At 49.1% G+C, this 142,488-nt stretch overlaps 2 protein-coding genes across 3 annotated transcripts; one reads left to right on the top strand and one right to left on the bottom strand.

Moving 5' to 3' along the window:
• Positions 1–69,906: 69,906 nt before the first annotated feature.
• Positions 69,907–137,075, top strand: LOC125755040 (uncharacterized). Its single transcript, XM_049109717.1, has 6 exons — positions 69,907–69,948; positions 70,168–70,539; positions 80,411–80,881; positions 122,513–122,574; positions 127,354–127,441; positions 134,626–137,075. Exons 1-6 carry the CDS (start codon positions 69,907–69,909, stop codon positions 134,881–134,883), a joined length of 1,293 nt encoding a protein of 430 aa, XP_048965674.1. The 3' UTR covers positions 134,884–137,075.
• LOC112671295 (uncharacterized) lies at positions 113,725–119,235 on the bottom strand. Of its 2 annotated transcripts, XR_003143527.3 has the most exons (4): positions 118,753–119,235; positions 117,859–117,947; positions 115,892–116,208; positions 113,730–115,552 (listed from the first exon to the last, which is right to left on the bottom strand). XR_003143527.3 is itself a non-coding variant. In XM_049109933.1 (2 exons), the coding sequence occupies exons 1-2, from the start codon at positions 116,479–116,481 to the stop codon at positions 115,291–115,293; spliced, it is 852 nt and encodes a 283-aa protein (XP_048965890.1). In that variant the 5' UTR covers positions 116,482–117,849; the 3' UTR covers positions 113,725–115,290. The 2 variants fall into 2 exon arrangements, 1 of the variants encoding a protein (XP_048965890.1); XM_049109933.1 differs by lacking the exons at positions 117,859–117,947; positions 118,753–119,235 and having other exon boundaries at positions 113,725–115,552; positions 115,892–117,849.
• Positions 137,076–142,488: the final 5,413 nt, after the last annotated feature.

Raw genomic sequence — 142,488 nt, 5'->3', positions numbered from 1 at the left:
CTCCATCCTACCTTCATGATGCGAGGACAGTGGCCCTGGGGGTAGGTGGCAGAGCCACTCCGAATCTCTGCTCCCTGTCCCAGCCACCAGGGGTTGGCGTGAGCAGAGTATGTTCCTGCTCCGCGCGGTCACACATAGGACACAGGTGCAGGGTTTTCCAGCTTCTGCTATGTCCCAGTCTCACTCCTGTGCTGGCATTTTCCTGGGCAGTGCTGAAGGCATCATTAATCTGTCTTCTTGCTATTTTTCTGCCCAGCCCAGGGGACGACTCTGGCCTATAAATCAGCTCAGTACCGAGTGGGAAAATCCAGGAAGGGATACAATAAGGAGGAAAATAGTGACTCGGAAAGGACACAGACCTGGTGCGAGATGCAGAGTCAGGGCAGCAAGGAGGACTGATCTTTGGAGGAAATAAGAGAAAGAGGGGGAAAAAAATGTGCACCAACCCAGCAGGGCCAGATCTGGGACAAAGGAGATCTAGAATCTGGTCTTCAAGATGTTATTCTAAGCTTCTTGCTTCAGCTAATCTCTCTGGGCTACAACTAGGCCATCTGTTAAGGTGGGATCTATCCATGCCCTCACTCGGCATTGTGTGTTCCCGGGAACTAGAGCACGTGCCGAGAAACAAAACAAATCTGTACATGGAAACTATTCACACTCTACATAGTTGCTCATACAAGTTAATTAATAAAAAGTACCCATGGTGGAGATTTCTAAACAATGCTGGAAGTGCAGGGAGGTAGTGTGGCCAGTGGGAAGAGCATGTTGGGAAGCCAGCTTGTTACTGATGCTCTTGAGTCTCTAAGACTCCAATCTACTAATCTTGGCCAACACGTTCTCCCTTAAAGATCAGTTTGAACTCCAAACCTCCGTGGCGATAGTGGCGGTTGTCACCACTGTGTTGCGAAGCTTCCACATTTTCTTGTGACTCTTCTACCTCTTGGTGATCGTTGACAGGCACCATGGCTTGAAGGGACAAGGGGCTGTCTCAGCTGGGGTCCATCCCTGTGGGTCCCAGCTCTAGCCCATTGCTCTCCAGGCACGCCCTTGACCATTCATTCCCTCTGAGGGTAAAGTTGGTTCTAGGGGCTTTTATATTTGGAGAGGCAGTTTGGTGGCTTAAAGAACTCAGGCTCTGGAAAGAGAGACTTGCTTTTAAAGGATACACGTGAATTGTGTGGCTCCTGGGGAGATCTTTAGCCTCTCTGAGGCCCTGTAAGCACATCTGTAAAATGGGATCACTATACCCACCTTTTTGGTTTTTTTGTGAGCTGTAATGTTGCACATAGAGAGCTCCCAGCATAGTTCCTGGAGCACAGAGGGGCTCCGTGAGTGGTGATCGCTATTACTGGACCATTCAAGTGGAAGCCTGTGAAGCAGAGAATTTTGGGCATGAATCTATCTCTCAGGCAGATGTCTCACAGATCAGGTAAAGTGTGTGTGCATGTGTGTGCGTGGGCACGCGTCTGGCTGTGTGTACATGTATGTGTGAGAGCAAGTGTATACTTGCGTGTGAGAATGTGGAGAATATGTGCACATGAGTGTGCATGCACATGTGAGTGAGTACAAATATGTGGCTGTGTGTGAGCATGTGTATGGTTATGTGTCTGTTGGGGTTCCCCACTTAGCAGTTCTCCCAATGAACTTTGCCTTTGACCATGCTTCTGTCTCTGCCTGGAATGTCCTTGTCTCCTCCCACATCCCCTGGATGCCTCCTAATTGATCCAGATTCAACGCAGACCATCACCTCTGTGTAGCTCCCTGAACTGTTTGGGAAGACTCGGTTATTCTCTGCCTGTTTTCCTCTGCCTTTAACTAGGGAAGCAACAGCAGTTGGAGTGCTGACTGAATGTGCTCTAGGCTCACATATCATGGATTTGAATTTCAGCTCCTCAGCTTGTAGCTAAAGGATCTCAGATCGGTCACCTGGTCTTGACCTTTGGAAGCCTCAACTTCCTTATCTATAACACAGAAGTAAATAATAATAGCGCCTTCCTCACAGGCTTGACAGGAGGATTAAATGATATAATGCATTTAGAGCATTTTGCACACATATAATGGTGCATAATAAGTGCTCAGGCCACATGAGGTATCCCCAATACTCCTACTATTATAATTGCCACGTGGTATTATAATATTAGAATGTTTCGTTTCCATATTCGTTTCCTCAAATCTGTGAACTTGAGAGTGGGGAGTCTTCCTCTTGCCCCTACCAGTAGTCTCACACCCAGTAAACAGCCCAGTAAATGGAAAGGAAAGAAAAGTGTTACTCATCCCTTCTCTCCCCTATTTCTCATTTGTTCCCTCTGGGGCCCTTCGGGTCTTCCCTCCTTGACACCATGGGAAGGCAGGCTTGGGGGCTAGATGCAGCCTCATCCCCATACAAAAGACATTCTCAATCAACACACAAAGATCCATGGTGTATCTATACTTAGCAGGCCTCCTGGTGGCACTTTTTTTTTTTTATATCCCCAAGGCTATTTTTTTCCAACAGTCTTCTTCAATAGACTCCATTGAAACCCTAGAAAGTCCCTTCTGGTCCGTCAATGAGTCAACAAGTTTGAAGCCAAAATCGGGGTGGGACAACACCCTACTGTTGCCACTCCAGAGGAAGCACCCTCAGCCACCCTGGTCTACTCATTCCTCAAACACGCAACACCAAACCAAAGTGCACCCAGCTCATCACAGACAACTGCCCCCCCACTCCATGCTACAGTGCAGAATGCATACAAATGACCCATTGTATAGAATACAGGCCGACAGCCTCCAGAACTTGTTATGACCACTTTGCTTTTCCCCATCTCTCCAGCTTTCAAAGGGATCTATAGGGGAACCTGAACCTTCCTAGTTTCTAAGGCGGTCTTCATGGAAGCAGTGCCTTCCATCCGAGAGATTAGAACTGAATCATGCTCTCTTAGATCTACAAGATTGTGCTTGCTTGACCCGGGGTGCCTAGAAGCTGGCTAGTCAGAGCATTTCCTGCGCTTGTACTGTTATTCAGGGCATAGGCCAAGACTTCTCTTCTGATGCCCTGCTCTAGAATTTTCCCCACTCTATCATTTTCTGGACTGCCTATCTGGTATCACTTTTAAAACCTTTGCAGTTGGGATGACTGCCCTGAAACTCATCAAAGATAGAATCTCTAAGATGGAATCTTATTTGCCTTGCTTCCTGGGGCTGGTTGCATCTCTCTACATTCCTCTGCTTATTGCAAGAGTCTTGCTACATGGAGATGTCAGTGCTATATCCCTTCCCTTGGGCCTCACTTGATCTCTGATCTCTCGAATCCCTCAGACTTTCCTTTGCCATTGCCCAGTTTTGTGTGAATGGACCTATAGACACTAGACTCTTTGGGTCCACTCCAAAGCCCTAGCCAGCCAGGTTCAGCCAGCCACTCTCAGAGCCCCAGACACAAAGTGGTGTAAAAGCTGAGTGGCTACTAGCTCCACCATTCCCTTTTAGGGCAAGTTAAGGTGCCATTCCCGAGCAAGAGGTTTGGCTGAGTATGTGTGTGTATGTACACATGTGAGTGTGAAAGACAGAAGAATTCAGTATTTGACATGTTCGACGTGAGGTGCTTTGAGGATATTCACAGAGAGGTTTCAGGCAGACCATTGGATTATGAAGGTAGAATTCAAGGGAGAAGTCTGGACTGCAGACTCAGACTTGGGAGTGGTCAAGACATGTGAGATCACTGGATCCACGTGTCTGACCAGGAAGATCATGAAAAATGAGAACATGTGGGAGCCAAGGCCCAGGCTGTGAAGATGCCCTGCGTCCGTGGGCTAGGCAGTGGGAAAAGAACTGCCGTGGAGTCTGAGAGGAAGTAGTTGGAGAAACAGAAATAGAATTTGAGAAGGTGGGCCTTCCCAAAGCCAAGAGGGAAAAGAATCCCCAAAAAGAGGAATGGTCAGTAAGATATGGCCAAAAAGTGACTATGGGGTTCCATCATGGAATGACCCTGGTGACTCTGGAAAGATCTCTTTCAGTGGTCTTGGGGCAAGAACCAACTGAAGTAGGTTGTGGAATCAGTGAGGGGTAAGAAGAGAGGCTGCGCGGGAAAAGCTGACTGAGAAGTCAGAAGGTGGGACTATCAAAGACAAAGAAGAATGGAGGCTGCAGGGCTGGCCAGCTTGATTTTCTTTTTAATGGAGGACACTTGAGTATTTTTGAGTCTTGAGTGGAGTAGACAGAGGGAGTCTAATATAATGAGTTAAAGTTAATGGTTAGAGAGAGGGAACCAATGGAAAGAAATTTCTGATGGGGCAGCAAGACATGGGATGCCAAGCACAGGTGGCCAGATAATCCTTCGGCAGGAGGAGGACCCTCTGTGCCTTTGGACTATGAGCAACCAACTATTAGACAAGGAGCATGGCCAGGAGGGTGTCAGGTGGTGGATCGGTGGCCTACAATCTAACGCTTGGCAGAGATAATCCACACAGACAAATTAGACTTGCCTGAACTTGAAGTACCTAAAATAATGAAACTCTCCAAGTGACATTTCAGGGGCTCTGACCCACATTCACGGTGACCCATGATGGGACAGGAAGGGGCACAGGTGACCCTGAAATGCTACCGTGTGGTACCTGCCTTGTACTAATGGAAGATGTAAATCTTTCCAGGAGGAGAGGTCTACCCTGGGAGGCGCCTCTTTCCCAGGGGGAGTGCCGGGCAGGGGCTCCCCTCTGGGGACGGACGGCAAGGCTCCTTCGACTGGGCCTCTCCTTGCCGGCTGCCATTTTTCTTCATTATTTCTGCTATGTCACCCGTCATGTTGTCAGTTGCCTTTCAGAATGGCGATAAATGGCGCCTCTCATGTGGTGTCCTTAGGGGACACCTGTTATTTATTTCGATGATGGGCAAGATGCCATAGCTAATTAAGAAAAATTGTGGGCTACCCACAGCCAACCCGTAGTTCCTTGTCAGCTCGGCCCCACAGTCCTTCACCCCACACTGGGGCCATCCTCCCGCCAAGAGCCTGTAGGGGCAGGCGACAAGGAATAATGACATCACTCCCTCCCACTACCCCTAAAAAGAGTTCCATACCCATCTTCCTGAAGAATAGAGGGAGTCACAGGCCTGGGCTGGCACCTTCGCAAAGCCTCAGGCCTCTGGGGAGGGGGGCGTCGGTGGCGTCCTTCCCTTCTGTCCACCATGAGAAACCTGGAGACCCAGCCAGCAGCATTTCCTACCTCATGACTTGGCAGGGAAGGAAAGGCCACTCCTGTGGCCAGAGCCTCTTGGACATGATGACCCAGATAACTGAAATGACACCCCGCTTGTGCCTGGACTACCTGAGTCAGCCGGGTCTGTTCCTCAGAGCAACAGGCATGGCTGACCCAACCCAGGTACAGCGAGTTTCTTCAGAATTCTCAAGATTTTTGGGCCTCATTGAGAGAGGTAGAAAGTTTTCAGGGTGGGTGGAGAAGACCTAACTCCAGAGAGGCAGCTCCTGCCGTCTGGGGCCAGAAAAGCAAGAAAGGGGCTCCAGTGGGGGAACATGGGGGTAGGTATTAGAACGGGGTACCAAGGGCTGCGAACTGAACTTCCGGTGGAGAACTTAAGGGGGTGTCGCTTGTCCTGGAGCATTTGAGAGGAGGCCGACTGGTGAATTGCCTGGGTGCTCACTGTGCTCTCTGGCCTTTGGGTGTCTGGGAATTCTTAGCAGAACTGTGCATTTGCCCTTGGGTGCCCGAGTCCCCTCTGTGCCTGCTGCTCTCTGGAGTCCTGACAAAAGAAAGAGGCTGAGGAGCCTGGAAGGGGAGGAAGGTAGGTCAGTGCTGGGAAGAGGTAGGGGTGCTGCAGGTTAGGTCCACGCCCTGCAGGAAGGCGTGGGGGGTGGGGTCTGGGCCCCAAGTGGGAGCTGCGAGAACCCCGGGCCGTCAGGCTGGGTGCCTGGTCTCCCTGTGGGGTTTGCTGGGAGTCCAGCTATGAGAGCCGCCCCCCCCCCCCCCCCCCACCTGTGCTGAGCTCCCAGCAGGCTGCTTCCTGCACCCACCCACCATCCCCCGCCCCCTGCCCGGCTGGGCCCGCCTCCTTGTCCAGCTCCTGCCTCCCTGTCCAGCTCCTCCTTGCTTTCCTCTGGAGCTTGTTGGGGTGCACAGCTCGACAGGGGCCCTCTCCCCTAACGTGTGGGCCCCCCCGACCCCCAGGGTGCCCCTGCCCCCAACTGGCCCCCTCACTCCCCGCAGGGCCTGGATGGTGGCCCCTGGAGTTAGGACCTGGGCTCGGCTGCAGGCCCCCGCTGCTCTAGGACTTGCACGTCTGTGATGAGACCCCGCGGGGCTGATCAGAGCCTCAGTTGCTACGGTGCTGAAGGAAATAATGAGTTGCTGGCTTTCTCTGGCTCCCCAAGTCCAGGAAAGAAAACATCCCCCTGGGGGAGAAGAGGGAAAAAGAAGAAAAGGGGAAGGAAGACACGCACGGAGACGCGAGTTCACTCTTTATTGCAGCCAGGCTCACCTCCAGCAGCTGCAACTTGCTGAAAGCACTGGGAACCCCCTGGAGATCCACACGTTCTGGATCTAGGTCCTCAGGGGAGATTAGGGTTGCCCTCTCCCGAGTCCAGCTGGACAGTGGGTCAAGGGGCCCTGGGCAGCAAGGAATGTTCCTGCAGCTGTGGAATGAGCAAAGAGGCCCTGGTCCTTTCCAAGCCTTTTGAAATCTTCACATGCTAGGTTTTGTTATTTTTCTTAGGCAGCTGTGCCTCTGAGCACTGACCAGTTCTTGTAAGGTCTACGGTGAGGCCGCATATGCTGATACAAAACAAAGGAAGGGGAGACCCAATAGCAGAAACACGACATCTCTTGGAAACTCCAGGAACCTGACACTCATCCAGCCAGTTTGGGATTGGGACAATTATCAGGAGGAATGTATTGCAGAACTAATGCGGAACGCTGGGGCCGGGCCAGAGGCCAGCGCAGGGTCACTGGTCAGCACCACCAAACACCTGCCCCCTGCCTCCAACATGTAGTTGCAGCTTTGCTGGGCTCTGCTGTTGTCCGAGGTCTTGGGACCCTGGTGACAGTTACGGCCCTGCTCCAGGAAGGACATGTAGACTCTGATTTGACAGCTTTGCTGAATCTCCACGATTCTAGAAAACAGACCTTTGATTGGGGTTCTCCATCCAGGTTCTTCATTACTTGTCTCCAAACGAAGACTGTTTTTTCTCAATTCAGCTTATTTAGCGAGAACTGGGCCTTAGCGTGTGTCTAAGAGTTCGCCGGGCAGATGGTAATTTTTCTTGCATTCATTCAGCAAGCATGTCTGCATGGTTCCAAATGCCGACTGCTGTGCAGGTGTCTGGTTCCCAAAGGTGAAGTCCCTGACTTCAAGGAAGATACACTTTAATGCAGGAGGTAGAAATAAAAATAATAAACTATGACCCAAGGTTGAATGAAATAAGGGTTGAACAGCAGCATTTGAAATGACTTGTGCCTGGAGATTGGGTCTGCGGCTGAGTCTCAGCTGAGCTTCTGGCTCCCTGAGAGGTGTAGCCCTCGTCCACTTCTTCTGGACAGAGTCGGTATCACTTAACATTTAATTCCTTCCTCTGAATGTCTGCTTTATTCCTCCTGCCACGAATACCTTGATGCGATCTTCTTCCAACCAAATGACAGTAGTGATCATTTCTGAATGCCCAGTGTTTGACAAGTATGTTTGGGTCTTGGAAGAGTCACTGTATTACTAAGCAAGAGAACCTCGATTTACGCCCCAGGATGTCTCACTCTTAAAGTCCTCCTACTTACACCATATCGCCTTGCTTTTGTATCCATTTTAGGCTTGACTTGAACTACCCAAAACCATTTTGGAATGAGATAGGTAGAAATAACTTTAAAACAAAATCTTCCGCAATTCTTTCAGTGATCTTATGACTTAGTTTTGGAAGTAGACACATTTAACCTCATTTAAAATTACGATAGCAATACCAGACCATTCCATAGTGCTTTAAATTTTCCAAAGAAGCTCACAACTATATTATATCATTTCTTCCAATTAGCCACTTACATATACAATGGGATGGCACCAACATTAGTTAACCCCAAATATACCATCTCTTCAAGTAACATTGAGTAATGGCTAACTCTAATTCATGACACTTTCCTGAGTGCTTACATATATTAATTAATGAGAACATATAAGGAATCATAACCATGATGACGAATTCAAAGATGAGGATACCAGCTGCAGAGGGTTAAGTAACTTGCCCTGAATCACAAAACCAGGAAACGCAGAGCTGGGATTTGAACTTGGGCCATTTGTTTGTTAGGCATTACGCTGTACTAAGGACAACTCCTTTAGCAATTTTTTGAGTCAGGTTTCCAGCTATGAGGGGTCAGCTTTTCATCCAGCTAGCTGAAGGTCCAAAGCTTGTATGTTGGACTTATTTCTTAGGGATTTCCAGGAACAAGATGTGTTTTAAGTCTTGAGTGGTGGTCAGGTGGCTTTAGGTAAAGAAACTCAGACATAAAGTTGTCTAACAGCATGGCATTTGGGAACAACAGGCTCTGTAGGAGCAGCTACAGGTGTGAAGGCTAGAATGATGTAGATGAATGGGGCAGTAACTTAGAATGACAAGTACGTGCAGGGCCTCACAGTCAATGCTAAGGTATGATCACATGACACTGAAAGCAGTGTGGGACTACTGCAGGGTTGTAAGGAGGTGATGCTCTCTCCTGTTCGGCACCCGAATTAGAAATTATTTTTGTATCCATATGAAAGATGGAGTAGAAGAGATATCTGGCTGCCTTTAGGAAGCTTTTGCAATGGTTCAAGCAAAAGACCATGAGATCAAGATGTGAGGGTGTGAGTACTGCCAAGCTAAGACAGTGGTAGGGAGACTAGAGAAGATGGGACAGAGTCGGCAGCAGAATAAATGGACAAGACTTTGTAACTGGATTTGAAGAGAAAGAGAAGAGAGGTGTTCATTTCTGTGGTTTCTGTCTTGGCTAACTTGGGAAACCATGACACTATTAACCAAGAAAAAGAATACAGGGGTAACTGATTTTTATGGGGGAGATAATCGATTTGGTTTTAGAAATTTTGATCTTGAAGTGCTCTGGGGAAATCTAGTTGTAGCCATTCTATAGGTACCTAGAAATAGTGTTTCTTATAAATCAATAACTAAAAGTACATCTTTATAGAATAAAATGTACAAAGAAAACAATAATGCAATTTTCAAAAAAAGATAGGCAAGCAGACAATAACCAGACAGAAAAATAAAGAAACACTATTGAAATGATGAGAAAAATATATCAGCAAGATTAAAAACAAGGCTGTTTATCTATTCTTAGCAAGGGCTTGGAGAAACTGGTACTTTCACCCACTGCTGGTGGGAATAATCATTGGTACAATCTTGTATGAGGGTAACTTGACAATATCTTTGAACGGCCTTAAAAATGTTTGTGTGTTTGTTCCCAGAAGTTTAGCCACAAGGATGCTCATTGCTGTATTGTTTATGGTAGTAGGAAAATGTTGAAACAGGTTAATGGAAAAGATTGGAAGAAAAGCTTTGAAAAATGTAATATAGTTGTACTGTGGAATGCTGTGTCACCATTCAATAATGTAGAATTATAACACTTTCATTTTTAAAAGATATTTATTTATTTGTTTAGAGAGCAAGCACAAGCTGGGGAAGGGGCAGAGGGAAAGAGAGAGAGAGACTCCCAGGCATGGAGCTTGATATGGGGTGTGGAGCCTGACATGGGGCTTGATCTCACAACCTCAAGAGTCAGACACTTACCTGACTAAGCCCCCAGGTGCCCCAAATTATAACACTTTTAAAGACAAAAATTTTAAAAAAGAATTACCAAGTCATGTGTAAAATATAATTTTGGGCAAAAGTACATTTTTTACCAAAAGTTAGATATTTTGCACAGAAAATGTCAATACAAATAGGTATATATCAGATTTTCAGTAGTGATTATCCCTGGAAGTTTGAATTTTGGGTTTTTGCATTTTGTACATTTTTTGTTGTTTGTCCATTTCTGAATCTTTTGCAGGAATTGAGTATTGTTTGTATAATTTCAAAAAATAACTTAAGATCTGAAGCCTTGGATGGTGGAGATTGTAATTGTAAAACAAATGGATCTGAAGCTTAGGCAGTGGTGAGTAGCCAAGAGAAGGAATTGGGAATCATTGACTTATTGGTGAGGGCAGAGAAAATCAACCAGGAAGAACAGGTAGAGATCGGAATAAGAACTGAGGGGCACCTGGGCGGCTCAGTGGTTGAGCGCCTGCCTTCAGCTCAGGGTGTGATCCCGGGGTCCTGGGATCGAGTCCCACATGGGGCTCCCTGCATGGAGCTGCTTCTTCCTCTGCCTGTGTCTCTGCCTCTCTCTCTCTGTGTCTCTCATGAATAAATAAATAAAATCTTAAAAAAAAAAAAAAAAAAAAAAGCAGAACTGAGTTCTGGAAAATGGCAGCCTTGGTGGAGTAAGTGAAGGAGCCTGAGAAAGGATGATGGAGAAACCACGACGGAACAAGAGCTAGGAGGGTTCCTCAGCAAAGACCAAAGTAGGAGAGGTGTCTTAAAGGAAGAAGTAGCAATCTTGTGTGCAACATAGAATCCAGGCAGCTGAAGTGCTGAGGGGCCATCACTGGGCATAAAAATGAGTGTGTCTGCGAGATCTCAGTGGGTGTAGGTTCAGGAGAGGTTAGGAGGCAGAAGCTGGTGGCTCCGGGCTGGGTGGTGAATACACGGCAAGGACTGGAGACCGCACGTGGGGACAGACCTCTGAGGGACCTCGGTGCATAGGGAGGTGAGGAGACACTAGGTTTGAGGGAAGCCAAGCCAAATAACAAAATGCAAAAACCCAAACACTCAGGTGAGTTTTGAGGTTCAACTAAAGAAGCTGTTACTGGAGAAGAAATGGGAGAGATGAGGAAAAGTAGGGAGAACTAATTTGAGGGAAACGCAAGAGGCAGGAGTAAAGAGCACATGTGGTCAGATTGTCCTTGAGCTGATGGAGGGGTCTGTCCTGGAAGAGAGGAAAATCATCTCTTGCCTTGGGGTAGGAGGGAAAGCATCTGATGCTGGACCGAGCTGCCCACATAGGCCCTTCAGGCCTTCAGGCTCTATCATCCCCATGGCTGACCAACCCCTACTTCTTCCAGCGTTGCCTCAGTTGGAAAAGTTGCCTCAAAGGTCACACCCTTTTCTGGGGCATTTGATATCCCCTGAAGGTCCAGCTCCATCCTTGTAACCCAGACAGTTCGGAGGGTCATCTCAGCCCAGAGCTGTCTTCAGGGTTGGCTGAGACCTGGTTGTGACCACACTGCAGCTCAGTTTCTCCCTGTGCCCAATCTTGATCATACCCCTCCCCACGTAGGTGTTGTTCCTGAGAGCACCCCCTAAATGAACTATCTGAATGCTAAGCTCCTTTCCGGAGTCTGCTTCCTAGGGAACCCACCCAGTGCCAGAAAAAGCGGTAACATAGATGAGGAGGCCTAGCAATTTGGGAAGGAGAAATTTCAGACATGTCATGTTCTATTTTCTTCTTTAAAATTGGAACCAAGGTCATTTCTTAAGAGTAAGGGATGAATGCTGTTCATTGCAATGCTGTAGCATTAAAGGAAAAATTAAAAATAACTTAAGTGTGCAGCAATTAAGTGAATGGCTGAGTAAATTCTGATATATTTGGACAAAGTACATGATTATTAAGAAAGCAATGTATCGACGTAGAAAAATTGTGGCTTAGTGGGAATAAGGAGATTCGAATCTAGGGAAGAGGTTTGGAACATGGTTCAGAATAGCCACCATGGAAACAGCAAAGGGAGCTTCTTGGAGCATGATAAATGGAATGAAAGGAGCCCGATGGTTCCAAACGGCTAGTTCTGTGATTATTCCCAATAATTTTGACATCACAAGCAGTGATGAAGAAGAAAAAGCTAAATTAATATGGTATGAAAAGCAGTCCTGTTCAAGAGAACCACCATCTTGTGGTGGTTCAGGGCCTAGGCTCTGGAATCCAGGTCTTGGGTTCAAATCCCAATACCACCACTTATGAATTAAGGGCAGGGCTGGCGTCTTGGGTGCACAACAAGTTCTGTTGATAGGGTCCTGTGCTCGAGACATCTTACACTTAGTGAAAAGCTCTGCTGACACCATTTTGAGATTCTTAATAATTTTGCTGCAAACTTGTGTTTTGTTAAGTCTGGTAGGACAATGGAGCTTGCATGTGAGCAGAGGAAATATGCACCTGTGCATGGCCCACAGTCCTTCATGCATCCTTGCATATCGCATTCAGGAATCTGTGCGGCTTCTAGAACGTGCTTCATTTGTACTCACTTTGAGTCTTGTTGAGCTCTGGAGCATCAGAGATCCACCGACCTCTGTGCTCGTGTTTCATAGCAACATGTGTATAACTGAGGGAGTAGGGCACTGACGGCACAAACCAGGCCACCTTTCTCTTCAACCAGAACTTGCTTCGGACACAGGGGCAATGGCATTCTGAGAAACACAACCAACCACCAGAACACTATCATATCCTTTCTCACATCCTTCCTTTCCTGCATTGGCCAACCACTTATGCTGAAAATCCTGCCATCCAAGGCAAAGGAAAGACAGGGCAACACAGAAATCCCTTTCTTCTGTCTTTCCTTACTCATCAGTAAGCTGAAGGTGAGGAGCGTTGATAGAATGTGTGCCTATTGCCAAGTGCAGCCCACTGTTCTGGTAAGAGTCGAGTACAAATGCGTGTAGAAGGTATAAAATCCTGTAGCTTTGCATACAAGTTAAATGCTCTTGTATTTGCAGTTAAGACTGGCATGGCACCCACCCTATAAAAATGAACTGGAAAACTTTTGGTAATGATTTAAAATTTTTACTTTACTTAGAAGGATGATTTCTCCTATCGTGTTTTATAAGTAATAAAAGATTTTTTTTTAAAGGAAAAGCTTTACCTATTAGTACTTTTAAGGGTAATTCACCCCACACCCAAAGCTCTGCGTTTTCATTTTGAACTGGGCCTTGCACATTATGTAGTTGGCTTTGTCTGGGAAGCCTTGAGCACGTCACTCAACCACATTGTCTTCATCTCTACACTTGATCTTAGCCAAAAGGCCGAGAAGCAGTCATTTTCTTCATCTATAAACTGACTTTTTAAAAATGAAGAGACTTCGTATGCATAAAGGGCTTTCAGTGGCATCTAGCACAAATAATGCCACGTGTTTGCCAGTGTTTGTAGAGAAAGGGCTCCAGGGCTAAATCTGGGGGTAAAGGAAGAAAACTCTGGTCAAGAGAAGAGAGTGGAGGTCTTCAGAAGACACAGGTGGAGGAAAAGTTGGGTTTGGAAAGTAGGCTTTTTGAACTTGAGAGTTTGGCCAGGGAGCAGTTTTACATGATGACAAGTTGTAGGGTGTTGCTGTGGAGGTGGGTCACTTAAATGGAATGGAGGTTAAATCTGTCGAAGGAAAGGAAATCACACAACATTGAGGTTAAGTTATTAGATGAGTCATCCACTTGAAGACTGAAGCCATTTGGGATGACGACAGAGATGCAGGTGGGAGAAGATTTATGAGCCAGGGGTCAAAGATCTAGAAGAATCCGTGAAAGTGACTGAGCTCCATAAACAGCTCTGGTGGGACTGGGAAGGGAGCAGTGAGGTTGGACGTGCTCAAGAGCCTCCAGAGAGGAGGACAGTTGAACACAGCTGTTCCTTCCAAAGTGAGGCGAGGCTCCAAAAGGTGAGAAGCAAAAGGGTCTAGAATTTAATATAGGAAGGGACCAAAAGCATATATTCCATCCTAAAGGCAAGTAGGTTGAAGCCAGAGAATAACGGAACATACCAAGATTTAATTGGGCAGTAATAGGATCCTAGACGCCGACGTGGGCCAAAGATCAGAGAACAGCAAAGCAACAGAACAGAGTCAGGAAGTCCGTATGGAGAGGTCCAGAAATTAGATGAGGCCCATCAGACTAACAAGGGATCCAGTGAAATGCCTGCTGGCTCCTGTTGCAGACATCCTTAAGCAGGTCCTGGGAGCCTGTGTGAGCTGTTGAAAGCCCATCTTACCCCTGTGCACAGAGGGTGATCACTGCTGCTGAGTTCTCGGGAGGCAGAGAGCCTGCCGTCCCCCAAGCACGTAATAAACACGCTCAGAATAGACCCTCGAGGTCACTAGTGTCTGCATGTTTTCAGGGCATCCTCATATTATTAAAAAAACAACAAACTACAAATACAAAAACAAAACCACTCGGACTTTTCTGTCTCAGAAGGTGGAGGTGAGGTACCGTCAGCCTGGTCCTCAGAAGTCATGGGTGCTCCTTGCCCAGGCCCACCCAGGCCAGCTGGTGCTGTCTATGCCAGCTTGGTCCTGGAGGCTCCCAAGGCCACGACCAGGATGCTCCGTCCTCAGAGATGCCCAGAATGCTCTCCCCATGTGAGACCTCCCTCCTCAGAGGCGCCGTGTTCCCTGGGGCTTCCTTCTCCTTCTCCTTCCCAGGGATCCAGGCATCCTCTGCAGGGTCTGAGGCAGGCCCTCCAGCTTGGCCAGCACCTTCCTTTTCAAACCCTGCACTGGAGAGCCACCAAGCTCCTCCACGCTATGACACATCCTATTTAATCGCTTGATTGTCCTCAATTTTTTTTTTAAAGATTTTGTTTATTTATTCATGAGAGAGAGAGAGAGAGAGAGAGGTAGAGACACAGACAGAGGGAGAAGCAGGCTCCATGCAGGGAGCCCGCTGTGGGACTCGATCCTGTGACTCCAGAATCACACCCCGAGTGGAAGGCAGACACTCAACCGCTGAGCCACCCAGGCGTCCCTGTCCTAAGTTTTAACAGAAAAAAATGGCACCTGGCAACTTCTCTGTGCTCTGAAACAGAGGCAAATGAAGTAAAGGCATTTAGGCCTCAAGGACACAAAAGCCTGGGGAAGGGATGGAAGGAGGGGTGGAGAGGAGGGAACAAAATACCTTTCATGCCTTTGTGTTGAGCCTACTACAGAGAAAAACAAGACGTAGGTAATTTCTGAGTCAGTTATTCTGCTCCATTAAAGCCTCAATAAATTGCCCTGCTATATGCAAATTCCCTGGGATCTGAACACAGTCTTTGGTGGATTCAGGAATCACCGTGGGAGGGGAACTCATGAGGTGTCCCAGAGGCCTGTCCCTGCGGCCAGGGGAGGGTTGCTGTGCCCCACACAGGGACCCACCAGGCCTCGGGCATCTCCTCCCCGGGGAGCCAAGTTCTTAAGGTGCCCAGTGACCTTCCACGTCCTGCAACCACCCAGAAAATGACGTGAAACCCAACTGCTCCATGTGTTCAGACGTACAATGGGGTATCAGAAAGCATGTGCCTGAGGTTGGGGGTGAGAAAGAAAATGTATTTCTGAGCCAAATATAATAAGCAAAGTGCACAAGCCTTAGCAGGGTTACTTATTAGCCAAGGGAAAAGGGAGTTGAGGGAGGGAGGCGCGGGGAGGGGGCCTGGGAGGCCTGCGGCCACACAACCCCAGCAGATCCTGGTCTTTCGCTCCCATTTCTGGTAACAAGATGGAAAAGTTAGAACAGCTTTGTTGTTTTTTTTAATGGGAAAACAGCCCTCTCGGGTCTCTCCTTCCCAGTTAACACTCACCGCACCACCTGAGCTCTTAACTCAGTGCCAGGGTCAGGGAGTGTCTCTGAAAGTAATAGTGGCTGCCGTGTTTTGCCCAGAAGCTAAGTTTTTTTTTGTTTTTTCCTTTCTTTCTTTGTGTTTTCTGTTTTGTCTCATTCATTTCCAGAAGAGGTAGCAGGACCATGCTTGTTGTTTTGTATGTGTGTGTGTGTGTGTGTGTGTGTGTGTGTCTCACAGCCCTGGCCAGGGGCCTTTGTATGGAAATAAATATTTGTTGCCAATGTGAAATTTACAGGAAGGGCCAGGGAGGAGGGAGGTCGAGGCAGATAGCTGGAAGGCTCAGGATGAGGGCCTTCTTGGAGAATGGCCAGCCAGCACCCGAGGGAGGAGGCCACCCCAGAGGGAGGAGCCACTCCTCAGGCAGCCGCTCTGGCAGCGGGACCTAACTGGGAGTGGCTCCGTGGAGGGCCCAGTGCAGGGCCTGATGGGCCGGAAGGAAAGCTCAGATGAACCTGGCAGGTGCACCGGGTGGGCCTAATGGATTTCCTTTTGGGAAATGGTGGAGGCAGTAATCCTGCGCTCACCTCCCAAGGAGTGAACCCAGACTGGCACCAGGCCAGCCCTGACATCCAAACAGGACTTTGCAGACAGTGAAGATTCTAGAGACCTGTCAGGCGGCAGAGCTCTGAGGCAGGAAGCTTTCTGTGGTTGGCCATAGAACGCTCTGTGGTGGCTCATATATAGGGACAGGTACAGTTCTTGATGGGGGGCCAGAGAAAGCCTGCTAGGGATGGGTTCAGATGATGCAAACCTGACCAAGTGGGCAAGGCTGCAGGCTCATTCTCCAGCCCCAGACCCCAACAGGAAACTGGAGCAGGAGCCCGTTGTGCTGCCTGGGCCATCACCAGGAGACTCAGCTGAAGCTTGGTCAGCATGTGGCGGACCCAGGCCCACCAGATACCGAGCTTAGGACAGCAGAATGTCCATTGTGCCCCCTGGTGTTAATGGCACTCTCACGTGCCACGTGCCCCTGCAGCAGTCAGCTTGCGCTCAGAGCCTATAGATTATAGGCCCTTGGGGCCTACAGGTGAACTCAGTCGTTTCCTGGATGAAGACATGGCAGGGACTCAACTCGCCTCTGCAGCTGGAGAAGGAGAGTACGAAGTAAAGTAACCGCAACCCAGGGCTTGGCCGGCAGGGACTGAAACCCCCAGGAAAGAACAGAACCTTGGTGAGCCTCCATTTCCTGACCTTAGAGAAGTCACATTTCTAAGTATGAATCTCATCTATATCTTAGGTTTATAAGAAATGCTCTAAAAATGTCTTTAAAGCAACTTTATGAGTTCCCATTTTTCGAGGCAAGTTGGAAATTTAGTTTGAGTCATTAATGGGACTCTCCACCCTAGGGCTGTGCAAGGGATCTTGCAGTGGCAAATCATCTAGAAGTCTCCTCTCTTCACTTGATAATTCCTTTCTGAATTTTACTTGAACCAAGTACTGTTCTAGGCACAGAATGGATGAGCAAAAATGAAGGAGAGGATTCCTGCTTTCGGGGAGCTTCCATTCTGCAGGGGATGACAGAGAGGGAGCTGTGTGTGTGTGTGTGTGTGTGTGTGTGTAGGGGGGCAGACTACAGACGTATAAACAAATGAATCAACCGATAAGTATGATGATTTCAGGAAGAGGTAGATGTTGTGGTCTAGCAGAGCCCATTAATGACAGAGCTCTAGAGTTCTAGAGTTCTGTGCCACTAGAGAGCAGATTTAGGAGTCAAAGAGTGGGGGCCCGAACACCAGCGTTATGGCTCATCAAAGCTAGGTTGGAGGATGTGCCCCAGGAGCACGGCAACAATGGACTTCATGGCACTAGACCCTGGGATGAGATAGACTTGCACACCCAGTCCCAGGCCTCGGCTGTGAATCACAGTCCTCCTCGCAGCAGGGCAAAGCTTTACTACTAAACCCACTTCTCAGTTCAGAGCAGACCAACGCTCAGGCCCTTTGCATGAAGCAGATCCCCCCAAAAGAGGGAGTAGCTGAGCCCCGTCATCTCAGCAACTTCTCCACTGCTTGCCAGTCAGATAAGACACACTGGCCCTGCAGAGGAGTGGCGGGGGGGAGGGGCTGGTGGTGTGGTTGGCCCTGTCTAATGGAAGGATCCTCCATGTGAAAAGACACACCAGCCGTGTTCCCTCCTAAATCTATGAAGAAAAAATATAAAATCAGAGGCTGGAAAGTCAGGGAGGGGGAGGTGGGGACAGTGGGATTCCTTTGGCCAGTGTGGTTAGGAAAAGTTCTCTGAGAAGGTGACATTCAACCCAGGGACCCAATGACGGGAAAGAGCTACCATGTGACTATCTGGGGGAAGAGCTCTCAAGATGGGAAGTATGCTTGGTGTGTTCAAGGAACAGAAAGCAAGCCAGTGTCTCCGGAGCAAGGGACAAAGTGATAGAGTCAGAATGATAGGTGGGGTCTGGGTCATGTGGACCCTCTGGGACCAGGTGGAGAGACCCGAAGTGGTTCTAATCGCCAACAGTAGCCCCTGGAATGCTCTATGTGGGGAAGAACCCAGAGCGAGGGAATGGGCCCACTCGGAGGAGAGCACGCATCTCTCGATTCCTGACCCCACGCTCTTTCTGGGATCATGTACCCTCCCTGCCCCACGATCCTCAGTCTCAGTGAGGATTAAGAGGGAATGCCTGTGACAGGGTTCTGGAAGGTTGCAGTGCTGTTTGCAAGTATCAGCTGGAACAGAAGCCACACACCTCCAGGCCCTGCCCAGCTGCTACGGGCTGTGGCCATGTGAAGACATTCAAGAATTGGAAGGAGCCCCAGCGATGATAAGCCCCAGCCTCCCCCTGTCCGGAGGAGCCTGGTCCAACACGATGAGGCAGCCTGGTCACGTAGGGTGGAAGTGGGGTACACCCCAGGACTCTGGGCTCCTCGAGTTCTTTCCGTTGCACTATGTGAAAGCAGTCCTCTCATATTCCCAACACACTTGTCATCTTGTTACAGGCAAATACTGAGCATCTATTGTGTTTAAAGACTTTCTAGTTGCCCGGACTCCGCATTCTGCGCCTCGTTTTTTCTTTTTTCTCTTATGTCTCTGTCACCCTCTGTTTTTCTCTTTCTCCTTCTTTTAAATATTTCTCAAGAACCTACCAAAGGTTGAGCTCCCTCTGAGGTCTGGAGTGTCCCGGATACTCGCTTTCTCCTTCTACACACACACACCATGGTGATGGCCCCCTGCACCCCGTCCATGGGAGGTTGTGAGAATTAATGAGGTAACAAGTGCACAACACTTTGCAAACTGTAAGGGTTTGCTTAAGCTGTAAGGAGGAGACATGTTTCATCATTAGCTGATGGAAGGTAAGGAATCTTCTGCCTGCCATAGCAATGCAACCCACACTTCCTTGCCGGACTTCTCCACCCCACAACTCCCTACCCTGTGGTTTGTCTCCCCTGCCTGTGTTTTCTTCCCTTCCCTGCTTCCCCGGCCCACACTCCCTGGGGGAGACTCCGTCTGGACACAGCAGCTGATACTTTGCCAAGTGCCTGCTTTTCTGACCTAATTATCTCCATGGGCTTGCCTGGGGCACAAGAGGTCAAGGCGCAGACGGGAGGTCACACCGCAAACCTCCAGGTCCCCCTGGGAGTGGGCGTTCCCTTGGCGGGTGCCCAGCCCTCTCCCCAGTCCCCACAACACAGGATTTCAAGTCTCTGCAGGCCAGAGGACAAGATAACAACAGCAGAGTAGCTGGACATCGGTGTTTCTCAAACTACTCTCGTTTGGGCCCGATAATTCCTTGTTCTGGAGATGAGATTGTCCTGAGTGAGGCAGGATGTTTGGCAACATCCCTGACCACTAGATGCCCAGAGCACTCTCCACAGTTTTGACAACCCAAAAACATCTCTAGATATTGCCGGGTGTCCCATGGGGATGAATGCCATTGCCCCCAGCAAAGACCCACTGGTCTAGAGTACCGCAGACTCACCTGTAATAATCAGTGAAGTAAACACCAGCTCAACTTTTTCATTATTTTAGTGTTAACCTGCGGGTTTATTTTTAAACTTTGCTCTCAAGCACCCTGTGTGTGTGTGTGTGTGTGTGTGTGTGTGTGGAATCATACATGACTGGAAGAGGTTTTCCTTATAAGAAGTGGATCTGTTCCAGTGTGGTTGGTGTATTAGTGAACAATTTAAATGTGATACAAAAATTACAGAGCTTATGTGTGATCTTGTCCTCAGGAGCACTGGGTGAGCACAGAGAGCTGTACCCAGCTCAACTGAGCCGCATAGGAATATGCAAAACATGCACATGAACACATCATTGATCAGGGGTTGGGGGAAGAGGCAGTACTTTCCTTTGAGGCATTACAGAGACCAATGGTCCTTTCCTTTTTCTTTTTTTTTTTTCCAATGGTCCTTTCCTAATCAGCCCCCTGCTCTCTTCCTCTCTTTGCTCAGTACATGGAGGCTGAGAGGACTAAAGGTGATGGAGGTGGGAGAGGAGTTCCGGGTGGAATTGAGTTGGGGAGCAGAGAAAGTCTCTGGACTGTTGGGGAACTAGAGAGAAGTGATAGAAGAGAGTGGGGAGTGAAGGTAGATGGCTTGAACCAATGGGTGGAAGCAGGAGAAGGTCAAATCAACCTGATAGGGATTTTCTAGCAATCAGGGCAACAGTGGAACAGATTGCTTGGGCTGGAGTGAGCACCTCATTCTTGGATGAATTCAAGAGAGGGAGGAAGACCATGGTAGGAGTGTTGACTCCAAGGCCCACGTGGTTTTTTCTGACCTTAAGATTCCATAATTTTGTGGAAGCTGCTGTAGGTGATGTCCATTTTGAACAGGTAGTGAGCTCCTAGAACTGGTGTTTGAGGAGGATTAATTTGGATGTTTGAGAGGTCCTCTGGAGGAGAAAGAGGTTGCGGGAAGGCTTGCAGAGGGGAGATCTCAGCGCAGATACCTCAACACAAGGTAACAAGGGCCTAACTATTCATGCCTAGGTGGAGGATAGGGAAGAGTGGGCGTGAGGGGCGCTAAGTAAGAGGAACCAGCTGGCCTGGGGATTGATCAGGCTTGGAGCAAGCATGCAGATGAAGAAGCCACAGGCAGAAATCCCAAAGTTATAAACATGAATGACTAAAATGATCGTCAGCCATGGGGGAAGATAATGAGTCTTGTTTTATGCTATGCTATTTTTAAGATGGTACATGCTGTAATCTGCTTGATGATAGGTTTTACGTAGCAATCATCGTATCTCAGGAAGTATCCAGCACAGTGCCAGGCACAGAGGAGGCACTGAACGATGTTTTCTTGACTGTTAGTTGAAAAGTTCCCAGTACAAAATCCAGTCTGGATCTAGATCTAGGTGTAGATATAGATCGCTCCTTGAAAAAGTGAACATTCCATCTCTGCTGACTCTTTCTCGGTGGAGTAAACAAACCCATGTGACATTCTGATAGAGATCAGGTTAGTGTTGCAGGTGTGGACACAGGGGAGAGGTATTTTATAGTCTCTCAAGATTCTCACGGATCATATTAAACAGAAGTAGTACTCACAGGGTCTAGACAGATTGAATGCTAAATGACACTGAGGTATCCAAGTAGAAATGTCCAGAAGGCAGTAGTTGAAGCCACTCAAATGGAGCTAAGGAAAAAAGTTAGGGATGGAGCTTGACACATGGGAGATACCGTGCTCCCAGGAGAGTCTAGGGCTACACCTGAGCTGCAGACAGGCCCAGGGAGTGAGAGGGGGAGGCAGTGGGGGGAGGAGGGCCAGGGACGGACTAGTATACTGTTGAGGAGGCCTTGGAGGAACGAAGGAGTGTCTAGGAGGCAGAGTTAGTCCTGTAGAACAGGGACCGGAGCTCTGAGAAATGATTTGACTTGGTACTTGGGTAGGGCTGTAGGCAACATGAGCAAATATAGTTCTGAAGGAATGGCAGGCCTGGAATCTGTACCACAGGATGTCACCAGCTCTGTGGGCAGAAAAGAGGAAAGTCGGGGTATAACATGACAATTTTATCTGTGAATGGAAGGTGAAATTTAGAGGTGTGTGGTTAAAATAAGTGGTTCAGAATGTAAGGCCTCAAAGATACAGAGAAAAGTTGTGTAAGAAGCTGTCTTAAAGGATGCTGGTCTGAGTAGGGCCCTAAAATGAGTGAGGCCCGGTGGATATGGGAATGGAAGGTAACACGTGTACACTCGCTTCATAGTAAAATCGAGATTTCATAAACCGATGTGGAAAGGCAGAGGGGATGTTGAACAGAACACAGTTCAAGCCAGGAGGATATGCCTCGAGTGGCACTTAGCACTCTTTACATCCAGGGTCGTCTGGAAGTCGGAAGAAAGTTAAATAATAGGTACAACCACCAGTTTACACACACAGATTTCTGAGGTGGTTGAAAGCTCAGGCTCTGGGGTCAGAGGGACAGGTGTCCCAGTGCCTTGAGCTCCCTTACCTGTGAAATGTGCTCAGCACTTCCTCTTTCAAAGGCCTGTTGCAGGGATTAATGAGCTAATTAGTGTATGTAACACGAGTGACCAAGAAAGGGTCACACTCAGCTCCTGTTATTTAACATGACGTTCGGACCACCCAGCCACGTGATGTCTCCTGTGAGGGACAGAACTGAAGCTAAGTCGGTAAGAGTGCTCGGTCACAGGTCACAGTGGATGGCGGACAGGATTCAAACTTCGTTCATCCTGCACCAGAATCTGTCTTCTCTGCTTGTGTTCCCTCTTCTTCTCCCTTTAACATCTGGGGACATGGAATATATTTGTCAACTACTTCTATGGGTGGCCGAGCATCATGCAAGTCCTTGTGCACGTATGTGTGTGTGAGTGTGTGCATGTGAGCCTGTGTGCGCATTTGTTTACTGACGTGGTGGGAGAAGGGTGGAGAGGGGGGTACGAAGATAAATAAGACAATTCTGTCCTTGAGGAGCCAAGGTCCAGGCTGGGGGGAAGGCACTATGTAGACGGGTAATTAAAATAAAATGTGATAAGCACCAGAAGAGACTATAAAGAGAAAAGCCGGGCTGGCCCAGGAGGGAGAGAAGCTATCCCCGGAAAAGCCGGGAAGGGCTTCGCGGGAGAGGGGATGCTCATCTCGGAGCCTGAAGAACACACCAGCATGTGTCAGGTGGACAGCAGGGAGGAGGCACCGCAGGTGGTACGAACTCCATGCACAGGCCTGGATTCCCGTGGCGGCAGCAGCGTGGTGGGTTCCAGAAGAGGAGGAGCCCGCTAGCTTGGGGTCTAGGTACCTGTCAAAGGGAGTGGAAGGTGAGGCTGAGAGTGCAGAACCAAATTGTCAAGGGACTTCTGTGACAGGCCAAGGGACTTGAATTTTATTTTTGGGGGGCTGGGAAGTCAGGGAAGTCTTTGGTAGGGAAATGTGCAGATTTAATGTGTTTTTCCTCTATTATTTTTTTTTTGTAGTTCTATGGACATATAATTTATGTACCATGCAATTTATCTACTTCTAGTGTATGACCGTCACCACGATCCATTTTAGAGCATTTTCATCACCCCCCATGGAAACCTCGTACCATTTAGCACTAGCATCCCGCCCCCGCCTGAACCCCACATTCCCTCAATCCCCTCCTGGCCCCAGGCTACCACTAATCTGCTTCCTGTCTTTATAGCTTTGCCTGTGGGTGTAATATGTAGCCTTTTGTGACTGGCTTCTTTGATGACTGTAATGTTTTCAAGATCCCTCTCCACGTTGCTCTGAACGATGCTCTGTTGTATGGCTAGACCGCGTTTTAGTTACTCATTCGTTACCTGGTAGACATGTGAGCTGCTTCCGCCTTTTGGCTATCCTGAAGCATGCTGCTGTGCACACTCACATACAAGCTGGAGTGTGGATGTATATTTTCGTTCTTCTTGGGCCTATACCTAGGAGTGGAATTGCTGGGTCATGTGATGACTCTATGTAACAGCAGTTTGGCAAAGGGCACAGGGAGAGATCAGTTAGGAGGAGGGTTTTGCTGTGGGCCCCATGGGAGCTGATGGCAGGACTGGCTGTTTATCTGGCTGTACTGTACAAACTTCCTGACTCAGTCTCTTCTGAATTACAGATGAGGAAGTGAGCATTCGAGTGTGATGAAGATCCCTTTGCTTCCCTTACATGGGGGCGCTGCACATGCCTTAGGGTCCCTTGGTTTTTTTTTAAATAATTTTTAAAAAAGATATTATTTATTTATTCATGAGAGACACACACGGGGCGGGGGGGGGGGGGGGCGGCAGGGTGCAGAGATACAGGCATAGGGAGAAGCAGGCTCCATGCAGGGAGCCTGACATGGGACTCGATCTCTGGTCTCCAGGATCACACCCCAGGCTGAAGGCAGCGCTAAACCACTGAGCCACCAGGACTGCCCCTTAGGTTCCCTTGTAAGCCAGAAGGAAAGACTTTCACTCTGAGAAGAATCACATTTCTAGTGTTTGCTGTTGAGTCTCACAGGTTAGAAGGCGGTCATGAGATCCTCCCTAGTTCTGCCATGGGGCCAGGGATCCAGACACTGTGCCTTGTCTTTCTGGGGAGTGTGTCAAGATAGACAACAAACTTTTTTGGACAGACTGTGAGTTGGGATAACAATGATGGACAGTCTGGAGAACAGGATGCTGGGATGGAATCCAATGGGCCGGTCTAGATGAGGTGAGGCTCTAGAACAAAACCACCTTCATATATATACATGATGCTAAGCTAACAAAGGCACTTCCTGAGCTCAACAAATATCGCTTCCCATTTACATCCCTGCTGCCTGTGTTCTCCCAGGTTTTGGGTGAGTCTCAACTCACCCTCTATGCAGTGGCCGTGTGACAACTTTCTCTTTTCCTGTGATGGGTCAAGGACCTACAGATTCCTGTCTCCTAGTGTCACAGAGGCCCAGGAGAGCCTTAGCAGCATCATGAAATCTCAGCTGAGCATTCATTCCTCCCACTGACACTAATCTATCCCAGGCCATGCACTGAGCTCTGTTCTGAAAATTCAAGTGGTCAGAATGGTACTCTTGGTAAGCAGTAACTCCTATCAGCATCGAATTATGGGTATGGGTAGAGAGTCCACATCCCTCTCCTAAAACAAAGTGGAAGGGCATGTTTTTTTGTGTGTGCATGAGTGTGCATGTGTGTGTGCATGTGCGTGTGTATGTGTCTCCTCTAGACATGAAAATCCAGAGAATCCAAAGCCCCCAGCCTTCAATCTCCACCCACTACCCCGCCACCAAAATGTCTAGTTGGCTATTGGACAAAGGGAGAGAAAATTGTGGGTCAGCAGAACCAGAAGTTTATACAAATAAAGCACACGCCAATGCAATAGAGTGTGTAAGACAAAGGCTTCCCTTTCAAAGCAGGAGCTAGAAAGTGCAGGGGATCACACACACACACACAAAACCCAAAAAACAAGGAAGCGATGCTTCTCTCCCAATTATTGTACACTCTCTGCTGTATTTTGTTGACCTCGCTGATTTCAATCAGCTTTCAGCACATCCAGCCTTCACCTGCTATGAATCAAAACCTGGAGGGCTCTCTGTTCTCCGTGCTCAGAAAAAAACCCTTTGATAAGGTTGTTATGGATGCAAGGCAGAGCGGGTTGGGCTGGGTGCTTTTCTTAGACTGGCATTACACATTTATGATGCAAACCAGTGAAGAAGCAAGGGCTCAGAGTGCAGGGTCTCGAGAGGGGACTAGTCAGAGGTGATGATGGGATGGGGTTTGACTTAGGGAGACTTGGGCACTCGGCCCTGTTTATCTTACTCTGTTGGCACAAAAGGCTGGTAAAGGAAGAGCAGGCGCTGGGAGATGTCACAACAGGTCCCAGTTTGAAGAGCTTAGCACTGTGAAGCTCTGTCATTATCTCTGGGCTCCTGTGGACTGACTTTTCTTTGAGGAAGATGAGTGAATCGATGGTTTAAACATTCTAAGCCTCTTTTGCAGAATATAAACTCCATGAAGGCAGGGTTTTGTTTGTTTTTGTTTTGCTTTTTTGTGGGTTTTTTGTCCGCTTTGTTCACTGGTCTGCTCCAATTCCTAGAAATGTGCTCAATAAATATTTGTAGGAAGAAAGAATGCTAGGCACCCTCTTCTTCCGAGGTACTGGGTCGTGGGCGCATAAAGTGCAAAGCCATCTCTCCTTGGCTGTGCTGAAATTAGGGACTATTCTGGGCTCCAGGCTGCTATAGTGACTGGCTGCTGGGGAGTGGGTGGGGAGGATGATAGTGAGTCTCAGAGACAGATGGTGGAGGAGAATCAGGTGGTTCAATTAGCTTGTACTAAAAAAATACAGATGCTCATACACATAGCACCCACCCCATAACCCTCTACTGTTTCCAAGGGAAAGAACAGAACTCTCCCTCCTCACTTTCTCCCACAATTAAGCCCCCTAGCATGATTTTTCAAAAGGCCTTTTCTTCTTCAAGGCTATCCATAACAATTATTTATTCCTATTTGGATGCTGTTTTGTGTAACTTTGGTTTTAACTTTTAATATATAAGTTTCCTCTTTTGCAAATTGGGATTCATAAAATTGATCTCATGAAGGGGATGAGAAGAATAAGTGAGCAAATGTATGTAAAGTCACTAGCATATATACAATGTGCTCACACCAATGCTAACTATCACCACTACCATGGCCTTAGCTCCTGCAGCTACAACGAATGATTGCTTCTAGATATAAATGTGAGGTGTAGGATCAGCCTCTGATATTGAGGCCTGAGGTCTAAAGATGAATATGGAAGGAGGAGATGCTCATTGCTCACACCCTGGACCATGATACTTCCTGAGCTGGGCTGGGAGGCCCCCCGCCGATAACAGGGAGATCCCCTATAAAAGCCTTCTCTGGGCCCAAACTAGACAGGAGCCATCCTTGGTCCCCCTAGCTGGTGAGGTTCATGGCCTGGGCCTTTCTTAATGTTTTCCAGCAAAACAATTTGTTTCTCCTTAGAAACTAGGCTCATCACTTTCCCATTTCACAGACTATAGGGTCTCCAAGCAGCTGGGGTCACACAGCGTCCCTTTGCCACTTTTGGCACCTAGGGTGGTCATTTATTTCAAATCAGAAATTGGATCACATAATCTGGTAAAGAATTCGGGGTTGCTTTCAAGTGGAACAGTCAGTGTAAATGCCTCATGGAGAGGCAGCAGAATGAGGTGCTTCAAAATGCAGACTGTGCTGGGCAGTGGTTGATTGGGCAGGTGGCAGAGTTATGTTGTTCGGGTTCACATTCCCACTCAACCCGTCACCAGTTGGGTGATGTTGTGAAATATCTCTGTGGGTTAGTTTCCTAGCATTGAAAACAGGGGTGATGATTCAGTGAACAAATATTTATTGGTCACCTCTGTGTGCCAGGTACTGTTAATAATAGCATCTATATCAGGGAGGATTGCAAGGCTGAGATGAGATAGTGAATGAATAGCACTTAGAACAGAATCTGCTCAGAGAGAGCATTGAATAAGTATCTACTATTGTGGGTATAAGACTTTGATGCCAAAATTGTGGAACTTCTGGTACCTGTTCTTGGTTCTCTTTGGTTAAAACAAACACACAAACAACTAACCTATATATTTAGTGGATCTGTCCATAATATGCTTTTATTTTTCCTTTTAACCTAGCACCTTGAAGATACCCAGTAATTACTTGTGGCTTGAGTCTTCCATTGTTCCATCTCTAAACATCTTCATAACTCCTCCCCACTGAGTCATCCTCTCTCCATCTTTAGGTAAAATCCCATTATTGTCACTGAAGCCATGACGACACCACCTTGTTAAGTATACTGTCCTGAAATCTCACCGTCTTCAAAAAGTCTTTGAGATATGATACCTCATTTACTCCAATGGCTGGAGGCTTACGCCTGCTTGGAGTGTGTCTAAAGATGATGCTCAGCCCTTGCGACCTTATATGACTGTGTTCTGTTTCAATTTTGGGAGGCTAGTAAGTGACCTTGCATCATTGCAATGGTGTGTGGGCTTTTTGCTGAGAAGGGAAAGGAAGAGAAGAGAAGAGAAGAGGAGAGGAGAGGAGAGGAGAGGAGAGGAGAGGAGAGGAGAGGAGAGGAGAGGAGAGGAGAGGAAAGGAGAAGACAGGAGAGGGGAACCCCAGGTGCTCATCCACTGTGGACAGAAACATTGTAGTAGACTGAATTCCTTTGGGGTTCAGACAAGGATTCAGTTCCAGGCCTACCACTCAATAGGGAAAAAGCCAAGTGGGATTACTGACCTCTATTTTCTCTGAGAGGAAATGGGGCAACCATATATATTCCAAAGAGTTGTATGGGGATTATATATCTAGGAAAACACTTTCAGTGACTCTTGCTTCACTTTTCCCTTCTCTGTGTGCCCTCTAATGTGCTCAGAGCTCAATCATCACCCTGTCGTCTGCACTATGCCCTGAACTGCTGTTGTGGAGTGTGTGTGTGTGTGTGTGTGTGTGTGTGTTAGTGGAAGTGGAGGGGAGAGACAATGTGGAGCCTGGCTCCTTCTCTGATCTGTCCTGCGGGAGGAACCTAGCACAGCAGCCCCACGTGGCTCACATAATACCATAAGTAAAACACAAACAAAGCAGAGGTTGTTCTGCTTGTCAGCCTCCGAGACCATATGGAGCTGAGACATGATTGTATTACCTCTGCTATACTGCAGTCGAGCTAAACAGAAAAGCCATAATAAACTATTCTGGGGAGGTCCCCGAGCTCCGCGCACAGAGCACAAACAGATAAACAAGAGGGTGGCTGGTGTGCTTCATTTTTTCTTCCTTTCTTCTTTCTTTCTTTCTTTCTTTCTTTCTTTCTTTCTTTCTTTCTTTCTTTCTTTCTTTCTTTCTTTTTTCTTTTCTTCTTTCTTCTTTCTCTTTCTTTTTTAAAGGAAGGAGCACTAGAGAAAACCAAGGAGGAGAGAGTGTGGAAAAAATGGAGGGAGAGAAAAAGGAGAACAGAGGAAGGGAGAAAGTAGGAGAGAGAGCTATACTGCAGGACCACTTCAGTGACATTGCATCATTGGGGCTTTGCTTCTAAAAGGATTTATTCCCTTCGTGGACTCTGTGCTTTCACATATGTAGATGGTAGAATCTGATGGCAATTTTGGCTTCTTTGTGGTACATATCTCTGCTTAAGCAGGAATTGGGAGCATGAAGAAGAGAAAGTGCAAAATGGCATTGAGGCATATTTGCAGAAGCTTCTAATCCCCTCATAACTGTCCAGTCTCCTTCCTCTTCCTTGTGCTCCTCACCCTCATGATTCTAGTCTAGACAGGTTGGTAGGACTCACATCTTTTGATACTGACCAGACCTTTCTCTTGTCTTCAGCAGGGTTGGGTCTGAGTGCTCAGTGAGTGTGTGCGATGTGTGCGTGTGTGTACAGAGAGTGAGGGTGGGTGGGCACAGGGGTAGGTGGTTCAAATAAAAACTACATTGCCCCTGTGGTTGGACAGTCTATATGCCCACTGAAAGTCTTCCCAGACCTTGAGGGAAAGGTAGAGAAAATATATAAATCAGGGAGGAAAAAAAACCCCACAGACACCAGATGTTGTTTCTGAGCAAAGCCTTACAGTAGGAAAGAAGGATTCCCAAAGTGGTAACAAACTCACATGGAAATGTCTACAAGGTTAAGAAAAAAAAAAAGATCTCTGTTTGCATGCTGTTTATTCCAGGTGTGAAGAGCAAATTCCAACACTTTGAGAATAGTTGTCTATTTTGAAAGTGTGTACAAGTGTACAGTTAAAAAGTGATGCAACTGCCAATGGTAACTACTTTTAGGTGACATATATCTCCTGCTCGTATAGTCATACAACATGGTAGCTAAACATGTGAGTTTTTGATGTAGACAAACATAGGTTCAAATCCAAGGCCTGAAACTTTTCTGAAGAAGGGCTTTTGGGTATCTAGCACAGAAAAAAATGGCACAAGAAAAGTCCAGGAGAAAAAGCCAGCCTTCAGATCCAGACAGAAATGGGAGAATGGAAGACTGGAGAGAGACATAATCCCCTGACTGATTGAGTCATCAACTATGAATTTCCTAAAACTATGTACACAGATGGATATAAATGTTTTGAAAATTATTGCTAGGCGATCAATCAGTTGGAGGATTTGGGTGGAGAAAGGAGAAACTGGTTCACACAAAACACCAAATAAAAAAAAATCAGGCAATTACAAACTCCAGGAAAAACAATGTATGAGAAATGACATGTAATTATGGCAAACTGCCTATCTCAGCAGTGAACAATACCTAAGTTGTTGTAAAAGTATAAACACAGAGTATTAATTTAACCCCAAATTGGGTGATATAATTACACCAGAAGGATAAGGAAGAAACAGTAGGAGGAAGGTGGCAGGATATCAGAGAACAAACACCTCACATGCAATAAAAGGAATTTAGTAGGAACTGTCAAAAGCTGGCAACTCAAGAAATAGCAATATAAATATGTTGTTTAAAAGCTGGAGGTAAATGTCAGTAGAAACTAAGAGTTGAGAGAGGTTACCTCTATGGGACAGAGGGGGTGAGGAGGAGTAGATTAGAGGACTGCTATTGTGTGATTGAGTCTTCTAGCGCTATTTCAATAAAATTATGTATACAGATTACTTGGATTAATGACTTTAAAGGATAATACATATAAAGTGCTTAACACCATACTTGGCACATAATAAATGCATAAGCAGTATCAGCTACCGTTATTGGACTGGAATGGATATGAAAGAGTTATTTTGTCCTTTACCTTGCCTTTAGCCAGTACGAAACTTACACTCCCAGACAGGGCTGGCCATATCACAAGGTAAATCCAGTGAATCTGCCAGCATCAACTAGATGTGACATTGGCCAAAATGCTCTCCCACAGCCCATACTGACCTCAGCAATGTACGATGGCAGGGATAATCCTGGATACAGCCACCAAATAGGGAAAGTTGCTATATTAGTCTTTCTGTCCTTGTAGAAGGCTTACAAATAGCCCCCCAAACATGATGATGTTCTAATCCCTGAGACCTGTGAATGTTACCTTATATGGCAAAAGGGACCCTGCAGATGTGATTAAATTAAGGATTTTGAGATGGAGAGATTATCTTGGATTAGATTGATGGGCTCTATGTAATCACAAACGTCTTTATAAGAGGGAAGCAGGCATCATCCAAATCAGAGGCATGACAGGAGAATTGAAATGATGAGCTTTGAAGACAGAGGAAGAAGCCACAGGCCACCTGGGAAGCTACTGGAATCTGAAAATGTCAGGGAAAAGGATCATCCCCTTGGAACCAGAGAAGAAATCAGTCCTGCTCACATCTTGACTTTAGCCCAATGGAACTGATTTCAGACTTCTGACCTCCCGGACTGTAAGAGAATAAATATGTGCTGTTTTAAGCCACTAATTTCGTGGTAATTTGTGATCGCAGCAAGAGGAAATCAATGAAATCCCAAACCATAAAAAAATGTCCCTCCCTTTCTCTTCAGCCTCTACATCCCCTGGAATATACGCCAAGTCTGGTAGCTTGAGAAATGTAAAAATGTATTTGCATTAAGGCGTTATGAGCTGTTGTATACCTTTCAGAGAGATTTTACATCTTGCAAAAAGATTCTAGGGAGAGAGTCTCAAGGACAGAAAATTATTTGTGCTCATACTGGTGTTTCTTGTACCAAGTGCAGTGCTTGGCCAATAAATGATTTGCCAAAAGAATGCATGAGGTAAGGAGCTAAATATAGAGACAAGTAAACAACTGAATAGGGACCCTACACTCGAAGAAAGATTCCATCACCCCTCATTAGTCAAAGATATTTAATACTCCTTACTGTTAAGAAAGTCCTCGTGGTGCCTAATTGAAATTCCCCCAAGCTGAATTGTAAGTGCTGTCTTTTTTATCCTCAGTGGATTTAGTGAACATCTGGTCATCAACCAACATCTATTAAGTCACTTTTAGTTTTCTTTTTTTTCAGGCTAAAAAATCCCAATTCAATGAACTATTCAGCCCAGTGTTCTCTTTGTCACCGTCAGAGCAGGCCAATCTCTATGATGGCTTTTGCTTTGGGCTCCCGACCAAATGGATCTTGATGGGGTGGAGCTTCTGGCATGTTCTAGTTCTCTTATCTTTGCACATATGTGATTACGGGACTGTGGACAGAGGGACTCCCCTGTCTTTGTTGTCAGCAGTGTGCTTAGAGAAAGTGGAGCAATTTGAGACACAGTAGAGATACAGTTAAATAAACTTCAAGGACGGCTTTGAATGGGAACATCAAACATGAAGCCTATCGATGTGTGTAAAGTTGGAGTTCCCACCTAGCTCTTTGCTTCTGGGGAGGGAAGGCATTGTCAAGGGATTGCCTATGAATATGTGTGCCTTTGTTTCCCCTGGCACCAACCGCCTCCCTGAGTCACTGCTTAGCACCAGCAGTCCGGGTTCCTAGAGCTGAGGCCCAAGGCAATTCTTTATAATAATGAAGACTCTCCCCTTTGCAGTTTTCTGCCCAGGGTGACGTGCTTCCACATATTTTATTTCTTGGACGCACTGCAACCACCCAGTGTGGTCAGTGTTATGATCAGTCCCATTTTACAAATGAGGAAACAGGAGGTCAGAAGGGTTCCTTGATTTGTGCAAGATCACACAATTAGTAAATTTTAGAAACAGATTTCAATTTGGGCTCTGCTGATGCCAACCTATGAATTCTTTCTGCTCAACTGCTTCCTTTCCCTTCCTCCCCCTTTTTTTACTATGAGGATGGTTTGGCCTGCTTTGCTAACTACACTCAGAAATACAGAGTTTTCAATCCATAATAGTGATAGCTTCAGGGACGGAGTATAAAAACAATATCAACCCAGAACAAGTTTTCCCCAGCTGCTGACTCATCTTTCATCAGCAGGAATGTGAACAGTGTTATTATGACCATCAAAATACCTTTATTAATATGCTGATGTCTCTTGCTCCCTACCTACACAGACCTGATTTTAGCTTTGAGGAGCTTCGTCCTTTCCACTCCAGAGCTTCTGCTCTTCCTGAAATGCCCTGGACTGGAGCATCCTTTCTCCGCATCTCATTGGTCCAGCTCACATGCCTCCTTTTCCACAGAGCCTTCCCTGATTACTCAGAATCTCCGTGTTCCAGACGCACATACTCCTGGTTTGGTTCTTATCTGACAATGCTTTCTATTATAGTTAGTTGTGAACATGTTAGGCTTCCTCACTGTAATGCCAGCTCTTGGATAATAGAGACAATGACTTACTCATTTTTGAGGGGGACAGGATAGCAGAGGTAAAGGCTCTACATTCTAGCCTGAGCTCTGTCATTAACTAAACTCTGCAGCCCTTCACAAATCACATCTCTGGGCCTCAACTTTCTGTTTTGTAGAAGATGCGTGTTGAGATAAAGGCTTCAGGGGTCTACGAATCCCCTAAAATTATGCACAAATATTTATATCTATGTGTAATTTCTTTAGAGAAACATTTTTTCTCCCAAGATTTTATTTATTTATTTGAGAGAGAGAGAGAGAGAGAGAGCAAGTGTGAGAGAGAGAAAGCATGTACAGAGAGGAGGGAGAAGCAGACTCCCTGCTGAGCCTGATATGGGATTCTATCCAGGACCCCCAGATCATGACCTGAGCTGAAGGCGGAAGCTTAAACGACGGAGTCAAACAGGAATTTGAGAAATCCTTTACTTAAGATATAGTCCAAAATATTCATCAGATTCTTAGTGGGGGTCTGAGATCTAAGAAAGTTTACAACCAATAGATTAAAGAATTATGGAGCTTCCCCAAAATTCTAACATTCTAAGAATTTGTTCTTAAAATGCCATCAACTCATGGAGCAGAACAGAGAACTCAGAAACAGACCTACACTTATGTAGTCATTTGATTTTTGACAAAAGTGCAGAAGTCATCTAACAGAAAGGACAGTCTTTTGAAAATATTTACTGAAAAACTGGTTATATATATATATATATATATAAAGTTTACCTTCTTGACTGCTGCTTCATACCATATACAGAAATTAATTCAAGCTAGATCATAGATCTGAATGTAAAAGTTAACACTGTAAAGCTTCTAGGAAAAACCTAGGAAATCTTCATAATTTGGGAGTAAAGTTATCTCAGTATATAGACAGCAATAGCCATAAATTTAAAAAATTATAAATTAGATCTTATAGAAATAAAAAACTTTTGCTCACCAAAGATACTATGCAGAAAACAAATATGCAAGCCACAGAGAGGAAATATTTGCACAATATATCTGACAGAGAACTAGTATTCATGATATATAGAGAACTGCTATAATTCAATAATGAAAAGACAAATGACATCATCAAAAATGGGCAAAGATTTGAACAGATACTCCACTAAGGAAAGGTTACAAATGGCCAATAAGTGTGTGAAAAAATAGTGTTCAATGATGCATACCACTACACGTTCACTTGAATGTGTCAAATGAAAAAGACCAACATCGAATGATGGCAAAGATGGGGAGCAACTAATTCTCATATGTTGTCGGTGCCGGTGTATAACCAGGTGGTAGTTCTTTTCTAAAATGAAACATGCACTTACCTTATGATCAGCAATACAACTCCTAGTTATTTTTCCATGAGAAATAAAAATGTATAATTACAAAGAGACTTCTAGAAGAATGTTCATAGCAGCTTTACCGATTATAGTTCCCAACCTGAACACAGCCTAGGTGTTCATCAACAGGAGAGTGGGTTCATAGGGAGGAATACAACCCAGCAATAGAAAGGAACCAACTATTGATACATGCATCAACATGGATGAATCTCAAAAATATGTTGCCTTACATTGTGAAAGAAGCCTTTCACAAGGGTCCATCATGTGTTATTCCATTTATAAGGACTTTTTAATAGGCAAAACTAATATACAATGAAAAATCACAACAGTGGTAGGATGGGAGTGGGGCTTCATCGAGAGGGGCATGAGGAAACTTTCTCAGGTGATGGTTATGCTCTGTACAGGTATGGTTTGGGGTTAGACAGGTGTATGCATTTATCAAAACTCATCGAATGATGCACTTTAGATTTGTGCTTTCATGGTATGTAAATTTTACTTCCATAAAAAAGAACCATAAACAAATATAGACCTCTAATGATATACATGCTGAGGTGTTTAAGGGTGAAGTGCATTGATATCTGCAATTTACTTTGAAATGTATCCAGAAACATCAGCTAGATTGATGGAGGATATAAGAGGTGGCTAGATAGACAAGTACATGATGAACAAATAGCAAAATATTAATTGTAGTGTCTAAGTGGTGAGTATATGGGTGTTCAGTAAACAAGTTTTTCAACTTTTCTGCTTTGTTTGAAAATTTTCATAAAAAAATCTTAGAGGGAAACAAGTCTATCAATCAAAAATCTAACAACCAACCAACTAACCAATCAACTAGTAAATCAGCCAACACAGTGTTTCCCCAAACTTTACTCGTTTGGATATTCCCTACACCATTATTTATTTAATAATTTACCTGAACTTGGAACACCTGGGTGGCTCAGTCAGTTAGGTGCCTGCCTTCAGCTCAGGTCATTATCCTGGGGTCCTGGGATCGAGTCCTGTGTTGGGTTCCCTGCTCAGCAGGGAGTCTGCTTCTCTCTCTCCCTCTATCCCTCCCCCCAAATTGTGCTTTCTCTCTCTTGCTCTCTCTCTCAAATAAATAAATACAATCCTTAAAAAAATAATTTACCTGAACTTGACTTTTCCACGTGCCTCATTTGGAGTAATAATATCTGTGAAATGATGTGTGATGTATTAGTTATAGCTTTTGTTTTATTTTTTAGTTTATTTGTTTTAGAGATACATACATACACACGTGTGTGTATGTGTGTGTGTGTGTGTGTGTGTGTGTGTACGTGTGTGAGTGAGAAGAGGGGCAGAGGGAGAGAATCTGAGCAGACTCCCCACTGAGTGCAGAGCCCAATGCAGGGCTCAGTCTCACAACCCTGAGATCAGCACCTGAGCTGAACAAAGCCAAGAGTTGGACACTCTACCAGCTGAGCCTCCCAGGTGCCCCTAGTTATATCTTTTATAATACACACAATATACATTTATGTTAATATGTAAATGTTAACCTGGAAATGTTTGCTCATATGCTGAGTGTAAAATGATTGCACTTCCCCCCAAAGTGTGCATATCCCACTTTAGAAATTCTGATCTGTGCTGCATGCTGTGGGGGAATTAGAAGGGGAGCACATGGTCTCTGACCTCAAAGAGCTTTAGCGACAAGCCCCATAAATCTGCAGAAGGAGAGGACAAAGTCTGTGCAAATGGGAGCAGCAGCCCGGGATGGACACGAATAGCTGGGAAATGTCTGCAGCAGGCCTCGCCCCATGGAAGGCAAGGACAAAAATCACTGGTGACACACGGGTCAATGGCCTGTCTCCTTGCTCAAGACAAGTGGGGAAGAGACTCTTTGAAGCCTCAGCAGCAGACGCTCAATTGGATGGACCCTCAGATTTGAAGCTTTGCCACAGGCTTTGAAGAGAAAGAGAAAAACCCACACACAATCCAGCCACCTGGTCACAGGCCCCCCCTGTGGCTCCCACCCACCCGCCACCTATTCCACTCCTCTCAATTGTCAATTAAAATAAACAGCCTTGTATTCCGAGGCCTGGCTTCAATCTATCTTGGCCGGGAGGCTGCACATAGATTTGTGGCAGTGCCCGAAAGTCCTTGCTCAACCTTTTTAATATCTGAACAAAGCAATCAAACCCGATAAGATCTAGCGAAGGCAAGATCACTCTTCTGTCCCTGGGATGGAAGCTTATTAGTCTGTGGCCCACATCATCAGAGTTATTGTGCCATGTTAAATTTATTGGTACTATCTCACCTCATTAAATACTTAAATAGACCTGACAGGACAGAAAAACGGGCTTTTTAATTTTTTCCCCCTATCCAAAGGGAGCTGGTGTTTCCCATGTCCCAGTTCACCTCTGCTACAGCTGTTGGCAAAGAAAAAAAGAAAGCAGGCAGTGAATGGAAGGTTTGGGTTGGCTGGTTAGGGATTCCTGGGATCCTTCCACCCCACCAGCCTGACTTGGCTGAAGGAGATAAAGCACCCCTGAAGTGTGTGCACATTTCAGTGGGGATGGGGTGAAGAAGAGGCATGGGGTGGTGGGGCACGGTATCCATTATCTTTGCTGCCTTGTTCAAACCTGTCTGGCTTTACATTTTCTAGGAGGAGCCTTCTGGTCATTTTGCCAGGACAATGCCCAGAAATAAAGGTCAGGGTGATGGAAGAGAGGAAATCGGGCTGAGTGCGGGAGAGGGGAGGCTGGTAGGTGAGCTCTCGGTGGATCCTCCAGCGCTGGGGCCTGGGGTCTTTATTTAGCAAATAGCCCTAGTATCCAGGGCTGGATGGTGGCCAAGGCTAGGATTTCCCCAGATTCAGAGCGAGAGAACTTGGCAGGCTGGTAAAGCCTTGCAGGGACCCACTAGCCTGAAGGCGGCAAGCCGGTTGCAAAGGATGAGAAGGGGTGTCGGAGAATGCTGATATGTCCGATGCCCTACCCGAGGCCCCAGGAGCACCTGTGTGCCCGGGTTGGGGGACGGGGTGGTTCAAGGGGAAATTCAAGATCTGGAGAAACCGCCCTGCAACCTAGAAACTACTCCTTAACCGGTTCCATCGGGAGGTGGAGGATTTTTCCCCATCTATCAAGCCAATTGCCTTCCCAGCCAAGGCGAGCTGGGACCCCGCGGCCCTGCCTCCCCTTCCTCTCCTCTCTCTCTGCCTGCAGGGAAGGGCTTCCACTTTCCAGCTGTTCCCCTCTCCCAGCCCTGGTCCTTGTTTGCACCTTGTTAATAAGGTGGGCAAGGGGCCAGGAAGCAGCTCCCGGGCGCCTTCCGTTCCTAATGTCCTCAATGGCCATGACACGGCACTTAATTTCCGTCGGAGGCCACTGCTGGCCGGACACCAGCGGCCGAGCCCCAGGTCCTGTGACAGCATCTCCACCGTGGCCAGCGGCCTCCTGGTAATCGGATGCCACTCGGAGCCCACCGTCCCCTGGCGCCCGAGCGGGCGGCCTTACGTAACTGTCCCCTGTTCAGAGCGCGGGGCCTCCCGGCGTGAAAACAGCTCTAATCCCCTGGCCACCCTGGGAGGGAAGGCAGCCTGTGACCAGATGGGTTATCTGTGTTATCAGCTTAGGAGAGCGCGGGGCACGTAAAACCCAAGGCTTGTGCCGAAAACCTCGATGGTTGACATTTACCAACTGGGGAGCGTTGCCCTTTATCTTTTCTGGAATGTTCCATAGTAGGCTCGGTCGGGGAAGTGAGGTGGTCAGAAGCCCTGGGTGCCTTCTGTCGCCTTCCGTGCACATCTGAAAAAAAAAATATTGTTGAGTGGGGAGCAGGGTGGATGAGCCGTGGTGGTAATTAAAGCATGGCAGCCTTGAGGAGGTTTGCGGGCGACTGGAAGTCTGCCCGTGCGTGCGGATGGAAGGCCCAGTTTGGTCTGGACCAAAACGCTGGTTGGGGCGGAGGGAATGATGGGAAGGGGGGGAGGAGGTGATTAATTACCGCCTGGGTGGCAGTATGTCTTCATTTAGAAACTGCAGCCTCAATTATCTTTAATTACTTCCCCTGTGGCCTTAAATCAAGAGCTGGTCCAGAATGGGGGGCACCTGTCCGGGTCGGGCCTGCCGAAGGTGGACTGTGGGGTGAGGAGTCATTCTGGGGCATGCACCGTGCTCTCTCAGATCAGCCTTCTCTCAGGGACGGAAGGACAGAACTGGTAATAATTAAAATCCACGAATCAATCATACCTCAGATAGAGGAGCCCAGTGTCTCTCCCGATCCGTTGGTTTGGTCTTCACTGACTCATGGGGAGGTCGGAAGCAGCGAGCGGGGCCTCCTGCCTGCTGCATGGATGGATAAAAGAAACCAGGACCACCCTCCCGCCCCCACACACATCCAGACAGCAGGTGAGAGGCTAGGCTCCCCTGGTTTTATCTGGGTGCTCCCCTCTCAGACGGGGCACCCAAACACAGTGAGTAGGGACCAGCTAGGGGGTCAGTAAAAGTTTGGGTTTGCACATTGGATGTTGGAGTTGGAGCTTTTAGGAGTGGGACCAAGTTATGCGTATTTTTATCAGGCTCTCCAGGCACTCCTTTGGTGGGCTCTTCATCCCTGTGCCCCCTCCCCATCCTTCCAGTGTTCAAACTTGTCAGGGCTGGAGACTGTATTTTCAGAAGCCAGGACTTGTTTGAAAGGCAATAGGAAAAAAAGAAAGATGACTTGAACGCAGATTCGGTGTGTGTTTCTGGAAACTCAGTCTGCTCCCCTGGGTGAGGACGGGTGCGGGGGGTGGGGAGTTACAAGAGTCTGGGGAAGAGGAGGCAATGTCGGGAGGGCAATTCCTCTCCCCTCTCCAAGCTGAGTCTCTGCATCTGTAAGATGGAGGAGGGTGGCCTGGGTGAGATGCACACTCAGACCCCTTCCTTCTCTGATTCTCGGTTTTCTCTAGTCTTCAGACCCAACTTCACCCCCATGTGGCGCATAGTCAGAGATGGAGGCTGTCTCTGCTTCTAGGTAGGGAAAAGAAGTTGGGGCATTCTAAGTGTCACTCACACATCACCTGCCTCCTTGTCCTCCCGCATGTCCTCTCCCCCATTGGACCGATGTGGAGTCTTGAAGGAGGGTACCCTATCCTCTCCCCAATAATGCTTGCAAAAATGATCCACTCTGGGCCATTTGGGACCTCTGGCTCATTCTCTGCTTTCATAGGGTCCTTTCTTCCCAGACCACAGAGTTTCTTTTGACTTCCTAATCATTTGTGATGCCAGGGGGCCCTCCTCAATTTGTTGAGTATAGGTTATGCTCTCAGAGACAAATATTTCTTCCTTTTTTGTTCCTTATGCTCTTACTGCCCTCATTCAAAATGCAGGACGTCCTCTCTTAACGGGATCTGTGTATTGAGTCCTCGCTCCCCCAAGTTATTAGGAACAGTTAATTGGCAAGTTGTTGTGTCTTTTAGGCTGGTTTACCAGTGTCAGTGGAATTTATGAATCATATCCCAGGGAGAAGTCAAGGATGACTCCAGGGTATTTGGCCTTAAACAACAAAGTTGCTATTTACAAATGACCATCGATTGACATTTGCTGTAGCTTAATGAAGCATGGTCTTTGGGAGAAAAGCCGGAGCTCTGGACATGAGTAAGTTGAATTCAATTTGAGAGGCAGACACCGATGGCCACCATGTTGCCACCAACGTCCTGGGCCCTGGAGATGCTGAGAGATCCCACGAGGGAGAAGAGACTGACAAGTCCCCAGAGGAGCTCATCTCAAGAAGAGCACGCCCCATGACATCAATCAGAAGTGGTGTGCTGGAAGGTAGTTTCATCTGAAACACACCGAGGAGGAAAGCACAGTTGAAAGGCTCTTCAAAAGTTGCAACGCTCTAAAATTTAACCCTGCCCTGTGGCTAGGTCATGCAGTGTCTGCTTTGAGCTCAGGGTATTGGAAAATATTTCCTTCCCTTGTTTAAAATTTTTGTTTTTACTACCTAGTACTTATGCACGAAGTAGAAGGGTCTTTTTAGTATTTTTACAAGGACATAGCTGAATGCAGGCGTTGCATGAGACAGGCCTTTGATTGTAAAAAATAATTTTTGTTTTTTTTTTTAAGGATACCTTGTCAATAGACAAAGATAAAGAGGTTCGTGTTCAGGAACAGGAGGTTGAGAAATCCGAGAGTTTATGCTAACTTCACTGATTCCCTAATTCATTTCCTGATTCAAGTATTGGTTCTTTGATATAGTGGCTGATAGGCTAATGATTCATTCATTTATTTATTCAATAAACACCCATGGATTTCCTTATCTAAGTTCTTATCCAAGAAAATCAAACTGAATGTTTTTCTTCTTTCTAGTTTCTCTTTTCTTGGTTTCCTTCCAAAGCAATTAAGAGGAGGTAGAGAGCAACGAGGGGGAAAGATGTCGAATCTGACTCCTCCGGGATGCACACCCTTTGCGATGCCGGTCCCTAGGGGAGGAGAGGGCTTGAACATGGAAAAAAGAGAGAGAGAGAGAGAGAGAGAGAGAGAGAGAGATGACAGCGTCTTCTCGGGAGGGGAGCTGGCTTCCCCTCCATCCCTTTGTTCTTTTCTTCTCTCGTCCTCATCCTTTCACTCTTTCCTTGCTCCCTTGTCCCCTGGGGTTTTCGGCCTTGGGGTGGGTGACCTGGTGGGACAAGCGCGCCCTGTGGGCTGCCCAGACCTGCTTCAGCCGCCTTCGCCAACAATCCAGGGAGCTGGGAGCATCTGGTGCTCCCGTCTCCTGAGAGCCTTTTTAATATTATTTCATTTCTTTTAACCTTTATTAAGACAAACATTGGGCAGAGAACACTCTATACTCCCACAAGAGACACTCTCCATTTCGATATTAAAAAAACACAAAACAAAACAAAACCTAAACCCATCCAACCTGAGGCCTGGAGGAGAGGAAAAAAAAAAAAAAAAGAAAGAAAAAGAAAAGAAAGAGAATATCCTAGAGATATTTTTACCTTCAAAGATCCATCACTCATTACTGCATATCACAGACACGTCTACAATCTCATTTTCTTACAATTCTCCGTGAAATAAGTGTAAATGGAAAATAATACCCCATTTTGAAAGTTCAACAAAATGTCTTTATCCACCAAATGTAGCCCCAGCTGTCTCATTTTCAGAAACAAAGCCTGATTTTAAATAGCAGCTCACCACCCAAATAAATACCACAGCTCCCTCCAGCTCCCCAAGGCTGCTGTGGTGCTCCCCTGTACTTGGCCGCTTGCAGTCACGTGGGGAGGTGCTGCTGTAGGACCCAGACCCCCGCACCCCCTGACTGCAGCAGATCTCAGGGGTTCCTCCCTCTGAGGACAGAGAACGGGTAGGAGTCTGTAAACTTCCAGAGTCATCTCTCCCTCACCTCTTGGGGAGAGAATTACCTGGGTTACCTGTCCCCTCTGTGCCCCTTCCCACTGCAGTCCCCACTGTCACCTCAGCATGGAGGAGAAGGTAGAGACAAGGCTCCTCCAGCCCCTCATTTCCACTTTGATAAACAAATGATGCATCACAGGAGGCTTGCTCTCCTCTTGCAAATGGAAAGGTGTTCAGAAGCAAGAGTGGAGGAAGCTCAGACTTGAGGGGTTGAAGCGCTGTCATGAACCAGCTCAGTGTCCCTGAGCACATACTTGAGACCCTCAGATTTTTCCAGGCCGGTATCTCCCACTACTTAGCTGTCCCAGCTCCTGCTCCTACCCTTCCTCCCTTTTTTCCACCTCAATTAGAAGCAATTCCATCTGTCCGGTTGCTCAGGTTGAAAAAAAAACTACAAATGTGACTCCTCTCTTTGGCCTCCACCCCATGTCTGACCTGAGGGAGAGGCAGAGGGAGAGGGAATCCCAAGCAGACTCCCTGCTGAGGGTGGCATCTGACTTGGGGCTTAATCTTCTGACCCTGAGCTCATGACCTGAGCCAAAACCAACGGTCAGATGCTTAACCAACCAACTGACTCACCCAGGCACTCCTCTGTTTTGTTTTTTTGTTTTTTAAATACAGAACCAGAAGGATCACTCAACATGCATCAGACAGCATCACTCCTCCAGTCAAACTCTTTCAGTATCTCCTTCAGGATAAAATCCAACGTCCCTTCCTACAAGGACCTGTGTGAGCTGACCTGCTCCTCTTCTCTCTGTGTTCTTCACCAGCCACACGGAACCCATGATTCCTGGCACACGGTAGGCCCTTCCTACCTTAGGCTCTTTGTACTTGGCGTGTCCTCCACCTGAAACACACTTTGCCCAGAGAACCATGTGTCTCGCTCCCTCACTTCATGCAAATGCCACTTCCTCAGTGGGGTCAGCCCTGACTACCCCACTTAAAACCAAATCCAAATCCTGGGGCGCTTGGGTGGCTCAGTCGGTGAAGTTCAACAAAGTCTGATTCTTGGTTTCAGCTCATGCTATGATCTTACACTTGTGGGATCAAGCTCCACATTGGGCTCTGTGCTCAGTGCAGAGTCAGGTTCAGATTCTCCCTCCCTCTCTCTCTCCCTCACTCTCTCATACAAATATGTAAAATCTTTAAAGAAAAAAAAGAGTAATAATTGAACCCAAATACTGTCCACTGCTTTTTTCTGCTCTATTTTTCTCCCTCGCTCTTATCATTACTGAATATATTCTCTTGCATATATTTATTTCGCTTACTATCCACCTCTTTCCATTTAACTGTAAGCCCCATGAGTGCAGTGTTTTGTCTGTTTGTTCACTGATAGATCCCCATACTAGAAGCACTTGATGCATAATGAACACTTAATAAATATTTGTTCAATGGATGAATATAAATATAGTTAAATCTGACACTCTAGAAGAACTCCCCCTTTAGGTTAATGTCCTGTAAGTATTTAATTTATTGTCTTACTGGTGGAGCAGAGAGGTTTGCAGTCATACCATCTACAAGAAATTAGGTGACTTTCTAAGAGCAGTAGGAAAACTGGTGGACAGCCAGTTCTGGAATCCACATCTTCTAACACTGACTTTAGACCACTTCCCTCCTCTCTGAGCCTCCTGCTGACACTGGATTTGACCTACATGCATTGGATGGATGGATGGATGGATGGATGGATGGATGGATGGATGGAAAAACAAACAGATCCTTCTTCTTCTTGGGAAGTGAGCAAGAGACCATAAAGCCTGAAAGGTCTGAAAAGAAGCCCAGAGTCAGGCTTTGACAGTGTGAGGCTGACACAGAGCCCGGCCAGGTAGGAAGGGCCCATCAGAACTTCCTCTTGGCCATGAATCACCCCCTAGTGATTCCATCAGGGGAATCTTGGATGGAATTGATGTATCAAGGTGTCACTCTTTCCAAGTTGTTTATCGGAAGTGACACTGAGGGAGATTGACAGGTAGTCACTGGACAAATAGGCAGATCACAGGCTCACAGGGATGCCTGGCAGCCCCTGTTGCATAAAAAAACTTGACGTGAGCCTCTGGAGAGGCCTCTGCTAGGCTTGGCCAGCAGTGACAGGTGGGCACAATCCGTGTTTCACAACATGGCAACCTTGCCTCGGGACCTCATGCATTAGTTACAGTGAGGATGTTCTCGTTTTTTCCTTCAACTTTATTTCTTTTTGCTCTTTAGTCTTAGAGACCAGCTGGATGACCCCACATCAATCCTTGTGAGGTTCCCATAAAGGGAGCCCATAGGCTGTATAGGGAATATGGGTTGGCCTGGACCCAGCCTCTGCCTGGGCCATGGATGTGGGACCATTATAACTTCTCAATCCTGTACCTAGGAGCTCCCCACCTCCTTTTGGCCCAAGAGTGCCAGCTGACGGTTCCTGAGCACTTACCTCATGCTAGCCCTTACCAGGCCTTAGCTTTTTTGGCCTTCACAACAGCCAAATGAGGTAGCAATGGCAGTCTCCATATTATAGTTGAAGAAATGAGACCCTAAAGGTAAAATTGCTTGTTTGGGTCTTAGGGCCAGACAGAGCTGAACCGCCAACACAATCATGGTGTCTGTGACTCCAGGCTTCATTCTTAACCCTTCGATATCACTCCATGGACCTTGGGAACCAGGTGTTCACCCTCCCACCCAGCCATATTTACAAAGCCCCTAGCACCAGGGTGCTCCCCCATGACTTTCCATTTCCCCAGCTCACAGATTCTGCATAACCAAACCCGTATTCTGTCTGGTTCCCACTCTCATGACTTTCTCAAAGGTCCTTTGGTCTTTGTTTCTCGGCTGCACATAGTGCCTGGCTCAGTCAGGGTTAAATAAATGCTTGTTGTATAAAGGGACTGCCTTGTTTCCACCCCATCTCTCTGCCTTTCCCTTGTCTCCCCCGCACCAAATTTGTCTTCATGCTCATCGTTCGATCCACATCTCTCCCTTCCTTCAGAGCCAAATTTAAGATTTGACATTCTCCCACTGGTTATGAGTATACCTTGGTGCAAAACCTAAGGGGGGATTCGACAGCATATAGTAAATGCCATGAAGTGTGTCAATTTTTTGACCTTAGGTCATTTTGATTTTAGGAATTTGTCCTAAAGAAACAATCGCACGTGCATGTGAAGAGGTAAGTGCCAAGATGTTCACTGCAGCATTGTTTAAGGCAGCCCAACACTGGAAAAGCCTGGAATGTCCAATAGTGGAGGACTGGTGGTGGGGGGGAAAATTATGCATTCTTTTTTCTATTCATACAAAAAAATACTTAGTAGTCATTAAGAATAATGAAGATATATATATCTATTGACATAGGAAATTAAGTGAAAAAAGTAGGTTATGAAATAGTACACCCAGAACAATTTGATTTTTATTAAAATTGTATGAGTATAAATATATGCATCAAAAAATGTCTAGAAGGACATATATCAACCTGTAGACAGTGGTTATCTTCACGTAAAGGTTATGGGTGATTATTTCGTCTTTTAACTTATCCGTCTTAAAAAAAATAATAACTTATCCGTCTTCCAATTTTCTGTAGAGCACGTGTTTAAAAAAGAAAGAAAAACAGACATTCTCTAAGAAATAGTTCCGATGACTCTTGCCTCTCCAGTCTCCCCCAGATCTGATGCTCCCCCCCACCCCCCACCCCACCCCTGGCTGGTCTGGCAATGCTTCAGCATGTGTGCGGGACTGGACTGAACTGATGATAAGGATCTAGCATTGTTCTCCTAGGTGATGATTTTCATTCCCCTTTGGAGCTCCCTGAAGGCTGGAGTCCCCTCTCTAATATGGGGTTGTTATTTAACTGTAGATCTTAGTATTGGACACAGCACATTGGGTGCTTCCTTTTGTTCTCCTTATCAGTTACTCGTATGAGATAGAAAACTCTCTCCTATGAGAGTGGAATTTGCCTGGCCCTGGGGAAAGAAGGGGGTTGAAGCCATTTCCCCAGGGCTGGGCAAAGGCCCAAATTAGCCCACTAAGCCAAAGGCAATAAATAATCCAGGGACCTATGAGGTCAGGGCCCTGGCCTCCTCTGGCAGCCACCCTGACCTGCATAATGGGACATAGGCAGTTATGATTCATGCAGATGCCGGTTGGGCTCCTGCCAGCCTGGCCTGAGGAGGCTCCACAGTTGGAACTGGATAGATCTGAAAATATGGCCCCCCGGGGACAGTGGAGGCCACGCTCTGGGGAGCTGGGCGGGCTTGGAGGCCTGGAGGTTGGTTTCTAGAATCGGGAACTAGAGACACATGGCTGCCTCGGCCTTCTCCTGTCTGTACAGCTGGAGCCCCAGGGAGAAATCTACAGCCATTACCCAACCAGACAGAGCAAAAAGAAATGAGTTTAAAGTATCAGAAGGAGGACTCAGATAATAATAATGTAGTGAGCGGCTCCGGCAGCAACTGTTGCAATAATATTACCTCCCATTTGTGCGGGACTTCCGCTGTGCACAAAATGCTTTCACATATATTATCATATTTGACCCTCACAACAACCCTGCGAAATAGACCGTTTCCACCTGAATTTTCAAGGGAGGAGGCTGGCACTCAGCGTAATTCATTTGCCAAGAGTTGCACAGCCAGTGAGAGGCCAGTCTTCCAAGTTCACTGTGCGCAAGGAGGCCCATGCACGTGAGTGAAAATACTATGCAGCTCGGTGCTAAAGGAATGCCGGAGGCAAGAACAGAGGGCTCCTTATGAGTCTGAATGAAATTTAGGGAGAAATTTCAGGGGGAATGAAAGGACCCCCAGAAGCCCCAAGTCCACACCAGGCAGGAAGTCCAGAACCATGGACATGGAGCGTGGTGCTCATAATCAAACACTTACCCTGGTAGCACAACAGTGATGGCAACTTTGCTCCGATTTTTAGACACCAGTGGACGAGGATGATGGGGGATCAATAGTAGAATTCTCTGCCCAGGTCTCAGACCAGTCCCCAGGGTATATGCTTCTGTTGAACCGGACTCCTGAGTAAAACCATTTCTGTTGAAATGCCTAGAATGGTTTCTGTCTTTCTAACTGGGCCCCAACACCTCAAGGTCCCCGAAGCAAAGTTGTCCCGAGCAGAGTGCGCCATTCTCTCTTGTCCATGAGGCAAAGATGATGCAGACCAGGGCTGCTGATACACGCGGAGCTTGATGGAGGGGCTCCAAGGCTCAGAGCCATGTGATCCACCGCTGCTTGTATCTGGAGTTCGGAGAAGGGGCTCTGCAGAGCTGAAACTCCAATTTCCAAGAAGGGGCACTGCCTAGCAGGGCTGGGGTCTCAGAGGGGGTGTGGTGAGGCTGGTACTGAGAGAGCCAAAAAAGCCTGGAGACTAGAAACAATCACGTTCCCAGGGCCACACTGGCAGGAACAGCAAGTGAATAGGAAGGAGCAAACCCCTCCTCCCTTTCCCTCCAGCTTTCCAGTCTCCGTCTAGCGCCTCTTACTGGCAGGACCAGACAAGACCCTGCCCACCAAGGAGAAATGCAACTTGCAGAGTCCCCAACCCAGCATCACAAAGCAAAACATAAAAAAGTCGGTTTGGAGCTTAATAACTGGCATGGGGTCTTATTCCTAGAGGATATAGTAATGGAGGGATGTTTTCCAGATAGACACAAGGAGCTGCAGATGGTAGTTTGGACTCTTCTTATAGCCCATGTGCATGGCCAGCTCCTTGAGTCACCATCTCTGATTGCCCGGTTCTTTGATTTCTATGATGGGTCCTAGGGCCTTCATACCTGGAGTTCAAAAAAAAAAAAAAAATCTAGGGTGGGCAGATTATCCCTTCACCTTATCCCTTTTGGGATCATCTTGATCCTTTGCCCCTTACCCTAGACTGAACAAAGCTCACTTCCAAGGCATAGGAAAAAGGGAGATTCAAGTGTCAAACAATAATAGCAAGATATTATCAATGTAGGCCTGTGATTGTGTCATATAAAAAATAAAATACACACCAGTTAATCAAAGCACTACAGACACTTTTAAGTAATCCCACTTTGGCTTTGCATAACTCCGTATACCGCCGGCAGCGCTCTTGTCTACCACCAGAGACCATAATATACATCAAAAATTCTCCTTTAAATTTATTTTCAGTAAAGATTGGTCTTTTGAACTGCGGCCGTGGAGGCTTAAGGGTACAAAATCTTTCTCGCCTTTTTCTCTTTCTTTTTCTGTCTCCCCTGTCTTTCTCTTTGGTGGGGCGGTGACTCTGGGGCGGGGGATGAGAGCAGCAGTGGGTTCCACACATCTTGTCGAACCTTCTGTCCTTTGCATGGATCAGTTCCTCTCATCTGCCACTTGATTAAGACATTAAAGCAGGAAGGTGAAGGAAGGTTGAGCTGCAGCAAGGGGGAGTGAGAAATAATTCCCTCCGATCTCCATTCGCCTTGGAGAAAGGCTCCGATTGCTGGACCCGAGAAGGTGTGGGGCCAATCCAGCAGCAAAAGCAAGCGCAAACCTCAGCGCTTTCCTAGAACCCCAAATTTTGTGGAATGCACATCACCAAGTCCCTAGTGGGTACTGACCCCCCCACACACACACCAGTGCTAAATTCCACCTTGCTGCCCTCACCCCTGGGACAGCAAATGGAAGAGGCTTCCTAACTAACGCAGGGACTGGGGCTGGTCATCATCGTTCCAGTGGCTAAAGCTTAGTCCTAACTTTGCATTGAAATTTATTACTTAATAGCTATGTGACCCCATGCCAGTTTTTGTTTTTGTTTTTATTGCGGTGAAATGTACATAAAATTGACCATTTTAAGCGTACAGTGCAGTGGCATCTAGTACTTTCACACTGTTGCGCAATCATCCCTACAATCCATCTTGACCCATCTTCAGAACTCATCCCTGTTCCCATCGAATACTAACTACCCCCAGCCCCTGGCAACTACCATTCTGTTGTCTGTCTTAATGAATTTGGCTTTTCTAGGTATCCATACCAGCAGAATCCTACTGTATGTCTCCTTCATAACCGGCTTAATTCACTTAGTCTTCAAGGTCCATCCATGCTGTAGTTACATGGCCCTATTGTCAATTTTTCTTGTAAGAATACTGAGCATTGCCAGCTCATGCACGGCTTCCTTCCGGCCTCAGATGAAGAGTGGTTAAGTGAAACCGATGGGGAAAGATGAGAATATCTTTATAGACTCTAGGAGCAGGAAGGGGTCTGAAATATCATCTGGCTCTACCTTCCAGCATTGGAGACACTCTCTCTTCCATCTCTGTGTGGAAAGGTAGGCTGATAAGAAGATAATTCTCCATATTTTTAAATGTAACTTACCTTTTCTCCCAAGATGTTTGTCTCTATTATCTTACTTGACCATAACAACAGCTGTAATGCAGGTCCAGGCAGGTCTTATTTTTCCCCATTTTTTTAAGGGGGATGCCAAAAGGTGAGACGGTAGAGATTAATTTGCTCCTGACCCATCGTGTAGAGTCTCTTTTTCCACTCTCCTTACCTGTGTCCACGGTAACCCAGGTTTGCAGTCCTATTTCTATCAAATTCCTTATCCAAGGTTCCCTTATCTCCTTCCTTTCTTCTTGGGATTATCACCTCAGAGCCCCAAGTCAGCTTTTTGAACCTCTGAGATGACATCCCAGAAAAGGAAAGGGGCTGGGTTAGGTACTATTAGATATGAGCTAAGGTGAAGAGAAGAGCTCAGAGCAAAAGGACCAATCACACTTGAAAAGATTCTGCAGCCTCATCAGGCTGCCATCTTGGGAATTGGGAAATGCTCTCTAGCATCTGGTCTAAATCCCCTCTATAATCATCATCCTTCCCTCTTGTCCAGAGATCCGTGGGAACAGAGAGGAAGTTGTCATTTATGCTGTAAGACACAAACTTCTCACTGAGCCTCCTTTGCCCTTGGCCAAATCTCCCAATCCTGAGAGCTTCCATGGGGAGCAAAGAAATCCACAGATGGATTTTTCTCATCACCTCCACTGGTGGCCACTGCTGGAGTGTGAGTGTCAAGGTCCCACGAGGGTCATCCCAAGGGTTTTCTCCCCAGGGGTCTCCCAAGTGTTGGGTGAAATTTCAGAAGCACAAGCTGCCTTCCATCTGCCAGTGCAGGTGTCCCCAGATGGTGCAGGATGGGTCAGGTCAAAGGGCAAGGGGAAGTGTGTCCAATGGAACATCAGAAGAGTGTAAATAAGAGCTGTTCTGTTCTGTTGGCCATCCATGCCTTTCTTTTGATCTCCTGAAAGGAAAGGGACCCTGCAATAAATACTCCAGCCTTATGTAAATAATGGCCAGCCTTCTATGGCCTCTTCTGCTGGGCCCCTGGATTCCTGAGAAGGAAAACACAGGTACAGTCCCTAGAATGGTGTCACAGTTGGGAACAACACAGGACACCCCGCAGTGAAGCAATGGGGTGGGCAGATAGATGGTGTTGAGGTGGGGTGGGCAATGGGGGTAAATACTCCCGCATAGGCTTCTCTGGACACAGGGAAGCCTAGAGAAAGTGCTGGCTTCCAGGCATTCTAGGTGGCAGCAGATGAGGCAGTCTTTGTCGGGCTTGAGCAGCCGAAAGACTCTTCTGGAAGCGTGGGTCCCAGCCTCTGAAGCTTTCTTTTCAGCTGCTCCAGCTGCACATTCCTGAGACGCCGGCACTTGTGAGAAGCATCTCCCAACTCAGACATGAGTCACGGCAGCTTATTTTAAGTCCTGACCCCTTCCCGGGAAGGGAATCCGGCGTGGAAAGCCACGTGCTGGGAGGTGACCGTGGACCTGGGCCAAGGGAAACAGGGCCCCCCTACTGCTCCCCGACAAGCTCCTTCCCAGAAGCCCAGTGTGAGCAGAGGTGGGGACAGCTGTTGGCATGACACCCACTCCACCTGGGGGGCAGGAAAGCAGGGGTCCCACCGCTCGTGTGGCCACTGAGAGCCTGCAGAGGGCCGGGGGCAGGGGCAGCGGGGCAGGCACAGGAGGCCCTGTTTCCCCTCTTGCTAGGGCTCATTTTTAAGTTCACCCCAAGTTATCCTGAGAGGCTCTTGTCATCCTTTGGGAATAAAAGGATGGAGGGAGCACAGAAGCTCGGGCTCCCTCGGCCAAATGTAGTTAAGCCTTTTAATAATTCATATCCCCATTTCCATACACAGCGCCTCTTAAAGAGAGATCCCAGGGAAACCTAAAAGCTTTTCTGATTGCACAGCCTCATCCAGCATCTTCGTCAGAGGTCCTCAGCTGGCCCTCTCGGAATTGACGGCATCAACGCTTAGGAAGAAAACCTAATACTTCCAGCTGCTAGTCATTGAAAAGTCACTTAATATTTCTCAGTGCAAGGAGCTATACTTAATGGGACACAATGTTTTTTTCCCTAAGCAGTTGGAAAAAAACCCTTGACATCATATTAATAATGTCAAGTCTTATTGGCTCTCTCATTTGACACGATATTAAACTTTTCAGACTCCATCTCGAGTGAGGTACAAAGTTGTTAAAATGCTGACAGACTGGAGCCCTACAGAATGTGGCGCACAGCAGGGCCTCCTGGCCAGGTGAGCGGAGAGAGGCGGGGAGGGCCGAGACATGGGGCTCAAGGGACAAGTTGTCCTTGGTGGAAAACCTCTGAGCCTCTCCCCCCTTTCCCCACACCGTCTTCTTTCTTTTTTCTTAAAAAAAAAAAAAATTTATTTATTTATTCATGAGAGACACACAGAGAGAGGCAGAGACACAGGCAGAGGGAGAAGCAGGCTCCATGCAGGGAGCCCGACGTGGGACTCGATCCCAAGTCTCCAGGATCACGCCCTGGGCTGAAGACAGACGCTCAACTGCTGAGCCACCCGGGCGTCCACCTTCTTTCTAACACTGAATGATCCAGCATCTCAGGGCAAGGTGGGGGTTCCAGAACTATATGGCATCAGGCCAGCTGTCATCCTCTGCAAGTCTCGTTCTCTGGGTACTAGAATGAAGTGAAAACATCCACGTTGAGGCACTGACCTGTCTGTGGAGAAGCACAAGGCCAGCCTTGCTGGGACAGGAGACTGCTGGCCTCCTGCTCAGAACCCGAACAGCAGTGACGGCTGACGCTCACAGCGCCACCACTGGGCGGACACCTGTCTAAGCGCCTTGCCGCCTTAACCCTGCTCTGCTTTTCCCAACAGCCACGTGAGATCAACGGCAATCCATCTCCCTGTCACCCCCATTTTTAAGATACAAACCTGGGAGGAAAGATTTGCCCAAACCTCATGGGCTAATAAGAAGTAACACATCCAGGAATCCCATCCAAGCAAGGCTGTGGCTTGGCACCTCTGTGCTGACCATTCTTAGAGGCAGTGGCATGACCTCCGAAGTGGGTCACATCTGCAAAAAGCTAGGGTCCCCATCCTGGCTCTCAGCCCTGTCTCTAGCCCCGGCACCCCTCCTCTTCCCACCATTTCACTGTGGGTGCCTGACATGACAGCACGCGGGTTTCCAGCAGGCAGGCAGCGTTGACTTCGCTTGTCAGGCGCCAACACCATAAATAACATATTTTAAGCACAGAACACCCCAGCAACCCAATAATGCATGTCTAAAGCCATTTTGATGTTGGAGAGATACAGTAATACTTTTATGCTTTGTTTAAAGAAATTGTTTCCAGCATATTTGTAGTGAAATCACTCCGAAGAGTTTATTTTGGATGATTGATTTATAGGAATCCAGCTCACACGCCCAGAGGATGACACTTAAATCATATCTTCTTTTCATTTATAATAAGGAACAAAATGATCATATTTTGACAAGTCTGATCATTTTGGGGGTTGAGCAGGTTTCCTCGGTGGGCTCCGTCTAGAGCTCGCGGAACTGAGAGACTATTATTACGTCTCATTAAAATCAGCTGCAGCTGCTTCGGCTGGCTGCCCCAAAGAAAACAAAGCTATTGGCAGTTCATCCTGGAGTCATCTACCTGCTGGTTTTCAAGAAGGGCACAACTGGAAGTATCTGGAGTTGTGATTGTCAAAGCCTGTCCGTCTTGGGTTTGAAATGAGAGCACCCCTAAAAGCAGAGCCCCTCCCTCCCCGACAAAGGGGAGATTCACCCACTCCTAAGCCATTCTGCACCCTTGCCTCCACTGCCCCAAACTTGACGCTGCTGCATTCCCTGCTGCTGACCTTCCCACCCTCTGGCCCCACACAGGCCTCATTGCTTTCCCAGGCCTCGTGGGAATTTTAACTGCCTGGGTGGTGATGAAGATGCCCTGTGCCCTCTTGGCACAAGTGCCCTCCTCTCACAAGTCAGCGATACAGCCTTCATGTGTTTCCAGATTCATAGCCAGGACAGAGGCTGCCTACGTAACAGCCCCAAATCTGGGCTGCTGCTTCTGCGTTCTTGCTTGGCTCCCTGGCGAGGCTCGGGGTCCCACTGAGCCCCTCCTGCCCAGTGTGCAAGGGTGCACGTCCTTCCTCTCATCCTCCTGCCACCGATGACAGGCCCCCTTTCTCCCGGTCCCACCCCCCCACCTCTGCTAGGGATCTGGCCCTCCACCACTCCCGCTTCTTGGGGAGAAGAGAGTTCAGTCTGTGACAACCACACAGTGAGAAGACCGGGAAAGTTCTCCCGGAACAAAACCTCACCAAGTTCTCAGGGTCCGTGGCAGTCTGTGTAAGAGCAGTCCAGCGAAAGATCTTCCTTCTCTCATCTCCCTCTTTCATCTTTCCTAATCCCCTCCCCTCCACTTATCTTTCTTTTTCCCTCTGCCCCCAGCCCCCCTCCTCTTTCTATTCACCATCAAGAACAGCCAATTTAGCGGGCGGCCATACGGCTCCAGTGCAGTCCCCGGGATCAGTGGCTGTAGGGAATGGCACTGCCAGAAGGGAAAATCAAAGATGAAATGAGCATTTGGATCTTGCTGAAACGGAAGCTTAGCACCCTCTATGCATTATTCATGTGCGACATTGTCACCCTGTTCTCTACACTCTCCACTGAGCTACAACAGAGCCCGGAATCCTAGTAGCTTTGAAATACTTTGCACCGTGACACAGATCTATCCCCAAGCCTGCAAATGGCCCAGGCAGGGCCGTATCCTGGTCTGGCTCAGGTGCAACTGCAGGCCAGGTGGGCATGAAGCGTCGTCTGTCAGGCTCCTTTGGCAAGACGCTTCAAGCAGTGGGTAATGATCCTTGCTTGGTGTTGAGTGCTCCATGCTTGAACCAAACGTTCAAAAATCTTACTCGAGCTCCTGGCCTCTATTGGATTGTTTTAAAATGTGAATCATTGACCTTGGGCAAGTCATTAGATTTCCCGGAGTTTCAACTTTCCTTGAGGGGATGCACTAAGAACTGAAGCAGCTAATGTATGTAAAAGTGCTTTGTAAACTGTAAAATGCTGAATTAATATCAAAGCAGTTAAGGAAGGCTTTTAATTGTATTGGGCATTCGTGATGTGCTGGCCATTATGTGATGTGAGCTTGCTCGTTTAATCCTCACAGAAATCCCGGGGAGGCGGATAACACTGTGATTCCCTTGCGTACAGAGGAGGAGTCTCAGGGAGGTCGAGGGAAGGTCCAGTGCACGAGATGAGTGGCAGAGCCAGGATTCCAACCCAGCTCTGTCTCCAGAGCCCCCACTCTCACGATCCCAATAAGGCATGATCGGTACTGTTATTATTACCCTCATCACTATCTTGCTCTTCCTGACCGCCCTGCAGGTACCCATTCCAGACCAAGAAGCAGGTTATTCTCCTGGCTTTGAACACAAATGCAAAAGTTGATTTTACACCTCTCAAATATTTTCCTCTTCCCAGAAAAACCCCTGGACCAGAGACAGATGCCCTGGGCTTCTTGGCTTCTTTATTTGTACCGGTTTTCCACACACCTGAAGGAGTGGGCCAGGGGCTGTTTGCAACGCGGACTGGGAAGGGTTGACTCTAGCCTGGGATTCCTGGAACAGAGAAACTTTTGATGCCTTCCCTGCCCTCACCCCCTGTGGAACCTGGCACCAGAATTTTACCCATTTCCTCTGGAACTCATCTATGGGAACTATTCTCTTGGCAGGAGTAAGCCACTGTCTCCAAGAGCCAGCACAGAACTTCAGGAAAAGCTAAATGTAGAGAAGAGGCCGTATGTGCAACCCCTTTGATGGAGCCAATGAGAGATCTTTCCAGAGGATTATAGTGACACGACACTTAGCCCTCTTCACGGGCACGAGGTAGGAATAATTACCCAGGGCAGACTCGCTCAAAGAGTCAGTAAGCTGGCTAAGGCTCTTAGAAGGCAGCTTGATGACATTGTTATGTATCCGTCCCAAGGCTCAGGACGCTGCAGGGTCGGGTATTAGCTGATTATCTGATTTTGTCAGCAGAGAGCTTTCAGCGAGTCCAAAAAGCCAGCCCCCAGATTTCCTCAGGGAGACGCGAAGCTTAGACACCTGCAGTGGGGTCCTTATATGGCGTTCGGCCCCGGGAAAGCCTTCCTGGTACTTCCTGCATCTGTGTGGACCGGGAGGTGGAAGTGTCGAAATGTCCTCTAAGCTCTCCGTGTTCCTGGAGATTAGGGGACGGGAATCTGTGGCTTGAGCCACAGACTCTTTCTCCTCTGAGCACCTTTTCCCAGGCTGATACCGGCTTCAGCTGTCAAAAGCTTCCCCCTCCAGCTTCACTGGGGGCTGTTGCTGAACGGTGATGCTGAACGGTTGGGTAGGACGGGGATGAGCTCAGGTCCAAGGCAGGAAGATGTGTTGAAGGATGGAAATCCCTATTCCTTCTGCTCAGGAAAGGCTCCAATGGCCGAAGGAGGGACTACCCTTAGCTATAAAGAAGAACTTGCTTGGTTTTGAAGGTAAGCCAGGACGCCTCCTGTAATTGCATTGTAAGAACTACATTTTATTATTTACTCTATTTATTGTTCTAACAACTTTCTGATATTATCTCATTTAAGCCCCACTCCCCCCGAACCCCCAGCTGAGAGACTTAGGATCATTAGTTTCCCATTTTACAGCTGAGAAAGCTGATTTAACTCAAATGAGTTAAATCAAGTATCCAAGGTCTGTGGCTAGAGAGGGATGGAGTCAGAATTTAGACCCAGACCCAGAATTTAGGATCCGATGTCAGAGGCTGCATTCCTAACTGGGGCTTTCCAAGCTGCCTCCCTGCTTCGTGTTCAGAAATGCTGGAGATAGCTCTCACTGGCCCTGCTGGACACACCCCGGGGGGCCCTGGGGTGGGTACAGGAGGACCCTGGGCGTTTACCAGTCTCTGATGAGAGTGGACATTCAGGCTGCCGTGGCTCCCTCCCCGCCTCCCCACACAGTTTCTCCTGCTCTGGCCTCTCCCTTGAGCTGGGGGAGGGAGGTGAGGATGAGAGAGCCCTGGGGAGGGGGTGGACTGAGTCTAACCCCGGGTACCTCTGCCCTCCCCTCATCTCCCTGCACAGCCAGCCGCCTGACTCGCACCTGTTGCACCTGTTGCGTTAGGTCACTGACTCCCCAGGCCGGCCAAGGGGTCGGTCACCTTTCCCATGCACCCTCTGCCCCGATCTGAGTTATGTTGCTCAAGTGGTGGCCCTCGCGGGTCCCCGGGGCCGCTTGACCGGGTTTTATCTGGCTCGAGTGGCCTTGTCGGTTTCAAGAGCCCTCTGACCTTTTCATAGACATTTCCTATGTTATCGCAATATTCCCTAATTCATTCCCTTCTGTCCCCGAAAATCTAAATCCTATTTAAGTTAATGCCCTTCATTTTCATTTATAAAGACAGATACAAAATAATTATTTCCTATCTCCGTGTTTCCTTATCTCCAGTCTTAATAATGCCTTCGGCAGGCGCGCACTTCCCGTCAGTTGCAATGGTTTGTTTTTTTTTTTTTCTTTTTTTTTGTTCTTTGGAGAAGAAAAAAAAAATGCTTGCTGTCTCTCGTCAGCCTTCCTCGGTGCCCTTCCCGTCCACGTGTCCCTGCCCCCCTGTCCTGTCTCCCGCTGCCAGGCCCTGGGCCCCCTGGATCCTCTCACTTTCCTGGGGTGCGGCCTCCCATCTGAACGTCCTCAGTCCCAGAGCCGGCCTTGGGGCTCACGTCCCCCCACCGTCTCCGCGAGGAAAATTGGTCGGGATGAGCAGACACAGTCTCAAAAAGAAACATTCTTTGGTTTCCTCTCATGGAAACAGTGAGCGGGGAATTCACAGTTCTCTTCTCGGGGCGTCTCTTTGAAGTGTTTGATTGAAGGCAGAAGGGATGAAAAGGGATGGGAGAGTGTGGTGGGCAGGAGGATTTCAGGTTTGAGCGGCAGCTCTGAAACCGGGGACCCGGACTTCAGGGACCCCCTCTGTCCTTTGCCGTGTGGGCGGGAGCAAGGGTGACCGTTATCTTCGGCTGTTCTGTACCCAAGTCAGTCCTCTAGTCTCCTCGCTTTGATGCTGGGATCAAAACTCAACACAGATGACATCTGGGGTTTGGGAGAAAGTCATTAATGGAAGCAGATTGATTTTAAGGGGATCCTTTCTGTTCTGGGAAGAGGGTCCCTCAACCCTAACCTCTGAGCATCTTCCGTAGGCCAACCACATAAATGATCTAATTTATTGCTCAGAACGACCCTGGAACCTAGCTGCCATCGTTTCTCGATTTTTACCTGTGAGGCACTGAGGCTCAGAGATTGGGGACCTCCCGTCACTCGGCCAGCCTGGGGGCCGCTGGGCTTTGCACCCTGGTCTGCCTGACTCTACAGCCTGTGCTTCCTCCTTCGTGCCCCTCAATCCCTAGCACCCAGGCCTTTACCAGGAAGAATGTCTGTCACTCTACTGCCTTTGAAGTCTCTGTCAAGGCCAAGAAAGCACCCTCAGGATCTCTTTTGTGGAGGTATCTCACGAACAAGCCCTGAGCTCTGTTACGATTTGTAAGAAACGCAGGTTAGGAGGCCCAGGGAGAAAGGTGTGAGAGAAAAACATCCGAAGAGATTGAGGGCCATTGGATGGGCACCTTAGTCTTTCTCTAAATCAAGTCTCTCCATTGTACAGTCAAGGAAAACTGAGGCCTAGGAGGGGCTGGTCTGCCCTTTGCCTTCACTTGGCTCAGCAGCTAAAACATACTGATCTCGCCACAGCTCCAGGGAGCTCTATTTCATCTTCTGGAGGGACACACAGGAACCACATTGGGATCAGTGGAGCAAGGCCAAGGAACTGGGTACCGCCCTCTGTAAGACTCAGACTTGGGGTAAAGGAGGGGTCTTAGGGAAGCCAGCAATGGCCTGAGGCTTCTGGATAAAGAAGGAGCAGTCACGAGATTAATACTACAAGAATCCCAAACTCTGAATGGGGCAAGTGTCTCTGAGGCCTCAACTCCTAAGAGGAGTGTCCACTTTTGGTGAGGGGCTGACCAGCCAGTGCCGTTTGTCTTCTGGTTCTTTGGAAGATCCTGGCCTTCCTGGTGACCTGGCCACCCGTGTTAATGGGGCTCAGTGACACGTGTAGAAACCATACAAAATATCAATACAGTCTTTGTGTACATCAGGCCAGAGGGCAGGAAGGATAGATAATCTCAACAAGGAGGGTCTCCTGGCTGGAGACAGTTACAAAGCAGTGTTAATCAGACAACTGTTTCTTAGGATGGGGCAACTGAACCTAAGACCTAGCCAGCTGAGATAGCATCTCCCAGTTGATATATGGTAGGCGAGGAGGCCCTCCTATCTCCTCCTCTTGGGCTACTGCCATTAGAACCATCCTCTCCCTCCTAGGAAGTACTTGTAAAAATATACATGTGCAACTAGCAAGGAGAAGCATATTAAACCACTGGTACAACTGGTTTGGAATGGGACCAGGAGAGGATGGAGCTCTGGGACAGCATGGTGTGGTGAGTGGATGCATTGCCAGTGAGGGGCAAGATGGCGCATTGGGAAATCTTCTGAGCATAAGTCGTCTCTCTGGGTGATTAGGACCTGGGAGGTGAAGAATGGGAGAGAGCTCGGGGAAGAGAGGGGGCAATCCTGAAACATGGCCTCCTGGATGCAAAAGGAAGTTGGACAACCTCCCCTTGTTCCTGACAGCCGTTCTGGGTGACAGGAGAGGCCACATGGTCTGGAGGACCGGAAGCATGGTCTGGGGATTGCCAGTGCTGGGTTCTTTCTGGTCTCAAGAGCTGCCCCTCGGGGCTTCAGGTTCTGGTCCCCAAAAATGAGTGTGTGTGGCCCTCGGTATCTCCCAAAGCTGACTTCATTCCAACACTTTTTTACACAAGTTTTGTCAGATCTTCAAGTATTTTTCTTTCAATCGGCTTGCTTGCAGAATCTGTCCTTACTCTAAACGTGCCATCCGCAATACGCGGGTTCAGCGTGCAAGTCATATTGTTTTCGAATGTATATTAGAATCGACTTAACTGTGAATTTTCTTCAAGGCTCGTCTGCGTATCGCCTGGAATTACCTTTTGTACTACCCTCGGAGGAGCTCTGGGCCAAGCGATGGCAGGCTCCTTCCATCTCTGCGAGGCCATGATGCGCTCCTCAAGGGAATACCTTCCTCTTCCCTCTCTAAATGGAGAACAAGATTTGCAGAAGCTCTGAGCCCCCATTGGGAGGGAGAAAAGATCTGCATGTTTCACGGATGCTGAAGCCAGATTCTGAGAGGGATGACAAAGTCATCGCTAATTGCAGCCAATTACTCTATCGGGTGGTACTGGTAAAGAAAATGACTGCAAGCCTAGAGTTGTCTAGGAAAGAATTACCATACTGGTAAATAATTTTGACTCAAGTAATTTTTAATGCTAAAATTTGCTACAAGTACTTAGAGAATTAAAAAAAGAAAAGAAAAAAAAAAAACACCCAATGTCTCCATTAGAGCTTCGTAAGACAGTTTTGTAATAAATAACCCACCAGTCACACCTGTAATTTGGGGTATGAAGAAGAAACATTAACTGTGTTTTTTTTTTTTTTTCTGAAGGGCAAACTTACTTTCCCTCAGCTTTCTGGGGCCCCGAGAGAACCCACTGGAAGGCATCTTAGGTTATTCCAATTTATCCCTTATCTATAGGAACGAAAATTCATCAAGAGGACTCCACGCTGGGTATCTCCACCTGGGCTCCTGATTCCTTCTGGGTTGTTTCCTGGCCTCTCTTTTCTCCATGCCTCAGTTTTATCATCTGTAAAATGAATTTGAAGTTCAATGGCTCGAGGGCTGTAATGCTCAATCACTGTGTATCTATCAATATATATATATATATATATATATATATATATATATATATATATATGCTATAAACTACTGCTGCGTCTTTAAGCAAATACTGAACCAAATTGCTTGGAATAATTTTATTAATTTATCACTTTATTTATTCCCATTCATTAAGTACCAATTAAACACTATCATTCATCACTCAGTCTATCCATCCATCTATCCATTGATCTACATTTTCAACAAATATTTAGCAAGCATCATTTACGTGCCATATCCTGCGGGAGATATAGAAGAGGTGTAAGGGAGTGCTCCCATCCTTTGAGACCTGGAATCCGTTTCTCAGAAAGAAATTGACAGATGATAGTTAACTAGCAGTACAACCTCACAGGAGCTAAAGAGATCGTGAATGATGTAGGGGAGAAACATTCTTTTTTTTTTTTTTTTTTTTTTGATTTTTTTTAATTGGAGTTCAATTTGCCAACATTTAGCATAACACCCAGTGCTCATCCCGCCAAGTGCCCCCCTCAGTGCCCGTCACCCAGTCACCCCAACCCCCCCGCCCACTACCCTTTGTTCGTTTCCCAGAGTTAGGAGTCTCTCATGTTTTGTCACCCTCACTGATATTTTCATTCATTTTCTCTCCTTTCCCTTTATTCCCTCTCACTAATTTTTATATTCCCCAAATGAATGAGACATATAATAATGTTTGTCCTTCTCCGATTGACTTATTTCACTCAGCATAATACCCTCCAGTTCCATCCACATCGAAGCAAATGGTGGGTATTTGTCGTTTCTAATGGCTGAGGAATATCCCATTGTATACATAAACCACATCTTCTTTATCCATTCATCCTTTGATGGACACTGAGGCTCCTTCCACAGTTTGGCTATTGTGGACTTTGCTGCTAGAAACATTAGGGTGCAGGTGTCCCAGGGTTTCACTGCATCTGTATCTTTGGGGTAAATCCCCAGCAGTGCAATTGCTGGGTCATAGGGCAGATCTATTTTTAACTCTTTGAGGAACCTCCACAGTTTTCCAGAGTGGCTGCTCCAGTTCACCTTCCTACCAACAGTGCAAGAGGGTTCCCTGGGGAGAAACATTCTAAGCAGTTTAAGGGTTTTAAGAATTCGGAGAAGGGATGGGAGAGATCTTTGCAGGGTGGAAGATCCAGATAAATGTTTGAGGCGCAGGGGAGCCTTGGGCAGGGTATTGAAAGATGATCTCTACTTGGGTTGGCAGAGGAGAGTAAAGGGCACTTTAGGGAATCCACTCTGCCATCACTTGCTGTGGAACTTCTGGCAAATCTCTTAACCTCTCTGATTCTCCCTGTTTTCATCTGTAAGAAGGAGGGTTGGATTGGTTGCTCCAAAATGTTATGATCCAATGAGATTCTGGACAGGGGAAGAGCAGGAGTGATTTCAGTACAAAGAAACAGAGAAAGCTTAATGACCTTCGAAAGACCTTGTCTGATTTGCCCAGAGTGACTGTTGTGTATCAAGAAGAACAGGCTCTTTTTGAACTGAGGGCCATAGCCTGGAGGTCTGATCCGAATTCCCTTTCCCTGGACTGGAAGAAACACAGTCTCACTATCTTGCCAACAACTGCCTGTGGCAAATTCAGTATCCTGCTTGATGCAGCATTTGGAGGAAATTTTTCCATGAAAACAAAAGTTTTTTGCTTAATTATTCAGCACACTCATGCGTTTAAAAATACTGTCCACTCTCTAACTAGCTGTCTTTTTAACAAAGCTTCTTGGCTTCTGAGGAGCCGGCCTCCATTGTCTGAAGCTTCCTTATAAAGAACTCAGGTCCAGGCGTAATCCCAGCTGTCCCTGGGCTCTGTGAGAAGCTTCCCCAGGCAGAATGAGGTGTCTAAAGCGCCTTTCTGCAGAGATACGAGCAAGGCACATCCAAGCTCCCCAGGGGCCAGTGTGGGCAGAGTGTGGATGGGGACGACACAATAAGACAAGGTCATTTGGCCCAAGTGTGGATGGTGAGTTTTAGGGGATCAGAGAAGTCTTTCTCCACTCTGTCTCTTGTTTGAATTTTATTTATTCATTCATCTAACTCCATCTAACATATATCTGTTGCCTGCTCTGTGTCTCACAGTGTTCTAGCTCCTGAGATCCCCCATGTATAGAAAAGATTTTGTGTAGGAGAATTTTCAAGGGAAATGGGGAAATTTTCTAATGGCCTAGAGGAAACCTTGCAATTTTTGCCTTGCCCGGATTTAATACCTTTGATTTCTTTGGAACTTTCTAGTTTTGTGGCTTTTGGAGGAAGGTTGGCTCACTTGATGGAGGTTTTCTATCTTGAGGAGGGGTCAAACCTCAGCTCCCAGAGGGCAGGACCATGTCTGTTCCATATGCAGTTCAGCACAGCACTCAATCAGCAGAATCCCAGTGACCAAAAGGTTTGTGTGATGAAAATGCTATTTGTCAAAACAGTAGCCCATTGAGATGCCATGATACAGCATTTAATGTCATCACCAGCCTACGTGTGTCCCTTTAATATTCTAGCCTGCTTCCCCAGCCTCCTTGAGGAAAATGACGGGAAGAGCAACATCAAAAGGGAAAATGCCTACAGGTGGAATTGTGAGTCATTCTAGAGAAAAGCCAGAGGGTCAGGAGGGGTTGCCACTTTGCCTGTGACCCTGCCAGAGGGCCTTTTCACCACCACTCACTTTCTGGGGAGCTGCCTTCTTTCCATCAGGGGTGGGGGTGTGCGTTGAATGATGTGCTGCTGGGGTTGGAGGGTGGTGGGGATGAGGAATGGGATTGGCAGTCGTCTCCAACCTTGAGCCACAGAAGGCAGTTCAAGCTTACTAATCATTTGGTTTCCATAACTGGACCAGAAGACAATGACAGGAAGGCAGCATTAAGAAAGCATTTAGGAAGGGGCGCCTGGGTGGCTCAGTCAGTTAAGCGTTGGGCTCAAATTGTGATCTCAGAGTGATGAGATGGAGCCCCACATTGGGCTCCACACTCAGCATGGAGTCTGCTTGAGATTCCCTCCCTCTTCTTCTGCCCCTCTTCCTGCTTGTGCTCTATAATTAATTAATTAATTAATTAAAATCTAAAAAAAGAAAATTTAGGTAGACGTCTGGTAGGACGTCCTGAGTATTAAGCTCCCCCCAAGAGACTAATTATTAAATTAGCCACGACACTTTCCTCAACAGTTTCCTCAACTCTTAAATTGGGTTAAGAGTACCTGTCGTGAAGACATTTATGATGATGGGATTTAAAGAGATAATGTATATGAAGGTAACTAGCACGGTGGTGGGTACGTAACATGCACTTCCTATCTGCTGCTTGAATCTGAACTGGAACCCTAGAGTAGAGACAAAGTCTTCTCAAAGGAAGTGGCCTCTAAGTTGGACTATATAAACTCTTCAGAATATTTTGGTCAAGAGGAGGCTGCTTTTCAATGATTCCCCTCATGGACAGTCCATCTTACAAATGGCTTTTCTGATATTGACTTTAAAAACAAAATGATTACCCTGAGCCCCTTTTGGAAACATAAATAATACAGTGCAAAGAGATCCTGCCTTCCTCAGATTCCAGGCAAGAGCCAGGAGGTCTCATGGGCCATTGGCACTGAGCCCTGGGCGTGAGCAGGTGGGAGAAAATAAAAGTCCAGTATTTTGTCAATAAGTGTCTCAACTTTGTATTGCTGAGCTTATTCTTGACAATTTTCCATTCTTTTCTTACATCAAAAGGTGAGAGGGCAGAGATTCGCCATCCTCACTAAGAACGAAACAGTAGAGGACTGGCTGACACTGCAACAGCAAGGATGTAAGGTAGATGTTGGCAAGCACTTCCAAATAGAAGAAAAGGAATTAAAATTGGAATGGATAGCCAGGGCCAGCCCTAGATTCTTTTCTTGGCATCTCCAAGAATGGAAGAGGCTACCAAATACTGTCTACTGAATGCAGGTGCATTAGAAGACCACCTTATAAGATTTCTTTCAGATTCGGCCAGAGACTAGGCTGGGAAGCAGCTGTCGTGCTTAAGAAGCTGCCGAGTGTGGTCGGGGTCAGAGGCAGTCCCTTAAAAAGGCTGCTTTTCGCTTCTGCTGCCATTTGGTAAAGGAAGGCACTGGGCCGGGAGATTCATTTGACAAGAGAGGTCAGGAAAGTGGCAATTGTTGATCCCAGGTGGCCAGAAAACCTCCCAGTGAAGGTAAACAGAAGTGGAGCTAGATCCAGGGGTGAGGGGTCACCTTATTAGGAGGCAGAGAGGCCAGCTGCCTTCTGGAGTGTCTGGAGGGATGGACGCAGGCGTGATGGGTCTCAGTCTCAGGATGGGGCGGCTCTGGCCAGAGCCGCAGGTTGCAGGCAGGAGACCCCAGCAAGAGTGAGAAAGGGGCGTCTCTACCCCCAGACACTATTTCTGCTGGAAGTATGGATGCTGCTAGCTTTGGGCAGGTACGCCTTGTGCTGCAATCGTGCCAAATGGAGTTGAGTGGTTGGCTAAAAAAAAACTTCCACTTACTCATTTGCATGCGGTTTGCATCTCATTTGCATACTATCCGTGTAATGTCATATGCACACACTTCCCGGCTCCAGCTTCTTCTGCTCTCCAACCCCCCACCGAGCTCTGTCGTCTCCTTCCTTTCTCAACACTTCTGCCCCCATGGTTTTTCTTCCCAGTTCATGCTCTTCGTCCTCCAAAGTAGTAAAAAGAGCAGAGGCTTTGGGGCTGGGTAAGACCCACACTCTAATCTGGCCTCTATTCATCTATGTTTTTGAGCTTCAGCAAAGCTGTAAGGTCTCTTGCTCTCATCTGTAAAATGGGAATACTAATGCTGCTGCCACCGGATTGTTGCAGAGGATAAATTAAGCTAACAAGAGGCCTGTGGCCCTAGAGGAGGAACTGGGTGAGGTATGCCGGTGCTTTTTCCAGCTGTGTTTTTTTTTTTTAAGATTTTATTTATTTATTCATGAGAGACACAGAAAGAGAGGCAGAGACACAGGCAGAGGGAGAAGCAGGCTCCCTGTGAGGAGCCCGATGCGGGACTTGATCCCAGGACCCCGGGATCACACCCTAAGCTGAAGGCAGACGCTCAACCGCTGAGCCACCCAGCTGCCCTCCAGCTCTGTCTTGATGCCTTCCACATCAGCTTGGGAAAACTATGTGCCTCCGGAGGCCCTACTGGCTGTATTCCTTGGAACTGATGGCTAAGCCAGTTGCTTCTTCAAATTCTCCTCTTTCCTGGTCATGTCATGTGTCTGAGTTGTGTGTAGGGCCAGGATGAGGGCAGAGGTTTTGTGGACACCAGTATTTTCTGACATTTTCTAGCATTCTCCAGCATCCTCTGATGGTGGGTTTTTCTCATTCATCTTCCCCAGCACTCCAAGCCTGAGGATGCCCTGGTCACTAATACCCAGGGCAGGCTTGCTTTCTCTATAGCTTCTTCCCTGGCCTCACATCAGCCTGAGCCCCAAAGCCTGGGGCCATAACCTCCAATCCCTGGCTCCACCAGTGTCCCTGATTAGACCCCTGTCCTGGCCTCCTGAAGATGCCCAGGTTAGCTTCTGAGAACCCCTTGCCTCTTTGTCCAAACAGAATCCTGGCTTCTCTCTAGGCATTAGCTTCAGAGTTTATATTTTGAGAGATACGCATTGAGGAGAGAACTGTTAAATCTCCACTCTGCATCCTGAGCGGTCACTTCTGTGAAACCCTTCTCCCACCTCCTCATCACTTTCATTTTCTCTTTTTCTCCAAAAGCAAGTATGAGAGGCTGTATGGTAAAACAATTAAGGGTAGCTTACCCTCGAGTGGCATTTATTATGTGCCACGCAATGTTCCAAGGACTCTGCATATGATCTCATTTCATGCTCACCACAACCCTATGGAGTAGCTACCACAGTTATCCCCATTTTCCAGGTGACAGGGAGAAGTTAAACAACCCACCTGAGGTCTTGGGCTACAGAGGGTGGAGCCAAGGTTCTAATCAGGCCAGCGAGCTCCAAAGTCCATTCTCTTGGCCATTCGTCATAGTAGGTCAACAGAGGGCAGATGTGCAGTGGGCGGAAAGCGATTATCCTTGATGCTTTCCAAACTGGGAATGAGAAAGAGGAGGCTTGGGGCACCTGGGTGGCTATGTGGTTGAGCATCTGCCTTTGGCTCAGGTCATGATCATGGGGTTCTGGAATCAAGTCCCATATCAGGTTCCTCACAGGAAGCCTGCTTCTCCCTCTGCCTATGTTTCTGCCTCTCTCTCTCTCTCTCTCTCTCATAAATAAATAAATAAATAAATAGGAAGAAAGAAGAAAGAAAGAAAGAAAGAAAGAAAGAAAGAAAGAAAGAAAGAAAGAAAAGAAAGAGCAGGCTTTTGCTGTCCCAAGTGGCATTAGGCGAGGCATCAGGTGGAACTACCTGTTTCAAAGAAACAGCAGTGGAGCGAGCGCAATTGTATACATGAGATCACCATGTACCAAATGGGGACTCGCTTGGGGTCTCCCAAAACCATGCATTGCCCAGCATGGAGGAGGCTCCTGAGTGAGAAGTTGGGCCAGGGAGAGGAGGAAGGACTGCTGAAAGTTGCCTGGAGCATCAGTCCGTCAGTCACTTAGTGGGTTGACGGATATTTGTTGAGTGTTCTGTAGAAGGTGCTTTAGAAAGAATTTGCTGACAGCCACATCCCCGTTCAACTTCCCCAGGTTCCCTCTGAGGGCTCCTCTAAACCCTGTCTAGTCAGTTCCTAGGACAGTTGAGTGTCTGTTCTTTCCGACTCTATCATCCGGTCATAAGTTTACAGGGTAGTCACGCATTCACTCAGCTATTGGTTCACACGCTCTACAAACAGTTATTAATAGTCTCACATGTGACAAGCCCTGTGCTGGGGCCCAGGGATATAAGGATCAAAGAGTTCTGGATGCTCCTGCTCCCAGAGGCCTAGTTGTAGTGGGGGAGACAGAAAACTCTGGAACTGGTTGCAGCATATTCCCAGATTCATCCTGGCTTATGGTGATGAACTAGAAAGTCCGGCCCTTGGTCAGGGTCCCTCACCTCTCCTGTATTTTTAGTATGGCTGCATTTGCCATCCATCATACCAATTAATTAATTAATTGCATTTTATTTTATATTCTGGGAGTTTGGATGTTTTGAAGGCAAAAATGCAAATGTATGCAAATCATCACACAAATTTATGCAAAGACAACATGGAAATGTGTCCCCAGATTTCCTGGGAAAAAAATCTGGAGGCCTCAGCCAGTCCCTCAGCAGTCTGCTTGTCCCCAGGCCCGTCCTATCTTCCCTTTTGTTTGGGTTCTTAATCTGCGCTAGGCTCCCTGCCTGGCCACTCTGAGGTCAGTAATGCAGGTGGGCAGACGGCGGCCTGGCCATCCATTATCCCGAAACCTCTCAGCTTCCAAGCCACCAGAAAACTCCCTCACTCCCTGTAATCGGCTTTCATTTGAAACAATCAAGAGATTTCCTACCACTTTCCCCTATGACCAGATCTCATAAAACACCCAGATGCTGAGTTTCAGGTTTGGAGCTTGGCTTGACTAAGGGACTTTAATGGAAGAGGTTGGCAATGTCTGCTTGTTGTTATTGAAAAATAAATCCAAACCATTTTATTGACCATCTTCCGTCTGCACAGCCTTGGTTCCCTGGAGAGCTGGGAGCTGATGTTGAGTCCGGGAGAGGCAAGGGATGGGGTGGGGGGTGGTGGCTGCAGAGACCCAGTGGCCGTGCAAGGTAAGGCTGCCCAGCAGGTGTCATGGTGATAAACAGCCTGTCTCTGACTCTGGACAGAAAGCCTCATGGAAGCTGCATGCTGGGAGGAGGGGCTGTAGGACAGAGGCTGACTGGGACAGCACGAGAGGAGGATCAGCCTTGTCAACTTGCAGAGTGTCATCAGTTTGGCCCTGCAGCCAGAGAGCAATGGGAGCCTGACGAAGCAGGCTCGGGGCAGCCAGGGTTGGAAAGGGCAGCGAGAGGAGGGCTGGCCAGAGGGATGAGCGAGAGGCTTCTGGCTCATGTAGCCAGCTCTCGCCAAGAGAGAAGAGACACGGCCCTAGAGCCAGGTCTTCGCTTAGGCACACAGCAGCTCACATGCCATCAACCTCCCAAGCGTGGCCAGACCCTCATGGAGACGTGGAAGCTGAAGACCGCCTGGAGAATCTGATTTAGGCTGAATGCAAAGAGCTTCCGGAGGGTGGGCGTCATGAGACACTGGAACAGATGACTAAGAGAGGATGGGAGACCTCTTCCTTTGGAGAACCTTTGAAACAAACTCAAAACCCATTTGTTGTGTGGGAGAGGAGACACAGCTCTGTCTGGAGACAGGGGGATGGACTAGAAGATTTCTCGGAGTCCAGGGAGACTATGGTTAGATCCACCCATGTGGATGTATGTCCGGTGTCAACTTGCCTGCCATGCACGGCCATGCCAACAGATATACTTGGTGTCGCCCTCCTTCCTTCCCTCCTTCCATAGAGAGTCTACACAGATCAGTGGGTCCAACCATCCCCTTCAGAGTGAACTGGAGCTCTGTTGCATTTGGCTACTTGTGCCCTTTCCCTTCTCTGTGCAGATGCAGAGCCTCTCCCGTCTCTGGGGGAGCTTCCCTCCGGGCAGCGTCGTTGCCATTCCGGCCAGAGCCTAGAGCTCAGCCCTCTGGAGGGGCACAGGGCAGCGTTCTGGCAAGCAAGCATGTCAGAGCAGCTCTGGCGTTTCCCTAGAACAATTCAAATTGCTTTTTTTACACCTCACTGCACTATGCCAACCCTGATTCACATTATTTGTGCACTCGCTAAGTGTACATTATCTGATCCGTCACCCTGTAAAACGCTGCAAGAGGAATCCGTGGCTCCTGTCTGCTGCTGACTGTGGGTCAGGCACAGAAGTCTCTGTACAAATATTTTTGCAAAATGGGAAGGAAGGACTAAACCCAATGCCACCACCAACAATAGCCCACCATGACCGTGGGCTGGGAGAGAACGTTCATGCCTCCTGCCCCAGTTACTCAGACTCTCCTGGAAAAGACAGCTCAACCAGAAAGCTCCAGCACCCTTTCTTCCCATGGCCTCCTTTCGGTGTCACATTATTTAACAGGAAGAGACAAGCAGGAGGGGAAATAAGTCTTTGAACCTAGCTATGCAGATTTCCTCTGACTGGAGCTAACAGTCTGGAGAGAGCTGAAGGCAAGAGGTAGCTTGGTAGGGAGCGTGAATGAGGAAGAGCAAGAGGGACGATACTCTCTGTCTTGTGACTACCTCAGCTTCTCTGGGGGTGAATCAGGCTTCCTGTCCATCTCAGCCCAAAGTACTTTGAAAATTGATCAAAGACCCTGGAATCCTTCCATCTGAGGTCATCTGGTAGCTTAGCTAACTGACTATCGGGTTCCTCTACCAATCCCTTGAGATAACTTATTTCTAGAAAACCCAAGTCTCATTAGAAAACGAATGGATTCCTACCTTTGACCAGATCATTCCACCCTTCCCTCTCCTATAATCTGGGTAAATGGGATGCTTTTTTTTTGCCCTTGAAGATACCTCCCTGTCCCAACTGATCACCGGAACTTTGACAATCCATCCCATGGCAGATCAGGGTCTTCTTTCTAAATGGGAATAGCCAGGACTTCCTTGCCATAGCTTGGATGGGAGCCCCTGTGCAAATCTGAAACCGGGTCCCTCTCTTTCTCTGAAGGGAGAACTTCAGGTTCACCATGTATTCAAGACGAGTGACTTTCTTTGTGAGATCCAGGTTTCCCGCACCATCTGAGCTCAGAGCTTAACTCACCGCATGCCTGTGGAGAGCACCCAGGGCCCGTGGGATGGAGTAAGGAGAACAAGAGAAAGACCTGGTCCCTGCCCTGGGGTTGCTTATGATCTGGTCGGATTGACAAATAGCTATCTTTCCCAGCTGTTCCTGATTTGGCTCCAGCCCCAGGGCTCCTGAAAGGCAATTGTGCAGCCGTGAAGCCCAGGGGTCGCCCAGCCGAGAACCACATTTCCTTTCTTTTGGCAGGAGCCAGCAGCTTCCACAAGGGAGCTCACATCTCAGTGAAAACAAGAAATCTGATGCCTCCCTGACAACTCATTTTCTCAACCTTCATTCTGGGGAAAGGCAACTTTGTGTTTCAGCTGCCATATTGTAGCCGCAACCCCTGATGCACCATCAATTAAAAACAGCAATAATTATGCATGGGGAAAAAAAGCCACAGATAATAGGCTTCCATTAGATTAAGTAGTTATATGAATAAAAAAAATAAAACCTATACTTCGGCTAATTAAACCCACTCACCATCTGATTAAGATGTGTTGTGAGACCATGGAAAAGAACCAACCACTAACTGTAAGTAATCCGGCACAGATGGGAATTAATAGTATATTCCCTGGCATAGAGATAATGGATCTTCGAAGAGGTTAATCAGAATCATTAATAAGCATTGACAGGATGGACGGTACCAAACAGCTGGTGCCTAATGATGGGGTCAGGGTGGGTGGTGCTCCTGAGAAGAATGGCTTCTCAGTTCCTCCCACGCCCCCTACTGAGATCAGGTGCTGGGGAGGGAGAGACATGCTGACCCCTTGAGATGCCATCAGCTTGGAGGTTCTACTACGGTCCTGCACCTGCTGCCTGGCCTTAAGTGAGTGGAAGAGGAATTACGACTCGACCAAGAGCCTGGTGTCAGGACTCAGTTGCCCACCCTTGCAGGGGTCTCTGGGCCAGACCCTAGTGCATCAAGGAGGACGCAAAGCAGGGGGCACCCCTGGAAGGCAGCAGCCCCCTGCCCAGAGCCACGCTCTTCTGGGGCTTGCCTGGGTCAGACTGGGGAGTGGGCCCCTCGCTGGCCAAAGGCACCAGAGCCTGACCTGGATGACAATAGCCCAAGGCCGCTGTTTTGGGGACTGGGAATCCAAGACAGACCCTAGAAGCAGCTGTGGGGAGCAAGAGGAGCGCATGTGCCTCGTGAGGACTGCAGCGGGGAGCCGAGGGGCAGGAGGTGGCCGCGGAGACCTCTCTCGGAGTGTGTCCAGTGCCCATTTAGCAGCTACTCTGGAGCCTTCCCTGGCCTTCGGAGCAGCTGTGAGGAGAGCGCCAGGGCCTTGCCTTCTAATTACCACTAATTGAGTAAATGCTGAGATGATCTCTCTCTCTCTCCCTTCCCCCTCCCTCCTTCCCCCCATGAAAGCAAGAGAGAGATCCAGAGAGGTCAGAAAGAGACTTTTCCAAATGGAGACAGGCAGGGATGACACGGAGTGAATACCAAGCAGCCACCGCCCCAGGGAAGGGAGAGAGCACCAGAGAGGAATGGGGCTCTGGAGAGTGGGGCCAGCTTCTGGGGTGGGGGGGGGCTGACCGCCTCTCTAGGGAGAAATGGGGCAAGGCATGGGGGCTGAGCTCTCTCTCTCTCTCCCCCTCTCTCCCTCTCTCTCTCCCTCAGCCTGGCTTCCTCTCCCCTGCCCCGTGGAGCAGCAGTGATATCTCGGGCAGGTGGGAAGTGATTTGATCCGTCTTGGGTGAGGGTCTTGCTCCTTTAAAAATCCTCCACTCCATGAACTCCAGCTTTCCAGGGTTGGTTATTCTGGCGGTGTGGACGGGAGAGGGTAGGGGCCTAGCCTGCTCAGGCTTTGTGCAGGGTCAAAAAGTGCACTGTGATCACTAATGGAGAGCCTCGGGGCAAAACGGTAGACACTTTTCCCTTCCCTGAGGCTGTGGGTGAAGCAGGCCAAGAAGCTCAGCATTTTTAAGTTTGAGGCAAGAAGTTAGTTTCAGAAAAGATGTTGTGGTTTGTCTTCGTTTTTCTTTGTAACAGGGATCCCTTCTTCATCTTCCCCGCAGGTTTGTAAAGCCGGGAGGCAAAAGAGGGGCTTTACACCCATTTTACAGAAGGAAAAACTGAGGTCATGAGTGCCATGGCTGGGTAGCTGTTCATTTCTACTTCAGAGCCAAGACAAGAGTGCCAAGTGTTCTCAAGTTCCAAGACAATCCACTAATAATCCAGAGCGTTGAGAAAAATGTTGCTTTCGTTTTAAGTGATGCAAAGAAATTATGCTTGTTTAAAAAAATAATTATTCAAATAGTACAGAAGGGTTTAAAGTAGAAAGTAAAAGTCCCCCAAGCCCACTCTTTCATCTCCTAGGTCCCATTAGTTATTTTTTCAGAAATTTCCCTTGCAAGATAAACAAGCATGTTTATCTACATATTTTCCTCTTTTCCGCAAATTAAAAAGAATACTTGAACAGTGTCGTACGACTTTATTTTTCCATCTGTCTATTCTAATTTATTACTTTACAGTTTTCAAAGCACCTTCACTGTCACATGAATCTATCAGAGTAAGTGGGACAAGCATCAAGCATGATTGTCCCGGGTTTTGAGACAAAGCCACAGATTCAGAGATTGAGTCATCTGCCTGCTGTTGGGTGGCTGCTTATTGTTGAGGGCAGAATTGAACTCAGTTGTTCTGGACTAACGTCCAGTGTTCTTGCCACGATAACAACAGCAGCACGGACTGATACGGGGCTTCAAAATAATGATAGGGAACACTCACGGAACCCTCACCAGGTGCCAGAGACTTCTCTACGTTCACGGCATCTATTACCTTGTTGATGCTCCGTGACATACGGGATAAGCATGATTACTATCCTCAGTTTACAAATGAGGAAACCAAGTCACGGAGAGCTTAAGTAACTTGCCCAGGATTGCACCTCCAGGAACTAGCGTGCTGGGGTCCAGATCCGAGGTTGCTCCCAGGGTCTGTATCTTTCACTTCCACAGCACACCGCCACTTTGTGCTAGATGCTCTTTACATATGGAAGCTCATATAATCCTCACAACAACCTTGTACCAATTATTAATAACAACATTGGGCCATTGGGTATTTTCCAAAGTTCCGAGCTCAGAAATAGCACATCTCCCAACAGTGCTGGGAAACTTCTCGGGCTGTATGACTACCTGGAAACCAAACAACATCAATTAGTGGCCCAAAGAAACATCCAAGCAGATCTTAGCTGGAGACCCTAACAGTTATAGCAACTATCATTGATTGAGTGCTTGCTCCACACCAGGTCCATATGAGGGGCTTTCCATACTTCTTTATTTCATTTTATAACAGCCTCATGGTGGAAGGATTGTCATCCTCATATTACAGATGAAAAATCTAAGTTTCAGAGGGATTAAATAAGTTTCCCAAAGACACACAGTCAGTAGAAGAGCTGAGATTGGACCCAAGCCTATCCGATCTTGAAGACTGACTTTGTTCCTTCCCACCTTTATCTTGTGTTCTAGAGTGACTAGGGGCAGTATCTTCTTTCTTTGCCATTCCAAGGCTTGGGGCAGCCCCAGTTACCGGCCCATGGCCAGACCATCTTTTATACCAAAGAACAATGGGGTCCCGCCATAGAGTCAATCTGCTCCCAACAATCCTGGAAAAGCCGTCCCCCCAAGCTATTTACAGATGTAGGCTGGTTTGGCTGGACACATCGCCAGGGTCTGAGTATCTTGCTTGCCCTTTGAACCCTTACAGCATTTGGGATGCATCTCCTGCCACCCTGCTCTCTATTACAGGTAATTGGGTCCCTGGCATCTGCCCTCTTAGACTATAGGCTCTGCAGCTCATCCCAAAATATGCAGGCAAGAGCATGCAAATAATCGGTGTTCAATTAAATGAGCCCTCCAAGTACCACAGTGACCTGAACTTCCAAGGTTAGACTTTTCTGGCAAGAGCGCTGCATGGAAACATTCTTCATGAAGAGCCTGGGTTTGAGGTTCCATGTCCAATGTCCTTCCTCCAGAGGAGAAGAGAGACTTCATGTGGGCTCTCCCCTGGTGCTCCTGGATGGGAGGCTCGCCTGGTTCCCACCGTGTGGACTGCCAGCACCCTGGCCTCCCTTACTGCGGGTGGCAGAGGCTATGCGTAAGGAAGGCCCCAGTAAGAATTCATGGGTTCGGGCCAAGGAATCTGGTATCATTTTGGTTTCCCAGCATTCTCAGGGGCCAAAGGTTGGAGGCGTGCGAAGCAAGGCAGCCCAGAGATGCAAAGCCTGCAAGTTGATGAGCAGCTGTACTTTTTTGTGTGCGAATCAAGGAACAGAACTGTGTATGTGTGTGTGTGTGTGGCAAACACTGTTCGTGCGCCAGAGGCCAGACGCAGCATTTCACTGGTTATAGTGGGGAATGAGTCGTAATCCCAGCTTGGGTTTGCTGAATGCTAGGGGATGAACTGAGACCCCATGTTCGGGAGCTGCAGGGGAGGGGCAGGCTGTTACACGCCATCGGGGGCCTTTAGAGAACATCCGAGGTCTCCCCTCGGCTGTTCTGCCCTCTGGGGAGCCTTCCTGGTCATTCCCCTTTCTGTGTCTGAATTTCCCCACTCTAAGTACTTCCTACAGGTGGCATCATACACGGTTTGTCCTTATTTCCCTGAGCATAATAATATCCTCACTGTTCATCCATGTAACCTGTCCCAGAATTCCCATCTTTTTAAAGGCTGAGTACTATTCCATTGTGTGGGTATATCGTATCGTATTCCATTTTCCATTCACCTGTTGATGGGCACACAAGATAAGTTTCAAGCTCCATCATAATATAGTTTTCTTCCCCTTCCGCACAGCCAGTCCCTCCCCCGCTCCCGTGTCTACGCATTCAGCAAGACTGGTGGAGCATTGACGGTGTACAGGGACCTCCGACAAGCCTTGTCAATTCTGAGCGAGGCTGGAGAGGACCCCTGCTCTCCAAATGCTTACAGATTTAGCAAAGAGCTAGTTTTTCAAGAAATGAAGGCTGCGTAGAGGGGGAGGGCTTGGCTTCTCTGGTGGGAGAGGCAGGGGTGTGGATCAGGAAAGGCTTCACAGAGGAGGCAACCTTGGAGCTGTGTCTTGATGAATGAGTCGGTGATTGGCAGGCAAACAGGCTGGGAAGGCATTCCAGGTAGGGGGCAGTGCGGGTGTGAGGGAGCAGCGTGGGGTGGAACCCCCGCCTCCCTGGGGTCTGTGAGGCTGTAGGGGGTGCCAGGGACTGGGGGTGCAGTGCAGGGGAACAGGGCACAGGGACAGATGGAGCTTCAGGGGCAGGAGGGGGCTTGCTCACTACACAGAGGGTTTAGGGTGGTATAAAAGAGCCAAGTCTGGAAAAGCCTCATTGGGAAGCTTCCAGGGAAGGAGTTTAATCCACGTTCAACATTCTCCGTGGGATGGGATGCTATTTCGGGAGGTAGGGTGTTGGACAAAATGAATGTCAAAGTTATTACTACTTTTGAACTTAGTGATTCAAAGATGCAGGATCCCTGGGGCCCACGTGAGGAGATGCTGGAAGTGCCAGGGTGTTCAGTGGGGGCTGGCGTTGGCATTCGGTCAGTAGGGAATACTGCCCACCTACGTCCTTGAAAAACCACGAGCTTGAAAGTGTCGGGACACTTTGGGCCAAAGTAGCTAAAAAAGTGAACCCTATCTTCTACCTATGGAGGAAGCAAGAGCCCCACGGAGTCTCAGACGTCGCCAACCTGAACAGGTAAGGAGCAAGCTGAGACTATCTGAAACTCACCCAAGAGAAGGGAAGAAGACCTGATTCAGATCCTGGTTTGCTTGGTCACTGGCTGCGTGACGCGGGAAAAGCTGCTTGATTTCTCTGAACCTGTTTCCTCATCTGTAAATAGGCACCTCATCCACTCTGCTCATTTTTTCATTAAAAATACAGGAATGATTTCGAATAATGATCCGAATAAATAAGAGGATGCAGGTGATTACAGGGAGGAGGTGGCACTGCCATCACTTCAAGCCACACCCGGGTCTGATGCCGACAAGAGATCTGCACTGGAGATGACAGGCAGGGGGTGGCTTGCAGAGCACAAGAGGGAGGAATCTGTAGGAAAACGAAGGAGGGCTCCAGGGGCACAGACATGGGTGAGAAATCCCCAGCACGTGGGAGCTGGCAGCAGAAATTTACGTGGTGGTGACTTGAGGACGTCCTGCCAATGGAGCCAGACTCAGACCTCATGACAGGACACGGCCTGGGACCTGTCTCTGCGGGCAGAAGTCCCGCAGGGCATTGAGAGTCAGTGCCAGGCCAGGCCATCCTAGGAGCAGAGGATCAGATCCGAGTTCAGGAAGGGAAGCTGGAGGTGGAGTCCTGGCCCTGCCCCCGGATGGTCCACACCACCTCTCCATCCAGGGTTCCTCGTCTGCGAATCTCAAGTGGTACCTGCTCTACCTGGTGGGCATTAATGTCAAAATGCTCTTTAAACTGCAGAGAGCTGAAGAAATGACTGCTTCTGGTCCTGCCCTCCCCACCCAGGCAGCTAAAAGATGGTGCTGTCTTCCCAAAAATACTTGCAGCTGTTGTCATCAGTTCTCGGTCTACAGGGCCCCCCCATCTGCCCAAGACACTTTGCTGTTCGCCAGCTTTGGCTGCCCAGCTTGCCTATAAAAACTAAGAAGATGTTATGAAACCTGCCGTAAGGTTTTATGAGCCCTCTTTCCTTCCCAGGGACCAATCTCGGTGCTGTGAGTCACAGCAGATTCCATGTGAGGGGCTCAGAGCGTGGGGCCGGCAGGAGGAAGCAGCGCAGATGGGCAGATGGGACGGGGACAGGGGGCTTGGTGGAGCGTGCTGCCTCAAGTGGGCTCTGGCTCCAGGTGACCTTGGCTGACACTCCTGCCACCTTGGTTGGGCCATCCAGTCTAGCCCAGGGGAGAGGGAGGAAAAAGAAAAAAAAAAGAGAGAGAGAGAGAGAGAGAGAGAGGTGGGGAGCGAGGGATAGCCGTGCAATGCCAAAGAGTGGAATCAAACAGGCCTTGGTGCGCAGCTCACCTCCTGCACGTTCTGGTGTGTGACAAGGCAGCTCACTTAATCTCTCCGAGCCTTAATTTTATCATCTGTCCAATGGGAATAATGATAGTACCAAGCTCCTGGGGTTGTTCAGCTGAGATAAATGGGGTAGGGTGATCAATATGTGTCAAACATTATTATTTTTTGCACAGTGTTTAGCAAAGTAGCGAGTGTCCAATAAATCTTTTCTAAATGGGTAAGTGAAAGAAAGAATAAACACAGCCACAAAATAGAACCTTTGAAGAAGAGGAGCAAGAGAAAGGGAAGAGGTCTCACCTGAAACCTTAATCAGCTCCTGCTTCCGTTTCCCCCGCCCGCAGACGGAGGGGCTGAGATCCGCTGGGCTTCAAGCTCTCTCTCAGCTCCCCTGCTTGAGGCCTCTTGATTCTTTTCCTTACGCCCTTCCTTCGTCCATTATTTATTGAGCACCTACCATGTGCTAAGTACTGTTCCAGTCACTGTGCACAAAACACAGGAAGCCCCTACCCCTCCCCCCCTTTTAAGATTTTATTTATTTAATCATGAGAGATACAGAGAGAGAGAGAGAGAGAGGCAGAGACACAGGCAGAGGGAGAAGCAGGCCCCATGCAGGGAGCCCGACATGGGACTCGATCCCGGGACTCCAGGATCACGCCCTGGGCCAAAGGCAGGCGCTAAACCGCTGAGCCACCCAGGGATCTCAGTCCCCGCCCTTTTGACACTTGTGGTCTGTTGGTAGCAAAAGGGAAACTCCACAAAACATAATGAATAACCAAGTTATATAATGCACTAGGTGTCATTAAGCGCCAGGGGGAACTGGAGAGGAGGGTGAGGGGGTGGCGAATGCTGGAGAGGGTATTATAGTGCCAAGCGGGGAGGTCAGGGGAGGTCTCCATTGCTGCCTTGACATGACCCCTTTGAGGCAAAGACTTAAAGGAGGTGAAGGAGTGAGTTATGCTGATATCTGGGAAAGTCCAGGTAGAGGGAAAGCCAGTATAAAGGCCCTGGGGCAGGAGATTATCTGGCATGGCTAGAAGAACAGTAAAGAGTACCAACCCCATCTTCCCTGAAAAAGAGAGCAGAAGACAAAGTGCATCCCCCTTAGTTGACCAGGAGATGACTCCAGCTGTGCTCCACCACCTGTCTTCCCAGCCTGTGCCCCACCCCCCCATTCCTCTGGTTCCCAGTCTCTCTGTGTCCTGTCCTGGCCAAATCTCTCCTGCCTGAGAGCAGATGGGGTTGAGGAAATTTCTTTTTGAATTAGATAATTCAAATATTATCCATTTCTCACCCGGACAGCAATGAAACACGAAACCTTTGTTTGGGCGGGAAGGATGGAGGAGCAGCTGCCGACCATGCATCTTCACCTGGAAGAAAGAGGTGGGCGGGGAGGGCGGCCAGGGCTGGGCGAAAGCAAGGACGATGAGCCACTCTGGCAGGGCTAAGTGACAGAGCCGGCTCCTAGTTGATTCTGCCTTGTAGGGGGAAGAGCACTGGACTGGGAGTCAGGACACCAGGTTCCAGCCGTGACCCCGCCCTCAGCATGCTGTGACACCTGCCCGAGGCGGTTCCCTCGCAGTCTCTCCGCTATGATTTCAGGCTGTTTGATGTGGAGACGTCTAATGTTCTCCAAGCTTAGCAGCTGTGGGGCCCCTCCAGCTCAAGACCACAAACTGCTAACAGGGTAACTCCCATCCATCCTTACGCCTCAGCATTCGTGTCCCCGGGATGCTTGATGGGTCAGTGTAGGCCTTGGTCTCAGGGGAAAGGGCTTGCTCACAGCCCGGCCTTGGCCAGGCACGCCTTTCTCAGGAGAAAGCCTGGACTTGAGCCCTTGGCCTGTTCTGGTCTCACAAGCCCGCTTGACCGCAGACTGACACCTCAGCCCACAGGACTTTCTATCGGTTGATGGGAAAACTGTTTACTTTTCATTGACTTTTCCTAAGCGGGCTGTGTGCAGGGGGAGAGGCTGCTGGGAGCTGGGTAGATGGGTGGACCGGGCGCCGTCAGCCTGTCCCTCAGAGGGGGTCTCTTCTCTTCCTCACTAGTCCTCAGGTCAAAGCCATGCCCCCACAACGCCCCCGGCCCCCAGTCCTAGAAGTGTCCAGGCTCACTCTGGCCTCACTTGGAGGCCACCTGCCCTAATAAAGGGCACCTATGCTTCTGCATGCGTCCCCACGCGCCTCCGGAGTGAGGCCCTGCTGGCTGCATGCAAGGCCTAGTAATTGCCCTGGGATTGATCTGTGGATGGTAATTCCGAGGCAGCCATCCGTGCTCCATGGGGGAGCGAGTGGTGAGGATGGGGTGATTATGGAAGAATGGCCTAGACTGCCAAGAAGTCTCCGGGAACTTGCAGTGGCCCTCAACCCTGCGCAGCAGTGCCGAGGCGCTTGGGGATGGAGCCTCTGAACCTCCACACTCCCCGGGCAGCAGAGGGTGGGGAATAAGAGGAAGGGTCTCACTCCTTAGGCTGATTGGTTGACGAAGTGGGGAGGGGGAGACAGGAAGTGGACTTTTCATCCAAGACCTGCCGATGCCTTTTCCCATCAAGGGGTTGAGGTCCTGTTGGTGACCTGAAAGTGATATTTCAGGCTAGTGTGCCAAGTTAAGTTCCCTCCTGTGGGAAAGCAGCTCTAGATGCCTGGGCCACATCCAAGTGGAGACAGTACCTGAGCCATTGACTTAAGAACATAGTGAGTGTATCCGATCACTGTGCTGTGCACCTAAAACTAATATAACATTGTGTGTTGGACAGCCCGGGTGGCTCAGCAGTTTAGCGCCACCTTCAGCCCAGGGTGTGGTCCTGGAGACCCGGGATCAAGTCCCACGTCAGGCTTCCTGCACGGAGCCTGCTTCTCCCTCTGCCTGTGTCTCTGCCTCTCTCTCTCTCTGTGTCTCATGAATAAATAAATAAAATCTTAAAAAAAATTGTATGTCAACTCTACTTCAATTAAAAAAAAAAGATGACAACACCCTCTCCCCATATTGTTGGGTATCCACTAGGGCCTTTGCACCTGTTTTCTTTCCCTGATTTATAGGGTCCGGCACAAAAAAAAAAAAAAAAAAAAAAAAAAAGTGAATGAAACGAGGAAATGAAAGGTGGCTTCAACACCTTACTTGTATGTCCTCAGTCTCATGCAAGAGAAATCCCTGAAGCCCTGGCGGGTCTCCCCAAGAAAGGCTCTGAGATGAGATACGGTGGGAAGACGCTGGGCTTGGGGCCTTAGGTGTTCCAGTGACAGCTTGTGCCCCGCCCCCCCCCCCCCCCCCCCCCCGGGGAGTTCTTGGCCTTGTCTGAGTCTTGGTTAGCCCCTTCGAAAATGGGGATTCCCACCAACAGGATAGGTGAGAGAATCCTGTGAGAAAGCAGATGGGAAAATGCTTTATTAACCATAAAGTGCTCATGAAAGTTAGCTATTGCTGCTGTGTTCCCTTGTAGCAGTCACCAATGAGAAGCATTTCAAATCAAGATTTCTAATACAAACTAGGGTTTTCTACCTGGGTCATAGAAGCCCACCACAATTTCCGTCCCCAAAAGGCAATAGGGCTGCTAGGGCTTGGATAGCTAGCTCTCGGCTCTCTTGCAGGCATCCACCCTCACTCTCCTCCACACCTGCCAGCTCTAAGACCTTGGATAGTGACCTAATCTCTATGGGTCTCATCTTCCCTAAGCTTTGCTAGCGCTGACATTATTCGCTGGAAGACGGACTCCACTTATCTTCTGTGATCTCTCTCCACCCCTGCATTTCTTTCCCATCCTGCCCGGAAACTTTTTCTCCTCTTCCCTGGGGAATGTACTTTTGCCTTCCGGGATCTTCTCTTTGCTACCCCCCATCCACACACCCCCCTTTTCTCTTTGGTCTTCCCAGGTTTGGACAAGAGAGATCTGTGTCCTTCCTCAAGAGATGTCCCTGCGAGTTCTTCAAGTGGCTGGGAAGGGAAAAGGATCTCATGTATTTTTGGTACCAGAGATAATCAGATAATTGTGCAATTAGCAGTAATTTTATCGCTCCTGTAATTTCCTTTTAACAAGAGCCCCCTTAAAAAAAAATAAGAGGGATTTCTTCCTTTTATTTTTTTTTTTCCCCTTGTGTTGTTTTGTCTGGAGTGTCTGTCATCAGGAGTTTGGTGGGACACCCACGCGCTCTGCTAGGAAGCGGGAGAGAAGGGGAAAGATGCGGGAGCAGCCCTCCGGGGGGGGGGGAGAGAATCTGCGGTGGGCGCAGGCCGGGGGAGCGGGCCCGGCGGGCGGGAGGGGGCTCCTCTGGTCCCCAGGGACCGTCTCCCGTCTCTGCACGCCTGTCTCCCCGCGGTGACCCTGCGCTGGGAGGGATGCTCGGGGAAGCCTCCAGAGGCCGGAGGGTGCAGCGGGGCTCACGCGGGACTCGGTGAGCAGGAGGGGGCACCCGCCGCCCTCCTCCCGCCTCGTGGGCTGGGACACAGCGGAGGCCGACACCCCTCGGGTCTCGTGCCAGGTGATTACCCAGCGCACCCCCGGCGATTTCCTCTCCTCCCCCGGGCAGTGCCTGCGGCGCGTTCCCTGATTCGGCCCGGGCTGCGCAGTCGGCGCCGGGCAACCTGCGGGGGCCGCGTCTTCGTGCGCAGGTGCCTGGGACCCTGCAAGGTAAGCGCTCGCCGCCCGCGTCCCCCGCCCCGGGTGCGCACCGCGAGCCCGCGGACCCCCCCCCCCTACCCCCACCCCGCGTCCCGGGCCCCACGCTGGGTCCGCCGGAGCCGGGGGCTGCGGGGCGCCGCGCCGGGCCAGGGGGAGGGGGAGGGGGAGGAGGGGGAGGAGGGAAGGGGAGGGGGAAGGAGGGAAGGGGAGGGGGCGAGCTCCGGTGCGCGGAGCTCAGACCGCAGCCGCTCTGCGTGCGCTCCCGGGGCCCGGCGTGGAGAGGCTGGCGGGGACCGGGGCGACTTGTGGCAGGAAAGGGGCCACCTCGCCACGGCCCCAGGAGGAGGAGGAGGAGGAGGAGGAGGAGGAGGAGGAGGAGGAGGAGGCCTTCGCGGGACATGGGACCCTCCCGTCCCTTCCCTCCGGTGGAGAGGCGCCTCATTGATGAGCCTTGTCATCATCCTTCAAGTGTAATTTTTTTAAATTGCAAAAATCTTACAGAGCTATTAACCTCAAAAGAGTTTAACATATGGCAGACCGAGTCTCCCTCTTACCCTAATTATAAGGCTTGCAGTAATGGGGCTGTCTTTTAAGTTACAGCTGCTGCGCTTTTGGCTTTCGCTAACATTACATCCTATTAAAGAGCTACATTAAATGCATGCAAATTGCCGGAGCGACCGCGCTCTCCCGACCAATGAGGGGGACGGATTGCAGCCCAGGCGGCGATATCGAGGGTCAGACTCACCCTGCTGCGAGCGCCATATGATCTATCAATCAAACTCCTCTCATTAATTAACTAATTCATTAAATATCTTTATATATGAAGGCCCGGCCAGGCGGAACATTGTGTTGACAGGGACGTCCCGTCAGCACTTAGCCCAACGTGCGCCCCTCCCCTCCCGCACAAATCACCAGATGACTAAGAGAGGTCAACTTCACAGAGTCTGCAGGGATCCCACCCCCTGGTGCCCTCCTTGGGCCTCTCTCTGTCTGATGCCCCCGTGTCCCACCTTCTCGTTGTGCACCTGTCCTGCACTCACCAGGCCATGGTTGTCATGAGCGCTCTATGGGTCTGGTGCCTCATCTTCTCTGATCCCCATAGGGGCCCGGGACTGGACCGGCTCTTGCTCATTTCTTACCCCCAGTGCCTAGCACAGAGCCTAACACATGGTAGGTATCCCCAGTGTTTGTGAAATGAAGGAAGACATGCTGTAATGAGTGTTTCCCTCTCTCCAGTACCCCCAAGGAGGCACCTACCTGGCCCTACCAGGTAGGTACCTACCAGGCCCTCCCTTGCAATGCTCTTTGGGTAGACTGGTCACTCTAGGGAGGAGAGGATGGTGAGTGAGCCGGTGGCATCTGTAGAGAGGGGTCGGGGAAGAGAGGAACTCCTGAAGTTCAGAGCTGGTAAGCCATGTAGCCACAATTCACAGCTTCTGAAGCAAACCCTTACCGGAAGAATGAATGTATGCCATTCTATGAACAGCAGAGACGGTTTAGAACCAATAGTGGGCTTGGAATGAATAGTGGGCTTCCTTAGTTCTTTCTACAGACACACACACTTATGTGTATGGGTATATCTATTTGCTGTGTATACATACATAAATGCATATGTATTTCTGTGGAGCAACTGTTACAGAATCATTCTTTTCCTGTATTTATCTCATTCAATATTGACAACTTGGCCAGGTGGTTTTTACTTCCAGGCTACAGGAGAAGAAACAGAGGCTCAGAAAGCACAAGTAACTCATCCAAGGTCAAGCAGCAGAGCCCAAATTCAGACGTGGGCTTGCTGGATCCAGGACCAGTGCCCACTGGTGTGTCATCAGCACGTCAGAAAATGCCTCGGGGTGGGGTGGGGGGGGGATCAGTGGATGCGCTGCTCTCCTGGGGGCCTGCTGTTCCCCTTTGTCCACACAGTTGTCTTTCTCTCCTTGCATTGCAGCAGTCTCTGCACCACTGCCTTCTCTGCCGGGCTGGTAGGTTTTTGCTCTGTTTGGGAAGATGGATGTCACAGCACACCCTGTGATCAAGGCTGCTGGCTCTTGACTGACTCGGAATGATTTTCCATATAGGACACCTAGGGCGGAGAGAGCAGGCTGTCTTATAGCAGTGTGTTTGCAAGGATCTGTGCCCTGAGCCATTGGGTACAAGGAATGGGGATGGGATGGGCACCCCCAGGCCGGCTCCTTGGAGAACACTCCCCAAGCGGGCTCTGGCCCCTGTCAGAAAGGGCAGTGGCAGGTGAGGGCTGCAGGGTCAAAATCATAAGGGTCTGTACAGGCGTTAGCTTTAAGTCCTGCTATTCAGCTCATGCAAGTTCCCAACCCACCCAAATGAAATGAGATGTGCAGGCAAACTTCCAAACCCTAGAAATACCAGGGGGAAAACACATGCCCAGATCTTTTATGCTCCTCTCTCCCCGTCTCTCTCCATCTCACTCTCTTGCCCTTCTGAGACATGGGGCTAATGGACTTTAGCTGTTAGCGCCTGTGAGGTTGGGCACCAACCTCGCCGTGGGCCTCTATAGCTTCCTCTGGCCCCCTTGGATCCCAAGAATAGTTTTGGAATGGGGCATGCTGTGCTAATGGGGGTTAATGCTAACCTCGGAATCAATTTTCCCTCCCAGAAGAAAATTCTCCTGGCTTAGGCCGCGCAGACCGTAATAGTGAAAATGGCTCTAGATTTGAAAAATTGGCACGTTGTAGTCCAACAAGGCAATTTTTCAATTGTTCTGTGCGGCTGTGTGCCTCTGGATGCTATGCCGTTTGTGTCCTGGAGCTATAGGATGGAGAACGCTTTCCAGCCAAAAAACAGCTCAGAGGTGGCCTTTACGTCTCCCACACCAGCCTGAATTTGTTTGGCTTTTTTGTTGTTGTTCTTGTTCACTTGCCCACAATCCTTGGAGCTTTGTCCCCTCTACCCTAGCAGCGACCAGAGCTGTTGGATGAGGAAAGAGTGTTGTGGCTCTCTGCAGGACCTCACTCCTGAGGGCAAAGGGCCAGAGGAAGAGGGGTTCATGGGTCTGTGCTCAGGCAGCAAGGAAAAGCCAGCCAGCCCAGGAGCCCAGCTCCCAACCAGCTTTTCCTGGTCAGTGTCATACCAGTGTCCTGGCCTTTCTCAGGCTCAATGATGAGAACCCAGAAGAGGAAATGTCTGTGATCATTGTGCAGGACCCTTGGTTTTGATGAGCTGGGTTACCTCTATTATAAAATGCAAATCATTTTGTCTTGTTTTCATGAACATTACAATGCAAAGCAAGGCATCTTAGAATAAAAATATAGGATATGTATCTCAAATACGAGAACTTCAGGATGGGAGCACTGCAAGGCAGTTTACCAGTTCCTTAGTAAATGTCCTCATTGTACAGATGGGGGGGGGATGGAGGTTGCCCAAGGTCACACATCTGGTCGGTGGAGAACATGCTGTCCCGCCGTGTTGGGTAATGATCCACGTTGCCAGGGAATGCCGTGGTCGGCTTTCTTTCTCCTGTGGCCACAGCTCTCGTCTTTCAGATCATTTGCCCTTCCGTGAGTCCTCTTAAGGGTGCGCTTATTTGGTGACTCAAGATCAGAAGCGTGTGACGTGTTGAAATGGAACACGGGACAGGGCTGAACTGAGACCTGGCGGCGGGCTGGTGTCCTACCGCCGGCGGTGCTCCCCTCTCCCCCGCTTCCCACAGCACATCCTGTCATCTCCACCGTGCCGGGGATCACGTGGTCCCCTTACTTCTCCATGCAGCGCAGGCTCCCTTCTGTGGCTTTCCCCGTGGTTCCCCAGGTCTCACGGCCACTTGCCTTCTCACCTGCACTGCCCTGTGTCCTCCCCTCACACCCAGGTAGCCCCTCACACAGACGTTTCTGCATTTCCTTACGTGCATCTTGCCTTTGCTCACCTTCACAGTCCCTGTTTGCCTTTGCACATTCAGTTATCCCCTCCTCCCAGAAGTACACACCTCCCTGGTCCCCATATGCCCACCAGCCACGCTCGCCTCCCATCACCTGGCTAGGTCCAGATTACCCTTCAGGCTCTGGAAATACCAGTTTCTCTTCACTGAACCCCAAGGTCTCTACCAGCCGCTCTTCCTATGAGCTCCTAAAGCACGCCTCGCTTCCCCTGGGCTGTCACTTATGACCCTGTATTGCGATTGCCTGTTGACCAGTTTGAATCTTCCATTAGAATGGGAGCTCCCAGGGGGCGGGGCTGTGCCACGGGGTCACTGTTTTAGGCGGGTGAAGATGGCCCGGCTCAGGGCAGGCCCTCCTTGCGTAGTGGAATGGCTTCTGTAGAAACCGTGCTACTACTGTTAGAACAAGTAACAGCAGCTGATGCTTAGTGAGGCTTTCATGTGCCAGCAACTATGCTAAGTGCTTTCTGTGCATCATCTAATTTATGTTAGTTTCTGTATGAATTGAGTGAGGCGAGAGACAAGGGTTCTAATTCTGGCTCTGCCACCAGCTGACTGTGTGACTTTCCACAATTACCGTGGTTTTCTCATCTTCGGAATAAAGGAGAGAGAAAGGGGGCAGCCCAGACTTAATTTCTCCGTTCTTTTTTTCCCAGGCAAAGAGGGAGCCAAGAGTCAGTCGACGTGGGCCTAGGGGACTCAGGATTCAGAGAACCAGCAGACAGAGGGTCAACTTTCTAGTCTGGGAGCAGGAGGAGAGGGACATGGCTGAGAGGCTGGGAAGGGCAGCGGGTTGCTCTCTCATGCTGTGGTGGAGCTTCCAGATAGAGAAGCCCGCTGCTAGCTGAGTCATTAACGCTGGTCTCCTCGCCGTCACCTCGGGCATTGTCTGATTTAAGTGTAATAGCTTGTTTGGTGGATTTTGCCTTCTATAGAAATCCCCCCAAGAGTGAAGTGCTTCATTCAGCCGGGAGAGCACAGGCCTTTGTGTGCTGATGGCCTGGCCTCGGCTGAACGTGTTTGGAGTTGGTTATCAAAGGGGAGGATAAATTAGAGCTCAGAGCTGAAAGGAGAAGGAAGAGGGGGCCCTTTCATGAGCAGGGCTGAACACTTAGGCAGCTGACTTGGGGCCGAGAAGCCCCAAGGCCAGGCCTCTTGCCTTTTGGCAGGGGTAGTGCTGGAGGCAGGCCTGGCTGGGCTCTGGCAAAGCCCAATCTCAGACTCAACCAGGCCCCCGCAGCTGGAGGAGGGGTGGCAAGTGAGGTTCCTAACAAAATGGCCTCTGGTACCTGGAAGGCTCGCTGCTTCCCCCGCCCCGGGACCCCCCGCCCCCACCCCGCCCCCCGTGCCACTCGCCCTGGTGGCCCTGTTCACATAGTTCATTTATTGAAATCATATTCTGATGGTGCCCAAGGGTCCAAGGGGCCTTGTTAGTCTGTGGGGCCCCATTCCGGGGCTTGGGCCCTCTCTTTATTGACCTATCCCCATGTGCCTCCCTCTTGTCCCCCAGTACTCACAAACAAGCTGGTCCTCAGGATGGTTTTATGGAGTGCACCGATCAGCCAGGAATATGGAGCTCCTGGGCACCCATCCCTCTCCACGGATATGGCTTCTGCTGTCCAGATTCAGAGGCGACACTGGGCACAGCTGTCAGCTGAGTCACAGGCAGGGCAACCTAAATAGGAAATTGCACTGAGTGCTCAGGTTTTTCCTGCAAGAATGCCTCTCTCTGGTTTTTGGTGGGTCTTCTTCTCCATCAGTGACAGGTGCTTGCCACCTGAGATCTAGAGCCACAAGGTCATTCCTCAAGACACCAGAAACCTACCTGACTTCCGTTTGCCCATTGGCGACAACGTCTTAGGTGCAGATCTGTTTCCGGCAGGAAGGAACCCAAGACACCAAGCTGTAGATTTGTTTGGAGTTACAGACATTTTAAGGGATTGTCTGAGAGTGATGACCCCGCACCCCAGCAAAGCACATAGATTCTCACGCAAACAAAATGCAAATGCATGCACAAAATGCATACCTGCCGTTTAGGGGATAGGGTACTTCTACCCTCCAAATCTATGAATACATCCCACCCTGGCTGCACATTTTACAAAATTCTGAGGTCTGAGCCTTAAACACAGAGACTCTGACTTAATCGGTCCAGGATGGGGTTTGGGTGTTAGTATTTTTTTCTAGAACCCTCTAGGAAATTCTTATGCTGCCAGGATTGAGGATCATCACCTTAGGGCCTCTTAGCAAACCACCCCCCTCAGATTACGAACCCCAGCTGTGGACAGTCAATGCTTGTGCAGAGAGACACATAGGAAGGCGCATGCTGGGGCAGTTGCAGGGAGTGGGTTATACACCATGAGTAGATTTATTATTTTGCCCACTGTGTTTAAAATCCTTTCCTTCTTTCTTCACCCCTTGAGGGGTGCTTCCTTGGTGTTCACTTAAAATAATTTAAGCACACCACAGTGGGAAGGGAGCCTGGTTGCCTTGATGTGCTTCTGTCATTTCAAGGAGCTCAATAAAAATTTAGTTTCGGTGTTCGCTCAATGCAACTTCCACATAGAGGTCTTATGTTGCAAACCAGATTTCTCTTTTCATCTGGTCACCCCCCGGGGAAATTGTGTATTTGAAATTCAAACAATATTTGGGCAAAAAGAATTTCTCATTATATGTGGTGGGGAAGGCCAATGAGAGGAAAGCACTGAGAAATGATTGAGTGACATTTCTATTTGCTGGTTTGACTTTTCCACCAGTGGCAGCCGTGCTTTGGGGCTGCCAGAAAACTCCTGGTGTGGACTGGAAATGCCAGACCCCTGGAAAAAATAATTTGGAAGAGAAAAATGTGAGCAGGCGGTTAGACGTGGGTTTGAAGAGTCAATATGACCTCCAGCTGACATCATCCACACCAGTAAGTGTAAGATGGAATTCTGTGTTTTGCATTAAGGTCTCTCCAGGGAGGAGGTTCCTTGAGTTCTAGACTCTCAAGGTTGAAGGGAACTGAGAAGTCATCTGGATCTTACCATCTTTGGTAAGTGAATCTCCTCTCTGCCATCCTGACACTGGTCAAGCCTTTGAAGTAATTGACACAAAAAGCATTTATCGAACCCCAGCAACGTCTGGCACTTGGCATGGTGTGTACGGGAATTCAGAGACTGATGCTTAATGCCTCCCCTAAAGTGACATTCGGTTTTCTGAGGACCCAAAAAGCCCAAATGGCGGGGAGAAGTGGTAAATGCTGTGCCGTCAGGAAGCAGAGGTGACCTTGGCTGAGAGTCCATTAGGAGTCAGGTACTCTCCCCAGATGACTTTCTTGAATCATTACAACAATTTTGAAAGTAAGTACTATTATCATCACCCTCTTTTTACAGGCAAGGGAACTGATGGTCAGAGAGGTGAATTTGCTTTCTTACGGTGACAGAGAATGAGCATTTTGACCTGAGATGTCTGAACCCAACGCTTTTGCTGTTATAATAATCTGCTTTCCTAAAATAAGGGAACGGGGTTCAGAAAAGGGCAGAATGGCTTTGGGTGGGGGTGGGGTATGGCAGGGAGGGCTTTGGGCAGGTGGAAATGGCTGAGAGAAGATGTGTCCAGAGCACAGGTACCCAGGCTAGACAGTGCTCGGGGAAAGGAGGACCTCCCCTTGGGCTGGAATGCAGTCCTAGGGGGAGACGGAGGAAGGTAGGTGGCCTAGCACAGATTTTTGAAGGCCTGGAAGCTAAGGATTTAGGATCTGTGACAGGACAGGCAGTGGGAAGTCCCTAAGAAGTTTCTGAGGAGAGACAGAGTATAGAGTGATCATTGCTACTCCTGATTTAAGATTAACAGGGGAGCTTCCCAATCCTGGTGCTCATTGCCTAGCTGGGTGATTTGAGCAGATAATTTTATTTCTATGTGCCTCCCTTCCCCCATCTGTGCAATGAGAATGATCAACAGTGGTCACCTCGTGGAGCTGTTGTAAGGATCAAAGAAGTGATGTATAGGGCAGCCCCGGTGGCGCAACGGTTTAGTGCCGCCTGCAGCCTGGGGTGTGATCCTGGAGACCTGGGATCGAGTCCCACGTCGGGCTCCCTGCATGGAGCCTGCTTCTCCCTCTGCCTGTGTCTCTGCCTCTCTCTCTGTTTCTCATGAATAAATAAATAAAATCTTAAAAAAAAAAAAAGTAATGTATGTGAAGCGCTTAGGATAATGCCTGGCACACAGTAGGCTCTTCCTGTAGGTTAGATATGGTTTTTACCCTTTGGGGAGGTGATTCTGATAATGGTGTGTGTAGGAAGTGGGGAGAGAGGTGGGCCTGGAGTTTAGCTAGGAGGCCACTGCAGTGGTCCAGGCCAGAGAGTCTAAGGGCTTCACCCTGAGTGGTCAGGGTGGAACTGCAGAGGGGACAAGAACACGAGGGTCAGCATTACTCTGCCTCCCATCGGCGGTGGGGGTGCCCCGGGAAGTGCAGAGAGATCTCTGAGCTGGGAGAGCAAGAGTGCCAGCACAGACCTTGGCCCCGGAGGAGCTGCCGGCCAGTGGGGAAAGATGAGAAATTTATCTTAAGCTTATGTTAACCTGGAGTGAGAAAGCAACCCTGAGAGGGAACAGGGGACCTGGGAGGACAGTCTAGCCTTGCCCTTGGCCTCATTCCGCATGGCTGCTCTGCTTCTTTGCATCCCCATCCCCATGCTGCCCTTGACTCCTCTGTTCCTGCCTCCATCAGCCCTACCTGGGCTCCCCACATGCCTGTGCCCTCTACAGCTGCTGCCCAGGAGCTCGGGGCAGGGGGACCCCGGGTCCCCATAAACGCAGGCCAGTTTGGGGATCCCTGGGTGGCTCAGCGGTTTGGCGCCTGCCTTTGGCCCAGGGCGCGATCCTGGAGACCCGGTATCGAATCCCACGTCGGGCTCCCGGTGCATGGAGCCTGCTTCTCCCTCTGCCTGTGTCTCTGCCTCTCTCTCTCTCTCTCTCTCTCTCTCTCTCTCCCTGTCTCTCATGAATAAATAAAATCTTAAAAAAAAAAAAAAAAAAAGCAGGCCAGTTTGGATGCGTGGGTCTGACACCAGGTCTGATGCTGGCTAGAGGGATGGGTGGGCTGACTCCCCAGGGTGTGTGTTTAGGAGGCAGAGGGAAGGATTTAGGAGATGGTGGTAGGTAGCAAAAGGAAACAATCCTGCCTTAGGAGGAGGAAATAGGTGAGTGACCAGCTGTGCAGCTTTCAGGGTCTTCCCGCTGCCACAAGAATCTCTGCATGTGACATGCAGTGCCCTCCCGTGCGCCCCGAGCCTGCGCCTGTCTGATGCTGCTTGTGTGGCATTGGGAGGGGCGGCGGGTACAGTGACAGGCTGGGAGCGGTGCCGCCGGAGGCAAGGTGGCCTCTGGTGAGTCGAGGGTGCTCTGCCTGGAGCCCCCCATCCCCGGCCCCCCATCCTCCAATGGATCGCATCCTGCCTACCCGCTGCCTTGCTGCCGCCACCACCATTGCCATGGATTCAAGTGGTTCCTGGCCTTGTGCATCAGACATTCAGAGAAAACGAGGCCTGCATGGGGAACGGGGCGTCTTGCAGCAGCATCACCAGCCTGCTGTCAGCCAGGCGCTCTGCCTCTGCAGAGCAGACTCCAGACAGGTTGCTGTGTGTCAGGCCGGGCCTGCCTGGGCTTGGCAGGGGGTCTTGTGGACAGGCACAGTCAATTACCCAGAAAGGTTCCACTTAACTTCCCCAGCTATTTGCAAAGCCTGTCCTGGCCTCCGCGGCCGTGCTGGCCTCCGCGGCCGTGCTGGCCTTGGCCAGAGCTCCATCAGCCTGTGCTGGAGGCAGTTGCCTGACAACCCTGTCCTCAGACGTGTCCAGCGCCACCAGTTCAGGGGCAGGGGTTGGGAGGAGGCAGTGGGTGGGCAGACTCGGGCCCTCGTCAGCTCTGGGGTCACCGGTTCTGGTCCCAGCCAGTGGATTTCCATTTCTGCCCTGCAGACCTCCTGGAATCATCAGTGAAGGCTGCCTCCCCTCCATGTCCACTTTTCTCCTCTGGCAGGCATCCCATGCACTCTCATCCTTCCCAGTCACTTGTCTAGCCCAGCGGATGATTACAGTCTGGGCTCTGCAGTCACACAGCCGTGGGTTTGAAGCCTGGATCAGCCACATACTGCTGTGTGGCCTCGCATTTCATCTGTGAAATGAAAATTAATAATAATAATAATAATAATAATAAAAAATCTCTCATGAGATAACTACAGGGATCAAAGGAGATATTGGGTGTTAAGTATCCAAAGTACCCAGCACAGGATAAATGCTCAGCTAATATTCTTACCCCCTTCCTCTTCCTCTCTCCTCTTCTTCCCTTCTCTTCCTATTTAATTCTTTAAGAACCTCACTTATCAGGAAGTTGGCTGTTTGTTTCCTCCCTTCTGCTATAGAAACCTGAATTAGCATAAAACCCAGCCTCTAGCCCAGCCTTATCTACCACATCTCTCCATACGGAATTTAGTCTACAATTCCAAAATATATCATGAAGTGAGGCTGTGTTTCCTCCAGCTGCCTAATGCGTGGGTCCAGGACTTTGGGATATTTAAAGTCTTGATGGTTCTACCTGCTTTCCCACTGAAGTTTTGTATTTCCCGGGCATTTCCTCTCTGGGCACCACCCCCAACCAGCCCAGTCATCTCCCAGATGTTTGCTATTGGGCAGAAACATCCAACAGGTGCATGTGGGGCTCAGCAGGTATTACACGATCCTGAGACTTCAGCCTGAAACATGCGCGCTATGGCCGGAAGGCAGAGAACGTTCAGTCATTTGGTCATTAAGTCATTCAACAAACATGGAGTATCCACTATGTGCTGAGGGTCTAAGGCAAAAAGACGCAGCCCGGGCCCTGAGGTGAGCAGTCTGATGGGGAGGTGGAAAAGCATGCGGATGATTGCAATACAACATGCTAAGACCGACGTAGGATAATGTGGCTGAAAAGGGGTTGGAGAGGCTTGTGTGTCTAAATGGGAAGCCAAGTCTGCACGGTGAGTAGGAGTTAGTTTAGATAATGGGGAAACCCAAACCATCCCCCCAACCTTTGGTGAGCAGCGGTGTAGCTCTGAAGGGAGCAGCTGACCGAGTCCAGTGTAGCCGCCAGGGAGCTTTCCCAGCGTGGACTCGTCTTGCAGCCCGTTCACAGGGCTCTTCGTCCCAGGACCGACCCGCTGCTGCTGGTGACGCGTGGCCAGTGCAGGAGGCTCCCCTTGCGTACATCTCAGGTTTGGGGCGGTGTCCCCCACCCCCTGCCTTGCTCTGGAGGTGGGCTGTGAGGTGGGACTTGCGGATTCCGGGAGCAGTGGCTGCACCCCAGCACTATCCTAATTGTGCCAGACAGAGCTGTTTAAATACCACCAGATAGAATATTACTCAAATTAAAATGAGGCCTTAAATGTCATTATTTGTGTCATTATTAATAGCCCTTAATTGTGTTCTCTAATCATCATGAAATTATGTTAGTATTAATATTCACGTCAAAGCTGCCTAGGGAACTTGGAAGATTTCAGAAAAAAATTATACCATATGTCAGTTCCCATGAATGTGAAGCAAATGCTGGTTTAGAGCTTAGTTGAGGCCGGAGATGAGACGGCGCCCTCGACACCTGGGGGCCGCGACGGCCGCCAATGGCCAAGGGCACTTGGTTCCTGCTCCCTGGGTGGTGGCCTCCCGGACCCCTGCACCCGGCGGGACCCCTCGAGGTGTCAGTAGGACCTGTTCTGGGGGACCCTGCGCAGGGCTGGGGCCAGCTGCCCCGGCTGCTCAGGGGATCGGGGTCCACTCGGACTGGCGGGTGTCCGGGGCCTCCTCTCCTCCTCTCCTGGCGGTCTCAGACCTCCTGGGTGTAGACACCACAGGAGAGGACCGCGGCCACCCCGCCTGTCCTGCCGCTCCACCGCCTCGCGGACCTCACCTCCGCGGATTCTGGGCCCGGCCCAGAGGGCCCGTCGTGGCTCGGGGAAGCAGTGCAAAAGGCGTCAGGCTGACTTTCCCAGGGAAACTTCTGCACAAGCAAAAGAACTTTGAGAAAGTGAACTCAGAGACCTGGAATTTGAAAGGAGTGTGTATGGAGTGTCCCTAAAAATCTGGAAACAGGTGAATGGCTCTGTGTCCTTGGGGATGTCTTTCTACTGTAAGGAATAAAATAGCACCATCCGTGTTTCCACGCTTTGCGGACAACCTGTGCTTTGCCCCCCGCCAACCTTGCCGGGGCTTCTTTGGGGGGTGGCGGGGTGGGGGAGACACTACCTCCCAGTGTAAGGACAGCAGTCCCTTCGGATGCTTTCTTTTCTTATCAGAGGCTTCAGGAGTGAGAGCCTCAGTTGGGGAGGAGCAGGATCGTGCCTCTCCTCACGTCAAGCGGGACTCTAGCTCTGCCTCTGCTCACAGTGACACCGGGTATAAGAGGTGGGGTGGTGACAAGGCAGGCGATATTGCCAATTAGACTCTCCCTCCCTGTGGGGATGTGTGGGGCGAGTGCCCTGGGACCCCCAGAGGCATCAGCCTCCTGCTGACATCACTCACTGGCTCCTCTTCATCATTTCTACAACATTCCTTTAGGCTGCCTGCCTAATGCCTCAGTCATCCGCTAATGGAGTCCACGTGACCACGATGTGTCAGACAAATCTGGGGCAACCGCCTCACTCTCTTCCCAGAGCCCTTGGAATTCTCTGGAACTGAGAATATTCAAATGCCTTTCTTGGTGAAACAGCAGGCTTCCAACCCCCCAAATATTATGACTTGAGTTAAATATAACCCAGAGCATGAAAATAACGGCACAACACTGGGCTTGGAGAAGCCACGGAGGGAGCGGCTCATACACAGTCACACTCTCTGTCACCCTGGGGGTGGCGGGCTGTCCACAGGACCCGTGGCCACGCGGGCAGAAGCCCACAGAGACACGCGGAGGCCTCCGGGCCTTCTGGGCTGGTGAGTAGCGACGTTAGCCGGGCTGGGCCTTACAGGCGTTGGTTGCTGGATATATTCTCTCTCTCTTCTTCTAATTAGACGTGTGACTTCAAGGATGGGGAGGAACTGTCTTAGCTGTGGTGTGGAAAGGGAGACTTGCCAACTTTGTAAGACGCAGAGGAGGCCAGTGTGCCAGTGGGACACCAGGCCAGCTTGCCGATGCTTATTTCCCAAGCCGGAGGGATGACGCCATGTGCCCTCCGTGGGCACTGGATTGCCTCTCAAGATAACCCAGAAGGAGGGGAGGCTGGGGAGATGCCATGTTTGGGACCCTGAGCCAGGTTCTCCAGCCTGCCTCAGTTTCTCTTGTAACTGCACGCAGAAGTGTTCGGTGAGAACTCAGTGGGTGGTAGATAAGCACCAGGTCATCTGAAAGTCAGACTCTCTGAAGTCCAAACCCAATGATCCCAGTCATCATTTGCCTGGAGCTGGATGTGAACCCGTGACCCTAGAGTAGGATAGTGGACTAGGCCCCCGCTCAGGTCCACACTACCAGCCGGTTACCCAGCAACATGGCCACATGGCTGTTCTTCTCTCTTCCGCTTTGGGCCAAACAGCAGAGAGCTCAGGCCAGTCCAAGAGAGCGGATAAGTTGGCATCTCCTTTGTGTTACGGACGCGTTCTGCGTGTGGGAGGGTTGACGGCATTCCTTTGGTCCCTGGAAGGCAAGCAGGGCAGATATAATTACCCTCTACTCTGCAGATGAGGAAACTGAGTCTCAGCACAGGTATGAGCCCAAGGCCATATGGCTTACAAGTGACACAAGTGGAGTTGACCCCCAAGTGTTCTGATTGCCAGGGCTGTGTTCTGAATTAGGTACATCCCTCTCCAGCCCCAGCCCGCAGCCCCACGCAGAGGCCGGGTGGGAATTCCGAGGAAAGTCTGGGGGCTGGCTCACTGGCCCATGAATTCTATCAAGACGGCAGCAACAATGTTATTAAGCTCTCTGCCTTTCCCCAAATCTTTGCTTTTTTCCCAGCTCTCTCGCTCAGGCGTGCATGGGAGGAAGTCCAGAGCAATGTGTGGGAAGGTGCGAACGCGAGGTGGTAAGAAGGACTCTGTCCTGTCAGGGTCTTTGCTTTCGTGCTCTATGGTCCTTTTCTTGAAGACAGCGGAAGGAGGCCCTGCTCCTCTGGGGTCTGAGAACAAAACCACAAAGGCACCTCCTCTCCCCACTGTGCCCCCCACCCCATCACCAAATCCTGAGATGCCTTATCCTGAGAGGGAGCTTGGGTGATGATAAGGGGATTCCTACTTCCCCTGGCTGCTGGCCTGAGGGTCTTAGGTGATGACAAGAGCCATGGTGGGATAGCTCCCCTGGACTCACACGCAGAGCTGCCTGCCCTGCTCCCTGCATGAGGAAGTAGACCTCATGAGCTGTTCTGGGGGTGCACAGAGCACCTCCCTCGTCCATCCTGAGACCCACTGTCCAGCTCCCCACCTCTGGGCCCCCCTAATCCTTCCTCCACCCCCATCTTCCGCCGCTACAAAGCCCCTGCTAGAAGTTGACAAAGCTGACTGGCTGTTTAATGTGCCACAGGTGTTGTTGCTAGGCAACCACCCCACTCGGTAGCTCAGACTCTGTCAGCCCAGATCAAACCCCTGGTAGCACTTAACCCCATAACTGCTTACCGCAAATGCTAATTACCCAGGCCCACCGAACAGCAGATTTAACAGTGTTTATTTATTTATCAAGGATTAGGAGGCTGAGTTCTCAGCCAACACTCCTCACCATGGAGCCTTGGGTCAGGCTGCCCCAAGCAGGATGTGGAGGCCTCGGGCTTGTAAGTGTCTGTCTTCTTTTCTGGCCATGACCGGTGGACGTAAAATGGCGTGTTGGCCACTTGACTCCACAGGATAGGATTCTCCCTCAACCAGCCAAATGCCTTGACTACTCTCTGGTCTCCAGGGTAGAGGTTGCAGAGCTGGTTCCTACATTGTTGACTACTTCCAGGTTCACGTTCTTGATCCAGAGCCTCATAGTTATGAGTGGAAGTCATTTCTTTGGTGTTGGTACTCAGCAGAGTAGGGGATGATCATCAATTTTTGACAATTCTTCTAATACCTGAGTGTTTTTATGCACTCCTGTTCTCGGGTTTCACTTCCACAGGAGGAGATAACTCACAGTTCTTTAGCTCGACCAGGAATTACGGGAAGCTCTAGACATACATAGATAGATATTTACACTAGATATACATCAAACTCTAGTAGAATTGATCTATTCTGGAGCTGGCCTCCCTGTCTCAGGCTGTGACCACCCCGCCCAACCCATGATAGGTCCTCAGCAACCACTGTTGGATGCATGAACACAACCACGTTTCTAATTATTTCCTAACGCATAGAATAGGGTTGGCAGGAACAAGAGAGACCATCAAGTGCCGGAACAAACTCCTCTGTCCCTTCTTCCCCCTTCTCCCCCAAGAAACTAAACTCTGCCCATAAGCCAACTTGTAGGAGACTCCCCTGTGGCACTGAATCTCCCTTCTGATGGCGAGGTGCCACACAAGTGTAGTCCTGGTTGTGAGGGATAGGTCTAGGCCTACTGGGCCATGGGAGTGGAGCATTCCACATATTCCCAAAAGGCAGTTTCTCCCAAGAGCATGTTTGCATCTCCCTCTAGAGCCCTGGAATAAGTTCCAAAGCATCCCTAACTGCTCTCCTGTCTAGCTAAAATAAAAGTCAGTGAACCCTTCTGTTGCTGAATGTTGTCTAGTTATTTAGGGTTGGAGGGGAAGGGAGACCTGACTTCTACTGAGCACTCATGTTCATTATTTAGAAACAGATAATTCAACCCCGGAGCCCCATTGTGATGTAGGTACCATGCTCCTCGTGAATGCGTTATGTCAGGCGCCGCACTAGTGCCTACATACTTAACCTTTACTGTAGCTCCAGTATGTGGATCTGTCTCTATCCTGCATGTGAAAAACTGAGGTTCTGAGAGGTGAAATAACCTGCTCAAGTTTGCACAACTAGCAAGGGACACAGCTGGCACTCTGTATCACATGATCTCCTTTGAAAACCACAAGTCGGGGGAGGTTAAATGACTGGCCAGAGACCCCATAGCCAGGGAGTGATGGGACAGAGTTCTCTCATTGCTCTGACTCTAAAGTTCTTTTCATATTTTGACCTCTACAGTTTTTAAGAGTTGTCCTTCCAGTTTCTGTGTTGGATGGTGAAAAATTCATGTGTCTAGCATGGAGGAGGAGTGGGTTCTAGGGAGCAGCAGAAAAGGCTGTATCCTGAAGTCAGATCTCTTGTCTGTCTCTTTCCTGTGGCCTCAGAGGGATCACATTGGAGAGAGCTGAGAGGGGAAGAGAGAGAAAGAGGAGAGATGGGGAGGAAAAGGGGGAGGAAGTGGCAAAGGAGGGAGGGAGGAAGGGAAAGAGAAAGACACGCAGAGAGAAAGATGGAGAGGAAAAGGAGGGGGACAAGGAAGGGAGAGAGAGGAAGAGATGAGATGGAGGGAGAAAGAGAGAGAGAGACAGGGAAAGAGAGATAGGAAAAAGGAGGAGAGGAGGAAGAGGGAGAAAAGAGGCGGCAGGGAACGGGCACACGTGCACATGGACGTGCACACATACACACACGCAGGCTTGCTCCCAAACCCCTATGGCTCCCTGCTTCCCTCCAGCATCTGAGTCAGCAATGCCTTGGCTTTGGGCTAAGCCACTGTTGCCAGCTGGTGGCATTAAGAGTTGGGATTGCCAGTTCGGTCACAGGTGACAGGATTGGGAACATCATCATGGCCCTGGCTCCTTCCCAATAGACCCAATGGGTCATGGAAAACCCCAGTTGGGGAGTGAATTCGGGGGCAAAGAGAGACGCCATATTCCGGGTCCCAGTCCGGAGAGGGGGGTGACGGGCTCGCCTCATGAGTTTAACACTTTCCTGCAAGTGGTTTCTCCATAAAGTATTAATAATGTTCCTATAATTGATACTTCAGGGCAATAACCTCTGACAAAATGGCCCTGATTAGCAGATAATTGAGTGTGTTGGATTGTGTCCTGAGAGAACTGAATGCCAGGCAAGGCCCATTAGCCCATCATAATGACCCCTTTTGCCAGGTATTAGTGTCATTAAGAGCCTGCTCTCTGAAATCAGTCCCTTTATTTAACTCTTTTCCCTAATTATATGGATCATTTTACAAATCAAAGCAAATGTTTGCATACAGCCCTGGTCATGCGGTGGAGTGAGGGGCTGGAGGAACAGGCTGGAATCTCTGAGTGAGTGGAGAGTCCTTGGTGAGGAGGATACTTGTGGTCACGAGGAGTTTCCAGAGGAGATGAGCTCCCTGGGGGAGCTTGCCACCAGGGCTGGCCCACCTTGCCGGCTCAGGTGCTCGTGTGGGGGAACACCTGGATAGGGGGTGCCTTGCCAAGAGAGCTTGCAGGCCACACGTAGGCCAGCACCTGCACACTGAATCCATCTTGGTGAAACATCTGGCTTCCTGGACTCCAGAGAGCCGGATCCTTGACACAGAGGATGCTAGGATGGAACAGGTGGACCCCAGGGTCCAGACGCAGGGCACCCAGAGGACACAGAACACCTGGGTCGATCATCAAGTTATGCTCAGAGCTGGCTCACATCTCTATCTGGAAGCAGGAACCTCTCTGGAAGCGGCCAGGGAGGCCAAGGAAGGTCCACAGCCTCCGATCAGGGAACATGTGGCCACAGTGGCCGCGCGTCCACGCTTACAGCTGGCAGCTAGGTAAGCAGCTACTGCTCCTGGGACTCCCAGGGCCTCAGACTCTGATCAGCCCCCAGGCCACACGCACAGAAGCTGACACAACAGCAGGCTCAGGGGACCGGAAGCTGCTTCTGACCTGTTCTCCCTAGCGCCTTCTCACTCATTAAAAAGTATGGACAGTTTCCCATTTATGTGAGTCCACTCACTGCTTGACACCTGCCCACCCCCCACCCCCCAGCTCTGTACCAAGCTTTTTATCCCAGGGCCTGCTCAGTGTGGGGGAATCAGAAAGCGGTCCCGGTGTCTAGCATGAATTGCTTAGAGATGAGGGGCTGATAGGTTGGTTGTTGGTGGCTAAGAAGGGTATTTTTTTATATATACCAAAGATGAAGCACAAGGGATATCATTTGTCACTGGCAGGCCCCAGAGGTTGCTGAGCTGGGGATAATTTATTTATTTGGCCGAGTGATGGGTGGATTTCCGGAGGAGAGTGAAAGGCCTGCCGTGGGTCCTGGGCTGCGGCGTGTGTGTGGACCGTGTCTCCTATGCCGCCCCCTCTCCACAAAGGCAATGCTCCTTGGGTTTGCTCTCCCTTGTTTTAATCACAGAGGAGCTTGTGCTCCTGTGATTTGCGTTGGGCCCAGTGGATTTCCCAGCGTCGGCCTTGGGTGGAGAGCTGCCAGCCGTGCAGAGAAACCGCCGGGGTTTCTGCCGAGGAAGCAGAATTTCGGTGGTAGAGTGTGACATTCCCCTCTCAAAAATAATACCTTTCATTTAAGGTAGGAGAGAAGGTTTGACGTCCCGTGAAAATATGATTTTCAGCCCGGTTCTGCTTGGGGCCGACTTTTTCTTCAGGGCTTGCATTGCTGAGGCAGGGCAGGGGAGAGAGCCTGGGAGCTGCAGGTGGGAAGAGGCCATCCGGGCACACGATGAAGGAGGCCTCTGAGAGTGGGCCTGTGCGAGTGGGAGCCCTGCTCCCTGGCCGGGGCTCCCTCGGGGGTCCAGTCCAGTTCTGCTCGAGCTCCCAGGAATGCTGCTCCCAGGGAACAAAGTGTGCACCTCACCTCACCAGTCAGAATGCGAACTGAAGCTAGAGTGACATTATGTGTGTTGAGACAAACAAATGAGCAACTATTCTATGTCACAGGCGTTTCTGAGGATTAGCTTAGAACTAACGCGATGGGGCAGCCTGGGTGGCTCAGCGGTTTAGCTCCGCCTTCAGCCCAGGGTGTGATCCTGGAGACCAGGGATGGAGTCCCACGTCAGGCTCCCTGTATGGAGCCTGCTTCTCCCTCTGCCTGTGTCTCTGCCTCTCTCTCTCTCTGTGTCTCTCATGAATAAATAAATAAAATATTAAAAAAAAAGAACTAACGCGATGTTCATTGACAGATGTGTCTTGAACATTATACTGCCCAGACCCTGATCTAGGTGCCAGGGGGACCTAGATGAGCAGGATATGGAACCCGCCCTTGAGTAGCTCACGGTGTCCAGGCTGTATGTTGGTGGTGGTGGTGGGCCATGCACAGACACCGAAATGGAAGTGTGGGCTGGGTGTTCTAGGAATGCACAGCAGGAGAGAGAAATAACCCCCTCTGGCAGGGAAGGAAAGGGAAGGCTTTTCTGAAGGTGTAATACTAAAGCTCAGATTTGAGAATTTGTCAGATAAAAAAAAAAAAAAGAACTAAAGCATCACAACAAAGAGCAGCTACATTTATTAGGGATTCCAGTCTAATAATCATAATACCTAATCTTATAGAGCAATTACTGTATGCCAAAACACTTTGCATAATTTATCTCATTTAATCCTTACAGCAACCCTGTGATAGGTATTATTGATACCCCCACTTTCGAGCGGAGGAAATGTAGATTTTGAGGGAATTTGTGGAGATTAAATACTCTGCTGGGACCATGCAAGTTTGTGAGTGTGGGGAATCAAAGCTGAACCCAGACTTCTGAAGTCAGAGCGCATGCTCTTTTACATGCATCCTCCTGACTTTCTACACACTGCCCACATGTAATCCATTTGATCCTCACAACAGCTCAGAGAGGCAGGCATCCTCCTCCTCACTTCCAGGTGAGGAAATTGGGAATGCAGGAGAGTTAGAGATCCGCCGTAGAAGAGGTGAAAGAGGCAGAGTGTATTGGGGGAGCTTTCAGAGGTAACTTATGGTTTCCTACAGATCCCCATTCCTACAACCCTGGATCTTTATTTTTTTTTAATTTATTTTTTATTGGTGTTCAATTTACTAACATACAGAATAACCCCCAGTGCCGTCACCCATTCACTCCCACCCCCAGCCCTCCTCCCCTTCTACCAACCCCAGTTCGTTTCCCAGAGTTAGCAGTCTTTACGTTCTGTCTCCCTTTCTGATATTTCTCACACATTTCTTCTCCCTTCCCTTATATTCCCTTTCACTATTATTTATATTCCCCAAATGAATGAGAACATATGTTTGTCCTTCTCCGACTGACTTACTTCACTCAGCATAATACCCTCCAGTTCCATCCACGTTGAAGCAAATGGTGGGTATTTGTCGTTTCTAATGATTGAGTAATATTCCATTGTATACATAAACCACATCTTCTTTATCCATTCATCTTTCGTTGGACACCGAGGCTCCTTCCACAGTTTGTCTATTGTGGCCATTGCTGCTATAAACATCAGGGTGCAGGTGCTGTACGTCTCACCATGCTTGTGGCTAAAACATGAAGTTGGGAGTGACAGGTGGAAGGAAGTGAGCTAGGTGATAGGCAGGATAATGGTCCTCCAAGGCTAGCTACTTCCCAATCCCTGGCACCTGTGAATATGCTGAGTTACACGGCAACAGGGTTGCATGTGGAATCAAGGTCGCTGATCAGTTGACCTTGAGATGAAAGATGACCTCGGTTTGTCTAGACGGTCCCAGTGAAATCGGCAGGGTCCATAGAAGTGGAAAGGTGAGGCAGAAGAGAAAGAACTGCAGAAAAGGCATGAGAGAAGGACTCCTCTGATGTTGCTGGCTGCGAGGATGGAGAAATGGGGTCAAACGGAGCAAGTGACTTCTAGAAGCTGGGAAAGGCAAGGAAATAGATTGTTCCTTAAAGCTTGCAGTAAGCAATGCAGCTCTGCCACCATCTTGATTTCAGCCCAGTGAGACTCCTTTGGGACTCCTGAACTCCAAACTATGAGATAACAAATTTGTGTTGTTTTAAGCCACTACATTGGTGGCAACTGGTTTTAGTAGCAGTGGAGTCGGAAAGCAGAATAGGTCAGCCTGAGGATGGCCTTGTATAGTGGACTCATGAGTATGGTTATTGATTAATCCATTTTATTTTTAAATTTTATTTTAATTTATTTTAATAAATTTTATTTTATTTATTCATGAGAGACACACAGAGAGAGGTAGAGACATAGGTGGAGGGAGAAGCAGGGAGCCTGAGGCAGGATTCGATCATTCGATTCGTCGAATTCGTTGATTCGATTCGTTGTCCCAGAATTGACGCTGGGATCATGACCTGAACCAAAGGCAGATGCTCAGCCACTGAGTCACCCAGGTGCCCTGATTAATCCATTTTAAAAAATGAATAAGGAGACCTCAACTCTGCTGAGTTTGTCTGTGACTCAGAGTATGTCATATGTCAAGATCATATGTTCTTTGTAGAACAAACCCAGAAACAAAAGATCATTGTCACTTGGTCATAAAAACATTGGCACAGTTCAAGATGGTGGGCACATGGTAAGCCAGTTCTCTTGCAGGCTGCATCCGCTCCTCATGGAAGGCATATGGGCCAAGAAGTTATCTTTTCATTGGATTTAATACTTATTGACTGGTGACTTATTATATACCAGATACTGTAAGTGGGAGATACAATGGTGACCAAGCAAATACTCCACTATAGTTGTCATGGAGCTTATGGTTCTGTAGGAGTCAGATATTCAACAAGAAGTCAAAAATAGATATGTAATTATAAATTGTCGTAAGCGCTACAAAACAGAAGAGTAGGGTGTGATGAGACAATACACCAGAGGGCCTTGTTTATATTGGAGGTTTTGTGAACGGTCTCTTGGGAAGTGACATTTAGGCAGAGAACCATGCATAAGAAGGACTTTGTGGGGTAAAGGGTATGAAATGAGCATTTCAGAGAAAGGGAATGGCATGTTTGCAAGTCTGCATGTAAGAGCAAGCACCTTCAAGGACCTCAGAGAAGACAGGTGTGGCTGGAATGTGGTACATGGTGGGGAGCATGGCACAGGATTTCGCTGGAGAGGTGGGCAGGGGCTAGGTTGTGGCCCCTTGAACAACCACTGAGTGGGAGAAGGAGTGGCATGATCTGATCTGCACTTTGGAGAATGTTCTAGAAGACAGAGAAACCATCTGGAGAACAAGAAGGAGGCCATGGCAGTAGTCTAGGCAAGAGATGATGGTGTCTTTGCTAAGAGTGACAGGGCTAGTGATACCAGGGCAGATCTGCCATTATTTTGAAGATAGGCTCATTCAGATGTGGTGATGGGTCAGATATGGAAGCAGAGGGAGGGGCCAGGAATAATTCCCAGATTTCTGGCAGAAGTGGCTAAATGGATGGAGGTAGAACTTGTCGAAATGCGACAGGTTGGAGGAGGAGAGAGGTTGTCATGAGGGAAAACTCCAGGGGTTTTGTTTTGAATATGTTAAATTTCAGAAGCTGTCGATACCTTTTGAAAGCTGTCATGTAAGCAGTTACACAGATGAAACTGGAGCTCAGCAGTGAGGCCAAGCTCTGGGCTGAAGGGATGTGTCTGTGAAGTCTCATATACAGACCCTAAAGCCATGGGAACAGACGAGGATGGAGTGACACCAGATGAGGCTGGAGAAACTCCAACATTAAAAGTTGACTCTTGCAGGTATAGCTACCCCAGCGAACATGCCATTCACTCCCCAGTGTTTCCCTCCCCACCTAGTACTTGTTCAGTGAAAATGAGAACACCCACGTATGATTTTTCTGTCTTTCCCCTTCCTTCCTACAGCTATAAGTTGGTGGGGCCTTTATGGGTCTCTGAGTGACTGCATGGAACCCGTTCCCTGCAGAGATGTCTTGGATCCAGAGCACAAGATGGAAATAATAGCTTGTTATATTAAGCTACTGAGATCTTCAGGTTGGTTGTTATTGCAGTTTGTTCTCTCCTAACCTTATTAATGCAGTCAGGTAAAGAGACAGCATCGTGTAGTGATTAACAGCATAGAACACAACCCAAAATGTCTGTTTCAATCTTGCCTTTCACTAAGATTTCTAGCTAAGGAAGCTAGGGGAAAGTTGCTCTATGTGTCTTCATGTTCTCCTCTAGCAAATGGAGAAAACAGCCTCTGTATCACAGGACTATTTTGAGAATTGAAATAGTTAAAAATATAAAGCACTTAGAATTGGATAAGTAATAAGGAGTCTATAACACTCATTCAGGAAGGAGGAGGCTGCAAAAAAGCACAGCAACAGAGTTAGGGAAAATGTGAACCAGGACCAGGAGAATGTGACATCACACAAATCACAGGGAGAAGGCCTTCAGGAGGAGGGAGGGTTAACTGGTAGGTGCTGTTGAAGAGAGGCAAGAGGATGGAGACACCGGAGAGTGTACGTGAGATTTAGTGACCTGGAGGTCATGGGTGGTTTTAGCGAAAGCATTTTCAGTGATGTGTGTGGTGTGTGGTGGGCGGGTGGGGCTGTGGCAGACACAGTGGAGTGGGCTGACACAAGAAGAAGGGAAAAGCATCTGTATACAAGCTTTTGGGGGCAGCTTGGTTGGGAAGAGACTAAATGGAGAGATAGGAGGGTAGAGGTGGGTATAGGGTCTATGAAGATTTTTGACTTTAAGATGAAGGATTCTAGAGCATAGTCAGAGGGGAAGTTGAAAATTTGACAGTTCGAGGGCAAAGTCAATGCCACAAGCCCTTGAAGTTGTGTTGAGGTAGTGGGGTCAGCAACACAGGTAGAAGGAGTGGCCTCTCCCTCCACTGGGATGGGAGGTGGGCGGACAGGATGGGTGCAGGTGATGGGCACAGGTGCAGGGAATGTGTGGGGTCTGGAGGCACGAAGAAGGGCGGGGCTCTTCTATAAAGCATGGAAGTGCACGGAATGGGAACATTTGCTCCTGCAGTGCTTAAATGGTCGTGTAAGGCTCCGACTGAGAGGTGAGGAGTGGTCCTCAGGAGGGAGGCAGGACGGGAGCTCTGCTGCCGGTGGAGGGTGGGCATCCATTTGGAGATGCATTTGCCGCAAATCTGTGTCTGAAGCTTATACGTTAATTCAAACCCGAGATCCTTCTCTCCTCGGTAGGAAGAGCTAGGACACGGTTCTCTGATAGAACAGGGATCAGCCTGGGACTCTTCAGTGGGGTTTGGTCCTCAGCTTACATTTTCAAACAGGTTTCCCATCTGTGTAGTGTCTCCTGAGCATTTTCTTTGCCTTTCTGATCGGACCCCCTGCCTCATGGGATTTGACCCTCCTGGAATGTCTTCTGCACCCATCTCCTCTTAATGAACCCCAGATCCTTCTAAGCTAACCTCGAGTCCCGGGACTTTGGTGAAGCTTCTCCATCCCTTCATCCACAGTAACCCCCACCCTCTGCCCCCACCATTTGTGTAGTGCCTAGTGTATACCTCCTCCAGCTGTGAGTACCATGGTGGTGGGCATCACTCCCAGGGCCATGTGCTGTGCTCCACATGCCCAGGAGTTGTTCGGTTCACACCTGGGTAGCCACTGCCATGCCGGGGATGTGTCTCCTCAAAAAAAGTCTGGAGGACAGGAATCTTGTCTCACACATCCGTGAGTCCTCTGTGATGTCTCTTCCATAATAGATGTTCACTAAATGCTGCTTGGTGGATTTGCAGCAGTCAGTAGGTGTGAGAAGAGCTCAAAGGTGAGGCTGCCAAGGCTTCACCTGGATTTGTTCTCTAAATGGCAGCATTTTCCTTAAGCTCTGAGCCTGGATTGTAACATCTTCAATTTGAGAGAGGAGTAACTCTATCTGGACCTCCCTCACCCCCAAGGAGTGGGCCAGGAGAGGATTCTTGTGGGCAGGATCTGTGCTGACCTTGGGCAGAAAGGCCTGGGGTGATGGGAGAGGTGAGCAGTGTTAATATGCTCTAGTGCGTTGCTCCGGGCTCGCTAATTGCCAGCAAAGAATGGGAATGGGCAGGCGGATGGAGGCAGAGAAGAAACCTGTTTGTGCAGAGTCAGCAGCAGGATGTGGGTCCCCCTCAGCTGTCAGGCTGAGATCTTGTCCTCTCCGCTGGCTTCCCAGCGGAGATGCTCCCTAGGAGTGCTGTGTGGGCGTGCAGTTTAAAATAACACTGAGTGTCTCGGGTTTGTTTGGCTTTGAATGCGGAGCCCTGGAAATCTGTAGCCAGCATGCCCACCTGGAGCTTGTCTGGGGCCCGGAGTCATCTCCAAGTGAATAAATCGATGCAGGTGAGCTGGGGGAGCTATCCAGCTCTGCCCTGGCTCAGCCCCGACCTTCAGGGACCATGAAGGTCACCCAGTGCAAGCTGCACTACAGGACGCACACTGATGCCAAGGACAAAACCATGTCCGGCAAAAGGCTGATCACCAACTAAAGGACATAATGTGCATCACCCTCTCCTTTGCTTACATTTCTGCCCCGGCCACTGCCTCACTCTTCCTCCTTCACTACCCAGAGCCATTGTTCTCCTGAGGTGGGATCCTGGTAAGAGAGAAATAGGCGTTGTTGCAGCAAGGGAAGACGTCCTCAGTAGTGAGGGGAAAGAGGGAGGAGGCACAGAGTTGGGGCTCAGTGACTTTGCTGCAATGGCCTGGGGAAGGCGCAAGGGGTGGGCTCCGACAGGACTGCTGGCTGTCTGGAAGGGGTTCCTTAAGAAGGGAGCCAAAGGAATCGCTGATTGGGGATTGTAAAACCACCCCGTTAGTTCTTTCAAAGAGAATTTCTTTCTGCAACTGAGACCCCACTGGGAGTGAGAAGGGCCAGCTCAGCAAGGTTGTGGGGTCAGGCCGTCTCTCCCCAGCCCATTCCCCCTGCTGATGGCTTCCTGAGGCTGCCTCCCTGCCCTGCTCCCCCTGTACCCACAGGTCATCAGGCTGTCTCTTATATTTCTGTTTTAGCTGTCGGGCAGTGCCCGGGCAGGTTCCCTGCCTCCCCGGAGGACTGTTGTGTCCACACTGAAACTGCCTCTGTTCTCCTTGGAGGATCCAGAATATAGGAGAGTGGGCTCTTGGGACAGGGGGGACAGTCACAGGGCGTGGCTGATAGGGAATCACTCAGATTTGGGATGAAGAGGAAAGGGCGTTTGGATCACAGTTGGAAATTGCTTACATTTCTGTCCTTCTTGATCCTTCACACACTTGAAAGGAGCAGAGAATTCTGAACTCGTCTTTTCTGAGAGGCGCTCCTGGTGAACTAGCTGCCAGAGTCTGAGAGCCACAGTTCGTCTGAAGCTTGGAATTCAATTGCCCAACAGTGAGGGGCCTTGAGGGTAGGCTGGGGGAATTCTTTGGGGATTCGTTGCCCATGCTTTTCCCTGCTTCTCCATCCCTGCCCACCTGGGAGCCTGAACTGTGTTTTGACAACGGGGAGCATTCTTTGTGTTCTGACCATAAGGGGCGATTTGTGGGTACCTTGACCTCACCTCCACCATCACTGGCCCAAAGAACAAAGCAGACAGCAGAGGAGATAGGAGGGGAGATGGGTGTGTCAGAGTGAGGTCAGGAGTGCCTGTTTTCTCTGTTCCTCCCACAAATGACCTCATTCATTATGGAAAAGGTTTAACTGATACGGAGTCATAACGTGCAAGAAGAAACAGCCCAATCGATAGCTCCGGAGCACCTGGGGTGGTGGATTGCTGGGGGTAGTGGGGTGGGGAGGAAGCCGAGGGGAAGGAGGGAGAGTATTTAGAAAGTGATCTGGCTTCAGAAGCAGCTCTGGAGCATCTGTGCTTCTGTTAACCGTGGAACATGCGCATCTAATCCCAATTAACTTCTGCCACCATCTTTAGTCTCCGCTTCTCTGTTCACGCCAGTGACAAGACGTTAGCTGCAGGCAAGGAAGCTGGGAAGACCTCATGTTACCTAGGTGGGAAGAATCAGATGGTCCCTGTGTGCTGGGGCCTTGGTGGTGGTGGCGGAAGTGGCAGAAACAGTACTTGGGTTATCATCAAAGGGCTTATCCAGGCCTCCAGCTCTTCCTAATTCAAGCAGAATCTTTGGCCTTTGTCCTCAGGCCGTGTGTAGGGACTATTAACATTTCTGGATGTGGATCCCCCTTCCAAGCACTGTTTATGTACCAGAAAGCCATAGTAGGATCGAGTCTTAATGAGCTGCTCATGTAAGCCAGCGTCTGAGCTTGGGTGATGTCCAAAGGCTGCTTTTCCGGGCCTCAGTTTCCTGGGCCGGACATAGAATTTCAGTAGATGACCTACAGCTGTACTGTCTCATATGGTAGCCACTCGCGCCATGTGGCTATTTGAATTTGAATTAACTGAAATAAAATTTAATTAAAAACTCGGCTCCTCAGTCACATTTCAGATACTCCACAACCCCACGTGGCTAGTGGCGACTGTGTCGGAAAGCGTGGATATGAAATATTGCGGTCACGGGGAACATTTCTATTGGACAGCACCCGTCTCTAATGTGGCTTCCTAGCCTGCCATTGCTTTACTCTATAATCGTGTTATTAAGAGGCCCTCAGAATTATTTCCCTGAGTTTCCTCCTCCCACCAGCCGCTATTCCGCAACCGCATACACAGCACACACGTGCACACACATGCGCACACGCACAGAGCCCATGCACACTGCTCTCTTCCATCAGGAGAGTGTGGAAAAAGCTGATAGCCTGTGTCAAGGACAACTGCCTAACTGGGTGTTGCTCCTGACTTCTCATGAAATGTTATGGACCTTATGGGATTACGCATTGTATACACATTTCCTGAATGCCCACTACGTGCCAGACATCGTTCGGAGCATTGGTGGAGTGTGCAGTTGGGGGAAGGTCCTTTATTATATACAACTCCTTTGCCTGTAGAGGAGGCACCATCACCAGGAACATCAGCGATCGCCTTTGGCGTCTACTTGCTAGCTGTGCAAAGAGAGCTCTGCAGAGGTGGCCTCGCCCTGGAAGGACTGGCACTGTACAAACCACTCTCTGACTGTATAAATACTTGATAGAAACAACTAGGGAGGCTGTGAAGAGTTAATGGTTGTGGAGTGTGGTAAGTACTCGGCTGGAGGCATGGACAGTGTATCCTGGGACAGAGGAGAGGAAGGTGCACCCTCTCGGGCCTCAGTTTCCCCATGTGAATGGAGGGGCAGGGTCCGTTGACCTCCGAGGCCTCTTCACTGCTAAGATGTTCTCTTTCGGGAGTCTTGATGTCTGAGAGCTCGTTAGAGGAAAAGGCTTTCTCTGTGCCAATTTCAGGTTGCACAGGTTTTTCCTGTATCTCCCAACGGCGGTGCCCTTTACTTCTTCTAAATCCTGAGGAGGCCTGGAGGCGCCTTCCCTCCCCTGCACCCCTCCCTCCTCCCAGGTTGCACAGCCCCAGCCTACTTCTTGTCATATTTCCTACTGGATCGGGTGTTTAATTAAAATCATAATTAAAATTGATCTCCTCATTAGCATGCACCTGCTCTGCCTCTCATATCCTTGTGTTCCATTATCCACTGAAGATGTCAGGTCTGACAGGCGAGAGCCAGACCCCAGGCCAGCCCTGCCTGATGGGGTTGGCCGATGACAACATCTGGACAGAGAGGACTTTGGTGGAGAAGCTGCATCTGCAGAACAACACACAATTAGCACCAGGTGGGCTCTCCGGGGAGAGGCCAGGCCTTGTGATGGCCTGCAGGCAGCTGGCTAAATCTAGTGGTCCTGTGGGAAGGACACCTTCCTCGTGTGCTTTTCTGGCCCACACACGCGTACGTGCACCCACAAGCACACCTGCAAGGGTGATGTGTGACAAGCCAACAAACTCCTTGCCCAAGAGAATCCAGAAAGTGAAAGACGAGGGGGGCTTCTAATTTCCCTGGGGTGAACCCTGGCTCTGCCCTCAAGGAGCCTCTAGCAGGGCTCTGTTTCCACTGCCTCGGGGACTTGCTGTATTCCAGGCCCCTAAAACAGAACCTGGCATACAGTATGCACTCACTTTAGTTATTGAACATTTGTTAAGTTAAGGAATACCTTTCACTCCTGGAAATCACTAAATGAAATAAGATTTTTCCACAAGGGTGGTGTGGATATGCATGTGATACGAAATGTGATATCCTGTCTGCTGTACCTTTTTGCAAATCCTGTGCAAGGTCCTTATTAAAGGCTAGGTCAAACTGACCTCACATCAAAGGGTTTTTTTTTTTTTTTTGTAAGGATTTTATTTATTTATTCATGAGAGACACAGAGAGAGAGGCAGAGATACAGGCAGAGGGAGAAGCAGGCTCCATGCAGGGAGCCTGATGTGGGACTCAATCCTGGGACTCCAGGATCATGCCCTGGACCGAAGGTGGCACTAAACCGCTGAGCCACCCGGGCTGACCTCGAAGGGAGTTTTGACCACTGTAGCAGGAATTTAGGCTTTGGGGTTAGATCTCATTTCACATCCCAGAGCTCTGCCTCTCACGGGCTATATGGCCCTGGGTAATTTACCTCTCTCAACCTCAGGTGGCAAATATGCAAAATGGGACTCATGAGGCCTGCCCAATGGGGTGGTCACAAGGAAGAAATGAGGCAATAAGTTCCAGCAACTCATGATTCCCTGTCTTGCTTTTCTTCCTTGTTATTCTAAAACTCTCATTATAACATCCTGCAAGTGCCAGCACCAGGACTTACATTGTCCGTTGGGTTAAGTACATCATGTCTGTCTGTCCAGCATTCTGTATGTGATACTGCACTTGGGAGGGAGGGGGCTCAGCTACGGAGGCCGGGGTGCCAGGGGAAGGCAAGGCCAGGGTGAGGAGGACAGCTCGAGCTCACAGCTGCAGCTGCCCTGAGCTGGCTTTGCAGGAAGAGTGGGGGGAGCCTGACAAGGCCAAGAGAGTTTCCTGAAGTGGGAGGCATGGCCTGAATGTCAGGCTCCTGTGTCTGTACCTCCTCCCACCCAGTGGAGGCCACTGAGAGGGCCTGAGCGGGGGCAGAGCAAGGTGAAGGCTGGTGAGGACCAGCTGGGCTGCAGAAGAATGCGTGGAGATCAGCCAAGGAAAAAGAGCCTCCACGCCATGGGGAAGTTCTTCCTCTGGGCTACTTGAATTCCTTCTGCTGGAATCTTAGTTTGTTTTCTCTTCTGCAGTCTTTGGGGGAAGGAGAGAAATGCTAATGACTCTCCTCCATTACCCAGCATTGATTTGTGGGAGGGGAGCTTTGCCATTGCCTGGTCTTCCTTTCCCCGGCGCATCCCTCTGGATGTACTAACAAGGGCTTTACCAGAGATGAATAAGCGCCAAGCAGTCTTAGCTCGCAGCGCTTCTCCAAAATTCCTCCTCCCTCTCCTCTCCCTCCTTCCTCTCCCCGCTGCTCCTCTACCTCACCAGTCCCTGTCCTTGGGGGGCGCTCAGGGCAGAGGTCCCCGTCCTGGGGGAGTCAGTCCCCGCAGCCCTGCCCGGGTGGGCTCACCTCTGCTCCTCCCCGGGAGCCACCAGCAGACAGCCCCGGAGCCCTGGGAAGTCAGGTCAAACGCAGACGATGCAGGAGCAAGAGCCACGGGGAGGCGGGGTGTCCACCAGGGAGGTGATTAGCTCCACGGCGCCTCTAATAATAATCTGCGAGGCTAACAAACAGCACGGAGGAGGAGGCGGCGAGGGCAGGCTGTGTGCCGGCTGCCTCTGTCCTTGTTAAGGTTAGATGAGGAGGGAGCCCTCGGTAATTGCAGACTTCGCCTGATTACTACCAGCTCGCAGCCAGGGAGCCGCGGGAGGCAAGGCCAAGGCTCAGTGAGGAGCCTGGGAGCAGCGAGAGCCTGGGGGGGTAGGGTTTCCTCCTCTGCTCTGGGGACCCAACTTGTGAAAAAAGCCTGGATTCACAAACTCAGTTCGTTCATTGGTCAGTATTGACCGGCTGCCGTGGGTTCTATAGAACATTCAAAGTAGAGCTGAATTTCATTTTTTGAAGGATAGGAGACGAGCCAACAAAGATGACTCTCGGGGCGCCTGGGCGGCTCAGTTGGTGAAGCGTCTGCCTTTGGCTCAGGTCATGATCTCAGGGTCCTGGGATCGAGTCCTGGGATCCGGCTGTCTGCTCAGCAGGGAGTCTGCTCCTCCCTCACCCTCTGCCCTTCCCCCCGTTTGTGCTCACCCTGTGTCAAATATATAGATAAAATCTTTAAAAAAAAAAAAGATGACTCTCCAGCTATCTCATCAGAAGACTCCCTGCTACCACACACACACACACACACACAAGCAGTCATGCACAGACACTCTCACCCTCACACACGCTTGGTTCTGAGCCCTCTATGTTAGACACTATAAATATCCAAGGCTCGGAATTAAACTTGAATTTGCACCTCGGGTGAAGGGATGCGGCTGTCCTCACTCTGGCTTCCCTGGCCCCTCTGCTGCTCAAGCCTGTAGCTGGCTGGGGAGGAAGAGAGCACAGGGTGAGGTGGGAGGACCTTTCTCAGTTAGGAGGTGGGTAAGGCCTCTGGGAGCCAGCTGGCTTACCATGAGGGGCAGGAGCAAAGGCAAAATAAAGGCCAGGCTGGGAGCCAGGGGCTGGGAGAGTGAGGACAGGACACCACACCCAACCTCAATGCAAATTCAGGGTTGGATCATGACCAGAGCAAGAACCCTGCTTAGCCTCCTATAGACATGACCAGGTCAAGCCCCATGAGCAGGAGCCGAAATGGCTGAGTAGGGGGATGACATGTAGGCAGTGGATGTTGCCGGATGTTAATACGGGCAAATCTGGAAAATGCAGTTCTCTGAGGCTAGCCTCTGACAGAGAATGAGTGAATCTTACCCCAGTGGATTATAATTTAAAGACCTCAAAGGGGCTCCTAGAAATAAGAAGCTTTAAGGATGATGCTGGAGAGAAATAGGTAGAATTTTCTCCCTGTTGGGTGGAGGTTAGTCTTGTGCAGAAATCGCCTCATCTAACTGCCTCTTGTATCTGGCCAGCACATGGGAACAGCATGACCCTGGGGGTTCTGAACTGCCCCGTCAACTGCTTAGACTTCCCCTTCCTCCCCTCTCTCCCTGGGCAGCCCTCCCTTCTCTGCAGACCTCACTGCTGCCTGCAGCGGCCTGGAACCCATCTCTTTCCTCGGCTTCCAAATCTGACATCGTCTCCAGGATCATTCTTGTGGTAGTAGGACCAGGAGCAGTTCCATTAAATAATAATGACAATGAATGAATGAATGACAATTTATTAGGTTCTTTGTACGTGCCAGGGCCCTGAGCTAAGTGCTTTAAAATGCCTTGTTTCATGTAATCCTTCGAATAATCTCATGAAGGATGATTTAATCTGTTTATGAGACTTTGCACGACTTGCCCAAGGTCTGGAGAGGACTGGGAAGCGGGGAAGGCTTAGTTCGGGCTCTTCCTTCTGAAGTCCCAAGGGTTTAGGGTAGCTTATCCCCCAACCCTCCAGTCCCACCTCTGGCCCGTGCTGGCCAGAGCCTACTTTCTTGGTCTTGGTGCAAAGTACTTCCTTCCCTTGGTCGGATAACCAAAAACCCACCACCAATGATCATATGTGGCTTTTGTCTGTTTCTTATGAAACTAATGAATACAGACTTTGGAGGAAGTGACTTTAATCCTTCAACCCCCCCTTGTTTTTATAGGGGAAAAAAAAAAATCTCAGAAAGTATGTTCTGCAAGGACACCAGAATGGGGCATGGGATTCTTTTGTGCAATTGGCCCCCAAGGCGAGAAGTCCCAGGTAGGAGCCTCTCTGGGGAGTCCCTCTCCAGGCTCCATGGCCTGTCCCCCGGGACCCAAGTTCCTTTAATACTTTTCTCCTCACTTCCCAGCCTCTCGCTCTGCTGGCCCTGCCCTGAGAGATCATGAGTCATCACTGGCTCAGAGCAGGTGAAGGCGGGGAGAGGCCGCCAAGCCGGGAACTTCCCCACAGCGCCCTCCTGTTCCCCCTGCGCTGGTTTTCCTAGTTCCCTTTGACAACGGTGGTTATTGCTTATTGAACAGTTGGTGCTGTTCTGATGTCTTACTGCTATCAACTCATTTCATGGTCACATTAATCTGTAGGGTATGTGTTGTGCCCATTTTGCTGATGAGCAAATGGTGGCACAGCAACATCAGTAAGTTGTCCAGGGACACAGCATGGAAGTGTCGGCGATAGGGCACGACCCTCCACAACCCTTGCACAGCTCAGACTCCTACTTCTTGGTACTGGATGCTGGGGACAGTTATACGTGACTTTTGTTTTCTTTTTTTCTTGGCAAGCTGGCCTAGGAAACTTTCTACTATGAATAGCAGCACTCTATATGCCAAGTTCCTAGGAGCTGACGTGCTAATGAGTAGAGCTGTGGCCTGCCTGCCTTTTTGTGTCCCCCTCAGACTTTGAACAAAAGACACGCTCCATGGGTGTTGGGTGGGTGGTTGATTGATTGAGTTTTTTTACCTGCGGGAAGCTCCACTGGCTTCCACAGCTGCTGAGGTCGGAAAAAGGAAGGAGGGGAGGAGGTGTGGCAGTCGGTGTGAATGGGTCCCCCATGGGGGCTGCGCCTTCCCGGAGTGCATGCCTGGCCTCCTCCTCAGGTAGGTATTCAAGGCAGACACTGTGGGTGGCTTGTGCCCCCACCTCTCTTTCCCAGTGGACACCCCGTTCCTCTCTGTGAGCCTGGGAAGCTGGCCGCCCTGGGAGTGCACCTCTAGGATGAGCTGAATTGGCCTTTACTCAAGGAAGATAATCCTTGGGGCCAGCTATGCTTGCTTCTCTCTGCTTCTCTAGGGCTGGGGCTGCCATGGGTGGGAGCCCCCATAGATCTCCTGGGCCCCCAGGCAGCAGGGGTAGAGCCAAGGAGGCTGGGCTCCTGGCCCCCAACCCTGGGAGGGAGGCCGGCCTATGTGCAGAGACACACCGGTTGTTTTTTTCCTTTTTTAAAAAGATTTTATTCATTTATTTGACAGAGAGAGAGCAGAAGCAGACGGAGCAATAAGCTGAGGGAGAGGGAGAAGCAGGCTCCCCACTGAGCAGGGAGCCCAATCTCAGGACCTTAAGATCATGACCTGAGCCAGAGGCAGATGCTCAACCACTGAGCCACCCAGGCGTCCCATAGGGTGGTCCTGACAGGCATCTGGGTTCCACCTCCAGCTTGGGGGTGAGGGGCAGGCCCTCCCCTGCTGCTACCTGTCCAGGTACCCCAACTACTAGAACTCCACCCCCGACCGCCTGCCGTGGGGCAAGCTGGGGAGACCAGGGGCAGAGCTGGGAGGAGGGGGAGGAAGATGTAATGCACCGAGCCGAGAGCACACTTGGGGAAATAAAAGATCTATTTTTTTTTTCGTTTGTTCTCAGCAAACATTTGTCATTTAATTTCTTCCTAATTACACAATTACGTAATTATGTAGTATTAGTAAAATAAAGCCTAAAGACGTTTGAGTAAAGAATTACTTAAGTAAATAATGTCTGACTGAAGTAATTATTTCCTGGGTTTTCTTTTTTAAAGTCGAAGTGGATGAAGTTTGTTCAGGCGTTGTTGTGGAGCTGAGTGCGGGTGGGGGCCGCACAGCCAGGGCTGCAGCATCGGGCTCCCCTCGGCCCCCTGGGCTTTAGTCCCTGGTACCCTGGCACCTTCCTCTCTCTCTAGATGGGACTCTGATGGCAGATTCCAGCTCTGTGATTGGCTGCATGGCTGGGGCCCTGGCTTCTGTTTGGAGCCTCCCTGGGCCTGCCAGAAGCCATAGTTCCTACCTTGGTCGGGGGACAGGACGAGGAAGAAGCTCAGGGCAGAAGTGGGTGCTCAGTTACCGAAGGCTGTGCCTTGGCCTCCCCAGCTTGGCGAGCAGCAGCAGCCACACAGGAGGCCACCGGGTCCACAGAGAGACTATGCCAGCTGTCGGATGAAGGACGAGGTCCCAGGACCTGCGTGGTGACGTGGTCGCAGACGTGGAGGCAGTGTTTCAGGCTGCAAAGCAACCTGGAGACCTGACGTGGGCAGGCCCTGGAGTCAGGCCACTGTTGTCCTGGGTGTTTTCTTCTTGGTCTGGAGGGTGCAGAGAAGACAGACATATTCAGGGTTGGCCTTCAGCTCTCCAAAGCCCCCAGGGGCCCGAGCAAGTTCTTTGGTGGACTTGGACCTGGTAGTGTGCTGGAGCAGTGAGGAACCAGTCCTCCTGGAAGAGCTGTCCTGGCCTGGGATTAAGGGTGCCACCCTGCCTCCTGGATGCTGGCCCAGCCCAACCCGGGAGGACAAGAGGCCAGCTCTCAAGCACAGGAACCCACTTGGAATGTGATGATGGAATGACCCAGCACCTTCTGGAATCAGGCCAACCTGTGCCCCCTAAATCACTCTCCTATTCCCATCCTGCCAGAGCTTGCTCACCCTTCAGAGATTCCTTCATTCCATTGATCCTGAAGGCCCTGGACAGGGTAAGTCCTTGACTTCTCAGCTTTTTCCTTAGGGCAGTAGAACCAATATATTCCTCCCCCGGAGCCATTTTGAGTTTCCTGAGGCCTCGTGGTTGCTGCTAAATCCCTCCAAGGCTGAGATACAAGCCCAGAATCCTCAGTATCCACAGAGGTGGTGCGTGTCAGTGAGGGCTGACACCAGCTTGGAAATGCAGCAGGTAAGGATGACTCAGTCTTCTCAAGGGGCCGTGGCTTTGGGCCTTTGATGGGCAGCTCACCTAGACCAGCATCCTGTGGGAAGAGGACAGACACCACAGAAGCTTCTGGAAACTGACTGGAGCCACCAGGACAGAACTGGAAACGATTGCTGACACAATCTTTCAAAAGCCAGTTAAAAACATCAGCTTTTCTTGAGTGCTTTATCTGTTCCCCAAGCAGCAAAACTTTGGCAATATTTAGTAAAATTGAAGATACATTTCCCTGCAATCCAGCAACTCTACTCCAGGCATATGTTTGGGAGAAATGCATATAAGTGCATAAAGAGACATATACCAGAGGAATCATAGCAGCATTGTTTATAATAGCAAAAAAAAAAAAAAAAAAAAAAGAAGAAGAAGAAAAAAGAGAAGAGGAAACAACCTAAATTTCCACCAACGGGAAAATGAATACGTTGTAGAATATTCATCCAATGGAATTCTTTCCAGTAATAAAAGTAAATGAAGTAGAGCTACATGTATCAACATGGGTGATCCTATAAAACACCATGGAGCTAAAAAAGCAAGTTCCAGAAGAATATATATGCTGTGATACCACTTATACAAGCTGTAAACTATGCAAAACCATACTATGTACTGTTTATGAATAATACATAGGAATATAAACACCAAATTCAAGATGGTCAAATGCAAGACAGTAGGAATACAGGGTAGGAAGGGGGGTTTCAAGGGAGGGGATGCACTACATGGGTATCCAACTATGTTGATCATGTTTTATTTATTAGGCTAGGAGGTAGGCACAAGGGTATTTATCATACTATCCTTTAAATTTTTTGAATGCTTGAAATATTTTAAGAAATGTTTTACTACAAAATAAAAATGTGAAAATCCAAACAACAACCAAAGATCCTGTGGGCTCTCCCCCAGAAATGCCGGAATGTGGGGTGTGTGTGTGTGTGTGACGGCAGAGGTGGGGGTGACAGTTGGGGTAAGGGGTGGTGGAGAAGACCTCAAATAGAATAGGCCACAACTGGCTCCTGGGAAGTTTTCTGGGTTGAATACTTATTCAGTAAAGTTCTTCTCTTCATGCAATATTTGCCTACGTAACAAGCTAAATATTCATTGAGTAATTAGCCAGTTCAAATTTGTGGTATGAAAAGACAATTCCTTCTAATTATAGGGATGTCAGTTAAAAGATGCCACACTAGGATGCCATTCACTGCCAAGAGAGCCTTAATAAAATTCTCGCTGTGATTTAGATTCAAAAAGGTAAAAAAAAAAAAAAAAAAAAAAAAGGACACCATTATTTTTGATAATTAAATATTTACCGGAGCTGAGAAAGTAAGTCACACTAATGTTTCAGGCTAATCAAAAGCTCTTTTTAAAAAAAGTCCCAGTAAAGATATTGTTGCTCTCACAGCTTTGCCGCCGGGTTCTAAGATTTCTGGGCTAAGACCACGGCCAGCTTTCCTGGAGAATCCGCAGCAGGGCTCCGACTTCCTTGCACAGTCCTTTGTGTCATGACTGCAGATCTGTGTCTTTTATAGGGGGCAAAGGGGAGGAGGGATGAGGAGGAAGGGTATGTCATCGGGAACCCAGTTCTCTCTGGAAGGGAAGCTCAGTAACCGCATAACTACTGTGTTAGCTCGTGTGGTGGAAGCTGTGCCCTGACTTGAGATCCAGCTCCCATGCTCCCCAGCTGTGAGATGTTGGGTGAGTTACTTACCTTCTCTCAGTCTCAATCTTGCTTCTGTAAAATGGGGATATTGCATAACGGCCTTACAGAACTGTGGGGAAGATCCAATGAGGTAACAGCTGTGGAAATGATTGGCATGTTGTAAGGTGCCGCACAAATAGAACGCATTATGCAAAATAAAATACCACTATAGATGGCAGTGATATGTGCCGGGAATGGGGAGATAAGGGAAGTGAAACCCATCCCTTCTTAGAGTAGATTCATGGATGTTGTCGACATCTGAGACCTGCCACCCCTTCCTCTGCAGGCAGCGGCCAGCGTGGGAGCCACACTGTCACCCCTCAGCTCCTGGCCTTTCTTAGGTCGTCGTGTGGCCATGACCACAGCTGTTTGGTCCAAGGATAAGGCTCGGCCAATCTGAGTACTTTCCATGAATTTTGCCAAGAACTGAGGAAGCTAGGCAGACCATCTCTGCTTAAAGATGCTCTAAATGGGGAGCATCCTAACTGCAGTGTAGCTGTTGAGATTAGACTTTGCTGCATTTACCTGAACCCCCTTCCCCCCTCCCATGCCACAGGGAAACAAAACTAAACAACAAAAAAGTTATTAAATAAAACAAACATATGTGTCCCTCTTATGTAAAGAAGTCCCAGAAGTAGGCAGTGCAGGGCCAGCCAGAGAGCTCCGAGGTCAGTCTCCCATCTGGATCAGACTCCTTGGATGGAGTCAGGGTCTCCATCCTCAGCGCAGTGCCCCCGCCCCCCCAGTCATCTCCGTCTCCCCTGCCAATAAAGGTGCAGGGGTTTTAGTGAACTTATTTGCATGCCAGGCAGTAAGAAGGATTCAAGGGAGGAAAAAATAAACAACAACAAAAACAATCAAAAACCCTGCCCCTGGGTTTTCAGGACTAACTCTTCTGCTTACCTCTCATTGGCCAGAACTTAGTCACATGGCCAAGCCTAGCTGCAAAGATCGCTGGGAAATGTAGTCTTTTAGCCGGGGACCGACGCTGCCCAATAAAACCGTAGTTCTGTCACTAAGGAAGAAAGGGAGAAAGGATGTTGGGCGAGGCTACTCCTAATCTCTGCCGCGGGGAGCAATTCCCGCAAAGGGACCAAGTTGTTCTGTTGTAGCATCTCAGCATTTCCCACGGTTTGATTAGTCAGTCTTAGCTCTGATTATAGGAAATATTCAGGATCCTTTTAATAAATTCCTTCTTTTCTTTTATTAAAAAAGTGTCAGTCACAATTGTAAGGGTCCTGATATTCCTGTCCTCCAAGACTCCTTTACAGCTCCTGGTGACACGCGATTTGGGAAATGGAGGACTTTACTGGTATTCAGAGTTTCTTTCTTTCTTTCTTTCTTTCTTTTTTTCTTTCTTTCTTCTTTCTTTCTTTCTTTCTTTCTTTCTTTCTTTCTTCTTTCTTTCTTTTTTTTCTGTCTTTTTCCTTCTTTCCTTCTTCTTTCTTCTTTCTTTCTTTCTTTCTTCTTTCTTTCTTTCTTCTTCTTTTTTTCTGTCTTTTTCCTTCTTTCCTTCTTCCTTCCTTTCTTTCTTTCTTTCTTTCTTTCTTTCTTTCTTTCTTTCTTTCTTTCTTTCTTCTTTTTTCTTTCTTCTTTCTTCTTTCTCTTTTTTTTCAGAGCCCTCAGGACGCTGGCAGTGTCACACTAGACCTGGTAGGGAGGGGCACTAGCAGACCTCGGACTCCTGTCTGGGGTCATTTGCCTAACGTGGTGGTGCTTTGTCCTTTGCCTTAAGAGCTGCTCCCTGCTTCCATAGGTCCTTAATCCAAGACTCTGTGGCTCTCCCCTTGGCTCTGAGTCCCAGAACATTGCAGACAACTTGGAATTGTTTCTGCTTCCTCGTTCCTTCCAATGTTGTCTCAAATCCCTGTTGTCTCCCTTCTTGGCTCAGAAGTGCTTGGACGGAACTGGAGCTCCAGTGACTCAAGCTATAAACTGCTTCCTCTCCACCCGCCTGGCAGAGGCCCAGGAGAGGCCTCTAAGAAGTTTTCTGTCTGCCTGATGGTGCCAGGGATCAGCACACCCTTAACTTGGCAAAAAGCAAGGTGGGAATACGGGGGGAGGCTTCCCTTGGCATGTCTCTGGAGAGTCACTTATACCACAGCTCTGGTGACATCTAGCCTGAGGGCTCAGTTGACTTTGAAAGAGCCTGGAGGCAGGTTTTGGGAGGATAGCTAGGCATTCTGTATGTTATTTTTTCAAACCCAACAACTAACTTGAAGCAGAGCCCACCTCCTCCCACCCCTACACCCCATCTCAGGGAGGCTGGAGGTGGAGCTCAGAGCTGATCACGGGATTTGCAAGGGCAGGTCATTGTGGTTAGTTGATGGACATTTGAGAATGCATTTTGTGCTGAGTCGATGGGTAAAAAATACTTCTCTATGAGCTGATTTTATTGCTGCAATGAACCTCATCTCTGTGAGTCAGAAGGTCATCCTCTGTAGCAATCATGTGACTGGGAATCAGAGAAAAGAGGAATAGACAGGCCTCCACAGAAGTAATTTTATATGCCTCTTCCACTATTCCATTAAACCCAATTGCCTAGTAGCTAACCATTTTTGAGCATTCACTACCCGCAAGTACTGTGTTAAGAGCATCATTTTATGTAATCTTCCCAACAACCCTCTAACTCAGTAATGCTTAACAGTCCAGTTTAGCAGATGGGAAGACTGAGGCCCAGAGTCATTCATGAAGTAGACAGAGCCCGGATACAACTTTAGTGTTGGTTTGATTGCCACACCCGTCCTACTCGACAAGCTCTACCACCATCTGCAATGTTTACTGGGGGTTCAGGGTACAACCCCGAGTTGCTGGTTTCTAGATGCCAGCCCCTTCTCAAGGTTGCCATACCCATCTCCTGGGAAACCCATTTCATGCTTCCCTTACTGTGAAGTTCCAGAAGCACGTTATCACCACCCAGAGCTAACACTGAGCAATTCAATGGAAATATAATGGGAGCCACCTATGCATTTTACATTTTTTAGTAGGCACATTAAAAAAAGAAGAAAAAAAGAACAGGCACCACTGTAACTCATGCTGTTTGCATGAAATATTTAAATAATCACATTATAGTGGTAGATAGGTACGCAGGAAACAAAATCCTTCAAACTGGATCAATCCATTGACTCCTACGTGATCCGTGATGTGTCCTTAATACTAGAAATGATTCATTTTTCCAATACTCATGCCACAGTACAACAATAATATCTTATGGAACACCATGGCTAAAGCGAAGTGTGGTTCAATCAAAAAAATAAAGGTGTATCTAATGCAGAAATTCTTTACATTGCTTCTGCTTTTTAATTTAAATTAAATAATATTTTAAACATTCAGTTCCTTGGCAGCATTGGCCACGTATTCAGTGCTTGATAGCTGCATGTGGCTGCTTCAGATGGCACAGGCCTAGCAAGTCACTAAAATTCCTCATCCTGGGCAAGGAGAAGAATAAATCCCTCTGGAAGGAGATCTCTGTACAGAAGAGAAGTAGAGGCTGGAATGGCATAGGGGTCCAAGGGAAAGGAAAACCACCATCAAGTTTGGAAACAGAATAATATAATGGGAATGGTGCTTTAATGAGATTAATCTGGAACCATTGAGCAGAATGGGCTGTGGGGGAACAGATTAGAGGCAGGAAGATGACGGGGAGGGGAAGTGGTGAAGCCACGAACACGAGAGTAGCCAGAAAAGGAAAACAATATGTCTGAGAAACACGGAGAGTGACCATGAGTCAGTGGTTGGCTGCATAAGGGGAACCAAGGGAGAGGCGAGAGTTGGAAGGGCCTGAGATTTTAGCCTCAGACAATAGAAAATGATAATATCACTGACGAAACAGGGAAGTGAGGAGGGGAAGCGAACTGTGGTTGGGGGGGGGGCGGCTAAGGGGGAGCCTACCGTGAGCTCAGTTTTGCTCCTCCTGCATCTGAGGTGAGCTCTTCAGAGGTCTCCCTCCTTGACTCTCCTCTTCCTTCCTTCTCTGTCTTTCCTTTCTTTCTTCCCATTTTTTTTTGCCTCGCTTCCCCATCCCGTTCTTCTCCTGAGGTAGATGGAGCACCTGCCATGTGCTGGAGGCCAGTGGGTTTACCAGGCACTTCCCAGGCCTGGGGAGGAATCATTGAGAAGGGGGAGTGGGTGCTCCTTCATCCAAGACAACAAAATAAATGTTGTCTCTCAAACAGCCCCTTTTGCCACTGCTGGGCATAACCATGGGCATTTGGCCTGGTGTCTGGAGTGCAGGGGGAAGCATGAAATGAGGATAAAAATCATTCGTGTTTCCTAGTGTGGGTCAGGTACACATCTTGACATTTATGAAGAGCGTTATTATTTCCCAGCAGACAGGTGTGGGAAATGAGGCATAGAGCCATGACGCGACTTACCTAAGGACACACCACTGAGACGTGGTGGGACAGGATTTCACTCCTACAGGGTGTGTGGGATACCCACTGCGAGCTAGTTGGGTGAAAAGGCCAGTCCCCTTCCCTGTGTTGTGGGCTGGTGTTCGTGTCCTCTGCAGGATCCATCTGTTGAAGCTCTCTACCCACCCCCTAGTGTGATGCTCTTTAGAGGAGGGAAGTTTCGATGAGGTCAGAAGGGTGAGACCCTCCTGATGGGATCAGTGCCCTTGTGAGAAGAGAGAGACTGAGAGATCTTGCCCTCTCCACCACAGGCACCCGGAAAAGGCCCTGTGACCGCACAGCAAGGAGGTGGCCATCTCGCCTATGCCAGGAGGTGGGTTCTCACTAGGAACTGAACCTGCCCACACTTTGATCTTGGACTCCCAGTCTCCAAATCTATGAGAAAGTAATGTCTGTTGGTTAAGCCCCCCATTTTGTTAAAGCAGCCTGAGCGGACCAAGACATCCCACATCAGGGGTGCATCGCCTCTCCAGAGCTTTCTGAAGGGGAAGCTCTTCACAGAGTGCGTGGCCCCCATGATGCCTCTGCATGGCTTTTCCTTCCACAGGTGGGGTTGGTGGCCAGCAGGCCAGGGAGCTTGTGTGGGGAGCAAAGGACTGATGCCCCTCTTTCTAGGGGAGGGAGATGCAAGATGGGATGGGGTTAGGGGGATATACTCCTCAAGTAGCTTTTCTCATTGTTCATCAAGTGACTGTTCCCAGGGATCTGTTTTTCTGCTCTAAATGCTATGTTTTGATGGTGTTGTTCTAATATAGTCACCCACCTTCAAATACACACCAAGAAAAAAAAAAAAAAAGACCTTCAAATGAAATAGGAGCTGAGGGAAGCAATGGAGGGAGGAGAAGATGGGAAATATTGCGCTGCTCCTGTACAGCAGCTCAAGGGATTTACTCTGGGCTTTCAGAGCCAAGTGAATATTGCTTATTCATGTGCAATCTAATCCTCCACACGGCCCAGAGGCTGAGGGCAGCAGGGATGACCTGGATGCAGAGGGGCGAGGAGGGGCTGGTGGATCTGTCCCTGAACATGAGCACTGTGGGTCGGAACAGGTGTTGCGTGCTCTGGGAGGGCCAGGGTTGGAAGAAGTCGTCCCTTGCATGGCTTGCATGGGTGCAGGGGTGATGTCAGAAGGAAGTATGGGCTGGAGGTGGGATTGGTGATCAGATACAGGTTCCGAGGGACTGGTGCAGTGTGTGGCTCCAATGTCCAGGGGGATGGAATTGCCAGGCACCCCGCAACAGTGCCCCCCCACCAAGGACAGCGGAACCACAGATTGATGCACACTCCCAGGCAGAGAATGTCTTAATAACCCACTCAGTGGGTGATGGATCATCAGAGGAGGAGCAGCAGAGCTACGGCTTGGCCACCCCGAAGCTCTGACTTGATAACATGTGATAATTCACTTAGGGGCCCCAGGAAGAAGATTTCCCAACTGTGGCTAACCAGTGTTGAAGACCTGAAAACAGCCACTTGGGACTGCTTTTATGTTCAGCTGTCGGCTTAGAAGCAAATGTCTAAGAGAACCTGGACACGGATCAAACAAATGTGCTGGGAACCGCATGCAATGCACAGATCTGCTATTATACCCTGCTGAGGGCCTGTGTGCCCGGCCTGCTCCCCTCCAGCCACCCGGGAAGAGGGAATCAGAGCAGGGAGGATCTCTCTGAAATATTTGATAGGGCTCCTCCTGCATCTGGCCTGGGTCTGGGGGACAGTTCTAGCATAGAGACATCATGAGCGGTAGGCAGTCATCTTTGTAGTGACTTGAGCGGATAAGGTAAAAGTGGCCCTTTCTTGACCAGTGGAAACAAAAGGGCAGAGGCCTGCTCTCTGGCCACAGGGGCCTTTGACAGTCTAGGTGTGGGGAGCCAGGGTACCCGCACCAGAGACCCCTGTTTTCCATGGGGAAAGGAAGGGATCCCTAGAGCCGCCACACAGAAGAAAAGAAGAGAAGACATCTTGCCAATCCATCCATCTGTCCTTCCTTTTCTCTGCCTCCTGCCAACAAAATAACCTACAGTAGTCTTGTTGAAACCAAACACTGAGTTCACTTGGTGGTGGGGGTGGGATAGGGCTGGGATCCTGTGGAATCCTTTAACAGCACAAGTATAAGAAGAAGAATAGGAACACCAGCAGATGCCATTATGTCTGCCATGCACCAGGCATTGTGCTAAATGCTTTGGGAACAGTCACCTCCTCCTCCGTGAGCTCCTAGTGTTGACATAGACCTCCTCTGACTCACTAATACTTGTAACCACATTCCCTCGGACTGAAGTATCTGGGGACTCTTGCCAAAAATGAACCCAGGTGATCTCTGAGCAGGTGTGTTACCTTGGGTTGGCTTCAGATGAATTATTACTCTGTTGCTACCATTATTAGCTGGCTCATGGCAGGTGGGGAAGAGAAAGCAGTAAAACAACTGAACAAGGTGAAAGGTGACAAGATACCTGACCAAGAGTTTCGGTACCGCAGCCACACCATGTAGTTCATAAACAGTAGCTTGTCCTGATGGAGGTTTTCTAGGGTGGCAGAAGGACAAAAGGGAGGTAAAACGTCTCAGCTTCCACTTTACATATGGAACAGCTGAGGGTGAGAGGGATAGAGTGGTTGTTCCAGAGTCGTGTAGCAAATGAGTTACAGAGTCAAGATTTGGACCCATGTCCACCTGCCACCACAGCCATGCACGTCTCCTGCTAGACCAAATCCTAACTCAGAAGACGGCATCCACAACATCCAGACCAACAGAGTCCACACTTTATGAGAGATATTGCATTGGGGATGAGTAAGAATAGGAAAGGGGTTTATTGCTGTAATGGAAAGCACCTTTAGAGTTTTGGAGGGTCACTTCCTAAACCAGGTGCTCTTGTCTTTGGATAAAAGTTATAGCTAGGGCAGCCCTGGTGGCTCAGCGGTTTAGCGCCACCTTCAGCCTGGGGTGTGATCCTGGAGACCTGGGATCGAGTCCCACGTTGGGTTCCCTGCATGGAGCCTACTTCTCTCTCTCTCTCTCTCTCTCTGCCATGAATAAATAAATAAAATCTTAAAAAAAAAGTTATAGCTATAGCCTCTCAGAGGTAGAAGGGATGCTGGAGGAGATGCCTGATTTCATCCTCTCTTTCTATAGAAGGAAAAGAGGCCCAGACAGAGGAACAGGGTTGTTCAAGGTCACACAGCTAGTAGAAGACATGGTTGAGTCTAGAATTGAGTTTTGACTCTTAGCCTATGCCCCTCCACTGTTTCATGAACATTCTTACATCTTTGGGTTCTTCCCACCATGAAGGACACATGGCAACTCACCCTAGTCTTACTTAGTCTAAAGATGAAACTTTCACGACATATTTTTCTACTCACTCCCTACCTCATCCCCTCCTCCCACCCAGCTAACTGGACAGATGGTTTAGAATCAGCACAATCTACCTGAGGCCAGGAAGGGGGCACCCATTTTCTCAATGCTTAGATTGGGAAGATATTGGTGTTGGTTTTAAAGAAACGTATCCTAAAGATTTACATAAAAGTCTAGTAACAAAGATAGTGTGCTACAGATGAAAAGGTAGACCAGATACACCACCCACCTGAACATAGTACAGGCTAGAATCAGGCCCCCACACATATTGGGCCACCTATTTATGATAAAGAGAACTCTGTAGTATTGTGGGGGAAAGGATGATCTTTTTCCATTAAGTGGTGCTATGTAAACTGGATATCTTTATTGGGAAAAAAAAAAGAAATTTTAATCCCTGACTTATGCCAAACAGATACATTTTAGTTTCAAATGAAAAAGGCAAAGTGATAAAAGCTTTTAGAAAAAAGAACTCAAACCATTGGAAGATATCTTCAGGACCCAGGCTAGATAAGATTTCTTAGGACATAAAAACCCTAAGCATAAGGGGAAAACATTGATTAATTGAACTACATTAAAATTAATTACTTCAATTAATCAAAAACACAAGTTAAGAAAGCAAAAGGGCAAGCCACAGAGTTGGAGAAGATATTTGCAAAACATATATCCATTAAAGGACTTACATCCGGAATATGTGGAGAGCCGTACAAATCAATCAGAAAAAGGCAGACAATTCAATAAGAAAATGGGCAAAAGACTTGAAATGGCCTTTCTCCAAAGAATATCTCCAAGATCTCCAAGCCATTTGGGTGGCTCAGCGGTTGAGCGTCTACCTTTGGTTCAGGTTGTGATCCTGGAGTCTTGGGATTGAGTCCTGCATCAGGCTCCCCATGGGGAGCCTACTTCTCCCTCTGCCTACGTCTCTGCTCTGCCTCTCTCTCTCTCTCTCTCTCTCTCTCTGTGTCTCATGAATAAATAAAATCTTAAAAAAAAAAAAAAAAGAAGATCTTCCAGGGACCAATAAACATATAAAAAGGTGTTCAACTCTGGTAATCAGGGGCACATCCATTCAAATCACAGTGAAATATCACCACATTTTCAGCAGAATGGTGAGAATAAAACGGACAATACCAAGTATTGGGGAGGATGGGGAGCATTCAGAACTGTCAAACGCTACTGGTAGGAGAGTGAATTGAAACAACCACTTGGGAAAAGAGTTTGGCAGTACTCACATACGGATGTCATGGCTAGCTTAGACGTGTGTGCATTTACCAAAAGACACACACGTGATGTCCCGAACAGCACGTTAGTTAGGAGCTAAGTGCTGAAACCCATCCAGCTAGCTATCAACAATGGAATGGACAAATAAACCGAGTATATGCACACTCTGGGGGTACTACATAGATGGGAGAGAATGAATGGGAGCCAGTGAGAGGCATGAATGCATCTCACAAATACAATGGTGAAGAAAAGAAACCAGACCCAAGAGAGGACCTGCCGTATGATGCCATTTACATGAGAGTCAGAGCCGGTAACGCTAGCCTACAGTGTGACAAGTCAGGTTGGTGGTCACCCCTACCGGGGATAGTGAGTAGGGAGCGGTTGGATGGGGAGCCTCTAGGGGAGGTGGGAGTAGAAACGTTCTGCTCCTTGGTCTAGTTTGCAAACACATGGATGTGTGCATTTGGCGAAGAGGCACTGTTAAACTACAACCAAACATCTTCAGTTTTTTTTTTTTTTTCTCTTCTAAAGTGGAGAAAAGCGAGGAGGGAGAGAAGCCACGTCTGTCTGTACATGGTTCAGGCCTGCCACCATGCCAGGCTGTCAGGTGAGAACCCAGGTAATCCTCCCAACCCCCCTAGGACGTGGTGGGAACGTCGGTTTTGCAGATGGGAACACAGAGACACAGAGAGAGGAATTGTCCAAGGCCATGCCATTAGCAAGTGCTAGCACCACATTTCACTTAGGCTTGGCATCCGCGTTTGTCCGGAGCTCCTTCTTCTTTCCTCTGCATGGTGGTGCTTTCAGGGAACGAGCACTCGTGTTGGAGCCCGGGAGTCTGGATTTGAATCCTAGCGGTCACTCCCCTAGTGTATGACCTTGGGAGAAACCACCCAATTTGGCCGGTTCCTGATGTTCCCATCTGGGGTTTGGGGAGCTGGGGCTGGGGAGGGGTTGGTAGGGGGAGAAGGTGATGCTGGTGCAGGGCGGTGGTGGTGATCACAAAAGCACTAAGGGAGCCCAGGACCAAGCAGGTGCAGAGTACATGCTGCTTCGCCTAGAGCCGGGCTGGGCATTCCTGCCCTTCCCAGCAGGGCTGTGGAGCTGCAAGCAAAATCCGCCAGGCCCCTCTCCCTGGTGTCACTGTTCTAGTGAAATCAGACGAAAATGATCATCAAGAGCAAGTTTGGTGGAAGAAAGGAGCAATGTTCAGCCTGAGGGCGTGCGTGAAAAGTGGGCAAAAGGCTCTGCTTTGGTGTTGGGGGAGTTTACAGGCGGAACTTATGTAAACACGTTTTCCATTTACTGTTCTGACACCAGCTGGCAGAGCTGAGGCCATTTTCTCCCCTTGAGTTCTCTCCTTGAAGGAGAGGGTGGGACCGTGGAGAAAGAACCCCCCAAACCCACTAGAATCACTTTCTTAAACACAGGGGATCCAGCAACCTCCTTCCACGGCAGAAATGAGTTCAATTTTTTTTTTCAAATTTTTTTTTAAGTCCTCTAAGAATAGTCAGGAAAATGGATGGAAGGTAAATAGCAGCTGTATTTGCTCAACATTATGTCACCTGTCCCCAGGTTTCCTGTGTCTGCTGAGGAATTGGGGGCTTTGGGGTGGGCGGGGGTGGGGACGTGAGTTTAGGTGGTGCCCTTCAGGGCAGGACATGCAGATGGGATTTTATATGAACTTATTATGGTCATGGTCACGTTCTATACGTGAGGCACATGAAAAGAGGTGCCAGTTTCTCGCCTGGCCAAGGTGAACGTGGAAGAGCCGTCCTTCACGTCCACGGCTGAAAACCGGCTCTTCTCCTTGTAAAGGCTCGGACATCACGACGGGGCGGGTGGAGGCAGGTGAGGGCAGGTGAGGTTTAGCAGGGGGGCCTGCGGGGCCCTGAGTCGGAAGCCAGCCCACTGCCTGACTGCCCCCACCCCACCCCCACCCCCCCGAAGCTCACCAAAGTCTTCATTTCTCTGTTGCTAAATTGCACACATTGATCTGATGTGTACAAAGTTGCAAAGCAAGTTGGCAGGAGCACTGGAGTGTATCAGGTCTACTAGGGAATAAATATACTTGGGTTTTTAGTTTAAATGTGTTGAGAGTGAGGGAATGGCTTGACAGCCACGGGGAGCCCAGGCGTCTGTTCCCCACCAAACAAGTCCCTTTGTAAGTTGGGGCCTGTCAGTCAACACTGCCCCATGGGTACTTGCCCCTGGGGACAGATGTCCCGGCCCACGCTGCTGGCCTGCCACTGTGCAGAAGTGTGAGCAGGGAGGAGGCCGAGGTGGTTGGCCGTTGGGAAGGCAGGCTTTGAAACACTGCTTTGACCTCTCCCGGATGGAGGTCTGATCCCCAGTGTGTGAGCCTTTCCAAGGGAGAAGGGGAGGGGCGTGTGGGCCTCAGGACAGACCCCGGCCCCAGCTCCGGGCTCTTCACCCCACAGCAACCTGGGGACGGCCCGTCTGCCCTGCTACCTTTTCTAATATTAATATCTTGATTAATTCTAGACCAACTGTTCTTTTTTTTTTTTTTTTTCCTTCTTATTTCCTAGGCTTTGCCAACCACCTACTCCTCTCGGAGAGTGACTTTGATTGAAGTTTGAAGTTTTCAGGTTCAGCTGTTTTCTAGTTACTTGTTATTAGAAAATGTAGCAATTTCCCCCCAGTAAAGAGGAAAGAGCCCTTCCTCCCTCCCCTCTTCTTCTCCCCCTCCCCCGGCACCCCCCCCCCACATTTCCTGGTGTGTCATCACTTAAAAAAGGCCTGCGTGATATAGTTATTCATTCTTCTCCATCCTTCTCTCCCCTCGATCTTGGGCTGAGGCCAAAACTTGGGGGAAACAAAGAAGCGGTCATCCGAATAGTCTCCTTCCAAGCCTGAGTGTTTTATTTGTGTGACCGTGGCCCTCCAGGGTGGGGGGGCACTAGTGGGGAGGTAAGGGGGGGCCGGGGGTGCGCTCAGCCGCCTCCGCTGCACGGGCCGCCCCGTAACCCGTGGCCCCGCACCGAGTGGCCATGAAAGGCCCCCTTGTGCTGGAAGCAGTCTGTCCAGAGGGAGCCTCCTTGGAAGGTAATTGCCTCCTCCCAGGGTCGGCCTGGCTGAAATTTATAGCTTTGCTCAATACGGCGATTGTGTGGCTCCTCGGGCAGCCACGGGGGTGGATTAGTGCCGGGGCACCGGGAGCCCAGGCAGGGCTGGCCCCCAGCCAGAGAGGTCAATGCCCGCCTCCCCCACCCCAGCTCCCACCTTCCAGGCTGTGCCTGGTTTCCGAAGGAGGCTCCAGCGACCTGCACATGCTGGGAAGCTCGGCTCTGGAGGCTGCTCCAGAGATGAGGAGGCCTCAAAGGGAGCACTTGCCTAGAAGGGATGGGTGCAACATGCTGTTCGCTGGAAGAGAGCGGGGTGCTCTCTCCCAGATCAGCTCCACATCACGGAGAGGCCAAGCCAGAGGTTATTCCCAACCTACTGATACCGGGGCTCTCTGCTGCTGATTTATTTTACTGCCATTCACACACACACACACACACACACATACACACACGCCAGCAACTCAAAGGCATAATGAAAAAATGATTGGTTTCAGAAAGCTGGGGAGGTCAGAACACAGGCCCGAAGCCTGGAGTTTGCCTGCAGGGTGCACAGAAGCCCAGGTGACCACCACCCCCCCCACCCCGACTGTTGCCCGGCCTTCCTCCTTCCTCCACCATCGCTCTGGTCTTCTGAGAGCAGAGCTGAAGCCACCAGGTGCTGCCTGGAGCAGGCAGCTGAAAGCCTGGTGGCTGGGGCTGGGCTGGGGGAGGTGAGGTGCTGGGGAAGGTGAGGTGCGGGCCCAGGACTGCCACAGGCTTGGGTGGGAGGCCCAGGGAAGGAGCGCTGGCGGGGGGGAGGGAGACAAGGTCCGAGGCTGACCCCCAGAGGGGAAGACTCACTTTAGGTGTAGGGAAGGATGGAAGGCCCCATCCCAGCTCCAGGGGGCCTGCCTCAGAGTGGCCCCCTTGCATGGGGGTGGGGAGAGGCCCCCAGAGGGAGCCCAACCAGTTCAGAGGAGCTCTGGGGGCCCAGAGCTGGCAGGAGCTCAGCCCCTGGTAGGTCTTGCCATTATCAACACATATTTGTCTCCGGACACAATGAGGCTCAAATTAACCAGTCCTGTCTCAAAATTAAAAAGGAAAAACTATAAGCGTTCCCACCGATTCCTGAGTTCTGCTCCGAGCGGCTCAGCTCCCCCAAGGGAAAGTCACAGGGCATTCCCGTCTGGGGGTTCAGGCAGAGGTGGCCTGTACTTGTAAATGCTGTTTCCTGTGGCTGATTTGGGTGTTGTAAGGGGTATATTTGTTAAATTCTAGTCGATTTCCAAGGGGCCCTGTGTTTACTCCATTAGGAAACCAGATAGAGCTAATCAATGCTAGAAGGACTCTAGTTAACTCCTGAGGGAAGGCAAATATAAACAGCAGCATTCAAATCGATGTAAAATGACCCCCACCCCCCGCATTTGGTTAGGGTGGCTGCCAGCAGGCCTGTGCGGCAAGCTCCGGCTGTCAGGGGAGGCAGGCTCCGTCCTCCTTGGAGGGCAGGACTGAACGGGGGACCCCCTGGCCATCAGGGTCCAGCTGCATTCTGGCTGGGTTCAGGTTCCACAGAAGCCGTGGCCTTGGGCAAACTAGGGGCCCTCCCTGGCCCTCAGTCTCTTCATCAGAAAGGCACTCCCTAACCTTGAAATGCACTTCTGGTTCATCAGAGGCTTTGAGTATCTTCCTTGATACTCCCCACCTTCTCAGGTGGATATCATTTCACTATTTCCACTCCGCAGATAAAGGAAATGCAATTCAGAGAAATTAAAGGACTTCACTTGGGCCTTAGGCAGGGAGAACAGGAGGGTCTTAAATCCAAGTCTTGTGACCTCAGGTCCCATATGCTTTCCTCTAGGCCCTACCATTCTGTGAAGAACTTCACATAATATTACCTCGGACGATCCATGTAAGCCTGCGAGATAGTTGCTATTGCTACTACCTGTTTACCAATTAAGAAGTAAAATCCCCAGGTTCAGAAAAGAGACCGATCCAAGGTCACATAGATTGTCCGAGTTCCCATCCCTGCTTGCGCAGATCATTATACCTCCCATACCACCATGGTCACAAATTAAGGTCCAGTGCCACTGGATGGAAGGACAGTAAGAAGGAGACATGGAGAGGCTGGGCCTGGGGTGGCCCCAAGGGGAGCCACACTCTCTCCATGCTTTGCTGCTGCCCCACGCTGCCCTCTCCAGCTGAGGAATATCCTTTTCTGGTCTGGAGACAGCCCCACGGGAACAGCAACTGTCCCTTTAGGGCCATCTGCAGAGATGGTTGTGGAGCATCCCAACCAGCATCCTGGAACCCTGGCTGGGCGTCGGATCTGGGGCTCTGTGACCTTGATTAGCTCCCCCAGGCTGAGATGACTTATTTTGCCAGCGGTCAAAGATTGCTCCTGAGGGTGAGTTCACCGTACAGTAAAACTCTGACTGTTATTCCAGCTACTTCTGAGCTTGAGTCCCTTATCTGTGCGGTGGTGGCTAGTTGGATCCAAGTCTCAGGGGGGAGACACTCCCAAGATTAAGGAGAGAACATTTCTCTCCCTCCTTTGGAAAGGGGGGCAGTCAATAGGTATCTCCTTCTCCAACATCATTTCTTTCTGTTCATTTTATACCTTGCATAGGGACACCGGAAGAGTTAGCTAGGGCTCTCTGACTATTATTAATAGTGATTTATTTTTTTAAAGATTTTATTTATTTATTTGAGAGAGAGAGAGAGAGAGCAAGCAGGGGAAGGGGCAGAGGAGAGGGAGAAGCAGACTCCCCTCTGAGCACGGAGCCGGACATGGGGCTCGATCCCAAGACCTCGAGATCATGACCTGAGCCAAAGGCAGATGCTTAACTGACTGAGCCACCCAGGTACCCTGATTTCTTACTTCTGTAGGTTGTTGCACATGTAGTTTATAGACAGCCTTCCCCCCAACCCCAACGATATCCATCTACTCCTCAGAATCAGTGTGGGGTATGAGATCATTTTAATTCTTGTCCTACAGATGGAGAAGTCCAGACTTAGAAAGTCCAAGTGACTTGTCCGAGGTCATGAACTAGAAAGATGCAGAGTAGAATCTTCCCAGCCCTTAGTCCAGAGCTTTGCTTCCTCAAACTGTCCTTTGGAACCCTTTAAAGGTGTCCTGGGGATCTGCCTCCTTTTTGTAAAAGCACCAGCTGTGGCCTGAGAGGTAATAGGTCTTAGGGAATGCAGGAGGCACTGGGGTTATTCCCGGGATGTAGGGCAAGGCTTCTCACACAGGAGGCTCCTGTCCATGTTTGATGTATAAATGAATGAATGAATAATTAAATAACCAGATCTCCGCTTTCCCAATTCCTAGTCGAACACGCCTCCCAGTACACCTCTCTCATCCTGCACGTTCATTGATCAGAAAATCTAAAAATCAGTTTTCAGCCTTCAGAGGGCCCTTTGCCCAGAGAAGACATAGCAGCAGTTTGGGAGCAGGGAGGAGAGATTTTCCAGGTGAAGAAATCGAGGCAGGGCTGGGCTTGGTGCACAGGGAGCTGCCCTTGAAGCCTGATGCCCCTGACTTCCTGATCCCTGGGGAGGAGGAGGCCAGAGCCAGCCCCATCCTTCCTGCAGGGCCTGGTGGACACGTCGCCTTTGGCGTCCAGCCAGCGCCCATGCTTCAGAACAGAGGACCACTAAGCAGGAAATGTGGCTGCCTCGTTCAAAACCCCTCCTGAATTTCATTTGTGACAAACCACTCTTCATAAACCCCCGAAATGCCCAGCGTCACCAGGGTGAGGCAAGCAATGCTGCGGAGAGGGGAAAAACAATTAGAAATACAATTAATGTTATAAAAGCCGGTCATAAATATTTGAGTTCTCTCTCCGGAGAGGAGGGACAAGATGACAGCTCACAATTCCTTGTATTGACAAAAGAGGAAACAGTCCATGAAACTGGTCATTTGCCTGGGTATTTTTATCTATCAGATCCAAGAGTCGGAACAAGGGAAGCATGAATGATTGGATTAGCTGCCCGGCCTTTATGTGCTTTTGCAGCATCAGCAATATGCAATTACTGCAGCCCTCAGACAGACGTGGGCATGTACACACAGACACACACGCAGGCCGATGTGGGGTGGACACACTCCCGTGCAGTTGGGCAGACGTGACCCCAGGTTTACATGCTGCCATCCGGCAAGACAGAAGGCCAGATGTAGAGCCCTTCCTCTGCACTCCTGGAGAAGTACGATGGAGCCCAAGGCATCAGATAACATCTCGTCTCCCTCTCAAGGGCCCAATCCCCTCATGATGCCCTTTGAGTAGGTACCCTTTGCGCCTTGGCCCTTTCCTTCCAAGTGCCCATTTGGTTGTTCCTTGGGTGGTCTTGGCTCTGCAACATGCTGGATGCGGCGAGGCCTGTTCATTTGGCAGCCCCAGCCCCTCCAGTGTCTCGGCTCGCCCTTCCCATTCTCTGCAACTCCCTGCTGCCTCCACGCCTCTGGTGGGACTGGTGTGCAGTAAGCAGGGCAGAGACTTAGCATGGGAATTGCAAGAGCCCTGTGCCTTTTGGGACAAAGGTCCCCCCTTTGCAGGCATATGCAGCCACCTGGAACCTACGCCCACCAGCAGGAAGCACAGCTCCCTTTGCTGGGGGCACCGTGCCAGTGTGGCAGATGGGCATGTGTGTCAGCTGCCAAGGGACCTCAGATAGGATCCAAATAGGTCTGCATTTTTGGAGGGCAGGACATTCTCTCCTTTGCTCCCCTTCTCAATTGCAGGACCAGCTGATGAAACCATCTCTCTACGTGAGGCCTTGGTTCCCGTGTGCATGCATTTCACGTACCCCCATTCTTGGCGCAACTAATGGGGAGCGTGAGAAGATGGATGGGGCCTGCTCGCCTCTTCCAGGCTTCGTGTATACCTACGTCTATTCTGAAGATGGGCACCTCTGTACTGAGAAGCACGAGATCCCCAGATCTGCTTGCTGGGGCGTCGCTTTGGCTTCTCTAACAGTTGATTGCACAGTGTCAGCTTGATTACCCAAAAGTGGTGGGATGCCCACTGCCTCATGGGCAGCTCCTCCTTTGCTGGACAATTTTATTCTGTAATACAAAATCTACATCCAGATTAATTCCAGCTCTGCCCTGAAGCAACCGAGAACAGATCTGTCTTCTCTTCCTGTATGACAGCTCTTCAAATATTTTAAACCAATGCTCACATCCCAGAAGAGCCTTTACTTCTCTAGGCTAAGTATTTCCTGTCCCTTCAATTCCTATAGTCATACCTTGAGTGACATAGGACCCAGATTGCTTGTTAGGATTGTGTAGTGGAGTCTTAAAAAAAAAAAAAAAAAGGTGCTGAATGCAGACACACCTGAGACTGAGTGAGTCGCCTTCGTCCAGTGGGGCGGACCAAATGGAAGCCTGGTGTTCCCAGTCGTAGCTGCTATCTGCTGCATCTCTTCACCCACATGTTTGGATTAAATAGCATTTACGGGACTGTAACGATGTGATAAGGGATCTATCCTTATTAAAAATGGATATTATTTTAAGAATGAAAAAACAGATGCGACCTAGCTTCTGTTGGGTCATACAGCGAGTCTCTGACAGAGCAAGGGTATGAACTTATTATGGCTTTCGGCTGATTCCAAGTCAAGCAGGCTTTCATGACTAGAGATTGAGCAGGGTACTGGAAATGCATGTGATGTGCATAGGTAAGCCTGTATGTTCGTGGTGTAAGGCTATCCAACAGCTCTCAACAGACCACGCCTAGAGAGGGGGTGTGGGCACGGGCAGGTGTGATGGAAGGGGGAATTCCACTCTCTGCTCTCTGCATTCTTTTATTGTTTGAATGTTCTTAAGAATACAACATATCTAAGTAATTCCCATGTATTTGAAATGCAAATAAGATGCTTATGATTTAGACCGTAGCTGTAAATCGGATAAAATTCAATGGGTGAGCTAAAATATACTCAAGAATAAAGAAAAGCCCCCAGTGTGAGAGGCGGTATGGCCTGGTGGCCAAGACCATGGCCACTTAGAGATCTGAGGCCTAGATGCCAGTCTTGGAGCTACACTTTGCTTGCTTGACCTTGGACAAATCCATCGTTCTACTCCTTTATTTACGCATCTGTAAAATGGTAATACTAATTTTTAGTACATATCTTCTAGGTTATGTTTGTCAAGAATAATGAGCTCTTGGATTTTTTTTTTTGATTGAAGTATAATTTACAACAGTGTAATGAACCCTTTCTAGCATAGATTTATGAGTTTTGACAAATGCATAAGACCACGAAACCACTCCCACAATAAAGATATAGAACAATTCCATCAAACTCCCCCCCCCCACCAAATTCCCTTGCGTCCTTTGTCATTTGCCCACCTGCAGCCCCTGGCAACCACTGATCTGTCTTTTGTCCTTATAGTTTGCCTTTCCCAGAATATCTTATAAATATAATTATATAGTATATAGCCTTTTGAGTCTGGCTTCTTCACTTAGCATAATATATTTGAGATTCATCCCCATTGTTCAGTAATTCATTCTTTTTTTATTGCTGAGTGAGATTCCATTGCACATGAACTACAGTTTTGTATACCTATTCACTAGAGAAAGAACATTGGGGTTGTTTCCAGTTTGGGTGATTATGAATAAAGTTTCTATAAACAGTCACACACAGGTTTTGTGTGCGCATAAGTTCTTTTTGTATGGTGAATACTTAGACTGGAATTACTAGGTCATATGACAAGTACATATTTAACTTTATAGGAAACCGCCAAACTGTTTTCCAAAATGGCTAGATCATGTTGCATTCTCACCCACAAAAATAGAGTTCCGGGTGTCCCACATCCTCCCCAGCACTTGGTATTGCCAGGTATTCATTTATTTATTTCTAATTTCAGCCACTCTAATAGGTCTTCGGTGGTATCTGATTGTATTGTGATTTGTATTTCTCCAATGACTAAAAATATTGAATGTCTTTTCATGGGATTGTCTGCCATCTGTGTATCTTTTTTGGTGCAATGTCTGTTGCTCTTTTTTTTTTTTAATGGATGATTTGTTTTCTTATTGTTGAGTTTTAAATGTTCTTTATGTATTCTAGATTGAAGTCCTGTGTCAGATATGTGTTTTGGAAATATTTTCTCCTAGTCTGTGACTTGTCTTTTAAGTGTTTTGATAGTGCCTTTGAAAGATAAGTTTTTAGTGTTGATAAAATCCAGTTTGTCAATTTTTTCTTTTGTGCATAACAATGTTGGTGTTACCTAAAGCCCAAAGACTTTTCTTTCATATTTCCTTCTAAAGGTTTTGTAGTTGCAGATTTTGCATTTAGGTCTCTGTTCCTTTTGGGTTGCATTTTATATACTGTGTGAGGTAAGATTGAGGGAGGCCTCTCATGTGATGGATGCTGCTGGACTTCTCTGATCCTCCATCTTCTGGTCAGCCAGGTGGTTTGTATTCTTTAAAGACCTTTCACATAATGCCTGTGCTAATATTTACATCCCTGCTTAACTAGGCAGGGCATTGGCAACCCAAGAGCTGCACTTCAGGTATTTGAATGCCCTGGGCATTTCTTAGGCTCAAGTAGGATGGAGTTAGTCTTTCTGAGCTACTCAGTAGCTATTTCCCACCATATCACAAAACATGCTTCATGTGTGCAGGCTGCCGGGGGTTGGGAGATGTCTAGTGAAAGATATGCTGGGTCTAGCCCGGTCCTAGATAACTCATGGGTTCTAGTCTTGATGTTTGGTTGGTCATGGTGTTTACTGGCCTGGGGCAGGAGAATTCAGCTGTCCTGGGCCTTGCACTCTTGGTTATGACCATCTGAAGAGAGCTGCCTATCAACCGACATTGACGTTCTGAGAGGTGGATGGTGGGGAGGGGAGTTGAATGTAGTCAGGTCTCTAAGAAAATGTGTGCCAGTGGAGTAAACACAAGAGTCTCTTAGCAATAGCCAGTTTTCCCTCTCCCCCTTGCTGATGATTGTAAAGACTGACAGCAGTCCTACAGCACCTGAAAAATGCCTGTGGTCTACTGTGCCCTCTGTTCTGTCCACTTTTCTCACCAGGTTGTCCCTTTCCCTTCCTGTGTGCCAATATCTCAAGCAGGAAAACAGAGGAGATGAACAAAGTAGTTCAGGCAAAGCTTTGAGGCTTTGAAGTGTGAACTCAGCAAGGGCTCCAGATGTTCGTGTTTCTACCCAAGGCACCAAAACAAGATTTAGATGCCTAAGCTTGGGATGGAAGAAAATAAGATCATTGGAGTCCTTAGCCTGAAGAGATTCTTAGAAAATTATTTTGTCCACATCCTCCAGCCTCTGATCAGAATCTCACATGCATTGTCCCAGATAGAGGAGCCCAAAAGAGATGGTTCCATCTCCCTTGGTTACTATCTCTGGCATTAACCTTGATGTAGGCATCTTGGTATTGGTGCTGGCATTTGGGCAGATGGTATCTGTAAAGACGGTGTTAGTTGGCAGGCAGAGGCAGGCTGTGGAATCAGGAGGAGGCCAGAGATAAGGTGGAGATGGGGATGGCGAGAATGAGAAATGGGAAATCCAAGTGCCTATGCTCTTTAACACCCCAGTGATTCCGAACAGTGAAAGTACATGCTCTGGAGCAGCTCCGAGGTTCTGCTCTTCCCTTGGTCAAATTACTGCATTGCCCTGGGCTGCTGCTTCTCCTTTGTAAAATGGGGAAATAAACCACCACCGCCACCACCACAACTAATTTTTGGGAGTGTCTACTATTTGGCAGGTTCTTTTTTTTTTTGGCAGGTTCTTCATATGTATTTTCTGCTTCCATCCTCCTCACGACAACCTGAGAGAATTATTATCATCCCCACTTTACAGATGAGGAAACAAAGGCACAGTGAGGTTAAGTAAAGTGCCCCAAATCCTACTTCTACTGAACCCCCACAAAGGATGAAATTATGTAAGTGGAGGTGCCACCCACCGTTTCTTTGTTTTACAGGTGATCAGTGCATACCGATGTGAGGATGAAGCCCAGGCTGGCTAATGGGCAGTTACTTAGCTTCACGGGGTTCAACGAAGGGCACAGACTACAGGGAGTTAGGGGCCCTGGGTTCTCCCTCTGGAACATGCTCTAAGTGGCCAACTGATCCAGGAACTAGACCGGCCCTCCCTGGCCCTTCATTTCCTTTATGGTAATATAAGGGCTCAGCAGAGATGATTTCTCTGGTTCCTTCTGGTGCTTACCTTCATCGTTTTATGATTCTCATGTATTCATTGTTTTATTCGATGCCTTTACATTCACAAAGGGATATTAGATTAGGCCCAGTCCCTGCGGACTGGCTTCACTGGTCCTGAGGGAAGAAGCAGAAGATACAGAGTCAGATTTCAGTGAAAGGGACAAAATTAAAAGGACTGCTTCCTCCACTTCTTTCTGCAACTCTCTGTCTTATGCATCTTTCAAGACTCTGAGCTCAAGGCCCATATGGCCTGGGAGGCCTTCCAGTACCAGCTTGGTAAATGCACTCCTTTGTAAATATAATCTGTGTGTGCAGCACAGTTTGAGCCGCATTAATTAATTTATTAACGTACTTACTTATATCTGCCTTGTGCCAGAGAGGAGTGATGGTGGCTTACACAGATATGTAAAATGGGGTGAGCTGATATACCTTGGAAGCAAATGGGAAGAGGGGATAGAAAAACAAAGGACTATTCCAGGGGATCAAGAGCGAGGCTGATGGAGGCGTACACAGGGCTTGCAGCCCTAAATGCCTACCCTGGTAGGCCCTAATTTCAGCTCCAGGGCATCTGGCAGCCAACCCGGCCAAGGTAAATGGGACAGGCTCACAATTCATCGTGCCTGTAAAATAGGGGAAAGCAAGAAGAAAGGAAGAAGAGAGGGACAAGGCAGGAGAGAAGGAATGGAAGGAAGGATGGAAGAGGAAAAAAGGAAGGAAGACAGTTAAGGAGAAACGCAACATTCCTGGTGCTGTGTGGGCCCGGGGCTTTCCTGAGGGCCTTCCTGTGTGCGTCCCCAGGAGCCGCGTCCTCAGCAACACCATGCAGTACCCGCAGCTCCTCACATCTTTAGGCTGCCCCCTGTCGCGTCATCTGTCAACACAGACCGCACTTCAATTCAGAAAAACAGGGGACCAGAGGGGACACGGTCCAATGGCTAGCTCTCTGCTGACCTGGCTTAATCCTGTGACCACTGTTAATATTTCTGGAGGGATGGATGGACTGCATACCCTTCAGGCAATCTTCCGTACGCTTTCTTTGTCTCAGCTGGGTTTTTGATGGACACTGCATGGCAGTGAGTTCGAGACTATATTCCCTGCCAAATACCTGAAGTGCAGCTCTTGGGTTGCCAATTAAATACGGACCCATATGCCTTACAAACACACAAACAGTTGGAATCTGCCAACCCTGGGGTAGGGTTGTCATTCTCTTATGAAAATTGATGCGCCTACCCAGAACCTGGACTTGATCAGAGGGCCACCCCCTTGGCTCTGAGCTGAGCTGAAAGAGTCTGCAGGGTGTTTGAGCCCCTCCTTGACCATGTCTGTGCTGTAGGGAAGAGCGACCCCTCCAAGAATGGAGACCCTTGGATGCTGTCATTAAATGCCTAAAATGAGAGGCATTGTCTCCATGATTTCCAAGTTCCCTTCCAGGCGAACATTGCTAATTCCAGAAGGAAAATGCTCCACGGGAGGAGGGCTGTTAAACACTAGAAAATTCTACCATAGGAATGGCCAAATTGCCTGCCTCCGAGATGTAGAAACCCATGCTGTCTGGGGTAAATTGAACAGATCTGCCTGGAGGCAGGGGGGTGGCCAGGATGGCCTCTGGAATGCTTATCAGAATGTTCCAGGTGGTGAGTACTCATGGCTTATCTGTCTGTCTCATGAGTGTGCCCGCCCTGACTTCGGTTACTTGTGTTCACTGGGCACACATCCCCTCCGCGTGGGGAGACACGCGCACGCACGCCCGTCCCCGACGTTGGTCTTACCCCTCCCCGCTTAGCAGCGGTGACATTGGGAGCCCCTTCTGCAGCATCTTTCCTGAGAAATGCATTAGGGCTGCGCAGCATTGCCCTCATAAAAATACAATAAACGGCCCTGCAAGCGGTCCACAGAGTAATGACTGCAACCCAGTGGCGTTCTTGGAAAGGGCCTCTTCAGAAGCAAAGCCGAGAAGACTTAACAGAAATCTTTGGGGTAATTAGGTTTCTGGAGTACACAAACCTCTTAAATCATTGAGAGTCAGAGAAGACTTGGTCTGTAAATCATACATCATCAGGCCAGGCTGAGCCCGAGGCCTGCCTCCACTGCCCCCTGCCTTACCCCTCCTGAGTGGGCTGGTGGCCATGGGGCAGCCCCACTTTCATGTTGGTGGCAACTTCTGACCCTCCGTGGGGACCCACCCTGACCCACAGAGGAAGACTTTCATTGCTGAGAGGCACAGGGAGGCCGAGGCAGAAAGCTGGTCTTGGTGAGGCCTCACAAGGTGAATGGATCCCTGGCTCCAGATGGATGGCTGCGATGTTTGAACAAAATTTTGTTCAGACTCATGATTCCTTGTCAAGGATGGAAAAGAAAACTTTGCCACCTACTTCCTTCTAACTCCCCAGAGAGCCTTTCCCCACCCTCGCCAGGATGCCGGCCTCAGGAGTGGTTGAGAGCCCAGTAGCCTGCAACGGGGTGCAGAGTGTAGACAGTCCGAGGGACCAGGCCAGGCTGGCTTGCCTGCTTTTCCCAGTGAGTCCTCTGGCCCTGCCCTCCAACCTTCCTCACCTCCTCCTGGATGGAGAGGAAAGGGGGACCCTCCTCCCCTGTGCTCCTGGGCCCCCACCCCGCCTCTCCCCCTGGGGGTGCTGGGGGTGGCCAGGCTAAAAGGCCGATTCCCAGCTGCGCTGCCTGGGAGCTGGGTCAGGTGGCAGGGAAGGAGTGGAAAGCAATTGGGGACTTCTGGGGCCTCTGTGGCACGCACGCCTTCAGGGCATTTAGGGAAAGTAGATTAAGAAATCTTTTTCCAGATAAGAGAGGCCTGTAAAGAGGCCGAAGAAAGGGAAAAACACCCCCCTTTGATCACAGGGGATTGTAATTACTCAGATATTGATTGGGATAATAAGTTTGCCAAAACTCCAGAGAAAGAGAGATATTCCTCTAGGTATTTTGCTTTTGCAGGATTTGCTGAGCTCCTCTGTGAAGTCAAAGTCAATTTGGAGGCCTGGCTTTGGCCCTGAAGCCCCCGGAATGGGAGTCGGAGGCCTTTGGCTCCTGTAGCCAGTGCAGTGCACGCCCTGGTGCACTGTCCTCCCTCCCACCTTCCGGGGCTGTCCCCGCCGTCCATATCAGCATGATCATTGCTGTTACTCATAACCCTTGGGGGCTCATTGGGTTGAGTGGCAGCAAGAACTGAAGCTGTTCTCAAAAAAAGAGTGAACCCCTCACCCTGGACTCCAGAATCTTCTGTGGCAGTTTGCTTGTTTCTCGGCTATAAGCCTTCTCTCTGGTTTTCTCCTGCATTATGCCCCCATCATATGTGTGTGTGTGTGTGTGTGTGTGTGTGCACGCACACCCACCCAGGCCCACACACGGGTTTGGGCACGACCTCCCTACACACTTCAAGCACATGTCTTTCCTGCGGTGTTCACATGTCCCCATCCATCCCCACC

The sequence above is a fragment of the Canis lupus genome, chromosome 5 (assembly GCF_003254725.2).
Source record: "Canis lupus dingo isolate Sandy chromosome 5, ASM325472v2, whole genome shotgun sequence".
Lineage (NCBI taxonomy): Eukaryota > Metazoa > Chordata > Mammalia > Carnivora > Canidae > Canis > Canis lupus.
This window is presented reverse-complemented; position numbering and strand designations above follow the sequence as displayed.

Coding starts and splice junctions, on each gene's coding strand:
- LOC112671295 (XM_049109933.1), bottom strand. CDS start 116,481: ATGATTCCTCTGGTATATGTCTCTTTATGCACTTATATGCATTTCTCC. Junction 115,553..115,891: donor AATGAAGGAATCTCTGAAGG/GTGAGCAAGCTC, acceptor TGCACCCTCCAG/ACCAAGAAGAAAACACCCAG.
- LOC125755040 (XM_049109717.1), top strand. CDS start 69,907: ATGGACGGTACCAAACAGCTGGTGCCTAATGATGGGGTCAGG. Junction 80,882..122,512: donor GGTGCCTGGGACCCTGCAAG/GTAAGCGCTCGC, acceptor TCTCCACCACAG/GCACCCGGAAAAGGCCCTGT. Junction 127,442..134,625: donor GCTGTCAGGTGAGAACCCAG/GTAATCCTCCCA, acceptor TCTCAATTGCAG/GACCAGCTGATGAAACCATC.